Source organism: Poecilia mexicana, unplaced genomic scaffold (assembly GCF_051168715.1).
Source record: "Poecilia mexicana isolate PSO_F unplaced genomic scaffold, ASM5116871v1 scaffold_12, whole genome shotgun sequence".
NCBI classification, from domain to species: Eukaryota; Metazoa; Chordata; class Actinopteri; order Cyprinodontiformes; family Poeciliidae; genus Poecilia; species Poecilia mexicana.
This window is the reverse complement of record NW_028263381.1, coordinates 18951474-19094374: the sequence shown is the minus strand read 5'-3', so window position 1 is coordinate 19094374 and position 142901 is coordinate 18951474. Positions and strand designations below refer to the sequence as shown.

Sequence of the window (142901 nt, the reverse complement as noted above, 5' to 3'; positions counted from 1 at the left end):
TTTTTTTTTTTTACAAAAAAACACTTTAAATCCTTAAAAATGCCAAACCTTTCTGTACCAGTAGTTTTAGTGTGTAAATGTGACACAGAAATGGATTTTCAATCATGTCAATACATCAGATGTCAATGCCAATGAATATACACCCAAAGCAATTGTGTTGATATTTCAAAACCAATTAAAAAAAAACCCATTAGAAACATTCTAATTTGTGTGTGAGTGAAATTTGTGGTTTGATAAATGTGTTGAACAGAATTAAATGAACAAAAAACATTGTGTTTGATCTTGCCAGGGCTGTTCCTCTGTTATCTGCTTCTGTTTCCATGACATCTAGGAAGCTCAGACAGGGAACACTGAGGGTGGCTGATAGACAGACGCAATAATGCACGAACCTTGTGCCAGTTCACACATTTTCGACAGCCTTGGTCTTCAGCAGGTGTCTCTGCACCAGCCTGCTTTCCATTTAAACACCTTGCAGCTTCAGGAGGGATGTGCTACAAAAAGCTTCTGAAACAATTATTGGCTGGCATTTTAGACTTGATTCACAATATGTATCTAGCAAATAAATAACATAATGTGCTACTCTTGTGCAAACAGAATGTGGTTATCAAAGTGATAGCATAACATTCTGACTAGCATGGCAACATAGTGCCATTTTACTGCACAGTCAATTAACTTTTAACTTCAGTTGTTATAAAAATTATACATGCATATATATATATATATATAAATAATAAAACATAAGACACTTTTGATTGTAAATGAATGCCTCAAATTAGGTCTCTGTCTCTCTAAGAAACGCTTGCTTTTTCTGATGCTCCACCTTCAGGAAGTCATCACAACACCACTCCGCTATTAACCATTTAGCAACATTTTTTTCACCAGTGTTTCACTCAGAAGTAACTTGCACATTGAGATAGACAGATTTGAAATTCCATCAAGTGTTTGCTAATTGCTGGCGGCTAGTCTGAAGGAGCTGAGTGGGAGAGTCGCAGGAGAGGGGAGCTCTGTAATGCGGAAACTTGGAACAATGGAATCTGCATCTCCGAGGGGGAGCTTCATCCTCGAAGTCGGTGCTAGATAAGAAATGGGATTCACCTGCAGATCAGTCAGAGTTTTGTTGCCTACCACAAGCAAAATCATGTTGATTGTTTAGCTCGACTGTCTGTGTCCCATGAAGGCAGAAGAGAGAGACGAGGTTCTTACTTATAATTCTAGGTGTACCTTGAGATGAATAAATGTTTATTTATGACCAATTTGAGACTTGAAACCAAATCTGCATGGTACTGACAAGGACTAGACTGCTTGAGTGATTAACTACAATGTTTAGATAGAAACGGTCAGGGTCAGTTCTGTGTCCAGTGGCGCAAAGCGAAATGCATCGGAGACCTTACCGCAGTCGGCAAATATTTTTTTTGGAAAGAGTGACATGTTTTTACGTGGGCGTCCGCTATCTACTGTTTATTGTTCCACAGTTTTGGAGTGTTTGCCTCCAGCTGACTGATATATGCCTCTTTACTTCCTGTTGCTCCTGAACGGACCAATGAAAGCCAACATGGCCAAGCAGGAAATACCGCCGGTCGCTGACTGAAGGGGATGTCACATCACTGTCAGGTCAACATGGACACTTTCCATGATTCTTATTATGGTCTGCTGAAAAGCAAAATTGCTCCCCCTGCTCAAAGATTCACAAGTTGAAAGGACAGAATTCCATATTTTCTTGCAACCTGCGCCACTCAGAAAGTCAGCGGGTTTATAACAACTGAACTTCAAAGATCCACTCGCCCAAAGGAGAATATTATTACGGCGAAACAGGAAGGGATTCTTAACTCTAATAATGTGGAGATGCCAAACTCCAAGAGCTGCTTTATCCAGCTGTGAGAAAGGTTAGAGCTTCCATTTAAATAAACCTTTTTGCTTGGAGGAGGGATGACTGTGAATGAAGACCGTTTAACAGTCTTATGTGGCCGTCCTTGTGACACATTTTGACAAAAACATTTTGAAGACAGAGAAGTAATGAGGACACAAAATGATCTGCAGCTAGACCAAAAACACTTATTTATGAGAGAGAAGGCAAGGCAAGGAAAAAAACTTAAATAAGGTCCAGATGTTGAGGAGGTGAAAAGCGAGGCGACATAGGAGGAAGTGGGAGAGGGAGAGAATGAGCTGCAGTTTATGTCGAAAAGAAGAGGGATGACCGGTCCAAGGCCAAACTCCTTGCTGCCTTGTCCAAACAGTTTACACTGGGCATCCCCAATCTAGACACACACACACAAGCACGCAAACACACAGAGTGCGCTGAATCCATGAAGCTTTCACAGGCACACCCATGCAGTGACAAAACATGTTGGCAAAGATGTAAAATAAAAATAAAAAAAACAGAACGTTATGCAAGACATCTCATTTATTTGCGCTTCGTTATGCAAACAGAAATTTAATTTACAAAGACATTGAATTGCACAGACTTTAATTACTAAAGGCCGCCCTTACAATCCCTCTTGTGGAGAAAAATATTACTGCACCATGCGCATGTTAAAATGCTGGGCTTTTTTCAAGGAAGGCCTGTGGATTAATAAACAAGGACATCTGAAATAATGTCTTAATGACTAAAAGGGCTTTTTTTCCACAATGTTGTATTTTTGAGATGTACCTGCATGTATTCAGTTAAGCTCAAAAGTCTTCATACTGCTGGCTACTCCTATTTAGATCTTAAATTATTTTCTTTGATGAGCTGCAACTTCTCACATCACACCAATCATTAGAGTTGATGACTTGGGCCGGGGCTGTCCAAGATGGGACATGACAGCTTGTCGGTAAAATTATATTATAATTTTATACCTAAATCGATTTTCCAGGGGTATAAATAAGAAGTGAAGGCTAAATAAATGTCAGTATCAATATAATGTAGTAAATTATATATGGAATATTTGTTTATTCATAGGCCACACAGATATACACACATATACTGTATATTATTTCATAGAAATCAAAAAATATATAAAAATAACAGACTTAAAACAGTTTATGAATTGTAACAAATAAAAATGGCACAACACAAATAAAAAGAAATTAAGCGTGTTGGTTTTCCTGATGCATTTGGAACTGAGAATTTAGAATAATTGCTTTTAAATTATGAGAATCTCTAATTTATTCAATTCATCCACAATGTATGTAAGAAAAAAATATGACATACAAAGTCTTATCAGTTAGATATGAATTTATTAAAAAAAAAATTTCAAAAGAAAATATAACATCTAACCTGCATAAGAACAATTTCAGTTGCCCCCTACAGACAAATGTTGGCTGATTCTATGTCAACTCATTTTAAAGGAACCTTAACTAATGGATCTTGACAAGTGGTTTTGCAGAACAACCACTAAACAAGTATTGAGACATTTTATGAACAAAACTCACTGAATTTTGTTGTTCTTGCGAACTTGAAAGACCATCAAAAACCAACAATGAAAACAAGAAAACCTCACAAAAATGCCTCAAACTGGAATAAAAACTTATATACTTTAACGATCAGTGTCGATTAAAAGTGATTGTGTGCCACTGTGGAATAAACAGTTTCTTTCATGATTTTAAATTATGTTCTCGACCTACTGCCCTTTGTCTTTTAAATGACATCAGTCTGTTTTATGCTTCAAAATTAAGAACAAAGAGGAAAAAAACCTGTTAAAAACCAGATTGATAAAAAAAAAACAAGATTTAAACAAATCTTGTTGAAATTATTAAAAATGGCCATACTTTTGTGATTCAAGTCTTTATAATACATGACAAGGGACTACAACTAAGGACATGGTATTAGATAAGAATTATTTAAAAAACACAAACATACATTTCCCAAAAGCTGTTAAAAAAAACACTAACAAAAAAAGGTTAATTCAGCTGCATTCAAACCTTGACTTTTTTTTTATCCAATGCAGATAACCTCCTAGCTTTTTTAAAATAATTAATCGAAATTGACTAACTAAATTGAGGATAATCACATTAGTATAAATATAAATCTGAAAGTATTGGAGAGTTGTTTCTATTAATACTTTTTCAAATGATCTGTGGAGTACTTGATGAAACGAGACTAGACGCATGCTGCTGGTGTAACACATGGGGGTTACCATCCCCAGTCTGACTGGTCTGAGTCCCTCCTGACACTGCACAGTGCTCAGATATCCTCAGGTAGCTCTTGGTGTAGAAGAGAGCCGCTGAAACATCAGTCATTCAAGCTTATAATGATCAAAGCACCAAGTTATAGGATCCAGAGAAAAACCTTTCTTAAAAATTAGATTTTACACATGTAGAAATAAGTTGCAAGCTGAAAAATATAAGAGTCGCATCAGAAAGGAAGGCTTGGCTAATATGCTAACTTTAGCCTATGAGCATGGCTCCTTAAGAAAACCTTGTCAACAGGAGCAAATATCAGATTGTAGCAGTAGAATGTCTGGGCAAAGAAACAAATGATAAAGATAGACACAATCTGACGACGTTTAATCAGAGCATTAGAGGGAGTTTTCCAAATTATGAAACCACTGTGGAGTAGCTCAGTTTATCCTGTAAATTGTCACTGGGAGGAATGGCAGTTTTGTGTTTTGTCATCAGAAAAATGCATGCAGATGCTGCTGCATTGTCCTCCAATCAGACTGGTCTTTTTGTCTGTGATCTGCTCTGTAACATACAAATGTAGATGGGTGTGGACATCTGGTGCACATGTACTCTAATGTAACCCTGTATCTGTTCTCTATCTCAGAAATAACTCCAATCCTGGGAGGTTTAGATATCCCACTACTACAACACATTAACAAAAAAAAAAAAGTCATGAACCATCTCTTAAGCTTTACACCCAGTTGTGCAACTGGCTGCTAATATGCAATTAATTCAAATCAGGTGGTTCAAGCAGAGAGACATTTTCTTATTTTAATATTTATCCTATATAAGGCTGGTTCATCTATGATTTCAGGCTCAAAAATGAAAAAAAAAAAACATCAAACAAAATAGAATGAATAAAACATAGTTTGTCATTAAAACAGGACAGGGATTAAAGATATGATGCCCCCAGAACAAAAATAGGACTAGCAAAGTCAACATTATCAAGTGTTACGTTTATCCTTGTTCTCAGTGAGAAATTCTGACTACAATCCCAGTTTCCTTGATGCTTTCCCTTATGCAAGAATCACTTAAATAAAAAATTATGAGTCAGCTTCAGGCTCTGCATTTGCACTCAGGCTGTTTAGATGCATTCGCTCCAGTATCCGGTGTATGCTGCTAAAGCTCGGCCTGTCTGGTGGGTGTGTGCTCCAGCACAGACGCATCAGATTATACAGCTCCAGGGGACAGTCCTCAGGACAGGAAAGGATGTGACCATCCCTCACGTAGTAAATGACCTCCTCATGACCCATCCCGTAATACGGCTGCATCCCGTGGGAGAAGATCTCCCATAGCACCACACCGTAGGCCCACACATCTGATTCGGTTGTATAGCGATTGTAGAAAATCGACTCCGGGGGCATCCAGCGGATGGGGATTGCATCGTTCTCGTTGGCTTTGTAGTAATCGGCTGAATAGATGTTTCTGGAGAGGCCAAAGTCTGCAATCTTCACAATCATTTCTTCTCCAACCAGGCAGTTGCGTGTCGCCAGGTCCCGGTGGACAAACTTGCGCTCTGACAGATAGGCCATTCCCGCGGCGATCTGCTTCGAAACAGAGAGTTGCTCGGGACAGGTGAGGGACGCCGCCTCCCCGTCGGAGGAGAAGCTGCGAGCTGATAGGCTGGCCCGGCTGATGGTGCGCACAGACTGGGTCGGAGATCGGCGCCGTAGGAACTCATTGAGGTCCCCTTGGGCCATATATTCAAACAGCAGACACATGGGCTTACCCACAGCACAGACACCTGAGGAGAGAACAAACAACATCTTTATAATCACAAAATAAGCACAGCGGAACCAAATATCAACAAAATAAACTTTTAACCTAAAAAAAACACTTTGTTATATTTAGTATTTGGAACCTGGTATTTAAAAGGACAACATGCCAATTGATCTTTTATTTCCTGTTGTGCTGTTGAACCAGGTTTGTCCTAAAGAGGGTTGAAAATACCCAACAGGGCCTTGAACTGTAGCTCTATTTTCTCTGGTCTTAAGATATTCCATAAACTAATAAAGTTTTGTCGGTTGTTGCCTTAAGTGAACTGTGTCAAGAGTATCTATGATTGATTCTGTTTCTGTTTTTGCTTTTGAAATCAAAGGCTCAATGACCTGCTGGTCGCAAAGTTATTTGAAATGCTTTCAAATGTTGTTTTAACCCACAGAGGTTTACTTTCATTTCTTGTTGAGATTCCAAACTCCTTCAGAATAAAATAATATCTGTCAGGAATCCACCGAGGAATCGGGATTAGATGAGCAATACCATGCAATCTGAGTTTATGAAATTGTGAGTGTAAAAAGTATTTCTGCTTTTATTTTAGGCAATTGTTGCAAGTTTGATGTGAGTCATGGATAAAGATGGATGAAGTTCTCTGCATTATCTAGTTATCTAGTCAACAGAGCAACAGGAAAAGTGAAAGAATCACATTTTATTGATTGTTCAGAGACCTACTTTTAGTTCAGAGCCAATATTGTAAACAGGCTTGAAGAAAGCTTCGCATAAACCAAACTCTTTAAAACTATAAACTACAGGAAGCTTTGGAGTTGTTGTTTTTTTATTTATTAAAAGTAGAAAACCAAGAACCATACTCATGTAAATGTGATTTCTTTGTTTTCTATTTTTAATAAATTACAAATATTGTTTTTGACAATTAGGTCTTGCTCTAAGAAAAATATCCCAAAGGTAAGAACACTTTGGCAAAGCAAAGTTTTTACGCTAGGGAGGGTGATGTTAGTAGACAGTAGTAATCTTGGTTGAATGTCAGTAGCTTAAATGCTTCACTCCATAGCTAAATATATGAAACTTAAACTGCACTCCTTCATGCATCAAAGCAAAGAGATGCCATCATATGCCGTCTCTCTAAATTTGAGTCGTTCGTCTTATGGAGACGTATTTTTACACAACAGTTGCTGTGTATTATTAGCCTTGAGGGTAGCTAGAGGTTAAGGAAATAATCTAGTCATCCAGGATTCTAATTTCTTGCTTAATCTACAGGAGACCTATTGAACATCAATCAGTCAAAGCTGAAGCAAAAGAACACATCAGACACCGCAGGTCTCTGACATGGGGGGGGGCGAGTGAATGTTGTTTTAAAAATATTTCACAACCAGAGGAACCGTGGAACTAACCTCTGAGCAGTCAATGACCGATGGCTCTGTTTATCCTATGCAAGTACCAAAATGAGCATGCTGTGCCTCTAAATGTCTTCCTGAAAGTATGTTTGGATTTGAGCTGTTTGCCTTAGATAAGATAGACTGAATTAGTGGAGATAATGCTTAATGGAGGCCATTTGTTTTACACAGGTCAATAAAAGCACATCAGTTGTCGAGCTGCTTCATGGCAAACACGAAGCAGCTGTCTGAAGTGCATTTATGCCGAAGTGCTAACAATGTGGAAAAAGTGACTTAATTCAAACGAATCACTGTATCTGAGAGGACGCTGGAAACTAAACCACTTTCAAGTGTTTCTAATCTTTTAGACGGTATCAAATATAAAAAATAAAAAAAAATAAAAAATAGGGATATGGTTTATATTACTGCCTGGTTAGTATTCAAATTCAAATTTGAATTTGCATTGGTATCAAATATTTTTTCTTGTATATAATGGTTTCAAGTCTGTTCTTAAGCCAGTTAGAAAGTACAGGACTGTCTCGGTGTTTTGGCACTTTTGTGTGGTATAACTAGCCACATTTTTCAGTTCTAATTCAATTCATTTGAGAAAAGTACTAGTCCTCATAACATAAAAATCATTTTTCCTGAACACACAGTAGCCGTGTGTACAGAAATGTAAGTATTTTTGTTTAACTTGTCATGTTCCCTGACCTTGTACTTGTTCTTTTATTTGCTCCATTCTTTCTGTCTCTTCTCTGTCCAACTGTTTCTGCTTCTCCGTTTCGTTGTTTTTGTATTTTGTGCCGTGTTTTTACTCGAAGCATACCCGCTGCTTTAACAGATATCCAATGTAAATTCCAGCTGTGACCGCAGTCCGTCTGGAACACGCTCTTCCCATCTCACCATTTTCCACACAGACCTACTCACCCAAGAGTCGAACGATGTTTGGATGGTCGAATTCGGCCATGAGCGCCGCCTCCCTCTGGAAGTCGTTCTGCATGTCGGCTGAGGCTTCCTCTTTCAGCATCTTCACAGCCACCATGGTGAAAGGCTCTGTGGGCAGGAGGCCCGGCGCTCTGCAAGTATTATAATGCATTACAACATTCATTAATGATTCTCACAGATTGCTGCAGAATTTAGTGTTTTCTGTTTCTACAAAATAAATTACCTAACCTATACCCATTTTGCATGTTCTGTTTTAGCATTTTCATAGTTGCAAAATCTGCTCTAGGCACATACACTACTCTACAAATTAGCTTGAAAAAGCCTAATTCACTGCTTCATCAGTTCATCCGTCCGTACGACTCCCTCGTTTAATAACCACACATTTTCACCTTCTTTTAATGTGCTTAAAATAAATATTTGTGAGTGCTAAAATCATACATTTAATTGAATGTATTGCAATGATTCAAGATGCTCCCCTATTTGAATTAACTGTATTTCTCATACCTGATTTCACCAGTTGACCAGTTGATCAAATCATCAGACTGACCTGCTCATTGCTCGTTTCTAATAGACCTGATCACCAGGTTTGCTCTTCCATCTGATTTATGAATCCAGATCAGACAAGAAAAGAAGAAAAATTGTTCCAAAGAATAAAGGTAATTGCACCACTTGGCAAAATCTTCCTATGGGTAAATTACAGAATTGGAAACACATTTGCTGTGATTCATACAATCACCAACACTGAAAACATCCGTTTTAGGCTCTTGGCCCAGTGTACATGTTGTGCACACTCTGCCCACTCTATTTGATTTCCAGTGTGGGTGTTTAGGTGATTCTCCAATACTCTGTAAGTAAAAAAAATAAACTAATATAATGAAACATTAGAGTTATCAAGTTTCAGAGAAAGGATGTGGTTTTCGATTAAAGACGTTTTAGGCCTTTTCCATTTCCTGGCAGTGGTTTTGAATTGCTCTGACGTGTGCTTGGTTTTGTTTTGTTTCAACACAGCCGAATCATATGATCGAATTACCTCTTTAGCAAGTCTGGCATAGGCATTGAGTTTGTAAAAGGAGTTTGCAATAAGCCATTCATTTGATTCAGGTGTGTTGGAGCAGGATGCATCTAAAATCTGCAGGACATGTAGCTTTCAAGCACTGGATTTAGAAACTCCAGTGGGAGCTTCATAGGTAGGGTTTTTTTTTCTAGTTCTATTTTGTATATAATAGGGTTTTCCAGCCACTCCGCTTCACTAAGTTTTCAATAAAAAATAAGTTTCTGGAGTAATGAAGATGGCATCCACTGCCCTGCAAGAAGAGAAATGCAGCTAAATATATTTCAGGTTTTAAATACACCCAGGTACAGCTTGAACATTGTTGACAAATCAGTTGCTGACAGATTTATGATACTGCAGGAATAAAACTGCCCTGTGACTCAGGTTTGCTGTTTGTTTTGATGAAGGAGATCAAGTGTGAGACTATGGTGTCCTGCTCTGGGTTCAAGGTAAAGTGGAGGTGACTCCTATAACAGCTCCCCTTGTGACTTTGTGAATGACGCATTTGGTTCTCAAAATGACCAGAGCTAAGACAACCTCTCATCTGTCTTAATCCTTCGCTCTTTTCCTCTGTGTGAGAAATGTAAACATTATTACATAGACCCTTTTTCTGCTGTTGGAATATTGATTTATTACGTTGTTGTCATTGTAGAAAGCGCATGTTGCTGTCTTTATTGCTTCGATCATTCTGTCCTACCTGGCCTGAAAAACACGTCCAAACGCTCCCTCCCCGATGTCCCTGACATATTGGATATTGTTGCGGGGGTACTCGAGGGCCAGCAGCTTTGAGTTCAGCAGCAAAGGAACCCTCTGGTACATGGGATTAGGATGGAGTCGATCCAGCAGGAGCTCAGATGGAAGAGCGCTCAGTGTTGGCGTCCCAATCTCTCTTCTGACAGCGAGGGCAAAATAAAATAAAATCAGAAAACATAAAAGCACATTTCAAGTTCCTTGTCTCTTCCTTTAATTTTTTCTTACCTCTTTTTGTTCCTCCACTGCTTTCTCCTCCTGTGACAGCCAAGGATGATGATTGTGAGGAAGACAGCGGTTCCCATTGAGGTTAGGACAATAACGATGACAGACATGGAGTAGGCTGGCGATGATGACGTCGAGGTGGGAGGGGGACGAGGAATCTGATCGGGCGCTGTGAGCTCTGGCTTCTTCACTGGAGAAAACAGTAGAAGGAAAGTCAAAGTCATTCAAAACCCTTTGCAGGACGTCAAGTCGGAATTATGTGCAAAGGCTTGTGAAGATTACCTATTCAATCATGGCATGCTAAGATGAACAAAAAGGGGATGACAGACAAATCCAGATGTGTGAAACAATATCTGCACATAAATCCATGCAGATTTTTTTTTTTGTCCTTCATAATCAACATGGAAATTAGTCCAATTTTCAAATTGGACTAATTTGAAGGTATTTCAAATTCCTGGAAGGCAATTTGAAATTCCTTCCAGGAAGGTCACAGCCATTGTTGTAAAAGGTATTTTCTACATTTTCCCAGTGTTGACTCGTATAGACAACATTTCTTCATCATGAGTTAATGGTGAATGAAATTCGCTTTCCCATCAGGAACAGTTTCCCAGCATAAGTTTCATATGCCAGCCAGTATTTCCTGAAATGTGTTTGCGCCAGTCACTAAGACAGCATAGGAGTTCAAACATTTTAGGGTCAAAACATTATTGATGGAGCAGGAAAATCAGATATGATGCAATATTTCTGTGCCAGTGAAGCCCCTGGTGTGATTTAAAGGGAAGGGTAAGAGAAGGTTAGAATATCAATTAATTAAGTAAATCACAATTAAAAGCAAAAGAACCTGGTGCTGTGATTATTTCCCCACACCGAGGCACTGCGCAGTATTCCCAACGTATATTAGGATCTGAGGTGTAACACCAAGGCTTGTCACTGATTCCTCCAGGATTCCTACAGTGGTTATTAGAATTCATCAGCTCTGGAACGACATCCACCGATAGGCGGTGCTGGTGGGGAACCTACAGGAAAAATAAAAAAGAAAAACAACATTTTGTAAGTAGAAAAAGATATAACTAATGACATATTCCTAAACTTTTCAGTGTAATACAGATTATACAACCTTGTCTTTTCAGAAAATAGCAAATGCTGGGGTAAATGCTTAATGTGCAATATAGTTATAGCTCAGCAACCACTTGGCATAATGTTTTCTGTTGAGGATTTTGGGAGCTTCTTTACTGAGCCTGCAGTTTGTTCCCTCTGGCAATAACCATCAGACAGCAACAGTCACATCAAAGTCTGACTCTACAGGCCTAGGGGGCTTGCTCTACACTGTAGAGGCAAAGTACCAATATGGCAGTGACTCCTAGTAGAGAATAGGACTTGGTTTTCTGAATACATCCACGTCTAACCATCTTTACACTCCAGATGTCTTGTAGCAATTTCGGAAACTTAAAACTCTTTCTTAAGGTGAACTTTAATTGAAATGATTTCCACTGAGCACAGCAGGTGGCTTTTCATAGGAATAAAAAAGTGATGCTACAGTGATTTATCAGGTTTTTTCTGCTCAGGTTAGTTTAATCATGCGCCATGATGTCATGAACAACTTTAGCTAGTAGTGTAATCTCACCACATTTGCCAGCTTGTATTGCCTCATAATAGCTGTAACTTAATCTGCTGAATAACTCTAAACACTTAAACTGTTCATCTTGTGCAAGAGGAGAAATGTGCAGCTGAATGCGTCAGCCTCTTTGAAGATGCAATTAGTGACCGTACACTGCGTTTTATTGGCTTGTTGAGTGCAGCAATCGTCTGGGTGACTCATTAGATCTAACGGCAGAATGAGGAGAAATTTGTCAGATTTTCCACTTCTGCACAGTGACATAGATTCGACCCCATGCTGGTTTTTAACTTTATGATTCAGGCCAAAAAGATTGTATCCCACTGTACATGAAACACATGCCTCAACAGGAGCCAATTTTGACTTGATTTTACTTTGGAGGGTAAGAACTGTCCCTCGGTAACATTAGCACGCTGGATGGTGTTTATGTGTGGCTTGATGAAAGATAGATTCATGGAAAGACTTGCGCACAATGTAAAACTAAATGAAAACAAAGGGTGACATGATTATGACTTACAAGATTTCCATACAGCACACCGTAGCATTCACACAAACTGATGGACTGACAGTTTTCTTCACCTCTCAAGGAAATTTTGAATCACTGATATAAAATGGAGAGCAAGCATGAGGCAGGCATTTTCTGTTTCACATTAGCAAGAGTGGGAAATCGGAGCATAATCTGTTCATGCTGGTTTACAATTTACATACACCCAGCAAAAAAAAAAAAGCCAGTATTTTCTTTTCAGCATGAGAAAATTCTAATCTTTGCTCAGTTATAACAAATGAAATGAAACTATTCATTTCATTCAAATTCTATTATTTTTTTAATAAAGTTCAAAAGATTCATCCATTCATTCCTCCATCCATGGAGCCAGCTGCACTGTTGTTTTTATTATGCTTTTATTTCCCCACATCTCCCAGTTATATCCTCCAGGTGTTGTTTTGCAAACTTTGATTACTCCGGCAGGTTGACATGCAAGAAAATAAATAAGTGGTTAAGAGGTGAACAGTGATGAGATCTTTCTTTTGTTTGTCTTTTTTTGCTGTTTGCAATTACATGAAGCACTTTATATATGGTAAAATTAAAGAGCACAAAATAGCAATTAAGGAATGATCAGATCAATTAATGTCCTTTGGAAAACTATTCCAGTAAAAATCAGCCCTCTGATGAGATTACAAGGAGGAGATGAAAGCTTGGTGCTTGCCAAAAACATAGGGCTTGTAGTTAATATGCATCAGTCAAGTTTTAAAGCCTTTGTTTTCATTAACGCTACAATATCACATCATATAAATGAAATTAGTTTTTCCTAAGCTGGAGAGCCTTAAACGTTTAAAATCACAAAATGGGTCATTTCATCGAAAACGCCGTTAAAGCATGAGGTGTTCCCAGATCATTTTAAGCAGAAAACAGATCATTGTAGATCTGCTGTCGACTTCAGTTGTCTACAGCAGATTATTCATTTATTTTAAATTAAAAATAAATTACTGCCTATTTTAATCAAGTCACATTTATGTGCTCAAAATGAGTTTTACAGTTTAGTGACACATCAAAGCTATGTTTTGCTCTGGTTTTACGTCACACTTGGCATTTTGAAAACTTTCCCCCAAAAGTTACATTTTGGTCCTTTATGATCACTGTGTCCTGTAGGCTTGCCGTGTTTGACCTTTGGCAAACGGAGACTTTCAGCGCTACTCTTTCATAAAAGCCGGAGTTTTAGAGTGTATTACTAACAGAGACTCATTTTAATTCACTGCGTCCCTCTTGTGTTGAATCTACACATAAAAGAACGTTTTAGGTGTGTGTAAAGGAAGGAAAATTAGAGTAATATGTGAACAAAAGGTTACAGAGAATACACCAACATCTGGGTCATATTGGACAGCAATTGTTTCCTCATTTGGGCAAACGTATATAAGTATAATGTTGTGTGCGTGTGTATGCCTGCGTGTGTGTGTGTAGGAGAGAGAGGTTGTCCTGGAGTCTGTTTACCATATGCGTGTGAAAGCTAATTGCTTCCAGAGGCAGGATGTGACATGTGAAGCTCCTCCCTCTCTGCTGACCTGGCACTAACACACACTCCCTCACACACAACAGCGCACAGGAGAGTAGTAACGGCTCACCCAAAAAGACCCTATAAGTGAGGAAAGCCGTAAAAAACATAAAGAGGCTTTTGGGCAGCAGAGTGTGTGTTTGTGTTTTAACCCATGCACACCTATTCATGCGCACTCGTGCTTGCACTTGTCAGCGTTTTGTGTCCGTGTCAGTTTTTGGGTAGACGTCTTGCATAACTGATATAAAACTGATCAAAACATCTGGGAAAATCTTTTGGCTTTGTAATCTTGGAATCTCAGATATCATTATCCCAACAGTTTATCCACGCTCTTGTGAAAGCACCCAGCAGGTTTGGGGATTTTGAGAGGTTTAAGAGTTACCCAAATAAGAAGGGAAGGGGACAAGCTGAAAGTTGTTTTTTATTCTTGTGCTTTTCTGAAGTAAAATATAATTTAGCTACCTTAGATGTCGCTGACCAGCTTAATTCCTGTTAAGCTACAACTTTGTCATGTAATGTTTTATGTATTTTTCAACCACTGCATGTTTGCTCTATGGTCCAAAACGATTCAGTTTAAGAGATGCGGATGTCCTGAGGGGGTGATTGTCCAGTGACACATGTTTTGTGGATCTTGAGAAAGCTTACAACCTTTTCTCCCAAGGCATTTTGTAACTGTGAGAGCAAAGGATGCTGGGAATGCTCCTAAAGTGTTGGTTCAGATTTTGTGGAGTTAGATTCTGTGAAATTAACTATTTACTGAACACAGTGAAAACGTTTCACATCGGTGTGAGTTTGTTAAAAGTGAAAATAAACCATAAGTGTTGGAAGCTAAGAGCTTTTCAAAAATAGACAGAAACTGTACATATCAGTTTTATACAAGACTTTGTTGGCAAATACTATACGTCCAACATTTCACAAGGAATAATTATTACATAATGCTGCTGTTTTGTTTATCTGAACAGCCATGTCTCTGTATGGAGTCACCCTGGGTGTGTCCAAACTCTTTTGACCAATCCGACTGACCCAGTAGATGTAGGCCGCGGCCTTCACAGACATCAAAATGAGAAGCTAATGACTGAATGATCTAGCCTTTGAATTTATTACCACCCATACCCTACGTATGTCCTGTCACCTAACAATCATAAGGCTGCTAAAACTAAGCTGCCAAAAATCAAGCCTGAAGTCTGGCTGAGTGGTTTTATTACACGTTTAGTCCATTAAATTAATTGAACGATTAATTAAATGAACGTGTCCTTTAAAAGCATTCCTTGAATTTGGACACACCCCTTGATTAGACCCTTTCTGCCTTTCTGAAAACCTTAAACATGAGCACACATTGATAATAACACCAGAGCCGCCAATTGCAGTAATAGCAGATTTGCTAAGTTGTTCATGTTTGCTTACCTGTTTGTTCCACGGTTGACACTGTATTCCAGATCTTGTGATATTCACACGGCCTTGGTAGAAGCGACCTCTGCCATCGTAACATGTCGCTGTTGACAACAAAGAAAACACTGGGATTAGGACACTGGGTGTTTTATTGTCAAGTTTCTCTCTTCTGGTTTGTCTTTTCACACTTACTTGTTATCTGATCTTTTTGGAGATCTGAAATAAAATGGGGGGGAAAACAATAAAACGTCAAAGGGAAACAGCACTGGTAACTCATTTTGACAACATAAACAATTATATTAAATTGTGGTATGACACTAAGTGGTATACAACCAGAAATAGAATAGGATGTTGGAAATGATCTGCTTGAAATGTTTTGGGTTTTATTTTTTCAAAAACGCTATGAAAAAGACATCTATGCTTAAGCTGTGTTGTCTATTACTATTATATGCAGATGATACTAAAATGTATATTTAAAACTCACAGCCTATGCCATCCTGGCCTTTGAGAAATGTAAATCCACCCACAGTTACAACCACTACTAATATACTTACATATAGAAAAAACTATGAACTATACCTTGAGCTAAAGTGTCACGAAGGAACACTCATCACAGTTTTGAGATGTCATATCTTACCTACAAAGGGGATATATGTACAGCCATGTGGGTCAGTGTGCAGACTTGGTAAGGCCTGACAGTTGGGTAGCAGTGAAGTAAAAATTTGGGACCCAGTGACTGAGCTCAAGAGTCCAGCCTGAACTGAACCAGTCCCCTCCAGTGTCAACCACTCCTTATGGCAATAGAGCTCCTTCACTGCCAGGCAGTGCTCTCTGTTCCAAAAGTGAAGACATGAATTTAGATGATTAAATGGCTTAAATGTATTTCCTGCTCTCCGCTTCTAACGCAGAATCAGCCCAAAGGGAAATGTAGACCGCGCAGTACCTGCAGACTGGTTTAGGGGCTGAGCCACCTGATGGGTTGCAGTCAGGGAAGGCGGAGTGGCAGAGCAGCGAGAGGGCGGCTGGGTTGCACAGTCCGCTGAGGCCTTCCAGCTCAGCCAGCCAGCTCTGAACCAGGTATTCCTGCATCGCTTCGGGATCCGACAGGGAGGAGTTGAAGAAAACCAGAGAGTCGTCTCGAAGATTTGTTCGACACGCATCTCCACGATATGCACTGCAGTAGCCTGTGATGCCCTTATGACTGCCTGGTATCTGTTGTTGCTGATGATGTCTGTTGGAGAGAGAGAGTGTGTGAACAAATACTTGGCCTCTTGTGTCTCTTTCTCTGTTATTTGTTGTGTTTGGACAGTTTATGAGTTATAAGATAATCATCAAAATTTCATTGGTTTTAAGTTTGCACTTTAACAAATAGTGTTTGTTTTAACTTTGTAGAGGTAGACTTGTTGTATCAGATTGTTGTTCAAGTACTAATGTCCCAATTTATAGCGTAGCATTCTCCTTACGGCTTTCTATTGGCAACATGTAACAAGGAGAACATTTTTACATTCTCCGACTCACCTAATGATGAACAAAAAACTTAAATAAAAAATAAAAAACTGGGGCAGCCCCTCTTTTACTGCTTTGGTAGACAGTAAGTGAAAATATGAGATGTTTTTCACCTGAAATATCTCAACATGATCCAGATGTTGATGATGAGAGAAGCTGTGGAAGGTTTACATGGATTGCATGCCGTCTGCTGGACTTCCTCGCTGCCTCGTGAATGAACATCTGTCACATTTTATGTAAAAACCTGTCTGTGTGCCAGACTCCCTCTATTCCTGTTTTTCTCCTAGTTTGATGTTTGCTATTACTTCTCCGTTGCCTGTCAAGCCTTCAGGCATGGAAACACGTTCATCCCTGTTTGTCATTTTGACTCCTCTAAACGCCTACATGTAGAGCTAATGGCTTCTTTTCAGACCCAGGCTTTTTGTTGTCGTTCTGTTTTACGGCATTCACAAGTTCCAGATTGATGATTGTGCAAAGTTAAAATCAAAGTCCATTTATCCTCGTTTTTTTTTTTTTTTTCCTTTTTGATCTTCAATTTCTATGTCCAGATGTGGCGATACAGTTTACCCTGTCTATGGCCTGCAGTCATATCCATTTTTTGTCTTCAAGCAGTCACTTTCTAATGCATTTTTTTTCCTACCTACTAAGTCTGTGACTTTTTTATGCGTGTTAATGCAGCTACGATTGTCTCCATAGTAACGTATTTAAACTCCAAAAAGTTAAAAGTTTGGCATGGGGGTTCATAAAGTAAAGTAAAGACTGTTTGGCACAGTAAAAAAAAAAGCAGTGTGGTGGAAATCCCAATTTAAGAATGAACAAACTCTAAAAATAATCTAACAATAAAAATAATTTACTGTTCCCTCAACATTTACTGACCCCTTCTGGAAAAACGTATAAAAGGTCTTAAAATATGTGAGTGAAGAAACGGCTACCCACTGTTCAAAATGGGAAAGAAAAGAGAACACATGGTCCAAGTGAGGATGATCTCGCTTGCATGGCTTGTTGATCTTAATAAGTTAGAAAATAGCAACATGACCCAAATTACTTACTCAACCTTTCACATACTTAGTCAAAGGAATCATTAAAAGTTTGAAAACAACTGCAACAGTGACAGGCAAGTCTAGACGAAGACTTTAAATGAGTTTGGTGGAATTTGATCAAATTTACCTGAGCTATAACTAGAATGCCAACTGATCTTAAAATTGGCTGTAACATAAGACGAGGACTAAATATGAACTAAATATGTACAAAAGCACCTTACTCACACTCTTCAGTAGTTACTGGATCTGTGATGCATGGCATCACGAACTATTTAAAACACCAGATGGTCTTAAAAATCAGTTGTGCTGCACGAGTGAATTTAAAATGTGTTCTCATTGTTCCTCAGAACCAAAATCAACCTTTTTTTTCCGACTTACACCTCAACTCTCAGACTTAAATTAGGACACACACTGGCCACTTTACTAGGTGCATTTGTTCAATTGCATATTAAGAAAAGCAGCAGATCAGCAAATCACCCAGGTGCAGCTCGATGCATTTAGTCATCTAAACGTGGGGTAGAAATACTTAAGTTCAGCAAAAAGTGAAAAGTTACTAAGTTGTAATGTGTTGTCCACAAAATTAAAGGTTGTTTTTTTAATGTTCAGTCCAAAAATAACATATAAAGTCTTTTAAAAAGCTTATTAAACATCTCTACCTGGGCACATATACAAGGCTGTGCACAAAAAAACATTCAACACATTAAGAAAAGACCATAAACTGAAAGATAAAAAAAGAAAAAAGGCATCTTTCTTACCTCCAGTCTATAAAGAGGCAGTATCCAGAGGACACCAGTTGAATGAACCCAAGTTGAACAGCGAGAACAAAGACACAAGACAAATGGAGAAGACAAAGTTGATTCGTATGTTTCAGTCTGGGAGAGCCAAGAGCAGCCATGGTGCTTTTCTCTTCAAGTCGTGGTAATCTGTGAGGGGACTGAAGGACAACCAGGTGGAAGCGGAGTGTGTATGCAGGTGTGGTCACTGTCATTTGAGGACGACTGTGAGCAGGGTGTGTTTTAAAGCAAGAAACAGCTGAAGCAACATAAAGCACGACCATCTGGCAGCTAGAACAACACAAATAAGCAGCTGGTCACAACAACCACTCATCAATAAAACAGTTCAAACTTCGAACTAATAAAAACACTTCTTTAAGTCTTTTTTTTATGAGAGTTTGATGGCGATGAAAACTATTTTCTCTACATTACCTATAACAGTGACTCTGGCACTTTTTTTAACATTGTTCGCTCCACCGCTGTGTCTGTTGGAGGCCACACATGTGTATAATGCCGACTTAGTCACCGTTACTTTAAGGACGGAGAGGATTACATTTCCCACCAGAGTCTCCTCCACAGAGGCACCGGACACCTGGAAAGAAAATCACAGACGAGAGAAAGGTGTACTGGACACAGATCAGATAAGAAGTCTACATCAAGTCATAAATCTGGTTCTTTTCAGTTTTTAGTAATTCATGTGAACAGCATTTTGAAGTGATTTTTAAAAAAAATCAAAGCATGAGTATGTAAGTGGGTTCCCATCTTCATATAAAAGATGACGTATGCAATGATCTGCAATGCGGGAACGTGTGAACAAATGAGGCTAGGCTAGCTGCCGACATGTGGCTGTGTCTATGTTTGAAGTCGCTTTTCACACTGTCTGTTTTGGGACCCGCCTCGTTGACATTAACGGCCTTAACAAGCTGCCAAAAAATCACCTCCCAAAGTCATTTTAATCAGCACGCGCACACACAGACCTAGTATTTACAACTATTATGGGCTTATAATCATGTTGTAACACCCTGGACTATAAAAGACCCGGACGGTATGTGATGTAAGTCATTCCCTTAATGGTTTGCATGAGGAAAGTCTTGTGTCCTTGTTAAAAATATGACCTATTTAACATTCTGCATTAGTTATAGTCAAAAACTTAGAGAGATTTCTTAGGCTTTGATTCTAGAGTTTACTTTGAAACACTTTGAGCCAATCATGAAACAAAATTCTCACATTGCTCTCTCATTTAATAAGACCAACATTATTATCTAACCTGATAATTGCGGGTATTATTAGATAACTGCGATGCAATCTCTTTAAACTTTTGTCGCCATGATGAGAACTCGCCGCTGTTTATATCCCTGATCCCACGGCCCGCCTGAAAGCCCTCTAACTGCTGAATCTGTGTGAATGCAAGTGCAAAACGCAGATATCAAAAGCAACAAATGAAAGTGTAATTTCTGTTAGTTATTAAAGGGTAAGGGATTCAACATCTGCGTTTCTACAACCTCACAGCTGCTCGTTCTGTTTTAGTTCTGACACAAATAAGTGAGCCCCTTTTTTCTGCACCTTCAAAAGAAAAAATATAAATGCCAGAACATATTACAGGTTGCATGAATCTCAATTTGTATTTTAATGAATGCCTACTGCAGATTTACCCACTTCACGCCAATGATCGGCCCAATAAATACAATTAATATCCCTCATAAAATGTGCTACCTGTGTAACATGAAAAAGGATTAGAATGTATTTGCCACCAGAGTTCGTCTTCAAAGAGTAGATGTTTTGGGTACAAGTCATAGGCGACTCCTCCCGTCAGCCAGGAGTGAGCGTTATGGGCCATGTGAGAAACTGCCACTGCCTGTGTTAACAACTCTTTCCTCTGGCATGTTAAAGAAGCACTGCTACTGTACTTAGAGGATCCGATTGTTATGCTGTGGAAATACTTTGCTGAAGTAGTTTGGCCTTAGGGTCACTGAAATTTACTACCTTTTTTAAATGAACATCTATATATCATAAGATTTTTTATTTTTCTTGAGATCATAAGCCCTTCAGGAGAAATGTGGTTTCCTCATTGCGGAGAACCAGAAGCTTACTGTGACCTAAAACCAACACTAGAAGACAGGAAAACAAAAATAAAATGTGCTTTTGCAAAACCCTACTAAGGTTTTCGGTGATTGTGAGATTTTATAAAAGTTTTGCAACAGCAGCACCATGACAAGAGCATCAATCCCCTCCCAACAGCAAATAGTATGGAGGTCAACAAAGTTATTTACGCAGTCCATATTTTAACTACAATACCATTACTGAAAATATACGTCTTGTTAATAATATTTTTTAAAAATACAATTTAAATCATTCGTTTAACCACATATAGAAGCTCCACATAGAAGCTCTGAAGCATCTGTCTTATTTAATTAAATGTCATTGAGTGGCAAAAATCACCTTACATTCAAAATTATTTAAATACAAAATAACAGCAAATAGATTAAAAAAAAAATCTATATATTTTACTAGATGTGTAAATATGTTTCGGCATCATTACTTAAAGTAATAATAACACAGATGCTCCTCAATTTATTGTCTGCCGTTGTAAAAGGACAATTACATAATTATGCAGACAAAAGAAATGAATTTTACCAAAAAAATGAAAATCAGAAGAATTCATTTTAAATGTGTTCAAGTTTACATGCATATGCACAGTAAATTAAATCCAACCACTCACAGTATTCCCGTTTTCCAGCCAGGTGATGGTGGGAATAGGATTTCCAGTGGCATTGCACTCCAGGGTTATCTGGCTACCATAATCTGCTCTCTTCTCTTTTGGAAATCGCAGGAGTCGTGCTGGAGCTGAGCAGATACACAAACAGGGTGCTAGATCCATTTAAGCATAACAATAGAAACAAGTCTTAACTTGAAGCAAGTTTAACCATGCAAGCATAAAAAGCAAACATCGTACTTTGTACTTCAATGGTGACAGGTTTTGAAAAGGCCAAACCAAAGCTGTTCTTTGCCACACAGCGGTACATCCCAGCATCCTCCGTTTGGATCCTATGAATTTTTAGTGCCCCATAATCAAGAATGGTGACACGGTCGCTGATCTGGAAGAAATTTGTTCAAAGTCTGTTTGTAAAAAGTCTGTTTAAACTTTTCAGTATTCCAAGATCATATATGAGTCAGGAATAACATTATAAACCTTTCAAAAGTTAAGTGAAGGCAAAAGCTTATTTTATTATAAGCCCTGTGAGAGGGTGAGATGTATTAGAGAGCAAGGACTTTGCTGTCAAAGTTGATGTATTAGTATGAGAAAATAAATGTGAAGCAAAAAGTTTAACAAGCATATCGGCTGCATAGTAAAGCAGTCATGGTAAAAGCAGTCTTGCTTGTGGTCTTTTTTACGATTAAACTGCAAAACAGCGAGCACGACTGAGCATTTGAGAGTAACAACAAACTTGCGGTTTCTCTGACCCCAATTTATTTGAGCATCTTTGGGATCCACATCAACCAACAAGTCCGATCTGTCGACATCTCACACCTCACAGCATTTATAAGATCTGCTGCTAACATCTTGGTGCAAGACCCTGAAGATTTCTAGAGGAGGAGTCCATGTTTCTTCAGTTTTGGGCTGTTTTAGCAGTAGAAGCATCATCCTATCGATCAGGTGGTCATAATGTAATGTGTCACTGGCCAAGCAAAGTCAAGCAAAATATGACAAATTAATAGGTGAAAACTATGTTGCTAGCTCTTCACATAATTTCTCCCTTTGCAACAATTCTTCACTTCATTGCTGAAAGACACACTGGCCCATCATCCACAGATAAAGTCAAAGATGCTTACCTTGATAAGCTCATCATCCTTGAGCCAGGTGACATCTGGTTTGGGATTCCCCAGGGTAACACAGGGCAGCACTGCTTTAGATTCGACCAGTAAAGTTACGTTGGTAGGTTGACGCTTGATCTGGGGCTCTGGTTTAGGGAAGACACACTATTTTAGGGTTCACAAAGTTTTTATTTATAGTCTTTATTCCTAAACTATAAACTTTTAGAATAAAGCTCACTCATCTTCAGCTGGAGAGCTCCGCAGCTCTTTGCGGCTTCTCCGATGCCGTTGCTGGCAATGCAGCAGTACTCTCCGCTGTCTGACTCTTTCACATGAGGGATGGTCAACATCTGGCCCTGCTCCTTGGTAAGGTATCGGTTGTCAAAGTACCTGATAGAGCAAAAAGGAGTGTGGTGATGAAGTAACCAATTTAGATGTTGTTACAACTCGTGAATTTTCTACTTTTACATTTTACAGACCGTCACAAAAGAACAGGTTGCATCTGTGTGAGTCTTACTTTAACACATAGTCACATTAAAAACTTTAAACCTAGAATCCGAGATTACATTTTTATGATATAGCTAAGCATCTGTGGCCTTTCACTAATTCTTTAATTCTCCTAAATTAAAAGTAGTAGAGGCCTACGTTCATATTTCAGGTCTTAAATCTCTGGTGCAATGTTATGCTAAAATCCCATTTTTTCATACGATTGTTCACGCTATAATTTTAATGCGACCAACATCAGACTCCAATGTGAAAAGTCTGTGGCCCTTCGGTGACCTGCATCTGTGCAGGAGAACATGTGGAATCTCATGCAGCATTTTGTGTTTGTACAAGTTAATATGGATGTCAGCACGCTTGTCCAAATGCAAGCTGACACAATAATGACTAGCTCTGTTAATGCCGTCTGCTGTAATGTTCTTACATTCTGCCGTGGTACAATTTATTTTGGAGGAAACCAACTCTAGTAATAAGATGCAGCATCTCGATTTGATTAGCTTGAAGCACAACCGTTCTGCACAGACTGTAAATAATGAGATGCAGCTGAAACGTGCAAATCCAAAAGCAACAGCATGTAGTTATTAATGAAGTCAAAATATCCTGGCCTGGGTTTTATTGGAAAAAGTAAAAAATAAAAAATAGACTTGTGCTGTTCACGCTGTCATTAAAAAATATGGGTCACATCTGTGTAAAACAACTGGAATGTATTCACTTTTCACTCCAGCCTGCAGAACAACACCTGGGATATACAGTTGAGATTTTGGATTTTTATATTGTAACGTTTTATTGCTTTCCTGTAAATGATCAATACGAACTAGTAACTTCTTTCATTTTTTTTAACTAAGCATGTAATGTCACGGTCAAAATGTGGTTACTTTTAGAAGGGAATGTCTAGAATGATCAAGAAACAGTAAACTTACATGATTGGCTGATTATTTTTGGTCCATGTAATAGAAGCACTGGGACTTGACTCCACCTCACAGATGAAGGTGGCATTTTGATCAAGAAGAACATCCACTGTTTCTAGCACAGTGATGATATGAGGTGCTGGGCAATAAAAAAAAACATATAGAAAGCATTCTGTCACACAACAATCTAAATACATTAGAACAAAGGAGATTCACACATTTGTTGAAGCCGCTGAAATAAGTTGCTTCTTTACCATGGACTGACAATGTTTTATTTGGTATTTTTTGCTTAGTCTGTTTTAATGTGTCATTTTTAACCTAATCATCTATCACCTATCACAGATGATAATCCCACATGGCAGTAAAGTGCTCAAAATCACTGATATGTGTGGGATATGCATCAATCATGCATTAGTGGGATAATATGCCACCACGGTGGAATTTCAAGTAGACATCAGGTATATTTTAAATGCGTAATCAGAAGATGAAAAGCCATGCGTCGAGTCCATCCATTATGAGCAGTCTATACGCTACATTCTGTTGTCACACTGCCTTTTTCAAACTAAAATAATGTGAAATTTTTTCTTTTATTTAATGAAGAATAACCATTGTACCTTATGCATCTTTTTTTCTCACTAAACCAAAACCAGAAACGTTTGATCTTTTTGTAAATCTCTATTACATGAAGTATGAAGCAGCAGGAAGCCTCTTAGAAAATGATCGCTTGAAGACAATGGTCTTCAGGAGGTAATAGTAAGTGTTTACAGTTGGCCTCAGATCAGACACGTTCGGATTTCCTTTCAACTTAGAAAGATCTAATACACTAACAGTTCAGAAAACAAGAGAGGAAGTGCACTGGGAGCAGCAGCAACAAGAAAACGAGAGAAAAGGATAAGAGTATAAAGAACATTGTTTTCTCTCTTTTGAAATATAGATTTCTAAATGATTCAAGTGAACAAATTCATCTCTCACCTTGAGGGTTTGAGGTGCTGCTCGACTACTTGGTGCTAAAAAAAGTTAGCACCAAAGATTCTTTAATGAGCTGAAATGTTGGCTTTAAAGATTCCTACTAATCTCAGCTTCTCAAGCTGCATTTTATTTTGAATATTCTAAATATGTACTACCAAAAAAAAGAAAGAAATCCGCGAAAAGGCAGGTTTTCCGTGAATAATTTGGAGTTACACTCCACAGAAAAAGCCAGGAAGTAGGTCAATCTGCAAATAATAAGCGTTAAATAGGTAAATTTCCACTGTGTAGTTTTTTAGTTGTTTTTTTTAAATAATAACCTATGAAGGATATCATCATTTCAATCTTTTTGGACAATTTTACCAAAAGGTGCTGAAAAAATTATGGTGCAAGATATGATGCCATTTATTTAATGCCTTTTCTATGACTAATGTTGTTTGTATTCATGTGAATAGTAATTTAAAACAGGTTGTTTTTATTTCTAAGACAAATATGCAATCCATCTTTAGATGAACTCTCTTTTTAATTTTTTTTTTTTTTTTATGTAGTGTCCATGTTATCTGGCAATCCCAAAACCTCCATCATGTCACTTATTGTACAGAAGCTCCTGCGGCTCTCCGTGGACAGAAAGGCCACCTGTTGCTCTCTGCAGCTTGCGTAGGAGCTCCACACTTTCTAAGCATGTCTGCCTGCAGGCTCATGAACTGTTTGTGCTAGCATTTGATATGGTGCTCATATCACATGTCTGTAATCCGGCGCTTCGCTCACTGCTTCAGCAAGAAGATCTGAGCATGTTAGCTGTGATGCAGTCGCCTTGCGTACAGCTGGAGTGCTGCATATTAGAATGTGTGACACACCTGAGGCTTTACAATTTCCTCTGTCACAAATTACAGACAGGGTATCCCAAGTTGTAGGGAGGAAACGAAGTTAATCAAATTTTCACTAAGTTGGCCTGTGGACACCAGCTCGTTTTTCATGCTGCGTATGAAGGTTACCGCTGTAGTTCACTGTAATTATACAAATATTTTTGGACAGTTGCAGGGAACACCATCATCTTTAGGACAGTTGCAGGGAACACCATCATCTTTAGGAGAAGACAAAAACACACAGTCAAGCAACTGGGACCACTCAAGAGTTTCTGACTTACCTCTCTGTGTGCTGTAAGCCGAGGTGACCAGAATCATGTGAAAGGCAAATATTTGCTCCAAAGTCTTCATTGTGGCTCCAAAATGATTAAACTGAGTAAAACATGTGGTTCAGGAAGCAAAATATCAAACTGACAGCTAGAGTCCCATAGCAGGTAAGGATGATCTAGTTGCTTCACTCTGTGCCGGGGACGACCATGAGCTCTCTCTGGGACAGCTCTGTCACTCTGTGTGAGCACGCCTGTGTGTTTTAACTGGGTGATGGACAGTGGCAGCTGCTTAAGCACAGTCACTGGGACTTTGCAGCTATGCTCCGAGCTCGGATGGCTCCTAACACAGCATGAGCAGTGATCATCAACACGGACAGGACACTTTGTATTTATTCAGAACAAATCGCACTGGGATGTTTCTGTTCCCTGTCAGGAATCCAACAGAAGAGAAGCACAACACATTTATTGAAGGATATAAATTCAAGCATGTCACAATTGTGCCTAATCATTCCTGTCAAACAATTTGGCATCCATACCACTGATATTTTCCTACAAACATGTATTCACACATGCAGCTCACCGCTTAACAATCTGATAAGCACACATCCAGGATACACAGAATCCAGGAGACAGCCTTTGTGTCCACCTGTTGCCAGTCTGCCTGAACTTTGTGTTTTATTTTAAGAAAGGAATGGCATTTCACTTCATTCACTGCTCATCCAGCATCGAGGGCACTTAGCTATTGTACTCCAACAGGAAGTTTGTGTCTTTAAGTCATCATTAAAGTGTGTTTTTTGGGGGGGGAAAGATTAACTTATGATTTGTGGTTTCATGAACATGTCAGAATAGTGGCAAAAATAACTTGAATTGATGTTTCAGCATGCAATACTTCAAAAGCAGATGAGAATAGAATAGAATAGAATAGAATAGAATAGAATAGTGTCTTGACTAGTGGAAACCATACAAATGGTTTAAATAGAAGGGGTATGCATATAAATATTTTTCAGTTAAACAAGGATCTATTTATAATAAAAATATTTACACATTTGGGCAATATTTATTTGTTTAGTAAATAACTCGTGCTAACATCAGAGAAAAGTCATTAATTTTTTTTTTTATTTGGTGCAATACCTCCCGTTTGGTGAAAACTACTTACAGTAAACCTGTTTGTTCTTCTTTTTATTGTCCACTAGGTGACGCTGTCTGCTAAGTGATAGCTTAGCCTCTTTTCGGTTCTTCTACAAGAAGCCTACAAAGGGGGGGAAACTCTAAATAAGTTATTTAGCTGGAACTAAATAAGATCTATTCTAAAATAAACGGAATAGAAACACACAGTGACAAAGTAGCTTACTTCTCTAAACGCTCCGGCTTTAAAAATCATGAAAATATCTGGAGATCCTCTGGCTCCCTCTGCTGATAGAGCAGCAGTCACATACAAAACCAAGACTTTTTGTTTTTATGTATATTGCACAAAATTCTAACACAGTCTTTAGTGACTCAGAGATCAGTTTTTATGGTACATGCTGTGCTGTAAATAAAAGACTTTTCCAGGTCTTCTGAAGATCCTTTAAAGATTTTGTTTGGAACTTGGACTGTGATTGATTTCAGCACAATTGTTCTACTTACAAGGTGATAGAGAAATTGATTTTACTGCAGAGATATAAGGAACACCCAAGCTGAGGAATGTAACCTCAAGAAGCCCAGGGTCTTTGTACATACAACTTATCAAACAGTCCAAGCTTTGTCATGACCCGTGTCTGTCAGGTCTTCAGGTGTTTTGCAGCAACTAGATGATTACCAAAAAGCTACTTGCCAAAACTTGCCAAACACTTGCAGATGAATCAGTTGAAGGGAGACTCAGCATTCAGTTACAAGTCAGATCTATCCTGGACTTTCTTTTAAGATATAAAAAGACACTTATTTCCAATACTGTCCAAATAAAAAAGGAGATAATTATATACCCATAAATGTTCATCCAATTTCATAAAGACTCAGTGAGAAAGAAGGAAATAAGAGCGGAATGAAGGAAAGAAGAATGACCAGAAGAGTTGTAAAATAAATTAAAAAGCTAAGAAATACCAAGACGTAACAGCTTATCACATTCTCGAGCTTACTGGTTGCTTTCATAGAACTTACCAGGTACTTTCCTAAAACTTCAAGACTTCTTTCTAAAACTTGGCACAAGTTGACTGCACAGTTATGAAAATGTACCTGGTACATTCTGGAAAACTTGCCAATAAGTTTGCAAAGAGTACTTGATAAGTTCTAGCAGAGAGACTTTTAATGTTTTTTAAAGGTTCCAAGAAAGTGTCTTGCAAGTTCTGGAAAGTCCCTTCTAGAACTTAGAAGCAGCCTATAAGTCGTGGACAAATCCCTGGACCCACAAAGAAATCTTGAACTATAGGTAATGCCTGGTGTCTTCATTTTAAGAAAAATCTAAAGGATCCTTACCTTAGGAGGGCTCCTGCAGTGACACGTTGTCGGAGCAGACAGGAGAACTTTTAGCGAGCCTAGCAGTGTCTTAAGAAGGGGAGACGAGAGAGATACTCTGTAAAATGGAAAGAGCTCTGCCAGCAGTGGGTTCTGCTCCTTTGTCCTGTTTGGTTTTCACATCCTTTACTTCCCCGTTTTATGCTACTTGTTTTGTCAGATCAAGCAACATTTTTACAAGCAGGCAAACACAATAAAGTACTGACAGCTGAATTTAGTACCAAATAGATGGCTTAGTAAAATGGCGAGAAGTTGTGGAAAATCAAAGTAAGGACGAGGATTTAAATAATCTGTGATCAAACATGTTGATGATGTGTGGCAAATAATTAAATATTGCATAGTTTCATCATCGTGGCACACTTTTCTTAATCCTGACAATTTAAAATCAGTTAACTTCTATACATTGTGTCATGAATTGGTGATTGAGAGGTGGTGAGGATGAACACAGAGACCCAGGCTGTGATGAAGATGATGATGAATTTAATGGTAATGTGGCTCAAAACGGTCCAGATCAGGCAGCACGGCAGAGAGTTTAGCACACAGCTAATTACCGGTAGCAACTGATGGAATGAGGACTGAAAACAAAAGATAAATGCTAACCAGGACTATACAGTACAACTGGAGAGCAGAGAACGTAAGACGTACGACAGAACTGACTTTAGACGAGGACACGACAAGAGACAAAGGACACAGGTGGACTTAAATACACAGGGAGGGTAATGAGGAAAACTAGACACACATGGGAAGAGGAAGTTTCTGTTGTCTCCTTGCTCAAAGTTTCTTTCTTTGCTCTCTGAATAAATTATTCTTTGTCTTTGAGAATTCAGACTCTGGTAAGTTGTGGGAAAGTGAACTGTACATGCTGCAAAATTTGCAAAGATGTTTCAAAAGCATACCTGGGAAGTTTCAGAAAGTATCTTCATCATTGCTTTACATTCTAAACTTTGCTGTGTAGAAATACAAATTGCCAGTTTAAAACTGAGCACTTGCTAAATTCTCTGAAGACATAATTGTTATACCGTAATGTTTTACGGGAAGTGTCTGAAATATAAGAAATATAAAAGAAACCATGCCTCTAGTATGGCATAAGCAGTCGACCAGACCTTCAGAGTGGTGATGTATTGGTGAATAATTTGCTTTGCATGTTTTAACTTATGCTGGGTAAAGCAGTTCGAATTAAGCTGCTGAACTTAGCAGCAGTAAAGGCTTAGCTACTAGGAGTCTGTATCAGATTCAAAGATTTGAAAATCCTCGAGTCTCCTTTTGTTTGTACACGCAGTTTCTCTATCACTCTCCCTCTGTTTCCACCTCTCTCTCACTTTACCTTTCTTTCTCTCTCTCTCATACATGCTCACATTCTAAAGTCAAGTCAGATCTGGTGTCAGTCAGCCACTCCCTCTGAGGATTGTCTCAACGTGTTCTGCAATAATTAACCAGCTGCTCTGGGGTTGCTACACAGGCTCACCTCCTGCAGCACCAACTGTACTTCAGACCTTTGAACGCAAACAAATGCACAAACATTCGACTTCTAAACATGTAGTGGAAATCTACATCGTTGTTCAGAAGATCAGATGAAAGACTGGCCAGGTAGGGAGAAGTTGCTTTTGATCTTCCATGGAGAACGATTTTGATGTGGCTTTCCACAGAACCAAACACTGAAAAGATGTAGGATTGGTATCGTTTGTGTTATGTGAGTGAATTGGCGGTTTGGTTCCTTATTATCTTATTAAGGAATTTAATTATTGAGGGTTTCAAACAAAATTATTGTGACTAACAATCGTGTTAGCAAAAAAAGGCTTTGAATTACTACCTATTGGAAGTTGATTATAAGAGTGAATAGGCACATGCATGACACACAGGAAGGCAGTAAGATGAGTTACTGGGTGTGCACTGTGGCTTTTCACCCACCGGTCATGTCTTTTTCTGAGCAAAAGTGAATAATATAAAAGGCGTGCTTACATAGCCTGTGTTGCTTGTCTCCTGTAGATAATAATCAGTTTAAACGAAACTTGCATCAGGCTTGTCTGAATTGAGGGAAGTGGCCATGACACAATTAGAAAACTGAAAAAAAAACTATTTATGTGTTATTTAAGCTTCTTTCTGCTTTAGGCACTAAAATTATTTCTTTGTGATATAGAATTATCTTGTTAGTGAACATAATTGTGTAGATCCTTATTGATGTACACAATCTTTGATTTTGACATGTTTTCACCAGGAAATGATCTATAATCTCCTTTTTGTTATCCATAAAATGAAATAAGATTTTTTTTTACTAAATGTACATTTGATATGATTCTTTGACAAAGTGAAATTATACCGTAATTTTTTTTTTTTATTCTTTCAGTCATTTTTAAGCTTTAATCATTACTAAAAATAAATATTAAATAAATGTGCACCTCCAACAACAATGGAGACAATTTAAAAACTGACCCCATCTTCATTCAATTTAACATAAAGTTTTATACGGTTTCCAGAATTTGGCAAATTCTGGAAACCGTATAAAACTTTATTGGGTTGCGCCTGGTTCTGAGCTCTTCTTTAGTTCAACTGTCAACCAGAAATGAATAGCTCAGATATTTCCTTCACCACAACTAACAGGTTGGGGCAGATGACAATTCTAAGAACAAAGGGAAATGTCAATGAAATGAACGACTGCTGCTGTTACTTTTACGCTGTCAAAGAAAACCAGAGGAAATAAAAGAAGAGTAGGAGCAAAGACGCTCCAGCAGTCACTGGTTCCAGTGGGAGGCTTCAGCGTCTGTGGGCAAAATATAAACAAATGGTCGGCCCTACGCTGTCATCACTGGTTACTGGGTGGAGCACTGTTATTAAATCTCTTGGAAACATGCAGGAAAAAAAAAAGAAAGTGAAAGAGTAAAGGGACGGTTAGGGAAAACGGGATAAATATAACTTCTGACAGAGAAAGAAAGAGCTGGAAAAATCTTTTTAAAGCACAGAAGGAAGAAATCGACTGGGACAAAGACAAAATCGAGGTTATCTCAGATTTTCAATGTCAGACGTGGTAAGACTTTTATTTTCTAGTAGCATTTTGAAAGGATTGAGGCTACAATGGTTGTGCGAGTGCAGGAAGACCGGTTTTAGCATTGACGGTTCACAGGTTTTGTGTTGTATACTGCTTGATGCTTTAGGATTCAGCATGGCTGCTTTGTATTTGTGCTGACAAGTGATCACAGTTGATCCTGTTGTTTTTTCTCTCTCTCTACAGTAGCTGAACAGAGATGAACAAAGCTCCTCTGCCTGCAGTGATCCAAGCAGGCAGTGGGAGGACGCTGACTAGGTGATTCAGGGCTTTCTGTTTTATTTTTTTGTTTATTCTATATTTTTCTGGAAAATGTCTTAATTCGAAAGTTACGTATGTAACTACGGTTCTATGAATCCCGGATGACCGCCAGAGGGCGGTGCTGAAAGCACTGAATGTTCCTTTCGCGCATGCGCTGTTCGAGCAATAATGTCAACAGAGTCACACCTGTGACACATCGGATGATCAATCAGAGGCTATATAGCATGACGTCATCCGAGGCTCTGTTCCTACAGAATCTTCTCGCGAAACGCAAGGATTCTGAGTGACAGAGAATCTCTGGCGGTCATCCGGGATTCATAGAACCGTAGTTACATACGTAACTTTCGTTCTATTTCATCCCTACTGACCGCCAGAGGGCGGTGCTGAAAGCACTGAATGACTAATACCAGCAATGTCACAAGGAATCCTGAGCACATACCTCAATGAGGAGACCCAGAGGACCCCTGTAAAAGAACCTGGTCCAGAGAATGAGAGGAGGCCACATTCACATTGTAAAATCTAGTGAACGTGCTCGGAGAAGCCCATGACGCCGCAGCACATATAGCTTCCAGTGGAACCCCTCTCAAGGCTGCCCAGGAAGTGGAAACACTCCTGGTAGAGTGTGCCTTCACGCCAACTGGCCGGGGGCGATGCCCTACAGTGTAGGCGTGGCAGATGACGTCCACGATCCAATGGGAGAGGCGCTGTTTGGACAGAGGACAACCTAATCTCGGGCCCCCATAACACAAGAAAAGCTGGTCCGAGCGCCTTATAGCAGCAGTGGCTGCAATATAGGCTTCCAGTGCCCTCACTGGGCACAGTAACTCAGAACTATCGTCAGCTTCCCCTGACGTAGGCTGAAAACGCGCCAACCTCAATGGTTGGTTACAATGAGAACGAGAGAGCACTTTAGGAACAAACGCTGGGTTTGGCCACAAGGTAACCCCAGAACCATCTGAACTCCATCTGAGACACGACGGGCTGACAGAAAGAGCATGTAGCTCACTGACCCTCTTAGCGGAGACAATAGCCAACAAAAAAGCCGTTTTACATGACACCCATTTGAGGTCTGTATGAACCAAAGGCTCAAATGGAGGGCGGCACAGAGCACTGAGGACCAAGGACAGGTCCCAAACTGGTGCTCGCGGAATTGTTGGCAGGTGCAGCCTACGAGCACCACGCAAAAAAAGAGAAACCAGCATATGGCTCCCCACTGTACAGCCATCAACGTCAGCATGACAAGATGATATAGCCGCTACATATACCTTAAGCGTAGAAGGAGAACGTCCCTCATCAAGAAGCGACTGAAGAAATTCCAAAATAGTGGGAACCGGACAGGTTACTGGATCAGTATTGTGGGCAGAGCACCACCGGGAAAACAGACGCCATCTGTTTTCATATTGCTGACGAGTGGAGAATGCCCTGGCACTCAAAATAGTGTGCCTGACAGGACCTGAATACCCAGTCAGCTGCTGTTCAAGTCTCCCAGTGGCCACACCCACAGCCGGAGGCGTTGAGGGTCGGGATGCCATATCTGACCCCCCAACTGAGACAGTAAATCCCTCCTGGTCGGAAGACACCATGGGACACCGTGACACAGACTCCGTAGTAGGGGGAACCATGGCCGTGCCGGCCAATATGGAGCCACCAGCAACATCTTGTGGCCCTCCTCGAGAACTCTCTGAAGAGTCGGCCATATCAGGGAAAGGGGGGGGAAGGCATATAGGAGGACTCTTGGCCAAGGATGGGCCAAGGCGTCCTGGCCCAGCGCACCTGCCGCCCCTGTAAGGGAAAACCATAGAGGACAATGAGTCGACTCCTCCGTGGAGAATAGGTCGACCTCTGCCTGACCGAAAAGGTCCCAGATCAGGCGGACTATATCGCCGTGGAGGGACCACTCTCCCGGAGCCGGCGCCCGTCGGGAAAGGGAGTCTGCTACCTGGTTGTGCAGCCCTGGCAAGTACACCGCCTGCAGGGTGGATAGGTGAACAGACGCCCATTCCAGGAGATCCTGGGACTCCTTCAGAAGCTGTGCTGACCTGGTGCCACCTTGGTGGTTGATGTGGTAGACAACAGAGGTGTTGTCTGACCGAATCAGGACATGTCTCCCCTGCAGGTGGGGCAAAAAGTGCCTGAGAGCCAAATGCACAGCATGCAGCTCCAATACATTTATATGTTTGGAGCGATCCTGTGGACACCAGCGGCCCTGGACCGCCCTGTGTTGCCACACAGCACCCCATCCCATGGAGCTGGCATCTGTCGTGACCACCTCCCTGCGATACACAACCACCCCCATGGACACGCCCCTGGACAAGTAGGCCCTGTCTCTCCATGGACTCAGGGCACGAAGACATGGCCACGTTACCACAAGTTTGCGATGCCTGTGTAGTCTCGCATCCAGGCGCCAGCTGTTGATCCACCTCTGCAAAGGGCGCAAAGACAGCAGACCTAAGGGCACAACCCGAGTAACTGATGTTAGCTTGCCCAGCAGCCGCAGGAAGACGATGTAAGAAAGCCGCCTGCCCAGCCTGAATCGACTCACCAGTCGGAGAATGCCATCCACCCTCTGGACAGATGGGTAGGCTGTCATGGAGGGAGAATCCAAAATCACCCCAAGAAAAGTGGTTGTCTGTGAAGGAATCAGACAGCTCTTCTCCATGTTCACCCTGAGGCCCAACCGGGACATATGAGCGAGCAGGCGACTCGCATCGCGAGATGCCTGCTCTCGAGACGGGGCGCAGAGAAGCCAGTCGTCGAGGTATGGCAGAACCTTCATACCTTGGGCCTGCAGAGGAGAGAGGGCCGCCTTCACGCACCGAGTGAACACCCTCGGGGACAGTGAGAGGCCGAACGGGAGCACACGGAACTGCCAGTGGCGACCCCGATAGGCAAACCTGAGAAAGCGACGATGTTCTGCCGCAATAGGTACATGAAAGTACGCATCTGTAAGGTCGATTGATGTAAACCATTCTCCCTTTGTCACAGCCCGCAAAACCTCTGCCGTCGTGAGCATGTGAAAAGGCAGGACCTTTAAATACTGATTGAGTCCCCTGAGATCTAAAATGGGACGAAAGCCGCCCGTCTTTTTTGGCACGAGAAAATACATTGAATAGTAGCCTCTGGGTTGCCGCAGAGGATCCACTGCCTCGATTGCACCCTTGGACAGGAGGGCGGAAAGCTCCTGGTCCAGGGCTTGCGCTTTCACCGGGTCGGCAATGACGGTCACCCTGACCCGGTGTGAGATGTGAGGCCGCCGTCGGAATTGTAGCCGGTAACCATGGGTCAGAGTGGCAACCACCCATGGATCCACAGCGAGAGCAGCCCAGTAACTGAGCTGCTGATGAGAAAAATATCCGACGGCCGGCCTGGTGGCCTCACTTTCTCTCCCCCCGACCCCTAGGTGGTCTGGGGGGGCGGTGGCCAACGTCTGCGGCCCGGGTGTGTCTGGTTGGTTGGCGGACCAGCTCACGAAAGTCCCTGCTGGATCTCCGCTCTACATGACGAGGGTAAGACCCACTAGGCCGAGCGGAACCCCGAGGCAATGGCCGAATACTGGGGCCAGCCGCTGGGCGCCCTAGATTACGATGAGGAGGGGGCATACCTCTGCTGAGGCCCGAAAGCTGTTCTCTAGTCTGCCGCGCCTGAACGGTTCGGTCCAGCGCTTCTAAGGCAGCAGAACCGAACAACTCCCCTGGCACAACAGGAACACTGCGGAGGGTCCTACGGCATGTTTCAGTCAACGTGGACTGAGCCAGCCAGACCTGTCGGCGAGCCTGGACCAGAAAAGACATCACACGCCCAAGCTCCCTGGACATCAATGCAAAGGCCTGAAGCGCTGCATCGCTAAAGCCAACAGCTGCATCTGCCCCACTGGTATCCTGAAGGGATGCAGAAAGGGCAAACATGAGGTGTGCCAAGGAATTGCCAAGGCGGCCGGCACGTGCTCCAGCATTATACGCCTTACAGAGGAAGTCATCTGTAATACGACATTGAGCCCGCGGGCACCGAACATCATCACGCAGTGCTTCATCTGGAGACACGATGAGCGAGGCAACCGCAGGTTCAACCGCAGGCATGCGGTCCAAGCCCGCCTTGACCGACTCATGCATAGCTGCCAACACTCGACCATCTGGGGAGAGATTTGAAAAGGCTTTAGGGTCCCGCCAACAAGCATGCAACTCCCTGAGGTACTCCTCCGATGGAGGGACAGAAAAGGGAGTAGGGCCTCGGCCACGCCTGAAAAAAGCACTGCCAGGAGCGGAGTCCACCTCTTGCGGGACATCCAGCTGCAGTTGTCTGAAGGCCATACGCATGATGTCTCGTATTGAGCTGTCACCAGCCCCACTAGCTGCACTCTGAGATGAAGAGTGTGAGCCAGTCTCCGAAGCGCGAGACGACTGTGCCTCCTCTTCCTCATTCCCAAAGTGAGAGGCAGAGGCAGCCAAAGACAGCACATCGTCCTCCACAGTCAACTCTGGCATAGGTGGGGAAGGGAACCCAGTCAGGGGAGCCTCCACCTGACGTGCCTGAAAAAGGGATTTCATCTCCGCCAACTCTGCAGACAACCGTTCAACCCTTGTGGAAAGACCCTGGTCAGACTTAGTTCGCTTCTTCTTAGGAGGAGCCACAGAGGCTGTGGCCTCAGACCTGCGCTTAGAGCGCCTAGGTACAGTTACCTGCCCAGAAGGTGGAAGGTCATGTCCACACTCGGGGCGTAACTGGGCCAGTCGAGCCACCTTCACTGCATGGGGCATGTAGCTGCAGTTCATGCAGGGATTATCCGACAGGGCCTCAACCAGGTGATCATGCCCGAGGCAGGCAGGGCACAGGTCATGACCATCATCTGCCTGAAGCACAGCTCCACAATCCGAACAACAGTGGGAGCTGTCCATGTCCAGAATAAAGGGAAAAAACTAAACTGGGAGAGGGGAGCGAAAACGCTGCCGTCACCAATTAAGAGCTACGATCACAAAATTGGCTGAAATTGGGAGAGGGGGCGAGACGCTACCGTCACCAATTACAGAAAAGACCAGCAGACCAACTGCAGGCAGACGCGGTCAGCAACGTCAGACAAAAAAAAGAGGCTGACGCCGTCAGCCACGTCCGGACAGAACAAAATTCCACATAAAACTGGGAGAGGGGACAAAAAAGGTTCCCGTCACCAATCAAAGTACTAACAAACCGCTTACAAGGTAGCTAAAATTGGGAGAGGGGGCGAGACGCTACCGTCACCAATTAAAGCAAACCGTCAAACTTAGAAAGGCTAACACCGTTAGCTAAACTCCAACAGGTTTACAAACACAGTAGGGCTAACCTGTGAGTTGGGAGAGGAGGCGGAAACGCTGTCATCACCAACAAACAGTTCCTTAAATGAAGATCCGTCGCAGCCCTCGGAGGGCGATACTCCGCAACTCCGGCCAACAGGCAGTCGGGCGTCCAACGACGGCAAAAGATTCAGAAATCCAAAAGGCTGATGCCATACGAAACGAACCGCACGCGAGAAGAAAAGAGGAACAGAGCCTCGGATGACGTCATGCTATATAGCCTCTGATTGATCATCCGATGTGTCACAGGTGTGACTCTGTTGACATTATTGCTCGAACAGCGCATGCGCGAAAGGAACATTCAGTGCTTTCAGCACCGCCCTCTGGCGGTCAGTAGGGATGAAATAGAACCACACACACACACAGAAAAAAAACTCACTAAAAACATTTCCTGTTTACAATGTCTTGTAAAAGTATTCAGATCCGTGTTGGAAGGGGGAAAAAGTGTTTTTAAACAAACAAATCTGAGAAGTGTGGCGTGTATTTGATTGTACTTTCGCAAGGACGTTGCATTTCTCTGTTCTTTATTTCGCTGTGCAACATATTTCATTCATTTCTTCATTTCAGAGCAGAGTTTTTGTCACTTTTGAACACCTACAACTGCTACCTGAAGGACCAGACTCAGCTGCATCTCACCTATTCTCAGGTGCGAGACATGGCGCTTTAAGTTGCTTCTGGTTTGTGAGAATCGCTGAAGGATAACTAAATGAAGGCCGACAGAAGGATGTGAGCAACAACGCATGTGTCTGTGTGGCAGGGGCATGGAGGACAGGTGATAGTGGAGGGCTTTCTGAACATCTCCTGGGGAGTACGACGACCAATCAGACTGAAGATACAGGATGAGAAACAGATTCTTCCCCTTGAGTCTCCAACTTCAGTTGATCCCACCAGTCAAAACAGCAAAAGGTTTTTTTTTTTTTTTTTTTTACTTTAATCCTTTTTAAATGGAAAGGTAAAAACTTTTGTATGACTGTGGACTGATGTCATTTTCTGGGTGTGTTTCTGTGCAGTACGATGTCACAATGGGGAGAATACAGTGAGGTTCACCAGATAAAAGAGCCAGAGGCAGCACAAGAAGCAGTCTTCACAGATCCTTTACCAGGTTCATTTTTGATCTTTTAGACACCAGCACCATGTTTTCCCACTGCCTTCTTTCTTTCTAAATAAAAGCACCCTTACAGATTTCTTCTGTTTTAGATCCTGTCAGCCCTATCAGCCCTCTGGGGAGCAAAAGGTTCAGAGCTTTTAATCATTTTTTTTAACACAAATATTCATTTAAAACTGTAAAAGCCTGAGGTTTATAAGGCAAGTAATGTTTACGTGCAAAGGTAAAAACTTTTACAGGACTCTGTTAGAAGTGATGTCACTTCCTGGGTCTGTCTCTTTTTTCAGTACTATGTCACGATGGGGAGAATACAGTGAGCTTCACCAGATAGATGAGATGGCAGAGACAGAGGCAGCACAGGAAACGGTCGTCAAAGATCCTTTACCAGGTTGGGCTTTAAGTTTCTACGGTAACGCTTTATTTGAAGTGGCGTGTGCCATCATAAACATGACATATCAAATGAAGTCTCCAAGAACATTTATGATGGTTGCCACTGAGTGTCATTGGATAATGACACTTTTCTTGCAAAACGGACACTTTCAATGTAAATTTGCATTACGAGTGTCATTGTTTACCAAATTACAATAATGGAAGTATTTGGTGCACCAAGTACATTTTGGAGCCGACGTCACAAATGTGTGTTGTCACCTGACATATCACCAACGCTAAATCTATAGAGTCAAAAAATATAAAAGAACTGGCTGCTGCACACAGGTCGTTTTGATGTTTCTTATAAAACTGGCAAAATTATTATGCCTGGTTTGTAAAAGGCAACAAAATGGCCGAAACATTGCATGAGTAACAAATAAAACTAAAAGTAAAATAAGAGACGTTTGTTGTCAGCTGCCCAATTTGGGCATGGAGAATTTTGGTTAACCTCTTATTAAACTGAGTTACCTATCTGGTCATTTCAAAGGACTTTATTCCCAAACCCTTAAAATGTGCCTCTCTTTTTGCATTTAGGGTTACCTTTGTGGACACATAGCAGTTTTCCAAAGTCCAATATGACTATTTTGGTCATTGTGGGATCACAAATTTTCATACAATGCAGCCTGGGGACCTTTTAAAGGCAATGAATTATAAATTATGTCTTTGTAGAGATTTAGACGCTCATTATTATCTACTAGATAGCATAAAATATCCTCTCTAGTAATTTGTATTGCCTTAATGAACATGCTATTGAAATTAGTGGCAGTTCTCACTAAGTCCTGACATCTACTGCTTGCAGTATCACTTAAACTGGAGTTCCTTGGTTTATCATTTTAGGATCTTCTTTGCCCTTCTATTGACGGTTCGTATGCAACTGAAAACAACTTCCTCTGCACTTAAATGGTGCTGGAAGATAACCTTGTTTTGTAGGATTGAAAAATATGTTTTTACGTTTCGCAGGTCCTCCTGTTTATGAGACTGCCACCCTGCGTCCCATGAGGCACAGGAGCCACGAGCTGGAGCCAGAGTCCAACCTTGTTCGCTGTATGAGCGATGTCTCGTTGGTGAAGAGGAGGAAGGGCAGGGGCAAGTCGGCAGCACAAAGAGAGAAAGAAAAACAGCATCGCTTTTCTATCAATGGACATTTTTACAACTACAAAGTAAGTTCATGGGTAACGAGGCCTGAATGAGGCTGCCTTTTCACTTTTTTACTTTTAACACCTTGTCCACCAGTTTCCTCACTCCTCTTATTCGTTGATGGGATTTTTCAATGTGTTTTAGTGATGTTTTATTAATTTACCTGTTAATATCTTATGTTTAATGTAAAACTGTGTTGGTGTCGTTATTTTGTAGATTTAGTTAAACAGTGGACAGTTAAACATTACATACAGAGGCAGATGGTTATATATTGATGAAGGAAAATAGGTGAAGTTAAGGGAAGATAAATGAAGTGAGATAATTCCTTTACTATCACATGAAAATCCTTGGAAAAAATACTACAAAATCAAAATGTTACAGCAGGACAAACTCAAAAAGTAATACACAGACTGCTAACTGAGCTTCTAATTTTATCCCTCATAAAATCCTGAGCTACCTCTTTTTTTTTATTGACTTTTGCAGACCTCTATATTCACTCCGTCATTTGACACTTCAACTAAAGTTCGCATCTCTAGCAGGATGACCACAGACCAAGTCATCGAACAGCTGCTAAACAAGTTCAAGGCAAGTTTATAATGCTTGCTCTTACAGCACATTTCTGTTTTTGCTCAATCAGGAAAATAGTGAACAGACCCCATGTTGAATTATCTACTGTTTATCTCTTGATTTGTTTGTAACGCAGATAGAAAATGATCCCCAGGAGTTCGCGTTGTACTGCGTTCACCAGAGTGGAGGTAAGGCTGAGCTGTTCAACCTGAGACCAATGAATAAATGAAAAAGAGTAAAGATGATCCAATGTCCTTGTTGCTTTTCCTAGAAAAAAGAAAGCTGAGTCACAGGGATCATCCACTGTGGGAACGAATCCTGCAGGGTCCCTCTGATGACATCATGAAGATCTTCCTGATGGACATGCATGAAGAAGAAGTCAGCAATGATGTGAGTTGCAGCTACAGCCGATGAGGTTTTAATGTTGATCATTTGTTTCATGACTGACTGTGATCCACAGTTTGCTACCATCCATTTGCGTTATGAAAATTGACTACAGGTTGTCAATTAGTTCAAGATTCTAGTTCTAAAATTTAATAACCCTTTAAGACAGGATATCCTTGCATTTTCTTTTCTGGTCAATAGATTTCCGAGGTGTTCCAAAAAATCTGAAGGGGAATTCTGTAGACAAGATACATTTATTAGCGATAAAGAACAAACAAATTTGTTTTACCTTCCCTCTAGGACAAAGTAGTGGACATTTTCTAGACTACTGACAGTACAAAGCTTGCAAAACAGTTCCTCAAAGTACACCTTTGGGGCACAGATTCACAGATTTACTTCACTTTTTTTGCACTTAGTATATCAATTATTGTAGAATATTTTGTATTTTATTAAATATGAAAGCTGTGTTTGAGTGAAAGTCAGTCATATTATTCATAAAACACCAAGTTCCCTTTCTTGTGCTCAGGTTGCTCAGTATCTGAACTTGGAGCTACCCATCTTGGATCAGTTTCTGCTCAAACTCAGAGAGGAGGAAAACAGAGAGATTCAAAGGGTCATCAACAAGTAAGTGGGAGATTTTATTCTCAAAAAGGATTTTATGTTGCTACTGGGGTATTATCTTGAAAAATACTTAACTTTACAAGTGCTGTATCGACACTGCATTAATATTTTCAGTACGTTTATAACAGATGTTTAAAGATGCAGTAACACTTGTTGGCCTCTTGGTGGAGCCAGACATCATTTTAACTTGCATGTTTTTTGATTCTCTTGATTTTCACTGATAACTTTCGTGGATTTGTGTTTGTCAGGTACCAACACCAGCACAGACTGCTGTCCCATATGCTGAGCTTTAAGATGTCCCCTCACATAGAGACCAGTGTCTGACCACTTCTGAACTCAGTGAAAGGAAGAAAAAGTATCTCTGAGGAACTAAAAACATCTGAAAAACTTTGTTTTTTTCATAACATTTGGACTATGAAAAAGATTTTGGAAAATAAAATAAAAAAAAAAACATAAAGAAACACATGTGATACAGAGGGAATTAAATTTACAGCTATTTTCCATAAAACATTTTTTAAGAAAAACTGTGAAGTATTCAGTTGCAAATTTTGGTGCCAGTATGTTTATTTCACAGACTTACTGAATTAAAAAAGTGACAAATATAAACTCTGTGTGTTGTTAGTACAGATTGCATACCACAAATTTATATCTGAATTGCTTAGTATGTATCAGAACAAATGAAGATTATGTGCCATAAAAATCTCATGAAAGATCTGTGTGGAATTTCTCATCTCTGTGGGATAAAATAAAATATATGATTTATGTGATGTATTTATGTTTCACAAGCTTAGGGGCCTTTAAAAGTCAAACTGTAAAACAGGTAGAGTAAATGCTGAAATGAGGAAAACATTATCAATATAAGACTGTTAGGTACAAAATGTCACAAATCTGTGTGTTTGGTGATTTGGATGTGTCCAAAGTATTTTTACTTCCACAATGGCTTAATATTTTCATAGAGACTGAAGCACTTCCTTCTGTCCACATAGTTAATCTTACCCTTGTTAAACTATTAACATCTGTGGAACATTTACAGGTTTAATCACATTACAGTAACAAACTTCACTATGACGATGGAGGTTTAAGCAATTTATTCACAAAGTGGCAAAAGTGGAAAGATAAAGTGGAAAGACAGCAGATATGGTCTTCCAGAACTTTTAAAATAGAAATCTGAAAAGTATCCATTGAGCTGAGCTGTTTAGCAACAAAGAGAAACAATAAAACTTCCTGCCTGGACAGCCTCCTGTTATAACACAGTGAGGGTAATTTTCCCCTAACGTTGTAACCAAGACGACTTATGTTTAGTCACCATAAAACCAGATAGATATTTACGCATGGAATCTGGAGCTCACTCTTCTGTCAGAAATGGAAAATACAGTGTGGCTTTACGTTCTGGTAAAGATCCAGAGAAACTGATTTAGGTTACAAACATCTGAAAACAATCTCCATGACTAAAACTATAGGTTTCCTGTTTCTTTTGTTGTCCTTTAGTTTTTGAACTTAAAAACTATGGAAGAAGTTTAATATGCATGACTGTTGGTCTGCAATATTAATTTTTTTGTGCCAAATTGAAATTGGGGTAATAATTCTAGAAATTTTCAAAATGTAAAACCTGGGGCCCTTTACTGGTGGTTCAGTTTGTTTGAACGATGAACACTGCCTTGAACATTCTCCTTAACTTTTTCACATTGTAACATTTTCAAACCACATTCATTCCTGTGTGATTTTCATATCACATTTGTATCAGTTCTGAGATTCCATAACACACAGCAGATGTTGCTGTTTAATATGTCAAAAAACTTCAGATCTTGATGTTCTGCCAGTCTAGATCGCTTACTTCTATGTTTTTGTTATTGGTGTTATTTGGTTGGAGATTATTAATGCACCATCACTGGGATAGGGTAGTATTAAAAGAGACACTACAATTGTACAAAAAGTTACAAAAAACAGATAAAGCTTAGACCAACATTTATTTAATCCATTTTTGCCAACAATTATAAAAGATAAATGTATGACTTTTTGATTGTTCTCCATCGAATGAGGTGCAAATGTTTTGGGGTTAAAGAAGTCTATGAAACGTTTTCCACCTTTTTCTCTCCAGAATCAGGCATCATAGCTTTTTTACAACCATCAAAGAACTTTGAGATGACTCATTAATTAAATGTCCACAACATGTTTTAGATTTTTCTTTATGCTAAATATTTTATTAGTAAGACAATTTTGCAACAGTCAGTACAAGCTTAATGCAGTAGCAGAAATAATTAAATCAGACAAATCAATCATCCTATCTATCCTATCTTTCCCTAAAGCTGACACTGAGAACTAAATAGAGAACCTTTGAAATATGGACGGTGTGTGGAATTTCAAACTTCAGAACCAGCCTGACGAAGAACGTGTTGCAGCAGGAGGAGACTCGCAACGCTGATCGATCAGGGCAGGCGTCTCTGCAGGTCTGACGAGCTTTCGTCTCTGCATGGATGTGAGGTCACACTGGCCTTGGGTGCTGGCAGGAAGAGTACTGATGTAGAGCTGCAGGTCTTGGATCTTCGGGTGACTTTCTGTAGCGGTCCTCAGCTTCTTGTTTTGCAGATCTGAAGCCCCCTTCACCTTGTTTCAAGATCTTTTTCTGGTCCGCTGAGATGTAGGCGAGCTGACCACATGGAAAGAAGGCCCCAGCTCCTCCTCTTTACCTTTGGGGTCTGAATTTAGATAATATGAGAAGTGCAATTTGAGGCCACGTGTTGTGGGGCTGACAGGTTGGTCCAGTCTTTGACTATCTGTGGTTCAGGATCTTCTTCAGCTGCAGAGTTCTTTGTCCATCTCAGTTTTGGCTAAAATCTGCCTGGAGGATCCAACCAAAGGTTCCTCTTTTGCTTTCACCTTTTATAGGGTTTCTCCACCCTATAGATACACTTGCATTAGCTAGCACTGTTCATCTTTCCTCTAATCCTTCACCTACTATCTACCTCCAACACATCAGTGATCTCTGATTGCAGCTACATATTTTACATAATTTCAAGTTCAGTATCAAAATCAAATCTATAACCTCTTTAGCTTTAGATTTAGCAGTAATTTATAATATTATGATAATCAGGCCTTATTAGTTACTCTTATTATAATCATAATGTGAGTAATTACAGGTGTTCTTATGAAAAGAAAACAGGAATCATCCATTATTCTTATTGTTTGAAACCAAAGTCACAGTTGTTCATTCTTACAAGAGAAAACATTATCAATACAAGTATTTTGCTTTTAAAGACTTAATTCTTTAAAACTTTCTTGCATTGAAATAAGAAATAGTATCTCTGTCTCTCTCTCTCTCTTCTAATGATTAAATTAAAAAAATAAATAGAATTTAAAAGTAAAGCTTGCATGAGACAAAACAAACACACAACCTCACTGATTTTATTGAAATTTGATTTTACTTTTGGGTTTAGATGCTACTTTCTGTAATTCATTTTAAAGGTAACTTCATGTATTGTTACTGATAACCTAAAATCTCCAGCATGGAAATAATGGGATGATCTTTGGTTATCTTGACATTGTAAAAAAGAATTAACCCTTCTGTTTAAGTTTGCTGCATTTCTTGGATTTCAGAGTGTGTTTGCTGTTGCGGGGGTTCAAAATCACAATAAAGTGGCACAATATTTGCTGTGAAAGAGAAGACAACAATAACTGTTGAATGAATATTTAAACTTTTCCTTAATAGTTGCATAGAGAACAGAGGGTGAAAAAATTTACCGTTTTGTCCAAAATGCAGCTTTTAATGTCATAGTTTTTCCACTTAGGACATTTGCTTGTTTTGACGATTGCATCGATTTGATACTTGATCTTACTGCTTTCCTGCAGAAAGATCCAGATAAAACAGTGATTAGAAGTATGTTTTGGTAGGGTACATTAATTTGTTTAAGAAAGATCAGTTCTACCTGTTTTTCAGCACTGATAACTGAGACCAGCTTGAACAACATCTTGCCCTTTGCAATCTTGTTCAACCTTTCCACAGCATATTTAACGGCCTTCTTAACATCTTGTGACTCAGGAGATTTTTTAGACCAAGGCTCTAAAAGATGCACTTTTATCAGTAACAATGTAAACAAAGATCACAGAATAGAGACAAAAACTGTCGAGCTTGAATCAGTTTGTAGGGCTAAAGAAAGGTCAAGAAAGAGTCTCATCATTCTGCCCCAGCAGTGCAGTGGCTTTATCTCACATCACAGAACCTCTTTTACACAATGAAATAGGAAACTTAAAACGGTCACCTTACAGCAGGACAACAACCATAAACAAACAATCAGAGATACAGGAGAATTGTAAACTTCCTAGTGGAGCGTATGTTTGGATCCTGTGAGTATTTTTCCATTTACCACTTTATTCATGTTGTGAACTCTGTCATGCATGTAACTGATGTTGACATGATTCTTTCAAATTCACATAATTTGTGTGTCCATTGAGTCTAGTCAAAGATGGCAGGACTTGTTTGTACTGCCAGCTAGCAGCTGTTGCATGTTCCATTCCCATCCAGTCCAAAACAAATTCTCGTGTCTAATGGGAATGTGAAGAACTGGGTGTTGATCACACCCAACTTTGTACTTTTTATTGAGCTTGTTTCCTTAGTGGTCCCCAAACTACAGCCTGCAGGCCAGATCCGACCCGCCTCCACATTTGTCCAGCCCCCTGAACAATACCAGATAGCATTTAGATTTTTTATATATATATATACCATATTTTCCATACTATAAGCCGTTAATTTTTTCCTAAGCTTTGAACCTTCAGTTTATAGCCTGGTGCGGCTTATATGTGGATTTTTCTTCAACCACCAGGGGGCTCTTTAGCAGGAAGTGAATCACTGGAAGTCAAAATTGGAAATAAAAGAAGAAAGCGCCCATTAAGACAGAATTAGGTTTTAGTAGGGAATTGGAATTTGAGAATATTGCTGATCAGTTAAATAGCATTGAGGGGGAAAAGAAGATTTTTTGTTTTTTTTAAATAATACTGGGATCATTATGAGAATTTGAGGTATAGATATTAGAATCCAATAGATGGAATTAGTGCAACAATAATGGATGCAAGCTGCCATTGAAATCTGAAGAAGAAGAAAGTGCCCATTTTCATTTAGCACATGCTAGTAGCAGACACGAAGGATCAGCACTTTTACTGTTGCAGTTACTGTTCGGAAACTATCGTAATCAGTTCAACTAAATGTAAACTTGGCAAATTTTTCTTTTTCAACCGTAATAAATGTGACAGTCAATTGACCTGTTATGACTCTAATCTTGGGTGTCCGCCCCCTCTGCTGCTGCTTCATCGTTGTGGAAAATCTGGAGCGGCAGAGATATCTGCGGTTTATAGTCCGGTGCGGCTTATATGTGTATGTTTACGTTTTTTTTGTTTGTTTGTTCTTGTTTTTTTAAACTCTGGGCTTGTGGCTTGTAGTCCGGAAAATACGGTATTTATTTCGTAAATAGTGTTATTTATTTCCTGACTTTGGTTCTGTGAAGAACCCAGAGGGGGTTATTTGATTGTGCTTTCTGTGAAATAAATTTTTAGATTTAGGCACTCCTGCAATCGTCACACTTTTTCGGCTACAAACTGACTCCAGCCCCCCACCAGAGAAGGGAAAAGTTATGTGGCCCTCACAGGAAAACGTTTGGGGACCCCTGTCTTTGCTGATCAGAACTTTGGAACAAAGAAGCAAACACGGCTTTTCTTCAAGCTTTATTTTGGATTTGAATTTCATTAACTGCACACCTCATATATGATTCCATTAAGGTAAAATCCCAAAGGAAAGCCCTTTATAAATTCAATTTAACACAATAAAGTGGCGAGTCTTTTTTTTTTTTTTCCAAAACTAACATTCATCTGACTTGTAGCTGAAGCAAAACGTCTGACTTGTACTCAATGATATTGCAGTGAGGAGTCATCAGCTGTGGAATAAATCCACAACTTATTTGACCATGAAGTCTGCAAGCCACACAGTTATAGAACGTGTTCTTTTTGCAGAATCATATAATTGTTTTCAAATTTATAGACAATTTTGTTACCCATCTTACCATTTACTTAGATTCTCTGTTATCACTAAGGGGTTTCACAGGCTGATGGAAACAAACTAGCTTCTTTGTTATCTAATAGATTTTCTTTAAAAACAAACATGATTTAATATTTTAGCTCTTACATTTGACGATGTGTCAGAATGTTTACATGAAACCACAAAGTTACACTTTAATGTTGTTTGATTCGTTTCCTGACTGTTGGCCATGATTTTGTATTCATGGCTGAACAGCTGAAACTCATCAAACTCAAAGCTTAGTTTGGATAGGTTTACATTTCCACCACTTTATTGTGTCACATAATTAAACATGTCTATTCAGGACACATTGCATCCATATATTTACTTACTTTCTCCAAAGAATCTCTTCTCAGGCTGCCCTCCCAAACACAGGTTGAAGACTGACAGACATATCAGGAAGGACAATGGCAGAGACATATTTGCTTTCCAACAACTTGCCAGCTACAGACGTTTCCAAGAACTTTGCAAGATACTGAGAAGTCCAGGTCTATTTTATAGGAACCAAACATAAAAAAGAAACTATTAAATACAACAGAAGAAAAATAGTTAAATATTGATTACTAATTGTAAAAAGTCCACCACCAACCTTATAGATGTCACTTCAGCTGGGGGAAATGGAGCAGAGGAAGAGGAAACAAGCTTCTGGGTTCTCTGAGTGAATGTGTGTTTGTGTGTGTCAGCATTCAAGCTTTTATGGTCAACCAGTCAGTGAAGACCACACCCACCTACTGCCTGGGAGTGACGCCATGCATGCTTCTAAGCCATCAGCAGCCTTGGTGAACATTGGAGGCAAACTGCAGAGTGAGTGTCTGGTGATGTCTCCCTGCTGCAGTTATTCAGGAAACTTCATGTTGAATATGTGGGCATGTCATCTGTTAGTGCCATGTCTGTGGGGGTGTGCCTACAATTAGCTTTTTTATTGTAGTTGAGCAAACACCTGTTGCTGTACACAGTGAGTCAATGGAGGAAAAAATGATTTGCATAGTAATTAACAGAAGCTGGGGGAGCACCTGCCCCTTTTGCTCCTTGCCCCCAGGTGCCCTATTGGTCAATTTTTTTTTTTTTTTGTATTATTATTTTCTAAGCCCTCTTCTTACAAATAGTAACATGTACTAAAATTATTAGTTTTTTGGTTGGGTTTTTGTTGTACAACATAATAAGCCGGTCACCTTGTTACCTTTGACCTTTTACCCGTGACGCATGACGCAGTTGTCTCTCGCGCAGCGAGATAAGGCGGCTAACTGGAGCTTAACGTAGCGAATGTTCCCGATTACAGATCAGTTTTTGGTGAATTAAAAAAAACGTTTTTGGTGAATAAAGTGGAGTAGACTTGCTTCTTGTCAGATGACGGAAAACGTTGAAGTATCGTTTCTGCTTCAGCGGTTTAAGCAGAGAGGTAATGAATTACAACAGACACTGACAGGCCTCTGTCTGCTTTTCTCTGAAGAACTACTGAGGGGAGGAGACAGCCAGGTGAGGAGAAACTGTTCTTATCTATCGATTCAGTATTTTTATCATACAGACATTAGGCTGTTGTTGATGTGCTATTAGCTAGCTGCTAGCTAACGACTTTGCTAGCAAAGCTAGATGACAAAAAAGCTTCTTCCCTGTATTGTTAATGATATCAGTCATTCTTCAGTATCGCTTATGCAATAGGGGCACATCGCCCGTATAAAACCGATCATCTCCATAATGGATATATGTCTTCTAATTTCCTTTGCTGCATAATGTACATTGCCTTTATTCTGGCGTAAGGTAAATGTATTTTGAAGGAGAATAGCACTTAAATAAAAGTCCAACAAGGATATTCATTTAGAATTAAAAATAACTCACCCTGAACTACCATGATAGGTATAATGTATCTAATAAAAGTGTGTCATTAATGAAGGGGACAAAACTCAATCCAGGCTTTAAGTAAGTTTAGGGTCTGGTTCGCAGAGTATTAAGTTAAATTTTTTCCCAATTATTCAATGAAAAAAAAAAAAACTAATCTCAGTTAAGTAAAATAAAATTGTAATCAAAACTTTTGGAATTGTAATTATTTATTTTTTAAAACAAAAAGTTTTGTTTAAAACAACTTTTTAAAAAATTAAATAACTCATTTTTGTCTCATGAACTTAAAAAGTTATTTGTCAAACATAAACTTTTATTTGCACACATCATAAATCTTTTGTTGTGATTTTAGGTCCTGCCCATGATGTCGTGTGAGAATCACAAGCAAAACTTTGAGTCACAAACAAAAACTTAGAATAGCAAGAAAAGATTTCTGGCATGCGCAAATAAGTTTGCTTTGCAAAAAAAAATTAAAAAATTTCACTTCATGAGACAAAAATGTGTGATTTTAATTTAAAAAAAAAGTTTTTTAAGCAAAACTCAGTAGGCTTTTCTCATGGTGACATGCATTAATAATTCAATTTTTGCTTGTTTTTCTTTTCTTTTTTTTCTGCAGTTCCACGTTAGTTTGATGCAGCTCTGCTTTCCTGAAAGGACCATCTTCATCTCCACTGCAGTAGGAAACGGGCAGCTCTTTTTTATAGATCACAGTCCACTAAAAGGTTGCATTGTGCCCTTGTTTATATTGATAATAGTGTAATTCTGTAAAGACAAAATATGTCTGGGGGTCTAGCTCTGATTTACATATCTTGCTAAATTGTGGGTTTGAATATTGCAATACTTTCCTATAACAAAATAGACCTGCAGAAAGAAATTACTAATAAAATATCTTGCATAGTTGTATGCTCTATGTACAGATGTTCCTTAGCTTTGATTGTATGTCACAATTTTGTAATTTATCATTGTTTATTAAATTCTGAAAGCTGTGTGGCTTTGTTAATATTCTGTCCTACAATGCGGTTAGATGTGCCCCTTTTTTGTTGAGCACCTGCCCCTTTAGTGGTCTCTGCACGGCCCTGGAGAGCTCACTACAAAAATATGAAATTTCACCAAGTATTTTTGGTCTAGTTTCTAGTGCAAATATCTGAGCACACTTGAAGTAAAACAAAACCAATTTAAAAGTAACTTTTTAGCAAGATAAAGAGGCTTGTTTTTACTTCCTAATAATAATTCATTAATATTGATAACGTATTTGTTCCATTGGCAGATTATTTTACTTATAACAAGGTATTTTTCCCATGTTATAAACAATGAGTACTGTCCGAAAGCACAAGGCAATGGAGACAAGAGGTAAAAATGCGTTTCCGGTGAGTAGGAAACCCGTTTTTGCCATTGCCAAAAAATCTGAATGGGAATTCTTTAGACAAAAGATAAATTTATTAATGCTAAAGAACAAATAAATCTGACTTAGGTCCCCCTAGGACAAAGTGGAGGACATTTTCTACTCTACTGACAGTCCAAATCTTGCAAATCAGTTCATCAAAGTCCACCTTTGGGGCACAGATTTACCTTTTGCATTAGTAGTTGAGGTCACATTTGCAGGTTGTGGGTTATTTGGCTCAAAGACCAAGAATTGACATGTGGCATCTTGATAAAATGCTAGGAAACCATCTAAAATATTTTTTGGTTTTGTTTTCTGACCCTTTGTGACAAAATTAAGTAGAATAAAACATGATGGGAGATGTGTTCTGATAAGTTAACAAATAGCATCTAAAACTGCAAGACTGTAATGAATAAAAATCAAGGAGAATGTTACCAAAAACCGCATTTGACTTGCCTTTTGTAACTCTTGGTATCAGGTTTAATCAAATTACAGTAACAAACTTCACTGTGACGATGGGAGTTTAAGCAATTTATTCACTAAGTGGCAAAAGTGGAAAGACAGCAGATATGGTCTTCCAGAACGTTTAAAATAGAAATCTGAAAAGTATCCATTGAGCTGAGCTGTTGAGCAACAAAGAGAAACAATTTTAAAATTTCCAACCCGGACAGCCTCCTGTTATGAAACAGTGAGGGTAATTTTCCCCTAACGTTGTAACCAAGACGACTTATGTTTAGTCACCATAAAATCAGATAGATATTTAAACGTGGAATCTGGAGCTCACTCTTCTGTCAGAGATGGAAAATAAAAATACAGTGTGGCTTTACGTTTTGGTAAAGATCCAGAGAAGCTGATTTAGGTTACAAACATCTGAAAACAATCTCCATGACTAAAACTATAGGTTTCCTGTTTCTTTTGTTGTCCTTTAGTTTTTGAACTTAGAAACTGCAGAAGAAGTCCAGTATCCGTAAAGTTTTTTTCAACCTGTTGGTCTGCATTTTGTTGCGCGTAATTGAAGTTTTGAAATTGGGGTAATAATTCTAGAAATTTTCAAAATGTGAAATCCTGGGGCCCTTTACTGGTGGTTCAGATTGGTTTGAACAATGACACTGCCTTGAACATTCTCCTTAACTTTTTCACATTGTAACATTTTCAAACCACATTCATTCCTGTGATTTTCATATCACATTTGTATCAGTTCTGAGATCCCATAACACACAGCAGATGTTGCTGTTTAATATGTCAAAAAACTTCAGATCTTGATGTTCTCAGAAGCTGCCAGTCTAGATGGCTTACTTCTATGTTTTTGTTGAGATTATTAATGCACCATCACTGGGATAGGGTAGTATTAAAAGAGACACTACAATTACAAAAAAGTCACAAAAAACAAATGAAGCTTACGCCAATGTTTATTTATTCCTTCTTTACCAATCAATCAATCAATCAAATGTTATTTGTATAGCACATTTCAGCAGCAAGGCGTTTCAAAGTGCTTTACATAATTAAAATAAAAACAGCATGTGAGAAAGAGTTTTAAAAAAAACATCATTAAAACGCAAACAGTGAGAAAGAGAAATAAAAAGCTGTCTCCAACCCTTTTGACTTTAGTCAAAACGCCGTTTGACAAGGACTTTAACCTCTCGGACTTTAGTCAAAACGTCGTATAACAAGGACTCTTACCTCTCGGAAACAGTGAGAAAGAGAAATAAAAAGAAAGTAAGAAATAGATAAAAAGAAAAGATAAAAACATCGAAGACATCAAAACCCACACTCTAATCCTAATTTAGCCATAAGCAACTCTAAACAGGTGGGTTTTAAGTTGAGATTTAAAGGCACACAGTGTTTTGGCTGTTTTACAGTTTTCTGGAAGTTTATTCCAGATTTGTGGTGCATAGAAACTGAATGCTGCTTCTCCTCGTTTGGTTCTGGTTCTGGGGATGCAGAGCAGAACCAGAAGATCTGATGGGTCTAGACGGTTGGTACAGCAATAACAGATCTTTAAGGTATTGTGGTGCTAAACCATTCAGTGATTTATAAACTAACAACATTATTTGAAAGTCTATTCTTTGAGCTACAGGGAGCCAGTGTAGGGACTTTAAAACTGGTGTTATGTGCTCTATCTTCCTGGTTTTAGTGAGAACGCGAGCAGCAGCGTTCTGGATCAGCTGCAGCTGCTTGATTGATTTATTAGTCAGACCTGTGAAGACGCTGTTGCAGTAATCAATGCGGCTAAAGATAAACGCATGGATGAGTTTCTCTAGATCTCGCTGAGACATTAGTCCTCTAATCCTGGAAATGTTCTTCAGGTGATAGAAGGCCGACTTTGTGACTGTCTTAATGTGGCTCTGAAGGTTCAGGTCAGAGTCCATCACTACTCCCAGGTTTTGGCCTGATCGCTGGTTTTCAGTTGTAATAACTGAAGCTGTGCATTGATTCTAGTTCCCTCCTCTTTAGGCCCAAAGATAATAACTTCAGTTTTGTTTCTGTTCAGCTGGAGAAAGTTTTGGCACATCCACACATTTATCTGTTCTAAGCATCTGTGCAGTGATTGAATGGGTTCAGAGTCACCTGGTGACATCGTGATGTCACCATAACTATCATCCGTGTAGTTATGGTAGCTGATCTTATTTCCTGTTATAACCTGAGCAAGTGGGAGCATATAAATATTGAAAAGAAGTGGTTCTAGGATTGAACCTTGGGGTACCCCACATGTGACCTTTGACCTCTCTGATGAGAAGTTTCCGATTGAAACAAAGAAATCCCTGTTTTTTATGTAAGATTCAAACCAGTGGAACACTGGACCGGAGAGTCCGACCCAACTCTCTAGTCGATTCAGTAAGATGTCGTGGTCAACAGTGTCAAAAGCTGCACTGAGGTCCAACAGAACCAGCACTGTGGTTCTCCCACAGTCTGTATTTATATGGATGTCATTGAACACTTATAAAAGCTAAATGTGTGACTTTTTGATTGTTCTCCTAAAAAAGTTATCTACACCCAGTTTTACTATTCCCATTTAATTATGTGCAACATGTTAAGGTCTGTATTAAAGGTTTCTTAAAACCAATCACAATTGTGAATCTATACAAATATACTATACTATATATACTGTTTTTGTTGGTGCACCCCCTCCACCGCCTTCTCTCTCTACTTTTCCTTCTGAGAGGGTGAGACCTGCTCCCAGCTCTCCATCTAACGAGTAAATTGAGTTTCCTAAACCTGCTGGGTATCACCCTGTCCAGAACTGAGGTAAACTGCTGGCCTGTGGAGAAAGACTCACCTGGTTCCTGACGACCTTCATCCAGGTGTCCCACCCTTCTAGCCCCCGTGAGTTAGTCAGACTGAGCCGCCTGCAGCCAACTAGTTTCACAGACCACACATGTTAACGGTCGCTCTTTCTCTTTGTTACAACCTGCACTTGTTACTGAACCAGGTTGGTTTTAGTGACTCCAACGAGTCTCAATACAGTTTTGGGGTTAAAGAAGTCTATGAAAAGTTTTCCACCTTTTTCTTTCCAGAATCAGGCATCATAGCTATTTTACGACCATCAAAGAACTTTGAGGTGACTCATTAATTGAATGTCCATAACATGTTTTGGATTTTTCTTTATGCTAAATATTTTATTAGTAAGACAATTTTGCGAAGGACAGTCAGTTTAATGCAGTAGCAGAAATAATCATATCAGAAAAATAAATCTTCTTATCTATCCTATCTTTCCCTAATTCTGACACTAAGAACTAAAAAGGGAACCTTTGAGAGACAGACGGTGTATCGAATTTCGAACCCCAGAACCGGCCTGAAGATGAAGAACGTGTTCCAGCAGGAGGAGACTCACAGCGCTGATCGATGAGGGCAGGCATCTCTGCATGGATGTGAGGTCACCCAAGCCAGTCATTTATAATATTATGATAATCAGGCCTTATTAGTTACTCTTATAATAATCATAATGCGAGTAATTACAGGTGTTCTTATGAAAAGGAAACAGGAATCATCCATTATTCTTATTGTTTGAAACCAAAGTTAAAGTTGTTCTTTCTTACAAGAGAAAACATTATAAATACAAGTATTTTGCTTTGGGTCTTATTCAGTTACTCAGTTTGATAAGAATTTCTTATTTAAAACTTTCTTGTATTGAAATAAGGAATAGTCTCAACTATTTCTATAAATCCCCCAGGTGGAAACTTACTTCCTTTTATCATGAAGCCTGCTGTTCCTGTTTCATAGCTTTGCACCTCTCTCTCTCTCTCTGTCTGACTATGATTTCTAATGATTAAATACAAGAGGAAAGAATTTAAAAGTAATGCTTGCATGAGACAAAACAAACACACAACCTCACTGATTTTATTGAAGTTTTATTTTACTTTTGGGTCTAGATGCTACTTTGTGTAATTCACTTTAAAGGTAACTTCATGTATTGTTACTGATGACCTAAAATCTCCAGCATCAAAATAATGGGATGATCTTTGGTTATCTTGACATTGTAAAAAAGAATTAACCCTTCTGTTTAATTCTGTTGCATGTCTTTTTGTTCAGCTCATATTTGTCGTTCTGGGGGTAGAAAGTCACAAAAAACTGGCACTTTATTTGCTGCAAAAGAGAAGACGACAATAAGTGTTGAATGAAAATTGAAACTTTTCTTAATGGTTATATAAAGAACAGAAGGTGAAAAGATTTACCTGTTTGTCCAAATCGCAACTTTTAATGTCAATGTTTTGCGTCTTAAGACATTTGGTTTTTCCGAGGATTGTGTTGATTTTAAAGTTGATCATATTGGTTACCTGCAGAAAGAACCAGATAAAACAGTGAATAGAAGTATGTTTTGATTGGGTACATTAAATAGTTTTAAGAAAGATCAGTCCAACCTGGGATTGAGCACTGTGAACTGAGACCAGCTTGAACAACTTCTTTTTCCTTGGAATTTTGTTGTACATCTCCACAGCATATTGAGCCGCCTTCTGAACCTCTTCTGACTCCGGCTGTCTGTCAGACCAACCCCCTAAAACATGCGCTTTTTCTGAAAGACACATGCATATACATTGTAACATACAGCATATCAGTAAAAATGTAAACAAAGATCACAGAATAGAGACAAAAACTGTCGAGCTTGAATCAGTTTGTAGGACTAAAGAAAGGTCAAGAAAGAGTCTCATCATTCTGCCCCTTTTGATCAGCAGTGCAGTGGCTTTATCTCACATCTCAGAACCTCTTTTACACAATGAAATAGGAAACTTAAAACGGTCACCTTACAGCAGGACAACAACCATAAACAAACAATCAGAGCTACAGGAGAATTGTAAACTTCCTAGTGGAGCGTATGTTTGGATCCTGTGAGTATTTTTCCATTTACCACTTTATTCATGTTGTGAACTCTGTCATGCAGGTAACTAGTGTTGACATGATTCTTTCAAAGTCACACAATTCTTGTTACTTCCACCTTATAAAGATGGAAGGACTTGTTTGTACTGCCAGCTAGCAGCTGTTGCATGTTCCATCCCCACCCAGTCCAAAACGAATTCTCATGTCTAATGTCAATGTGAAGAACTGGGTGTTGATCACACCCAACTTTGTACTTTTTATTCAGCCTCTTAGCTGGTCAGAACTTTGGAACAAAGAGGCAAACAAGGCTTTTCTTCAAGCTTTATTTTGGATTTGAATTTCATTAACTGCACAAATTAATGTCACCACAGATATGGTTTCATTAAAGTAAAATCCCAAATCAGTTAAGACATGGTAAGGTATTAGACTACAAAAAAGGAACCCTTTTTACATCCAATTTAAAGTCCTGCTACTGAGCAGCACTGTTTTCTTTTTTTTCCAAAACTAACGTCTCCGCTGCCAAAATACACAGCACTCTGACAATGATGAATTCATCTGACTTCTGGCTGAAGCAAAACTTCTGACTCACAGTACCCAACCATACTTCACTGAGGAGTCATCAGCTGTGGAATAAATCCATAAACACACAACTTATTTGACCATGACGTCTGCAAACCACACAGTTATAGAACAACATGTCCTTTCTAATTTGCAGAATCAGATTATTATGTTTAAATTTATAGACAATTTTGTTACCTATCTTACCATTTACTTAGATTCTCTGTTATCACTAAGGGGTTTCACAGGCTGATGGAAACAAACTAGCTTCTTTTTCTTAAAAAAAAAAAAAAAACACGATTTAATATTTTAGCTCTTACATTTGACGATGTGTCAGAAAGTTTACATGAAACCGCAAAGTTGCATTTAATGTTGTTTGATTTGTTTCCTGACTGTTGGCCATGATTTTGTGTTCATGGCTGAACAGTTGAAACTCATCAAACTCTAAACTTAGTTTGGATATGTTTACATTTTCACCACTATATTGTGTTACAAAATTAAACATGTCTATTCAGGACACATTGCATCCATATCTCTACTTACTCGGTATAATGAGTTCCTCCACAGGCCCAGTTCCCAAACACAGGTTGAAGACTGACAGGCATATCAGGAAGGACAATGGCAGAGACATATTTGCTTCCCAACAACTTGCCAGCTACAGATGTTCCTAAGAACTTTGCAAGATACTGAAAAGTCCAGCTCTATTTTATAGAAACAAAACATAAAAAAGAAACTATTAAATACAACAGAACAGAAGAAAAATAGTTAAATATTGATTACTAACTGTAAAAAGTCCACCACCAACCTTATAGATGTCGCTTCAGCTGGGGGAAAATGGAGCAGAGGAAGAGGGAAACAGCTTCTGGGTTCTCTGAGTGAATGTGTGTTTGTGTGTGTCAGCATTCAGGCTTTTATGTTCAACCAGTCAGTGAAGACCACACCCACCTACTGCCTGGGAGTGACGCCATGCATGCTAAGCCACATGTGTCAAACTCAAGGCCCGCGGGCCACATGTGGCCCGCCATGCCATGCCATGCCATTTTATGAATTTTATGAAGATCTAACTGACTTCATCAGTCAGTTGGATCTGTGTGATCCAAACAGACCAACTGAACTCTGTGAGTGTTTTACCCTAAGCCAGGGGCCACCAACTCCAGTCCTCAAGGGCTACCATCCTGCAACTTTTAGATTCACTTCTGCTCCAAAATGTCAGAATTTTTTCGCCAGCATTCATTCCTCTCTGCAATAGGCTGGAAATGAGCAGTTTATTTGATCCAGGTGTGTTTGAGCAGAGACACATCTAAAAGTTGCAGGACGGTAGCCCTCGAGGACCAGAGTTGGTGACCCCTGCCCTAAGCTGTCTGGTGTGCACTTTTACCAGGATTTCTTTTTTTTTTTTTTTTTTTTTGCCTGGTTTCGCTTCTCCGAAACCGACAAGTGTTAAGTCTGCAGATCCTCCAGAACGCCGCTCTCCTGGGTAACGTGCACCAAGGCTCCATTTGTTAAATCCGCTGGATGAGTTACTTCCAGCGGTTTTTAATTCTTCGCAGCGGCGGAGCCGCATCCACAGTGGTTGAGCAGCGGACTGCGCAGGTTACAGTCTAATTAACTTTTGCATCGTCATTTATTTCCTCAAGATAAACTGCCGCCTCCTCAAATGGATTAACACAACGTTGCGGTCTGTAATGGAGACTTGAATTTAACGCCCCATTTCAACCAAAGGTTTTGTAATGTGCTTCCTAACCATTTTTTTTTGTATAATTATTGATTTTTTTTTTACCCATTTAGCCAAGACTCTGTAGAACCATTTGTCTCTGCTAATGACATCTTCAATACATTTTTTGATCCCAGGCTTAGTTTATGACAGAAACAGTTACCATAATATATTTTGAAGTGTTCATTTTATTTTTGAACCATTTTTAATTTTGAGGTGTTGATTTTATTTTTGAACCATTTTTAATTTTGAGGTGTTGATTTTATTTTTGAACCATTACATATTTGAAGTGTTGATTTTATTTTTGAACCATTATATATTTTGAAGTGTTGATATTATTTTTGAACCATTTTTACTTGTAAGTATTGATTTCATTTTTGAACCCTTATTTATTTGAAGTGTTGGTTAACTGAAAGACCTTTGACATGAATAGACCAGTATGGTAATCGAACCAATGACCTCAGCATTACCAGCACCATGCCCTAACCTGCTGAGCTAACCTACCTTCCAAACTGCTGAGTTTCCATGGATTTAAGAAGAACTTACATGATCTTACCACAATGAAGATTTGATAAAAGTGCTTATATTCTAATGTTTTTCAAAACAACACATATTTTATTTTCCAGAGATTTTGTATTTTGAAGTGTTGATTGTATTTTTGAACCATTATTTATTTTGAAGTGTTGATATTATTTTTTGAACCATTTTTAATTTTCAAGTGTTGATTGTATTTCAGAGATATTTTTATTTTAATGTGTTAATTTTATTTTTGAACCATTTTTATTTGTAAGTATTGATTTTATTTTTTTGCCATTTAACCAAGTCTCTGTAGAACCATTTGTCTCTGCTAATTACATCTTCAATGCAAATTTTCTGATCCCAGGCTTAGTTTATGGGCTGTAATCTGAAATTAGGCACAAATATAAGTTTGACAGTTGGTTCACCAAGTTACTGTGCTCTCTGAGAGGATCTGTGGTATAAGTATTTGACATTGTTCCATGCCCATTGTTGACATTAGTCTCTAACAAATTTTGGATCATCTACCAGGAACAGTGGAAAAAGCATGAGTTTCTGTAGTGTAGTGGTCATCATGTTTGCTTCACATGCAAAAGGTCTCTGGTTCAAAACCAGACAGAAACAGATTTTACATGTTCTATTCATCACAGGTGTTTACTAAAGGTCAACAAGGGTTCTGTGGTGTCATGGTCTGTACAAAATTTTCATGCGTTGAATCTCACATCATCAACTTTGGAACCACAAACTAGAGGAGTTCAGTTCCTGCAGTGTAGTGGCTATCACATTTGTTTAACACGCAAAAGGTCTCTGGTTTGGAACCAGACAAACTATTTTTGTAGGTTATGCATCTCTTGGGATGCAGTGAGACAACAAGAGCCTTCCCTTTTCGTGATGGTTCATTTGCCAATCTACTTCAATGTAGGCTTCTTTGAAATCGAGACTACTTTACTTCAATTGCCAATTGGCAGTTCTATGGCGTAATGCACATGTGTCAAACTCAAGGCCTGCGGGCCACATGATTGACTTAAAATAAGTTTTGAGCACGAATTGTCTACAAACTACATCTCCCATAATGCAATCCAATTGTTACAAGCCAACATTACGGCTTCTCGCCACTAGAGAGCAGCAGAGTCACCTCAAGCTGCTTATTCATTTTCCCAGTGAATAAAACTGAGACATCGACAAGCTAACATTAAAATGTCCAAGAAAAGAAAAATCGATTTACACCTTTTTCTCTCCAGAATCAGGAATCATACATATTTTACAACCATCAAAGAACTTTGAGGTGACTCATTAATTGAATGTCCACAGCATCTATTAGATTTTTCTTTATGCTGAATATTTATTAGTAAGACAGTTTTGCGAAGGAAGTACAGCTTAATGCAGTAGCAGAAAAAATCAAATCAGAAAAATCAGTCATCCTATCTTTCCCTAATGCTGACAATGAGAACTAAAAAGGGACCATTTGAGAGATGGATAGTGTATGGAATTTCGAACTCCAGAACCAATCCGACGATGAAGAACGTGTTCCAGCAGGAGGAGAGTCACAGCGCTGATCGATCAGGGCAGGCGTCACTGCAGGTCTGATGAGCTTTCATCTCTGCATGGATGTGAGGTCACACTGGCCTTGGGTGCTGGCAGGAAGAGTACTGATGTAGAGCTGCAGGTCGTGGATCTTAGGGTGACTTTCTGTAGCGGTTCTCAGCTTCTTGTCTTCAGATCTGAAGCTCCCTTCACCTTGTTTCAAGATCTTTCTGGTCTGCTGAGATGTAGGCGAGCTGACCGCATGGAAGGAAGGCCCCAGTTCCTCTTCTTTGTATTTGTTCTTTGTCTTTGCCTTTATCTTTGGGGTCTGAACTCACATGATGACAGAAGTGCAATTTAAGTGCAATTTAAGGCCACATGTTGCGGGGGTGATGGGTTGGTCCCCATGCACAGGACATTCTTCGACTATCTGTGGTTCTGGATCTACTTCAGCTGCAGAGTTCTTTGTCCATCTCAATTTTGGCTAAACTCTGCCTGGAGGATCCAACCAAAGGTTCCTCTTTTGCTTTCACCTTTTATAGGGTTTCTCCACCCTATAGATACACTTACATTGGCTGTCACTGTTGTCATGCTTGTTTTATTAGCTGCCTGCTTGGATACATGATCTCATATCCATCAATGTCTTAGAGACATTATGACCTGATCTCTGTGTTCATGTCCTGGTGTTGCTCAAATGTCTCCCTAAACTCTATACCTGCACAGTCTTTTTCTTCTAACAGTTTGAGTTGCAACAATCTGTTTCCAAATCATCAAACTCTGAGGTGTTGGTCATCTCTACTCTCCTTCTAGTTCCTCTTTCCTCTAATCCTTCACCTACTATCTACCTCCAACACAACATCAGTGATCTCTGATTGCAGTTACATATTTTACATCATTTCAAGTTCATTATCAAAATCACATCTATCACCTCTTTAGCTTTAGATTTAGCAGTCATTTATAATATTATGATAATCAGGCCTGATTAGTTACTCTTCTTATAATCATATTTTGAGTAATTATAGGTGTTCTTCTGAAAAGAAACCAGGAATCATCCGTTATTCTTATTGTTTGAAACCAAAGTTACAGTTGTTCATTCTTACAAGAGAAAACATTATCAATACAAGTATTTTGCTTTGGGTCTTATTCAATTACTCATTTTGATAAGAATTTCTTATTTAAAACTTTCTTGTATTGAAATAAGGAATAGTCTAAAATATTTCTATAAATCCGCCGGCTGGAAATTTACTTCCTTTTATCATGAAGCCTGCTGTTCCTGTTTCATGGCTTTGCACCTCTCTCTCTCTCTCTCTCTTTCTCTGCCTGACTATGATTTCTAATGATTAAATACAAAAGGAAATAGGTTAAAAGCAAAGCTTGCATGAGACAAAACAAACACACAACCTCACTGATTTTATTGAAGTTTGATTTTACTTTTGGGTTTAGATGCTACTTTGTGTAATTTCATTTTAAAGGTAACTTCATGTATTGTTACTGATAACCTAAAATCTCCAGCATGGAAATAATGGGATGATCTTTGGTTATCTTGACATTGTAAAAAAGTATTAACCCTTCTATGTAACTTTGTTGCATGTTTTGGTGTTCAGCTCATGTTTGTCGTTGTGGGGGTTCAAAGTCACAACAAACTGACACTTTACTTGCTGCGAAAGAGAAGACGACAATAAGTGTTGAATGAAAATTGAAACTTTTCTTAATGGTTATATAAAGAACAGAGGGTGAAAAGATTTACCTGTTTGTCCAAATCGCAGCTTTTAATGTCAATGTTTTGCGTCTTAAGACATTTGGTTCTTCCAAGGATTGCGTCAATTTTAAAGTTGATCATATTGGTTACCTGCAGAAAGAACCAGATAAAACAGTGAATAGAAGTATGTTTTGATAGGGTACATTAAATTTTTTAAGGAAGATCAGTCCAACCTGGGATTTAGCACTGTGAACTGAGACCAGCTTGAACAACTCCTTGTCCTGTGATTCTTTGTTGTACATCTCCACAGCATATTGAGCCGCCCTCTGAACATCTTTTGACTCAAGACTTCTTTCAGACCAACCCCCTAAAAGATGCACTTTTTCTGAAAGACACATGTATATACACTGTAACATACAGCATATCAGTAACAATGTAAACAAAGATCACAGAATAGAGACAAAAACTGTCGAGCTTGAATCAGTTTGTAGGGCTAAAGAAAGGTCAAGAAAGAGTCTCATCATTCTGCCCCTTTTGACCAGCAGTGCAGTGGCTTTATCTCACATCACAGAACCTCTTTTACACAATGAAATAGGAAACTTAAAACGGTCACCTTACAGCAGGACAACAACCATAATCAAACAATCAGAGCTACAGGAGAATTGTAAACTTCCTAGTGGAGCATATGATTGGATCCTGTGAGTATTTTTCCTTTTACCACTTTATTCATGTTGTGAACTCTGTCATGCATGTAACTGATGTTGACATGATTATTTCAAAGTCACACAATTCTTGTTACTTCCACCTTATAAAGATGAAAGTATTTCAACCTTTAAGAAAATGCAACAGCTGTTGCATGTTCCATCCCCATCCAGTCCAAAACGAATTCTCATGTCTAATGGGAATGTGAAGAACTGGGTGTTGATCACACCCAACTTTGTACTGTTTATTCAGCCTCTTTGCTGAACAGAACTTTGGAACAAAGAGGCAAACAAGGCTTTTCTTCAAGCTTTATTTTGGATTTGAATTTCATTAACTGCACAAATTAATGTCACCACAGATATGGTTTCATTAAAGTAAAACCTCAAAGGAATTACGACACAATAAAGTATTAGAATACAATAAATTATCATTTTTACATCCAATTTAAAGACCTGCTAAATAGTAGCACTATCTTCTTTTTTTTATCCAAATCTAACGTTTCCTCTGCCAAAATATAAAGCACTCTGACAATGATGAATTCATCTGACTTGTAGCTGAAGCAAAACGTCTGACTTGTACTCAATGATACTGCAGTGAGGAGTCATCAGCTGTGGAATAAATCCACAAACACACAATTTATTTGACCATGAAGTTTCGTTTTTTTAAATAATACTGGGATCATTATGAGAATTTGAGGCATAGATATTAGGATACAATAGATGGCAGTAGTGCAACAATAATGGATGCAAGATGTCATTGAAATCTAAAGAAGAAGAAGAAGAAAGCGTCCATTTTTATTTAGCACATGCTAGTAGCAGACACGAGGGATCAGCACTTTTACTGTTATAGTTACTGTTCAGAAACTACCGTAATCAGTTCAATTAAATCTAAACTTGGCAACATTTTCTTTTTCACTCATAATAAATGTGACATTCAATTGACCTGTTATGACTCAAATTTTGGGTGTCCGCCCCCTCTGCTGCTGCTGCATCGTTGTGGAAAATCTGGAGCGGTAAAGATATCTGCGGTTTATAGTCCGATGCGGCTTATGGTCCCGAAAATACGGTATTTATTTCACAAATAGTGTTATTTTCTGGATTTTTTTCTATGAAGAACCCAGAGGGGGTTATTTGATTGTGCTTTCTGGAAAACAATACATTTTTACATTTAGGCACTCCTGCAATTGTCACACTTTTTCTGTTACATACTGACTCCGGCCCCCCACCAGAGAAGGGAAAAGTTATGTGGCCCTCACAGGAAAAAGTTTGGGGAACTCTGACTAAGGGGTTTCACAGGCTGATGGAAACAAATTAGCTTCTTTGTTAACTAATAGATTTTCTTTTAAAAAAACATGATTTAATATTTTAGCTCTTACATTTGATGACGTGTCAGAAAGTTTACATGAAACCACAAAGTTACACTTTGATGTTGTTTGATTTGTTTCCTGATTGTTGGCCATGATTTTGTGTTCATGGCTGAACAGTTGAAACTCATCAAACTCTACGCTTAGTTTGGATATGTTTACATTTTCACCACTTTGTTGTGTTACAAAATTAAACATGTCTATTCAGGACACATTGCATCCATTTCTCTACTTACTGACTTTAATGACTTCCTCCACAGGCCCAGTTCCCAAACACAGGTTGAAGACTGACAGACATATCAGGAAGGACAATGGCAGAGACATATTTGCTTCCCAACAACTTGCCAGCTACAGACGTTTCCAAGCAAGATATTGAAAAGTCCAGGTCTATTTTATAGAAACAAAACATAAAAAAATAAACTATTAAATACAACAGAACAGAAGAAAAAGAGTTAGATATTGATTACTAACTGTAAAAAGTCCACCACCAACCTTATAGATGTCACTTCAGCTGGGTTGGAAAATGGAGCAGAGGAAGAGGGAAACAGCTTCTGTGTTCTCTGAGTGAATGTGTGTTTGTGTGTGTCAGCATTCAGGTATGTTCAACCAGTCAGTGAAGACCACACCCACTTACTGCCTGGGAGTGACCATGTCACTCCCAGGCAGTAAGTGTAAGTATGTGGCGTCTGCAGTGATGTGAAAGCTACCGGTCTGTTGTGGTGGAGAGAGAGCTGCTCACTGCAAAAACACAAAATCTTACCAAGCATTTTTGGTCTAGTTTCTAGTGCAAATATATTAGCACACTTGTTAGTTAGAAGTAACTTTTTAACAAGATAGGCTTGTGTTTACTTCCTAATAGTAATAAATCATTAATGGCAAAAAAGTACTTGTTCCATTGGCAGATTATTTTACTTATAACAAGAAATGTTTCCCATGATATAAGCAATGGATACTGTCCGAAAGCACAAGGAAAGCACATGGTCGTGGAGACAAGTGGCAAAAACGCGTTTTTTGTGTGTAGGAATCGCGTTTTTGCTGCTTATCTCCACGACCATGTGCTTACAGTTGTGGCCAATGACTTTTTAATATCAATCTTTCTTTTAAAATAACTTGCTTCATGACTGACAGTGATCCATTATTTTCTTCTTAGTTTTTTATGTTGATCACACTTTGCTATCATCGATTTCCTTTATGAAAATTGATTACATTTTGTCAATTAGTTCAAGAGGGATCTAAAATTTATTAACCCTCTAAGATAGGATATTCATGCATTTTCTTTTCCGGTCAATAGATTTCCTAGATGTACCCAACAAATCTGAACTGGAAATTTTAGACAAAAAATAAATTTATTAACTCGAAAGAGCAAACAAATGTGTCTTAACTTCTCTCTAGGACAAAGTAATGGACATTTTCTACTCTACTGACAGTCCAAATCTTGCAAAATAGTTAATCAAAGTCCCCCTTTGGGGCACAGATTTACCTTTTGCATTAGTAGTTGAGATAACATTTGCTTGTTGTGGGTTGTTTGGCTCAAAGACCAAGAATTGACATGTTGCAACATCTTGATGAAACGCTGGGAAACCATCTAAAATATTTTTTGGTTTTCTTTTGTCATCTATTGTGACCAAATTAAGTAGAATAAAACTTTTGATGGGAGCTATGTTCTGGTAAGTTAACATATAGCATCTAAGAATGCAAATGCATTATGTAATAAATAATATACATAATAAAATCAAGGATAAAATTACCAAAAATAGACCAAGTGGATGAAACAAAAGCCGCATTTGGCTTACCTTGTTTAATTCTTGGTGTATCAATTATTGTAGAATATTTTGTATTTTATTAAATATGAAAGCTGTGTTTGAGTGAAAGTCAGTCATATTATTCATAAAACACCAAGTTCCCTTTCTTGTGCTCAGGTTGCTCAGTATCTGAACTTGGAGCTACCCATCTTGGATCAGTTTCTGCTCAAACTCAGAGAGGAGGAAAACAGAGAGATTCAAAGGGTCATCAACAAGTAAGTGGGTGATTTTATTCACAAAAAGGATTTTATGTTGCCACTGGGGTATTATCTTGAAAAATACTTAACTTTACAAGTGCTGTATCGACACTGCATTAACATTTTCAGTATATTTGTCACAGATGTGCTTACAGATGCAGTAACACTTGTTGGCCTCTTGGTGGAGCCAGACATCATTTTAACTTACATGTTTTTTGATTCTCTTGATTTTCACTGATAACTTTCGTGGATTTGTGTTTGTCAGGTACCAACACCAGCACAGACTGCTGTCCCATATGCTGAGCTTTAAGATGTCCCCTCATATAGAGACCAGTGTCTGACCACTTCTGAAGTCAGTGAAAGGAAGAAAAAGTATCTCTGAGGAACTAAAAACATATGAAAACATTTTCTTTTTTGTAACATTTGGACTATGAAAAAGCATTTGGCAAAAAAGCAACATAAAGAAATACATATGATACAGCACATAATTCTATTTTGTCCTACTGATGGAACTATATTTATAGCTATTTTCCATAAACTTGAGTTTTTTTAAAAGAAAAACTGTGAAGTATTCACTCGTACATTTTGGTGCCAATCTGAATTTTAAAAATGACAAATAAAACCTTTTGTGTGTTGTTACTTCTGCAAGTTTAAGAATAAATTGCATTCCACTAATTTATATTTAAGTTGATTAGCATTTATCAGATAGAACAAATGAAGATTGCGTGCCATAAAAATCTCATGAAAGATCTGTGTGGAATTTAGAAAGTTTTTCATCTCTGTGGGATAAAATAAAATATATGATTTAGCTCATGTATTATGTATTTATGTTTCACAAGCTTAGGGGCCTTTAAAAGTCAAACTGTAAAACAGGTAGAGTAAGTAAATGCTGAAATGAGGAAAACATTGTCAATGTAAGACTGTTAGGCACAAAATGTCACAAATCTGTGTTTTTTTGTTGTTGTTTTGTTTTGTTTTTTGTTGTTTTTTATAATGAAACATTTGCTGATTTGGATTTGCCTAAAGCACAGGTGTCAAACTCCAGTCCTCGAGGGCCACTGTCCTGCAACTTTTAGATGTGCCTCTGCTGCACCACACCTGAATAGAATAATTAGGTCATTAGCAGGACTCTGGTGAACTTACCTACACAAGGAGGAGGTAATTAAGCCATTTCATTCCAGTGTTTTGTACCTGTGGTACATCTAAAAACTCCAGGACAGCGGCCCTTGAGGACTGGAGTTTGACACCCCTGGCCTAAAGTATTTTTACTTCCACAATGCCTTAACATTTTCATAGAGACTGAAGCACTTCCTTCTGTCCACATAGTTAATCGTACCCTTGCTAAACTATTAACATCTGTGGAACATTTACAGGTTTGATCACATTACAGTAACAAACTTCAGTGTGGCGATGGGAGTTTAAACAATTTATTCACAAAGTGGCAAAGGTGGAAAGACAGCAGATATGGTCTTCCAGAACTTTTAAAATAGAAATCTGAAAAGTATCCATTGAGCAGAGCTGTTTAGCAACAAAGAGAAACTATTTTAAAACTGCCTGCCTGGGCAACCTCCTGTTATAAAACAGTGAGGGAACCGATGTGAATTATATTTAGTCACCATGAAACCAGATAGATATTTAAATATAGAATCAGGATGGAGTTTATTCTTCTGTCAGAAATTTGGTTGGAGAGTGTTAATGCACCATCACTGGGCTACGGTAGTATTGAAACAAACACTACAAATGTCCAAAAGTGCAGTGATGGACATTATTTTATGGCACTGTTTTTTGTCTTTAAAAAGTGATCCGTAGAGCAATCATTCATGCATAGAGGTTGGTTAGAGTACCCCAAATTTGTACTCGAATCAGAGTAGTATACTTTAAATATGTTTAATTAAGCAATTGTAAAAAGTATTTGGTAAACTTAAGAAGTACTGAGTAACTGATCATAACACCAGATTTAATATTCAAAATGTGTCCTCAGACAGCCAAAAGTATAAACGTTATGTGAACATTCTGGTATTTTATAGAGTATTACCAAAATATTTATATAAATAAGGAGTTAGGTTTGGAGGCTGGTTCTAGACCAAATTTATCACAGGGGCCAGGATAGTCAGTGATTTTCCATGGCAATACTTGAAAAAGAATTAAAAAAAAGAACAGAGCAATATTTCATCGTCTGATATAATAAGTGAGCCACAGAGCCACTTGCGTCTCCAGAGATACAGGTTGCAGATCCCTGGCAGATGGAAAGCGTGATCCTGTACAGCAGCTAAAAGTGCAGCACTATAATTTTTAATTCATTGTTAAAGTAAAATTGTGAAGGTTAAAAAAAAAAGCCACCACTGAGTATTAACATTAGACATTTATTTAGTATGACTTCTTTGGTACGCCATTGGCCCCCGTCTAGAACCGCCCCTGGGCTGCAGGTCTGTATCTGGTGCATTGATGACCATTGAGCAATGAATTCATAAAATATATCAACATTTCAAAATAAAACGTACAGAAAGCCCTAACAAACCTTTTAAAATAGGAAGTATTTATGCATTTACTGTTGATCTTATGTATGATTTGTTATTTTAATGGTCATTTGTATTGTTTTGGCTGATATTATTATACATTAAATAAGCAAATAATCAAACCAATATAGTCTACTAAAAGCACAATAAGAAACTTAATCTTAGCTAAATGTTACCATATCAGGGTCTGCTGTGGTCCTCTCCTGATCTATTCTGTCTGGTATTGCCTCACTAACATTATTCAGCCTGGGATTTGCGTTTTCCTTCTCACATCTGCATCTTTACTAGAGGTTTTACTTCTAAGGACGGTGGGTAATCAGGTCGAGGATGATTTAAAAAGATCTGGGTTGACAGCGCCTCACCGCGGCTGCCTAGTGTCCGTCTCTAGGCAACCGTGACAACAGCGTGGGTCAGTAGCGTTCTGGGGTCCTTAAGCTCATAGACTTAAGCTCCCGCAACCGTAACGATAATTTAGCTGACCTTAATATTTCCTGTCTTTTATTTTGGTCATTATTGATGGGTATTTTTCCTTTCGAACCTTCATTAAAAGAACCACAGACAACGTATATGAATTTTATGACCAAGCTTTTGCAAAAGGAGAAGTCTCAGCAAACTGCTCCTCCGAGCCGTTCACTGAGCGTTCTGAAGACCTTTGGTTACAGCTTGCCTTTTATTATCAAGCAAAAAGAAGGAGACAAAATGCGACTGCACACAGTCAGTTCCTAAAATAGGGGAGTATTCCGGTTGATAAGGAGGCACCTGTGGAAACATAATTCAAGGTCTGGGAAACACACAGATAACTGTTTCACATGAAGACAAACAGGCAGATGGGGCCTCCAGGTCAGTTTATACACACATAAGGAAAAGAACACTTTTAACTGAAAATCACAATAATACTGAATGTTGATTAACTATTGATTAACATTAGACTGAATATGAACTAAAGTAATAACAAAATGATAATACCAAAAAATCTCTAACAATTATTGTCACACTTAATGTGACAATAATGTGTGTGTGATAGACGTGTCTATCGGACATTTATAGAAATATGGAACAAATCGCATCCCTATTATTATCCCAATTACATTTAACATACGGGACGATTCCGTATTTTACGGGGCGGGTGGCAACACTGGCTGCACAGTGGCATAGTTGGTAGAGCTGTTGCCTTGCAGCAAGAAGGTTTTGGGTTCGATTCCCGGCCCTGGTCTTTCTGCATGCGTGGGTTTTCTCCAGATACTGTGGTTTCCTCCCACAGTCCAAAAACATGACTATCAGGTTAATTGGCCTCTCCAAATTGCCCCTAGGTGTGTGTATGCTTGGTTGTTTGTCTCTGTGTTGCCCTGCGACAGACTGGCGACCTGTCCAGGTTGAACCTCGCCTCTCACCCGTAACGATAGCTGGAGATAGGCAGACAGAGCAGCCAACTAGTTTTTATCTTTTTTTAAAAATATATATTTTTTATTCTTTTTCTTTTTTTTCTCTTTCTCTTTCTTACTGTTTATTCAATGTCACATGCTGTTCTTATTTTTTTTTTTAATTATGTAAAGCACCTTGAAATGCCTTGCTGCTGATATGTGCTATACAAATAAAATTTGATTGATTGATTGATACCTATTTTACGAACAACAAAGAACTTTGAGATGACCCATTAATTGAATGTCCACAACATCTTTTAGATCTTTCTTTATGCTAAATATTTTATTAGTAAGACAATTTTGCAACAGTCAGTTGAATGCAGTAGCAGAAATAATCAAATCAGAAAAATCAATCATCTTATCTATCCTATCTTTCCCTAATGCTGACACTGAGAACTAAAAAGGGAACCTTTGAGAGACGGACGGTGTATCGAATTTCAAACCCCAGAACAGCCTGACGATGAAGAACGTGTTCCAGCAGGAGGAGAGTCAGCGCTGATCGATCAGGGCAGAAAGGAGGCCCCAGTTCCTTTTCTTTGTCTTTGTTCTTTGCCTTTATCGTTGGGGTCTGAATTTAGATAATGAGAGAAGTGCAATTTGAGGCTGATGGGTTGGTCCCCATGCACAGGACATTCTTTGACTATCTGTGGTTCAGGATCTTCTTCAGCTGCAGAGTTCTTTGTCCATCTCAATTTTGGCTAACATCTGCCTGGAGGATCTAACCAAAGGTTCTTCTTTTGCTTTCACCTTTATAGCGTTTCTCCACCCTATAGATACACTTGCATTAGCTGGCACTGTTGTCATGCTTGTATTATTGGCCGTCTGTTTGAATAGATGACCTCGTGTCCATCATTGTCTTAGAGACATTATGACCTGATCTCTGTGTTCATGTCCTGGTGTTGCTCAAATGTCTCCCTAAACTCTATACCTGCACAGTCTTTTTCTTCTAACAGTCTGAGTTGCAACAATCTGTTTCCAAATCATCAAACTCTGAGGTGTTGGTCATCTCTACTCTCCTTCTAGTTCCTCTTTCCTCTAATCCTTCACCTACTATTTACCTCCAACACAACATCAGTGATCTCTGATTGCAGTTACATATTTTACATCATTTCAAGTTCATTATCAAAATCACATCTATAACCTCTTTAGCTTTAGATTTAGCAGTAATTTATAATATTATGATAATCAGGCCTTATTAGTTACTCTTATGATCATATTGTGAGTAATTATAGGTGTTCTTATGAAAAGGAAACAGGAATCATCCATTATTCTTATTGTTTGAAACCAAAGTTACAGTTGTTCATTCTTACAAGAGAAAACATTATCAATACAAGTATTTTGCTTTGGGTCTTATTCAATTACTCAGTTTGTTTAGACTTCATTCTTTAAAACTTTATTGTATTGAAATAAGAAATAGTCTCAACTATTTCTATAATTCTTCAGGCTGGAAACTTACTTCCTTTTATCATGAAGCCTGCTGTTCCTGTTTCATGGCTTTGCACCTCTCTCTCTCTGTCTGACTATGATTTCTAATGATTAAATACAAAAGGAAATAGGTTAAAAGCAAAGCTTGCATGAGACAAAACAAACACACAACCTCACTGATTTTTTTGAAGTTTGATTTTACTTTTGGGTTTAGATGCTACTTTGTGTAATTCATTTTAAAGGTAACTTCATGTATTGTTACTGATAACCTAAAATCTCCAGCATGGTAATAATGGGATGATCTTTGGTTATCTTGACACTGTGAAAAAGAATTAACCCTTCTGTACAATTATGTGGCATGTCTTTTTGTTCAGCTCACGTTTGTTGTTGCGGGGGTTCAAAGTCACAACAAACTGACACTTTACTTGCTGCGAAAGAGAAGACGACAATAAGTGTTGAATGAAAACTGAAACTTTTTCTTGATGGTTACATAAAGAACAGAAGGTGAAAAGATTTACCTCTTTGTCCAAATCGCAGCTTTTAATACCAATGTTTTGCGTCTTAAGACATTTGGTTTTTCCGAGGATTGCAATGATTTTAAACTTGATCATACTGGTTACCTACAGAAAGAACCAGATAAAACAGTGAATAGAAGTATGTTTTGATAGGGTACATTAAATAGTTTTAAGAAAGATCAGTCCAACCTGGGATTTAGCACTGTGAACTGAGACCAGCTTGAACAACTCCTTGTCCTGTGATTCTTTGTTGTACATCTCCACACCATATTGGGCCGCCCTCTGAACATCTTTTGACTCAGGACTTCTTTCAGACCAACCCGCTATAAGATGCAACACAAAGGTATGTCCACTGTAACATACAGCATATAAGTAAAAATGTAAACATAGATTACAGAATAGAGACAAGAACTGTCAAGCTTGAATCAGTTCTTTAGGGTTAAAACAAAAGGGACAAGAAAGAGTCTCATCATTCTGCCCATTTTGACCACCAGTGCAGTGGCTTTATCTCACATCACAGAACCATTGAGTCCAGTTAAAGATGGAATGACTTGTTTGTACTGCCAGCTAGAAGCTGTTGCATGTTCCATCCCCATCCAGTCCAAAACGAATTCTCGTGTCTAATGTCAATGTGAAGAACTGGCTGTTGATCACACCCAACTTTGTACTTTTTATTCACCCTCTTTGCTAATTTGGAACAAAGAGGCAAACAAGGCTTTTCTTCAAGCTTTATTTTGGATTTGAATTTCATTGCACAAATTAACGTCACCACATATATGATTTCATTAAAGTAAAAACTCAAAAGAATTATGACACAATAAGGTATTAGACTACAAAAAATAACCCTTTTTACATCCAATTTAAAGACCTGCTGACTTGTGGCTGAAGCAAAATTTCTAACTTGCGGTACTCAAACCATATAAACACACAACTTATTTGACCATGAAGTCTGCAAGCCACACAGTTTTAGAACAACATGTCCTTTCTAATTTGCAGAATCACATTATTGTTAAAATTTATAGACAATTTTGTTACCTATCTTACCATTTACTTAGATTCTCTGTGATCACTAAGGGGTTTCACAGGCTGATGGAAACAAACTAGCTTCTTTCTTATCTAATACAGTTTGTTCTTTTAAAAAGGAAAAAAGAAACCACAAAGTTACACTTTGATGTTGTTTGATTTGTTTCCTGACTGTTGGCCATGATTTTGTGTTCATGGCTGAACAGCTGAAACTCATCAAACTCTAAACTTAGTTTGGATATGTTTACATTTTCACCATTATATTGTGTTACAAAATTAAACATGTCTATTCAGGACACATTACATCAATATCTCTACTTACTGGCTGTATTGTCTTTCCCCACAGGCCCAGTTGCCAAACACAGGTTGAAAACTGACAGACATATCAGGAAGGACAATGGCAGAGACATATTTGTTTTCCAACAACTTGTCAGCTACAGACGTTCCCGGGACGTTTGCAAGATTCTGATAAGTCCAGGTCCATTTTAAAAGAATGAAACATAAATAAAAGAAACTGTTAAAAATGTTCACTGGCTATACAACAGAACAGAAGAAAAAAGTTATTGATATTGATTACTAACTGTAAAAAGTCCACCACCAACCTTATAGATGTCACTTCAGCTGGGGGAAATGGAGCAGAGGAAGAGGGAAACAGCTTCTGTGTTCTCTGAATGAATGTGTGTTTGTGTGTGTCAGCATTCAGGCTTTTATGGTCAACCAGTCAGTGAAGACCACACCCACCTTCTGCCTGGGAGTGACGCCATGCATGCTTCTAAGCCATCAGCAGCCTTGGTGAGCATTGGAGGCAAACTGCAGAGTGGGTGTCTGGTGATGTCTCCCTGCTGCAGTTATTCAGGAAACTTCATGTTGAATGTGTGGGCATGTCATCTGTTAGTGCCACATCTGTGGGGGTGTGCCTACAATTAGCTTTTTATTGTTGAGCAAAAACCTGTTGCTGTACACAGTGAGTCAATGGAGGAAAATATGATTCGCATAGTAATTCAAAGAACTTAGTTTTTACCTCTCAAACGGTGGATTGGTGTGGCGTCTGCAGTGATGTGAAAACTACCGGTCTGTTGTGGTGGAGAGAGAGCTGCTCACTGCAAAAACACAAAATCTTACCAAGCATTTTTGGTCTAGTTTCTAGTGCAAATATATTAGCACACTTGAAGTAAAACAAAACTAACTTATAAATTACTTTTTAGCAAGACACAGAGGCTTGTTTTTTTCTTCCTAATAATGGTGAAGTCTTCTCAGAATATCGCTCCGCTCTCGGAGCAAAACCAGAAGAAAATCCAGGACATGCTGGAGGGACACAATGTGATTGTATCTTTTATGGAAGAGTACTGTGAAGAAAGGACTTGTTGAATTAGTCTTAAAAGTCCAACATAGAGTGTTCTTCCATCCAGGACAACAACATGTCGCTACATTAGAACAAACCAATAAAAAAGCAGACATAAATCTGGTAATCTGTAAAGATTAACATAACTGGTCATAAAGAACAATACACATTTTCATTCCACTGCACATTTATAATCTACTTGTTTGACATGTCAATATTTCAATAAAATTCATAATAGGTTCTATAAGAATTTTTTTTATTATAGATACATCTGGACCTTTAAGGTAAAAATATTGGCCCTCACTGGGATTCCAATACCATATTGTAATAGCAATGAAGGGCCACCATAGTGATAATGGTTACATTCCCTGCATTTATATATAAAAAAAACAGTATTAGATTTAACAACTTACCCAGATTGATTGTAAGCCTATTGTCCAAGTTTCACTGAATTGGAATTCAACACGTATTTAGGCCAAGCAGAGACAAATATAGAATGAGTCATTGTGGTTTGTTCAAAGCGGGCCTCTATGTTATTTATGATAAGAATGCCTGGACACCTAATCCACATGTTTATACCACAAATAGAAACGCCCATAAAAAAAACTCCCCACTGCTGGAAGGATTTCAGAAAAACCTGTTTTCTTACCAAAAGCTTCTTGCATGAAAATGGCATGACACAGAAAAGAACATACACTTCTTCATTTTACAAAATGTGGACAAAAAAATTAATCTCCAACCATAAAGTTGGAGCATATAGGGAGAGGAACCCATCAGATGAATAAATTCAAAAGATAGCTAACTGAAAACCAAATTGCCACAAGAGTCAAGATGTCAGCGTCCTTCCTTGTCAAGGTTTCTTTGTCGCTGTTCCAGTTTTGGCTAAGTCACTCATGGCTAAGTTTATGTGAGTTGCTGCTCCTTTTAAGCCATTTTGTCACCAACAAGGACCACACATCACACATTAGTCTTACGTGAATGCCAAATTCTACTGTCTTTTCCATTTTGAAAAGATAAAATTAACATTACAAAAAATACGCATTTATACCAATAGTACCAATTTTTGTGGTTGTAACACCTTCAGTAAAGTTTTTCTCCAACTGCAAACTCCAAATGCAATCACAGTAAAAAGGTTTGATTTTTTTTTCTAGGTTTAGATCATGCAAGTGCATGAATTTAATCTACTAAATTTTATGCCTCTTTGCCAGAGGTGCCAAGAAGTGTGGTACATGCTATGAAAATTGAATTGCATCCACAAACAAAAAAAATTACATCAATCCTGTCTGTAAACACTCAAAATGTCCAGCAGAGGGCAGACAAAGACAAACGTTCACAGTCAAAACTCAATTGAAACTTGTCCGTGTGAACAGAAACATTTTTCTTTTATGTAATTGCATATCCCACTGGGCCAAGGAATGTGGCAAAAGCAAGAAGAATCTTGAAATTGCATTTCTATGTATTATCTCTTGCATTCATATATTCTGTTATCATTTAAATGAGTTTTGATTAGCAACAAACATTGTCCCAATTTAAATTTTGTGCATAGTTATTACAAGTTAAATTGAGAGATTTTAACTTTGTGCTTAACAGATTCCTCAGCATTTATTAGCTAAAATAATACGTATGATTATGTAAATGTAATAAACCTTTGCTTCCTTCTTAGAGCTAAGTAATAAATTATGTACAATGTTGAAAAAGAATTTTTAAAATGTATTTGAGGCCAGGAATCCTGACATCTGTATTCCGCAGATGAATAATGTGAAGTAGGGAGACATCAATAAAGACAATTAAAAGGATCTTAGAAAAGAAAGATTTTGACTGGACAGCATAAATAAAGAAGAGGCACCAATGGCCGCAGAGTAAGGCAGATGGGAACTGACTGACCGTTGCGATGTCTCATCTGCAGATGTACAAACAGAAAGATCCAGTGCTCAAACTCAAATTGAAAGACAAAGGTCTTTTAGATGGCTGAGTGGAGAGAAAACAAAAAGCACCTGCAGTGAATGCTGTCCAACAACAACACAAACCGATGCAGTGTGCAGAACAAAGGCATTTTTATAATTAGTGCACAATCTGACACATGTAAAAATTAAATCTGCACTAAATAAGAGAGCAGCTTACTGTAAGCTAATGTGCCAAGATAAGTTATATAGACAGTAAGTCATTTCTCCTTTATGCATGGTTACTCATCACTGAACTCATGCTCTTAGTGAGATACTTTACTGAAATATTTCTGTGCCTCTGCATGACGGCAGGGTCGACCTCGGGGTCTTTGATGGATTGGCTGGACACTGGAAATCCCCTCTTCTGTGCAATAATTGGTGTCAGTCTAGTTTGCCCCGTGAACTGACTGAAATCCACTCACCATGTTGAGTCTTTTAATCATAAAACTGGGTCAGTTAGGGAACCAGCCCCTCATTATTGCTCCCAAAGAGATTTAGGTAAAAGGTTACTGGAAGAGGCGACAAACTCAAAGGACAGATTCTCTGCTGCAGCACGCGAAAGTAGTTGCATTTTGTCACATTAATGATTCATAATTCTTAATGAATTGTATTAATATTTAATGTGATAAGCCATCATTATGCGGGTGGGTTTTTTTAAAATCTTTTAAAAAAAATCTTTTTCTCACTGTTTACGTTTTAATTATGTTTTTTAAATTTCTTTCTCACATGCTGTTTTGATTTTAATTATGTAAAGCACTTTGAAATGCCTTGCTGCTGAAATATGCTATACAAATAAAATTTGATTGATTAATTGATTGATTATAGCTATAATAAAGCCAAAACCTCGTAGAAGTAACTTTTGCTGTAATTGCTGCAAATCTCTCAGACGTGTCTATCACATTTGTCCTTGCTGAGTGAGTTTTTTTTTTTTCCTCCCCCATTTTATTTTATTTTTTTTGGTGAAATAGTTCTAACTCTGTCAGATCTATGAACATTAATTAACACGGATTGATAATTGGATAATCTGAAAGCAAACCTCTGGTCCAGGCTCAAGAATTCTGCATCCACTAACAGATTTCCCTCCTGTAATCTCCTCGATTGGGCTCCATTACCTTTTGAGTCAATTCATGACAAAATGTGAAAAAGTATGAGGCCATAAAAACTTCCGCAAAGCATTGTTGTTGCAGGATTTTTATTTTTTATTTTTTTTACATATTGCTCTTGCCATCATGTTCAAATTAAGCGATGCTATTCCAAACAATCACATCATGTACATGAACCTGAAATTCTATTAATGCCTGAAAGGAAATAGGACCTTTTGATGGAATCCAATATGACATCTTCACAATTAACAATAAGTAACAGAAGATAGTGGGATTTTATTAGTTTACTTGCCGATGACAAATGTGTTTTTCCATCTCCACCCACATTTATCACGGAAGATAAAAGGTCACTGACTCAGATAATGAGATGCGACTGTCATTCTGTTTATTACCCACCAGAGCATAGAATGATGGAAGCGCTAATGGATTTTATTAGCGTGTGTACCCAGTGAGTAACAGGTGAGCCAGATAAATGAAGCGCAACAAGGTGCCATCTCGCAGAAGAGGGTCAACATTTTACCCGGATTCGAGGAAACCATGGAAAAGCTGTTTGTGTTTCCATTCATGAAGAGACGGAAACAGGGTGTTCTAGATCAGTGGTTTTCAATCCAGAGTACCACCTGAGCTTTCACCGGCACTCGCAGCTGGCTTACCTCTTCTTTTGTCTGCCCTGGTCTTGAGGAAAACATGTGCCACATTTCCTCACAGTTCAACAAGACGATCCTACAAAGTCTTCACTTGGGCTGCTCTTAGTTGATCGTTATTCACTTTAGTTTCCACAGATGACCTTAAAATAGTTTCCTCTGCACTTCTCCTTCCGGTACTCTCTGGCTGGAGCCAAGAAACGGAAAAGGCTCAAACCGCTCATATTTTTGGCAATGTCTGCTTTTTAGCTTTTCACCGCTATTCAGAATGCAACATTGAATAAGGTAATTTAAATTGTAAGTAGTCAACACAAGTTGCACCACTGGAGAGAGTGCAAGCCTGTTAAAGGGTAAGTAGTAGCACAGTTTAAGAACCTTACAGCTCTACTGAATTTGCGTTTGGGTCAGTTATGTCTTCATTGTTTCCCTGATTCATGGAAATGAATCTTAAACTGCTGGAAAGCCTTTTTATTTCCTCTGATGTCATACCATATTGTTAATGAAAAACCATCTGCAGGTTGAGCAGAAGTGCTGAGCACAAAGGTTCTACACTCAAAAAACCTTGGAAAATCCTCCCAAACAACGTTTTGGTCATTGGAGGCTAGCTCAATGCATGTAGCGATATCAAAACGAGTATCTGCACTCAGAGGGAATTGAGTACAACCCTCTTGAACAAGTTTGATCAGCTTCAGCGTGCTGTTCTTGCCGAACTGAATAGTTCAAACACTTTGGCAGACTTGCAACAAATATTGGTTGTAGAATGGTCCGCCCTGTGTGACCAAACACACGAGGCCTTACTACTGTACCTATGATTATCACACACTTCTTAGTCCCCTGTTTGTTGAATGGAGAAACTAGTAAATTGCTATCATGTCTTGTGTCTTCAAACTTCATCCATTCATTGCAGTAGCTGTCACAAAGCAAGTAGCATAAGCTTTTGGCACTGGCAATGTACATTTTTTGATGGCTGAAACCCACATACTCAACTTAACATATCAGCCCAAAAAAGTCATTTTTCTTGGAAATTTTTCCAGCTATAAAATAAAAGTGTTTTGTAGAAAACAGGAACACCGCTAACAGTCTATCTGCCCAGGAGTACTAATGTGCAATTATTAGCAATAAGTATTGTTATAATAAAAAAAAAAAATTATTATCATTTGTGCTAAAAGAAATTATTTCCAACTGGGTAGGATAACGGTGGGTGTCTTTATATAGTCAGATGGGATTTAACTGTGATGTATAGCTGCAAGAAGACAGTATTTGTGTACATTAGTGATTTAAGTACATTATTAGTCACTATTAGCTGAGTAGTGATCTTCTTATAAAATTATTGTGGTTTGGATCCCAGCTCTGTATCATGACAAGTAAGGTAAAGATGAGTCCTAAATGAAACTTTTTGGACTTCATGTGAAATTGAAATGCTGGGTGTGGTGGAAAACTAACACCCAGCAACTGTGAAACATGGCGGTGGCATCATAATGCTGTGAGAATGTTTTTTGTCAACCGGCATAATGAATATAGACAGAGTTGAATAGGAGTTGGACATTGTTTTCGGCAAAGACACTGTATGTCCACATAATACCCAAAATGCATGTTGCTATTTGGGTGGGAATAATATATACCCTGCCTACCTCGTTCCGCTATCAACATGCTTTTGGGATAATCCTGGCTGGATGTTTGACAGCTCTGTAGAACTGGTGGATTTTCGAAACACCCAATTGTTTACAAGTTTCAACTGCTATTCTATTGATTCTGAAGAAGTGAAGAATTTGAACATTGTACTCTTCCTTCAATCTGCCCCCACTTTATGTAATTCACCAAAACCTACAATCACCATGCCTGGCAGTATACTATTCTAATATTTGAAACCATAAGTTGTATTTATTGGTTTTGAAGTGATTCGACTAAACATTGAATCACTTGAGAAATGGTTAGAATTTTGGCACCTGAGGTGCAAGAAGAAAATTAGTTCAAAACTTGTCTTAGAATGGGTACAGCATTAACATTAAGCTTCTGGAATGACCCTAACCACAATCCTATTGAAAATGTATGGACCATGTACAAAACCCTGATCAGTTTCAAGAAATCTAGCAGGTTAAGCTCTACATTTCTGACAGGAAAGGTAGACGGCCGAACAAAAGTATACCAGATTTTGGTTTATGGTTATAACATGGGTATAGTGGGGTCACAACTCGGTCATTTAAACAAACGGGACATACGTGCATATTATTTAGTCTTTTGAATATTCGCACCCAAATTTTGCTTTCAGTTTTTAAATATTTTCTGAGGTTATATGTTGAACAAATTGTAGTTTAATAAACCATTAACTAATTAATTAATTAATTAATTAATTAATTAATTAATTAATTAATTACATTTATTGTATTTTTTATAAAAAATCATTGCCATTTAAAAAAAAAAATTATACAAAATGAAGTTGATATTGTGTCATCAAGTTTAATTTAAAAAAAAAGAAGCTAAAACTAAATAAAAATCTTTAAACGATTATGTTTTTTGTTTTTTCTCTCCCAGCAGCCAGCTTGTTTTCCCATTCCACTGAACTTTTTTCTGAATTAGGATCAGTCTCGATAATCCCTTTACAGTTAGGACTCGCCCACTCTTTCGGCTGATTTACAACGAGCTCCTCCAATGAGAAAGCAGGATCCGTCTGACCTCGTTTTTTGCCCTCCTCCTCCAACTCTTTCTCATCCCGTCTCATCTCGTTTGTCGCTCTCCAACCAACTCCAAGTCCGACTGTACTCTCTCGTCGGAGAACTGCCCGCCGAAGTCACAGCCATGGAAGAAGACAACATAATAATGCCCGTTTGACCCACGGAGCTTGTCCAAGGTGAGTTTGCCGGGGGTTGTGAATCAGGAGAGAACGGGCTTAGCGGCTGTGTGGAGGGGGGAGGCGAAAAGTTTTATCCGCCTCTCTCCGCCGGACAGGAGGGAAATGTACTCCAGTGTTGCTCTGTGGGGCGGGATGTCATGATGCTAGCTTGTGTTGGATCGCTTTTTCTTTAGTGTCCTAGACAATGAATATCTCCCTTTATATTAGAGATTTTAGCTTCTACATTTATTATAATGCGCACGACAAGCTAACTTCTACAAATATATTTTATGTGTTTTATTCAAGTGTTTATTTAGAGCATAAACTGTTTATTTCCTTTTGGATTTTACTTTAAACGTAAAAACCCTTTTAGTTATTAATAAAATATTTATTTGAAATAAACAACTTCTGCTTAAAAAAAAAGTAGCTCTTTAATGTTTGTTCTTAGTATAATTTAGAAATAAAAATTTATCCTTGGATGTAAATAAAATAATTCAATCAGACCCAGGTAATGTTTAGGTAAAAACAACAGATACATGATAATAAAATATATATTCTTTGTAAAAGGTGGGTGATTAGTATCCTTGAATGCAATTTGAAAACTGAAAAGTTGTAAAACAAAAACCATTAAAAAATAATATATTTCAAATGTAATTTTGCTTTGAGCAGTTGGTCTTTGATTAAAGTTTTATCTTTTTACATGTCAGATTAACTTACAGCTTTCTTTTTATTCACCCATGCATTGATTGTTACAGTACAGTTGTATATTTTCAACAATAAAAAACAGATCATTTTTTAAAGTAGATATTATTATTAAATGTTTCTAAACCTTCCAAATTTATAATTTTTAAACTGAATTCAGACCTTGTAGGGATTAATTAAGTATCTACTTATCTATCAAACTAGGTATTATTATTTATCTAAATACTTGGAAAAAAATATTAACAAACTATTGGGCCATTTTAAAACTCTACTTGACTTTAGGTAAATAAAACATAGTTTTATTGGACCAAAACATAAACAACGAGCCGTGGCTACGTCTGCAGCAAGAATGAAACAAAATGATAATGAATAACATGATACAATGAATGGACGTTCTTGAAACTCTTAGCGTTAGACTTGCCGATAATTAAAAACATTACTTTTACTTAAGGTTGTCTTACTGTGTTAATATCACGCTGACCTGTGCGCAACCACTGCTTTTTCTCATTTACTTTCTTGGTTTCCAGCTCTCAAGTGCAGATGCTCTCTTGACAGAGTATAAATGAGGCTCTTAAATCAACCAAATGCACTTGTTGATGCAACAAACAAGATTACTCTCCATTCAGCTCTTTTCTGGTTGTATATTTATTCTTTTGTGCGGCCAGAGCTCCTGCGGGAGCACGGGAGTCGCAAACTCTATATGCAACTAGAAAGAAATACTGTGAGAATGATAGACACAATGGCATAGGGGTCTCGCTGCAGATGTGCATTCCTTGTGCCAGTGCAGGGTTACAGTCTTTAAATAGATTACGGCAGGAATGCAAACACGCCAAGCAGAAAGATGAACCCTGGGGGCGACCCAGGAGTAAGAGCAGGACGGTAAGTCGTAAAGCGAATAGGACAAACTCTGCTGCAAGATATTGTCTTTTGATTTGGAATGATTTATTGCTCTTTCTTCAATGTTTCCTAACAAATGTGAGCATGTAGGTCAAAGTTCATGGTGTAGAATTACTCCTATGAAGGGTAATGATGTTAGGAAAGTTATAGCTGCAATAAAGGCGTAAGATTTCAATGTGGAACTGGACCCATCAGTGGTAAAATTTGATTTTGACCAACAGATCTTGCTATGTGACGTCAGAACGCTTGTGTTTATACACCAGGCGCGTCTGCGTTGCCTCAAAGAAATGATGCAGCTTGAAATGGAGTCAGAGGGTTCTTTATTTGCTAAGTGTGTACACACAAATACGGTAACCGGGTCTGGCTTCTGGTACTGTTCAATGTATGGTCCGGAACAGTGTGCTGGAATATACAGTGATGTGTTCTCAGTAAGTTAGCTTCAGATTTGAATTCCAAGTTCTTGAATTATGTCTTTCATTTCCTTCTGTTGTGCACATACGATAAATTCAAGATTGGGGAATTTGAGTTTTCCCAGGGTTACCCAGATATTTTTTTATAATCCATATAAATAACTTTTTACTTTTCTCAGACTGCGAGCTTATCTTTTGAAAGATGAAAGAAAAGAGCCAACACCCTGGAAGTAATTTGTAGCTGACATTCGATCGCTTGCAACTCATTTTGGTGATGGACTTCTTTGTCGCAGTAAAACACAAAAAGGCACAGTCAATAAAAAGCTTTAGAGCTTAACAATGCTAATTAAATTACAAACTATTTGTCAAAAAAAAAAAAAAAAAAATCAAAACTTTTGGCCAGACCCTGAAACCTGTAGTTTGAGTTTTCTGTCAGCTGTAGAAAAGTTAATCATCCCATTTACACCTGTTGTCTTGAAGCTGCTTGTACCGTTGAGATGGGGTTGTGGAGGTACCCTAAACCCAGTGACACCATCCAGATATTTCTTGTGGACCCAAGGTGCTTACTGGCTAGAAGAGATACTCACCCCAGGAAGTTTGGGTTTTGGGTCTCCTCCCAACAAAACATGCCAGGAAATTATCCAAAGAGAGGTGCTCTGCAATAATCCTGATCAAATTCCCTTACCACATCCACTGACTGAAAAGCAGCAGCTCCACTTCGGCGTGCCTCACCATTGGAGAAAGCTTATTTCATCCAAATCTGCCTGCTTTTTTGGCTAAGTTATTTCTTCTGCATGAGAGGCTGGAGGAATCCCTTCATTCTGCAGATGAGGCTGTGTGTCGTTGAATAAGACTCAGAAACTTGAATTCCTTTACAAGGGGGACAGACTGATCTGGATGGAGGAATCTTTGGCCAGAGGAGATGAATACATAGAGCATATCTAGGGAACTTTATCACATCCAAGAAAACTTTGGTCAGTCAATTGATATGTTTGTGTGTGTGCTGGCTATTGCTGGAAAAACAGCTATTCCATTGTTCCCTTCCTTGAGTCCTTCTTTATCCCCTTTACTCCGTTACATTTTAGAGTTTGGACGATGGAGTTTAGATGATTGCTATGTGGGACGTCCTTCAAGAGAGTCTAATCTTAAACATGCTGGACTGTAAAAATAAATGTTTGCCTTTGGCTAAGAGGTTGGTTCTAAAATAAGAAACATTTAGGGTATTTTTACTTGCAAACACTCAGGCTAAAAAGGAAAAACAAAACTTTGGAAGTAGTTAAAATTAGTTACAAGTACAGGCTTTATAAGAGTCCTCAAAAAAGAAAAAAATCTACAGTGTTTTTTAAAGCAGGACTTAATCCAGATTCAGAGGTTGCATCCTTTGGAGGGAGATTATGTCACAGCAGTGTGACGGGTCTGGTGTATCCTGAACAGCACACCTTATTCTGAGAATCATTGGTAGATTTTTGTTCCTTCGACAACGGCGTTACAAAACATGGCGGTAGAAAAATGAAGAGCTTCAGGCAGTTTTATTATCTTTTGTTTTGTCATTTATGCAAACATGTATTTTAACATCAATTTTTAATATTGTACACATGCAAATTTGTTTAATTCATTAAAAATATAATTTGTTTTATTTCAATTTCTGAGGTACAGGTAGGAATACATCTGAAGGCTTGACCATCCATTTTCAAACACCAACCATTTTTAAAGATGACAGTTTAATTAGTTAAACCAAAAGAAAACAAACCTCCACCCTCCAACCTCCACCCCCCCCCCCCATAACCAAACAAAGAAAAAAAATATCAAGAAATCTTGAGACTAAAACTAAAGTTTGATTTTGCAAAATCCAGTTTTGTATCAGGGAGGGATTCTGAACTTGTTCAACTCAAATTAGTGAGTCACCTTCTGAATTTACAGTAATTCATTGGAAGACTTTTATCAAAACAATTCTCTCTGGTTACTTGTTACGGTACTTTTTAAGATAAGCTCTCAAAATGGGAAAATAAATGAAACGAATCGCTAAGAACACAGGAGGCACAGAAAAGGATTAAACGTAATACGCACTTCTCTGTAAAAACCCAGAGTTCCCTCTCTTTCTCTGACATTGGTCTTAAACAAATAGTGTGATTTTGGACAGCACAAGGACACTGTCTGACTTATTTACTTTAGTTAAAGTTTGGAACAACTTGCTTCATTGAAACTTACCTCCAGATAATTTATTCTGGATTTAGCAACGTAATTATTCAGCTTTGCCTTTCGCTTTCCCTGCAGACTGCTCTGAGTCTTTGCACTAGCTCTGGCCAAAAACCACATGTGCACAGGAAAAAAAAATACTCTGGCTCCACATAGACCTTGATAGAAGCTCCACACAAGCACGTACAGTATACATGTAAAGACACAAACTCAGACTGGCCAGTGGCTTTGTGCCTGCACACTCGTATAATCAAATGCACACAACCCTAAACGACGTCCAAGCCTCCATACTCGCTCCACACTCATATTTCACTAGTCACTCACAGAGGGCCCACAGCAATCAACTCCAAATTAGAGAGAAATCTGCTCCAAGAACTTGAGAGCAGCGTGCCAGGTCTGAGGCCATACTGCACTTGGTGTGTATGTGAGAGATGGAGAAACAAAAGAGCCAGCCCTTGATATTAAACCAACTTTAAGGGGCCTCGAATGGGGTCTGTATCCCTCTGTGCTGCTGCTCATGCACTTTCTACTTTAGTCAAACCTTAAAGAATCTCTTAACTCATGAAACGATCTTAACAAAGAGTTCCTCGTTATTTTTGTCTCTCTGGGTTTGTTGACCTTCTTATTTTGGACTTTTACAGTTGCCAGAGCTTTTACAGAGTCAAGTTGCTTCTGGGTTTTCTGACCGGGTTTATCACAACTCTTGTTGAGTTCACCACACTACTTGTAGTAGTGTATTACTCTTTCTATGATTGATACTTTAATAAATTGGACTTTTCAGTTATTTTATGCCAATATTTTGGCTTCAGTTGGCCTTTCCATTACTTTTATACTGACACTTCTGTAAGGTAATCATTAAGTTGTTTTCATAGCAGATTTGAACAGAATATCAAGACCCAATTTTGTCTGATTAGTAAAGGCTTCATCATAAGTGCTACCGATGTCCAAGTTGTTATTGAGTAAAGTACAGCATTTGCAGTCTTCATAATTGTCCAGAAAGTCAGAGAAAGTACTGAGAGGCTGTTTAAAAGGATATTATCTTCAATTCAGTGAGAAATGTCTGTAGTTTATGCAGGCTGCTAGAGAGCAAGGCCCAGCAGATAACAGGAAGGATACATAGGGAAGCAGAGTTGTTCTACCATATTCCTTTGGGCGTTAACGCTCTCTGGATTTTGACATTTTGACTGTCTTCTGAAAATCTAAGTGAATGTAGCAATTTCCATGATCAAGGAAATGCATCTCTACTAATGTCTGATAATTTTGTAACATTTGCGTCTAGAATGGATTGTCACAAGTCTCACTTTACATGCATATATGTATTCAGGACTTGTTTCTCATAGCTTGGTTTTTTTTTTTGCATTTTGATGGACATTAATTACCTTAAAATATAAGATTTTAAAAGTATTAAAATAATAATAAAAAAAGAACACTGGCGGAATGGAGGAGGGCTGTAAAAAAAAAAAAGCCAGCCTCTCTTTACAGTGTGGATAAATGACATGAAAGAAAGTATAATTTTTTTTTCTTAAAACCTTGGGATACATTGGTATTGCTAACAAGACCAAGGCTATTCTTGAATAGTCGGTTCAGCTTTTTTTTCCCCAATTCTAAAAACTCTACACTGGCTTGAATAATGTGCCATTTATGTCGTTAGTGATCTGATTCTCAAAACCCAAAGTAATGTCAACATCAAGATCCCAAATCTAGACGAGTTGAACAAGGACTGTCTGGGGCAGAGGACTGATTCAAAGTGGAGAGCCAAGAGGAAGAATTGTAAATAATTTATCCCTAAAAATAGTCTTTGGTAATGTGTTGAAGATCTTCTAGTCAGTTAAAGTTAACAAAAGATACACTTTCAAGTAAAAATTAAGTTTTGGACAAATGCAAGAAATTTTAATAAAACATCTAATAGCAATAACGTTCAAGGACTAGAAGAGACGAGTTCTCTTTTCAGTGAGGTTTCTGGAATTCAAAGCTATTCTGAAGACATCAAAGCACTTTATACTAAGACATTTTTCCATTCTTCAATCACACACCTATTTTCACACCTGTAGTTTTAGTTCTCAAAGTTCAATTGCTGCCAGTGTATGAACAACACACATTTCCAACAGATTCACAGCATTGTTCGAACTCTTACTTTTTATTGGCTTGCTTTATGTATTTATGTTTGAATTAATATGTGACCTAAGCTTATAAATAACCATTATAGGCATCTTGTGTAAAATCCTTTGCAATTCTGTAACATAAAAGCAAAAACTGTTGCTTCACATGACTTAGCCACAAACACCAGGACACATTAGATACACAGAGGTTCATCTAACTAACTTAAGTTGATAAGTTAGCTACATAATAATAAGATATTGCATAAGGAAGTAATTAGGTTGACTTGCATTTCATAATTCATGTAGGTCTTACAAAGCACACTGGTCTGAAAAAAGGTCTTAAATTGAACTAACTGAAATTTGCATTAACAGTGTTTATATTATGTCTGTGTGGCTTCATGTTTTAAGTGAATGAAGGAAGGTTTTCTCTGTAAATAAATAATGCATTTATTTCATGCTGATGGAAATATGTTACTTAACAGCCTCCACTCAGGAAGATTTTTTTTGTATATATATATATTTATATATAGTCGAATAACCCTGAAATCCAGACAGTCCCTGATTTATTTTATCACCTTTTAAAGGGTTTTTGTGAGGTTTCCGTGTCTGTTGCCTTAAACCGGAATTATAAAAAAAAAAAAGCACTTTCCAAAGTTAGACAGTTTCCTGGAGAGCTTTTACATACAAGTATTTTAGAACTAATCTTAACTATTTTAATCAATGCTGTGGTGACTTTGAAAATAGATCCTACTTGATAGATTATTCAAGCTAGGAACAGTAAACAGTCTTTAATGGAAAAACTCTGTTGAGGGTGTTGGTTTCAAATTTTGTTCACTGTTATTTACCAGACCAGCATAAAGTAAACACAGGACTGTTTTTCAAAACAGTCAGGCAAAAATGCACCAGAGTTTTTCAGTTTGTTGGTATTGGCTTTCATCCTGCAGGTGGTCTCGTTTACTATTACTGTCATTTCTGAAATTTTCTATTTTAAAAACTTTTGTTCGGACTTGTCATTGAAGACTTCTTAGACTTGTAAATCAGTGAAGTGCATTTTCAGAGGGCGGCTGTGGATCTTTGAGCTAATAGGAAAAGTCAAGAGTAGAGCTTTGTTTTATGTATCTTTGTGTTGTGGTTTCATGTCTCTCATTATCATTTCCTGTAGTGACATTTGTACTTGTCCCACGCTTAAATTTTAATTTTATTGTTTTGGTGGTTATGTAACATAATAGCAACTGTAAACCCTATTCTCATGTGAGGAAAGTTCATTTTTATTTAGAAAGTATGAGTATTTAGTATTTTGATACACTTACAAAATAAGGCTATACTTTCAATTGCTATTTTGGTTCAAAGATGCATTTTCATCTCATGGGAATTGTAGGCATGTTTCTGCAACATTTGTCCCAACTGTGTAGAAGAGGAAGTGTGATTTGCATATTGAAGTCTATAAAGACCAAAACATATCTTTGTATTTTTATTGCTTTTTCCGTGGGATTCCAGTTTTTTTGTTTTTGTTTTTTTCTGAAAACAATTTTTAAGTTTTGAGCAACAATAAAACTACATTTCATTGAAACTAAGACTCCAAAAATTGTAAAAACATTTGATAGTCGTATTTTTGCCAAGTAAGGCAATGCTGAAATCGGTTGTCATGAATGCAAATTTTCTTTTCCTATCTCTTAAATTTTGTATCAGTATGTTCCCATCTCCTCTGTGAGCTTTATTTTGACCATTGCCCTCAATGGTCAAAATAAAGACAGAAAAGTGACAATTATTTACACTAATGCAAATAAAAATCTGCCAAACTAATTATTATGGTAATATGTTTATTTAGAATTTTTGCTATTTTGATACAAAGACTGCACCAATTCTCTCTAAATATCATAGAAATTTCAAGTTCTTTTGCTGAGCCACATAACTTCTTTTTTTTCCCCATTCCTTAATGAATAACACATGAAACTGTATAATGGTATTAGCAGCATGATGAGTTGGGCTATCTGCTAAGGTAGCAGATGGCCTTCTCTATCTGCTATAGTCGGTTGCCTAAGACTTAAGAGTGACACTTCTTTAGTTTTGACTGTCTTTTTTAATAAGGATATTTTTAAGTTGTTGGAAAGTTATTGGTGATGTTGTACTACTATGCAAACTTAATTTGATTTATTGTAAAAATATGCTAGCTTTTCTTTTCATTGATATAGTGCCAGACCCACAACATTTTGGGCCTTTTTCCTCTCAGTCTTTCTCCACCACACTTCATTTATTGAAACATTGTGTGAGCACAGTTGCTCCGAAAAGAAACAAGTGACTGCATGAAAAACCATAACTTCTGAATAGTATACATATTTATGAAAGACACCAAGCTTGTTATCTTGAGCACTTTTAGAGAAATTGTTTCAATCCGACTTTAAATTGTGTAAACCACACGGTGAGAAAGTATTATGGTTTTAAAACTATATCTCAATGCTGACAAAAACGTATGCCTTCGTTCATGCACTGATTCAGATGTAACTTTAAAAACTATTATGCTGACATCAAGTGTTTGTAAAAACTAAATCTTCCTCTTTCTTGCCTATCATTTATTGTCTCTATAAAGATTTTACTACATGTTACTGGAGTGACTAAAAAGAAAAGGAATCAGGTCCACAATAAAAGCAAAGCTGTAGTATGTGAATTGAAAACAGGCAAACTTCACACAATTTCTGAAAGAAAGGAAAAACCCCATATAGATTCTCTGCTAATAAACTTGATTATATGTGCACCCTTCTTTTGTAGAGAGTGTTATTTTAGTGCCTTATGGTGAATAGATGACAAATATAGTTCCCTAAGAAGTAACCATGTTTCCTTCATGTGTTCTTCTTGTGAGGAAGTGACTATTTTCACTCTGGAGGTGATGTATATTTGATGGACTTGTCTGTTTAAGTTATGTGACAGTCAGTTGGGTTTTGCTGGCATGGCAGGTATGTGTGTGCTGTGATACTCCAGATGATGCTTCAGTGGTACTACGCCTTTTCCTAGTTATATGTTATTGTCTTTTTGTCTTATCCTGTGTCTTTACATTATCTCTCTCTCTTCTCTGTCATTTTAACCCTCTTTCCCTGTTAGCATTGAGCATCTGTCTACTCCCTCTCTTTTAGCTCTGTCTGTGTTTGTTGTCTTTATGGAGCATTGGCACACTTAAAGGATAAATGGATGCTATCGAGCATGATGATCATATCTGATTTGGCAGACAGGTGACAAAAACAAATGAGTAGAAAGTCATGGCTGCACTGGTGTTACTTTGTTGCTTAATTACAGCTGTATTTGTTCAAATAGGTTTTGCAAACGAATCAGTTTGTGTTTTTACAGGTTGGGGGATGATGAATGTTTGTAAAATGTGTATGTTTTTTAGGTTTTCCCAACTATTTTAGTTGGTAAAAACGAGACAATGGTTTTATCCGGACGGATTTCATGCAATTAAAATGCAGCTAGACCTCATTTAAACATAACCCTGGTGTGATATTTTGGTGTTCAGATTAATTGGTGTTTGTTAACTTGCTGCACTCTGTTGCTTTTCAGATGACTCATGTCGGGTGTGATTATGTACGTTGGGAGGTGTGGGTGCACTCTTTATTCTCTGACCTTCCAAGTTTAAGAAGATTCAAAGCAAACTCTGCCAATAGTCATTTTTCTGCAGTATCACTGTAGGGGATTCTCTGTCCTCTCTGAATTACGACATGCAACACTTTTATTGGATTATATAACCAATGACGTACATTATGTAAATTGACATGTCTACTGCATCCTCTCTCTTGCTGAACAGATAATTATTAGAAAGCTTTTGATCTGAACTTGGTTTGATCTACTTGATGGTAGATTTTTGATCTTTAGCTTTTGTAAAGCTTTGATTTGACATGTTAATGGAGTACAATATGTTATATTAGCTGTTATCACACTTAGCGTTGCAACAACAGATGTTTAACAGAAAACAGATAAAATGAAATTTCCAAAACCAGCATTATCCAAGGCAACAATCGAAAGCTCGAAAGAACAAAACAGAGCAACTTTGTTGTGCTCTGTTCAGCTTTTCTGTCATCTTGGTTTCCTCTGACGTCTCTGGGCCTCCTCTCGCTTCATGTTGGGACGCCTCACCAACACTAAAAATAGCAAACTGTCAGTAATCTCATCATCACTCAAACACAGGTTGCAAAATGAAGAGTTTTGTTGATACTGTAGCATGGTAGGATTACTAATTGGAAACAGATCATCTTCTTTGCTTTTTGATCTGCCAGTCACGAGTCGACCAATCTGAATTTTATTCACCATCCAGTTTTTCTCTACAATAAACAACTAAGTTCATAAATTTTTTCCTGATTAAGAATTGATGCGTTCAACTTTTTATTTTTATTTTTTATTTTTTATGCTTTATGGTGGGTTTTAATATTCTCTTGAGTCTCACTTTTGTTTGATTTTTTTTCCAAACTTGCAGTAAATCAGGAATGGCTGACTGAGTACTATTTTACTCTAAACAGATGTCAAAAACCAGCGACAGCTTTGTTGGCTTGATGTATGGTGGCCTCTGCATTTGCAGCCGACAACATTTTGTTAGATGTATTTTTTTCAGACAAAGAGAAGGTCCTGCTGATGACAGCCATGCAGCAGATGTTGAGGTTGTTTGTCAAACAGACATCAGAACATTTCAGCAACAGTGTTTGGAAAAAAGTGCATTTGGCAAGACAGCTTCAGTAAAGGATCTTTACTGTAGCCAGTAAAGTAATCAGATTAACATTTGTTTTAGATTGTGGTGAGTAATCATCTAGCCTGAAAAAAAAAAAGCGTTCTTTTCATACCACGTCTGCACTCAGATGTTTTCAATGCATGCTAAGCATAATTTGAAAAGCCGTCCCCTAGAGTTTCTAAATGGCTACATAAGACTATACTTTAAGGGAACATGTTTAAAATGTTGAAAAATTAATTGTAAATCACTTTAAATATCCACAAACTATCACAGAAGAGAAGCGTTCCTCTCTGTAGGATGATAAACTTATTTGACCTCCTTTTAGTAACTTGTTAAATAGTCTATTTCTTGTGTCAACATTTGCCTTAAGATTTAGATCAAGTTAAAGTGGGCGATGGTACTGAGCTCACCTGTGCTCAGTGAGCGTTAAAAAAAAGGGAGAGAATCAAGTCCAGCTTCTATCAATATACATTCATGTAATTCTTCATTTTTTTTAAAACTGTCATAGTTCTAAAATATTTAAAAATATATATAAATTAGAACTTATTTCTGCAGGTGCAAACACGTTGCAGTGTATTCTTACTGAGGTAAAAATTGTGTAGTTTAGCCCGGAAGAAGTCGAAGTCAGATTATTACCTCAAACTAGTGTGGTCATGTAGAGGGTTCTCTGGTTAAACTCCACCCTCCATCTGCTTCTGCCTTTGATCACGAACAGCCCTTTTAATCTTTCTCTTGGATCCCATCAACACACAAGCACACACACACACACACACTCACATATGCTCGTATGCACGTACACAAACAAACACCAAGCATCTTAAAGTCAACAAACTTCAACCAAATCATGGTGGTGCTCTGTAAATCAGCCTTCCTATCTCTTGTGCCATCTCGAGCTTGGATAATCTGCTCCCTGTGAAGCCAGCGCTGTTCATGGAGCCTTGCAGTCTGATGAGGGGGGTCTTCTCGTAATTGGACATTTGTTCATGCTGAAAGAGACATCATTGCAAATTGTGTTGCGTCTGCTTTTCACGTGCAATCCAAGAACTCTGTGAGGTTGTTGATTTTGTTTCTGCAAAATGAATATATAAAGCAAGAATTGAACGTTTCTTTGTATTCGTTCAAATGTGACATGCTTGCTCTGCTGACTTGGTTTTGCTGAAAAGACAGAAAGTCTCTTGAGATTTCACTTCAGCTTGACATTTTTAGGATCCATTAGCCCCAAAGCCTGCCTTAAGTGGACAGTCTCATTTTAGATTCTACAGGGGCTCAACTATGTGATTTCGTCTGTAAGTGTGTTATTTAGATTTAATCGGATGTTGAGTCTGTGAAGGTTGTTTACTGTGTGATTCTTTAGCCTGATCTTTGCTTCAGAAAGCTTTCTGCCACTCAGACCTACACTTTTTTCAGATTTATTTTGAATATCACTTGAAACCATCAAAAGAAAGAAAAATAAATATTTCTGGACACTGTTTTTCATACAAACGTTGAGGCATAGTACTTGTCTCCATTATCCTCCATAAACAAACAGGATACAACATCGACACCTTGGCTGTGTTTAAATAATTCAAAAAGACTTGCCAGTGCTCATTCGCCAGACATAAAATACACCACCTTGTGTTTGCAGCCATGGGGAGAAAACAAAGATAGTGAGCAGGTGTTGAGACCGTTCACAGCTGACTGGAGCAGAATGGGAAGGGTCAACCCACATAAAGCCTGAGGGCCAAGTGACATTTTGAAAGATTCTACTGCTGCTGACTTGGAGGTAGATTTTACAGAGAAATCTTAGTTGTCTGTAGCACAACAAAGGAGACAAAAAAGGCAAAAAAAAAACCCTACTTTTTCTAGATGGAGGGAAAGCTTAAAGAGTGTCTGTAAAGAATACTCCTAAACAATATACAAAAACACATATGCATATATTTAGATGTCATAACAAGAAATAAAACATGCACAGTTTTGAGCTGATGTTATATGAAGCTGTCCATGAAAACCACAGTCGCCTATTTTAGTGGATTCCAGTGGATCCTCTAATGAGATCTTCCAACATTCCTCACACTACATCATGTTACTGGATGCCCTGCACAGTATTTTATCACTCCAGGAGAAAATGGACATTGGTGCCAAGATTTTGTTCCCAGTGGCTTAAAGTGAAACCTTGTCTGTTCAGACAGGATTTTGGATGTCTTTTTCAAGAGACCAAATGACTGCGTGTTTCAGAAAACTAAGCAGAGGAGTCCCACAGGGATATGTACTCAGCCTCTTTGTCTTTACTTTGCTGATGCATGATTATTTTCCAGATTCAGGAAAAGCAGGTCATTGAGTGCTTTATCATAGTTCAACCAGAATGATACGATTCATCAACGAGGATGAACTACAGAGAAGAAGTGCAAAAGTTTTTGAGTTGGTCTGTGGACAACACTCAGTCCCACATTGTCGAAACACCACTGAACTTATTTTGGGTCTGTACATCAGTGTGCATCCCTGTGGGGAGGGTCAGCAAAACCAAATTTGTGGGAATCTCTCCAGATATCCCCTCGTGTCTTGATACAGCACATACGGCCAAGAAATTTCATCTGAAAATACATTTCCCCAGGAAGGTAAAGTGAAATGCATTATCGAGGCTTCTTTGAGGTCATACTGAATGCTGCGTGAGAACTTGAGGTGCGATACGGTTAGCTGAGAAAGCCATTGGTGTCTCATTATCCTGTTTGAAGACCATCTATTAGGAAAGATGCGAGCAGAACTCCTTGGTTTTGCATGATTTCTTTCACCTCTTGGACGTTTAACCTCCCACCATTTAATACATTTTACATAAAATCAGTAAATATCTACTTAAAGAATTGCTTAAATCTAGTGTATGTTATGCAGAAGAACTGCTATTATTTAAACTAAATGTAGATTTCATTACGACCATTCTCTACCACCATCTGTGTAATTTTCCTCTTCCAACTGTATTTATGAGAGAGCAGTCATCTACCAGTGAAGAAAGTGAAACTCTCTCATGTTTATTTTCCCATGGGATTTACATTTTTGTACCACTTACTAGGCTAACATTCCTTTGCAAAGCACATTGAGCTAATCTAAAGAGGGAAGAAAAAAAAACAACCTCTAGAAAACAGTAGTATGATACAAAGAGAAGAGGCTGCATAGTCTTGCCGGAGGATGGCGCTATAGCTAATGCTGCTCGTGCTTGCAATCCAAGAGAGGAAGTGGTCAACTTCAGTTGAAGTTGACCACTTATGTCTTTATAAGTTTAAATAAAAGTAAAACTTCAATTCCCCGAAGGCTTCGTCAAGCTTTAAATGCAACAACGGAAACCAAGATGTTTTTACCCCAGTTCACATCCGACTTCCTGGGATAAAATACAGTAAAACTCTTCCTTGTCTCTTCTCTTCTTGTCTTTCTAAATACTTTATTTACTTCTTTTTGTCTTTTATTCCTCTTTTTGCCTATTTCCATCATTGTCTTTCTGTTAGCGGCTAAAACTCTACCTGTCTTCCTCAACATGTCAGGACAGTCAGTCATCCAGCCTGTAGTAATGGGGAAAGCATGGAGTTCCCAGCAGAGTGACTCACGGTTCTAGCAAGCAGGGGTCGTGCAAGTGTGTGTGTGTGTATATGTGTGTGTGGGACAGCTGAAATATGTGTGGGTGGTGGGGGGAGGGATAACTAAATCACGTGTGGGTCTCTGTGTGTGTGGGGGGGTGTGCCCAAACATGTTTATGTAATTTGGGTGTATGTTTGCCATGTTTTCCTTCCTGCTCGGCTCACGGTGAGAGATTTGTCGGTAGTGTAAAGGTCATTTGGTAGTCAAGAGTAAAGCACACATAAATCCTAGGGCTCAAATTAAAATGAGCCCTAGGAGGAAAAATAAACTTCTGTTTTATTTTTTCATACATATGCATATTTTTATCTCCCAATAAACATGTCAATCTTTGCATCTTGGACATATTTATCTATGACTTTCCTTTTTTGATTATTTCCTGTTTTGTGGACACTGGATTGTGAATTGATCTGGCAAACCCAGACAAAGTCTTTCTCTATCTTTAGGTATGTAAATATGTTCTTTATTCGAACATTGTGATGTTGCTAAAGCTGGTATGTAATAATTCTTATCAGTTATGTGAAAAGAATTTGTGATTGTGAAAGGATGAGCGGGAATGAATGGATGATCCCTTTCATATCTATTTGTAGACAAACTGTTTCTCATCGCTTTACTTCAGCATCATAAGTGCACAATCCAGAGAACTTCAAACTTATCAGTCTATATGATCAACTTTTTGGGTTTGTTTTAGTTTCCGTGTTTGTCGGTAGTGTAAAGGTTCTGTTTTTTGTAGCTGTAAAGACAGGAGTGGAAAGTGCCTGCAAAATTACAAATGTCCCAATGATGTGACTGTTATAAAACTTCTACTTTAAATTTAGAGATTGTAAAAATCCTAACCATTTGTTGCTGCATTTTAGTAGTCATTGGTTGACTTTAAGGAAATTAAAAGCAACCTGAAGGAGTTTTGAATAACAGTAATTATAATATGTGTATATGGTATCACACTGACCAACAGGGTTTATTGAAAAAAATGTTACATTTCTCTTACCTTCCTTTTACGTCTAGCATGACCGTACAAGTAATTTTCCACCAGTTTCATGTGTGATTTAAGTGCCTCAAAGGCAAATATTTTAAATTAGAAATTGGATACTGGTAAGAAAAAGGAAAATATGCCCAGCATCCAGTTTATTTCTTGGCTTTATTTTAGAAATGTTCACTTTTATAAATAAAATTCCCATGGAATATAATCAAAGAAAAAATTTTCAAATAACAAATGTCAGGATTTTTTTTTTCAAGCATCAGAGGAGCACCTCTGCTTAGTTGTAAAATTTGAATTAGTTACTCTTTACTGAGTACTGTACTCTTTACTGTGCATATAGCCATGTATAATGTACATAGTATATTGCATAAGTTTATGCTGTAGATTTTAATTTTTCTAATTAAAATTATCTGCAGACATGTTGGCATGTGACAACTTTTAATGGATTCTGTAATACAGTGCATTTAATATAAAATCGAGGTTCAGGAGTTGGGTGTGTTCAGAGATTTCCATACCAATTACTTGATTCACTCTGAAAACTGCGGTAGGACTGGGACATTCCTAATTGTTGAGTGTTATCTTTTGAATGTGTTCACATGTGTGTACATGTACCCAAGGGTGACATTAGGTTTTTCCACTCACTCGAGGCACACTTTAACCCAGAAATGTTTGGATTTGAAATGCACTATTTAAGGGACTCGCATCAGCAGCTAGTTTGACCTTCCAGATGTTATGACGTCAGCTCTGACACCTATCCAACTTTGTAATTAAAATACAGTGTAAGCAAAACACTCTTATGTGAAACAGTGCGTGACTTTCATTAGCTAACCAATGTAGCGTGTCGAATATTTTATATAAGCCTTACTTTTGGTTAGAGATTATTCTTTTCCAATTGACTCTTCAGTGGCAGAAGCAGACAACGGAGGCAACCAAACTAAGGTTGCCTTGATGTAAATATGAAAAATGGCTCCTCTTACCCCATTCTCACCTATACGAGTTGCTTAGCATCACATTAAATCCCCAAAAGGGTGAGTTAAAATTATGCACAAAGCTATCATTGTTACTGTTGGACAAAGGTCGTAGTCCAGCATTAGGTACATTTTCATTTCTAAGGTAACGGTTGACATAATATGGAAACCAGAGAGCACTCGGTGTTGCAGCTTAGGCATTCTGACAAAAAGTTGGCATCTGACATGTCGGGGCTTAGACAGCTCAACATTTTTGTTTTGTTGGGTAAAACCTCAGAACGCTTCTGTCATCACAGTTTTTACACTAATAATATAGTGTCAATGGATGTAATACCTAATTTTTTTTTTTGAAGTGGAAACTGCAGTTTGTGATATTGTGTGTATATGTTTATGCACATGAGAGCGTCTCAGTGTTGGATAAAACAGCAATCTTCAACTATCTGCTTCATGTCTTTATAATTACTTCCAGCAGCAGAGAGGCGCCAGTCTACGGTGTTAGTATGCGCACCCGGGCACAGGCACACACACAGATTCAGACACTCGCGGCTTGCCGAGCAGATCATCGGAGGAGCGTGGCAGAGCAGAACCAGTCCAAGCTAACTAACTTTATTGCTTTTGAGTTTAACATCAGGCAATATTAACAAGCAATATGTGTGAGCTTTTCTGAGTGTGTCTGTTCATGCATTTCATACATTTTCAGATGTAGGCAAACGGATATTTTGTTTGCTTATGATTAAATACAAAGAACATGTTTTTTTTTTTTTATTGAAATACTTTTAGATTTCATTGTCAAACCTGTAGCTGACGTTGGTGATCATAAATCATATTGTGCTGTATATGTGCCTCTGTGCAGCTTTTTTGGAGGAATAACGGAGAGCAGATGTGGAGGAGTAATGTTTAAAGACCCTGTCATTGGCTCACACAGAGCAGATGTGTGTTGGACTATCATCTTCCTTTTGGCCAGTAGCTGCACTGAGTCAAACGGTTCGGCTGCGTTTCACACGCTGAACAAGCAGCATAAACAAACCTCACAATATAAGGAGACAGAAAGCCGATTTATGCTAATAGATGCTGTTGGAAGGGTTGGGATTTGTCAGAGCAGAGAGAGGTTGACTTTGGGGTCAATGTGCGTATGGCTGGAAGTCTCTTGACAACCAGTACACCATTGCCATGGTATTTTCCTAAACACTGTAATAAAATGTGGTTTACGGTAAAAATCTAATACTCCCAGCTGATTTCCGTTGAATGATCTCCAGACAATTAACCACCGTTAAAACGGGTAAAGTTAAGAAGAACAATAAAATCACATCTTCTGGTGATTTATGGTTTCAATTTCTTTTGTGGAAACTCCTCCTTTCTCGCTTTTTTTTTCTGTTGTATTTATTTGCTGATGTGTGACAGTTCCTTTTCAATAGAGCATGAAGACATGTTCATTTAAAGTTTACTATGGTCTAACAATATTGAGTGAAGTAAAGAAAAACATTTCTTATTTAGCACAGCGTTTTAGTTATGTGAAAAAGAAAGACACCAAGTTTGGTGTTTAAAAATTAACTTTGGCATTTAGTCTGAACAGTAGTAAACGGAATGAGGTAATATAATACTGAATGAGTGTAATAAAATATGAACAACAACAGTAAAAATAATATGAATGAACACAAATGATTCTACTACTACGGTTTCTTAAGTTTATGGATGTTGTTGTTCACCATCCACTTCTATTTATATCCTGGTAAAAACATGTAATGAGCTTTAAAATAGAAGTTGTAGTTGCTTAAACTTCCAATAACAAAATTTAGAAAAACCTTGAATTGGAGAGGTAGTCAGTAAGTGAAGTGTGGAGGTAATATATTGATTCATGCGTATTAGAAAAGTCTTACTCCGATTCGTAATCCATGCCTTTCTGTTTTCTTGTGGCATACTTAAGATGGGGTAGAACTTCAGCTAAGTACGCCCAGAAATTCTTGTTGCATACCGAATGTATAAAAAAATATGTATAATTTGTTTTATTGTGACTGTAAATGTTACTAAAGTCAGAGTACATGCTGAAACAGTTGAAGAGATTCTCACTTTATGTGCTTTGTGAAATGATCCTAACATGATGGATTTATGTTTAGGAAAACGAATTGGTTATTTGTTTTTTATAAATACTGTAATTATCTTCTGGTAGATTTTATGTGTGATGGTTTACGGTTAGTTCCTGAGTCTATGTGCCAATGGGCCTTTGAGATTCAATGCCCAGGGACACCTGAGGGTGTTAATCCGTCTTTGTTCCTCAAATTGGGAAAGATGAGATAATTAAACATTGAAGTGAAGCAGATGTGTGTTGATCTTAAGTCAGTATAACGGCCTCAGAAAATAAACAATTACTCACCTAAGTTTGCTCAAAAGCTTAAAACAACTGGAACTGTGACAAACAAGGCTGGGCAAAGACTCAACTTTATCTTTCCAAGACCAACAGTGAGGAGAACGGGAAACAGTTTTTATTGTAAAGCATTTCTTTACTAGATGTGCGTCTACATGTGGATGGTGTTGTGCACATACAGACTGCATTTACCATGACGATGGAGCAGGCAGTATAGTGCCGGATTATAGATGCGCCACAAAAACTGTGGGTTGTAAGGAACAATAGATGCACTGTTAAAACCCAAGAAGAGGGCTTTCTTCTTGTTGGCAGTCATGAAGCTTCCATTGGACAACATCTGCTTGGCAACTCAGTTTGTGGTCATTTGGTTTTCTTGCATAAAGGCTTCAGCCTTGCTAAACTGGAGCAACGTGTGCTACCTTCCCTGAGCGAAAAATGAAAACTAAAGCTAAAGAGCCATTTACAGGAGTGGTTAGTCTAACTTTAACTTTTTGTGTATTATCATTAATCCATAGACCTTGCTAAGTTTCTGTACTTCCGTGTTTTTCTTTTTTTTTTTTTACTAATACGTGGTCAGCCAGGCAGTGCTGCTTTTCTGAACTTAAGAGGCCTTCATAGATTGGTAATAAGTACCACAGAAGTTAGAGATGAGCTGATAATTTTTGGTTTCCTTCAAAATCTGACTTGCTTATTCTTATTTCGACAGATATTTTTTGACCAGTCAGAGTGCATCAAGGGACAACTGGCTATTTTGAATCTTGTTTAGCTGACTATAAATTAGACTAATTTGTACTGTAGAACAACTTAAACATGTTTAAGGAAATAAATGTTATTTCTTAGAGTCCCTACATTTTATTTCAGTTCTAAACTGCAGTATTATAAATACTACTCTATTCACATCTCAGTGAAATGTATGGCTTCACTGAGTTTCTTCCTTAATATCTAACTGAAATATGTCAACAATTAATGGCATAGAGGCTTTTTTTCCCCCTTTGAGGATGAGCCAGTTGGTTTTATCCTTTTTAAAGCCTCCTTGCTTTGGTTACTTATCCGAATGAAATCCTGGATTTAACACCATTCAGTTCAAACAAAAGACCCAATCAACACGTAAAAAGAAAAGTAGGACATATGTTTTGGGAGTTCCAGGTTAAACTTTTAGTTTGGATGTTTTGGGTTCATCAGTACAGTGGATTCATTGTAAAATCTTGCAGTTGATATTTATGCAGCTAACTCATTGCATGGCAGGAAATTGTAACAGAAGGTTTATTCGCTGACGGTGTGAATATGTACGTTTTTAATTTGTTGTAGCTGAGTAGTTGTCTTGAGTCGTGTGTTTCTAATTCTTTAGCCATGTACTTCTTTGATGAGAAACACCAACGCACAGTCTAAAGAGAAGCGTTTGTATGCAGATGTACTTCTGCTAAGTCCAAACTCCCAACCCCCACTCCAAATGATGCAGTTCAGTACGTGTTTATTTATATGTTACATTGGCTTCAGTATTACAAACTTGAGTGCTCACAGGATTGCGGTCTTTGTGTGTGTGTGTGTGTGTGTGTGCAAATAGCTGGCATATGGTAGCCATCTTGCCCTGGCGACAGAGCTGGAGGAAATTCCAGCGTTATAGTGCTGAAGCCAAGATCCTTACTGCCACAGACACTCACTCGCTCTCTCTCTCTCACACACACACACACACGCACCAATTGTGCCAAACCCACACACACAAAGTAATATTTTTTACGTCTAAAAGTATTGAAAAGTTAACGGAAAATTCTCAGATAGGAGCCAAAAGCTGTTTTGTATTTAAAGTTTCCACTCTTCCTGCCTAATGTCCTCCCCTCTCCCTTTTTGTTTCACATATACATGTGTCTGCACGCTTAATGCCTAATCTGCAGATTGTCTTGGTGTTATCTCAGTACACAGATGGAGCGTTTACTTCTTATGTTCTAAGGCTTGGGAAAAAGTAAGAAACAAGTTGAGAAACCTGTTAGCCGAATATTTCTGGCAAGGTATATTTCATTTAAAGCTCTCCTTTTTTTTCATTAACAGCATATTCCTAGATAAAGTTGTTTGTGCTGTTTATATTCTATGCTGATTGTCTTTCTGGTTTTATCATTTTATATTATCATCATCAAAGTCTTAAGCTTTTGTAAGCATGAGGTGCATTTAAAGAGTTAAAGCATAATACTTAATTTTCACTTTATCATCTAACCCTAAGGTAAATATGAACTTTACAAAAAATATACACAGATAAGACTTTTAGTATTTTGAAATAGCACTGAAGACTTTAAAATTTTGATCTGTGTTTTGTATCTTAAATTAGTAATTAGCAGTTAGTGTATGTAGCATTATAAAATTAGCACTTAGTTTTAATTAGAGGTTCTCAAAAGCTTGTCCATTTACAAATCCAGCATGTTTTATGGCATGAAACCAATATATTTAGCCTTTCTGGGCCTGTCCCAATCACCAGTAAACCAGTTTATTGCATGATAAATTAAAACGAGTTCAATAATTTCCATTTGCATGATTTATCAATTTTCTTTTTGAAAGACAATTTAGTTTACAGACATTTCATAATTTATTTAACTTGATGTTTCTGTTGTTTTATTTATTTATTTAATATTTAAAATGTCTTACAATTCCAGTATTAAATGTTCATAAGAATGTAAAGTTTATTGATTTTAGAGAATATGTTCTTGCTTTTTTTTTTTAACCATTATAACCATTATTTGAAACTGGTCTTCTCAAAACTACAATTTTATCATTTATCGCAATAACATCCAGAAAAATTTGCTCATGACAGGCCTAAGCCTTTCTGTTATCTACTAAAGGCCCCGCACTCTCCGAATCTACCACTGGCTGACTGGGCCACAGAAATGTAATACAAGACATTTTCCTTTTGACTAGTTTATATTTTTGCGCTTCTTCTAAAATCTCCCTGAAAATTTAACTTGAACTTTACTTCCCCTCAGCAGCAGGGCCCACTAAGAAGAGCTAAAAAATCCTTTGCTTTGGTTCTGGTCACCTAATTTCTTGTTGCATCCCTAAAACTGAGCCATAACTCTGATGTCTTAATTGATGGACAAAAACCAGAAAGTTCATTTTCTTTTATTCTAAAGTTTTGCAAAATAACATGATTAAGAACCATCAGAATTCTTTGGTTCCCTAAGCTAGAAATTGCAAGCAAAAAGATCATTACCATCGGCACCAGAGAAGGATTATGAGGCTATTTGGAAACATTTTTGTCTTTATGGTTTTTCTGTGAGGATCATTCACTAATGGAAATCATTACAGACATCCTCTATGTTCCCGAGAGCAGATTTGCTTGGAAGCTCATCCTAGAACGAGATTGTGCAATGGTCAGTGAAGCTGCGAAAACCAAAGAGTTGTGTCTTGAACAACACACATTTCAGTCAGTGTGTACAACATTCCCTCTGTTAACATCCACAATGAAGTTTGAACAAAGTTCAAACAATAACCTTTAGCTTGGAAGTTTGCCACAAATCAAAATATCTTCAAAACAAAAAAAATGTGGAGGATGCAACTTGAACCACCAAACATCCTAAGCGACGTCCTTTAGACGGACATAGCTGAGGTTGAGATGTTTAGTGAAAACCAACCGCGGCGTATCAATACAAACATCTCATGCCAACTGGCAGCTGAAGCTTAGCAGAAACCGGGCCAAAGCACAAGACAATGATCTCAGGCGCAGTAAAAGCTTGAACAAAATACCTTTAAAGGAAAAAAAAATAATCAAGGCATTGTATTTGCCAAGTGAAATTCTAGACCACCACCTGACTTGCTTGAAGTGCTGTGGCGGGACCTTAACCAAGCTAAGCATGCACAAATGTGACAGATATTAATGAACATAAATCCTGTTGCAAAGACGAGCGGGCCAAAATTCCTTCACAATGACGTGGAACTGATTAAGTCACACGGAAGACAATTACTTCAAATTGGACAGTGCCAATTTAATAATGAAACAGTTCACTTTGACCTACTTCACATTCCCGTCTGTCAGCCCCCTTTTTTGGTAACATATTTACAACGCTGCTTTCCCACTCCTGTTCCTGCCATGACCTCTCATTCCTCCCTACCACCTTGTTGTTTATCTCTCTTGGTGCTCCAGAGCTGTCAGCAGGTAATGTCGGCTTTGATGCCAAGCAGAAACGTATTCATTTTCTTTTTTTTGTCCCTCTTATTTTAATTAGATTAAAGCCGTGTAAAAAAATTCATTTGGGTAAATGTCAATTATATGTGTCCTGTCTAGAGCAGAGATGAGGGAAGCCGTGGATGTTGGTATTTGTGTTGCTGCTAAGACGGTTTCCACTGTGTGTGTTAATGCACATTTATATATTTGGTGTGCAAATTATTAAAATGTGAGAGCCCCCTCTATTTTTAGTGGGGCTTCAAAGTATTTGCGGATTTTAGCCTTTCACAGGTGGTTGAGGTCACAAACCTCCTTAAATATTGGTGATCTACTGAATGCTTATATTTAGGATTTTTGTTTACCTTTTGCAAGAGATAAAAAGTGAAAATAAGACTTTAAATTGATCTATGTACATACACAACACATATTCCATTCATATTTTGGACAGCGCCTGGCCTGCAGTGAATACTTTTGTTTTTGCTTCAAACTTATCTTATCCCTTCTCTTGTTCCATTAGCTCATTCACACCTAGACCCCAACCAGCAAAGCAAGAAATTCACTGGCACTCATTTAAAGAGGCTGTAGTGTGTGTGTCAAAAAAGAAAGCCCTGCGCTTTGTCCGCTGATGCGCTTTGAGCTGCTCCACATATGGAAATACAGACCGACACACACGGATGTCAGTCAGCGCTGCTCTTATCGCCTGGAAAGGTCAGGAAGACAGGGTGTGCAGGGATTGCCATGGTGACCTGGGTAAACACCAGCTCCATTGTAGTCCTCCCCCACCGTCTTGGCTCGGCATCGTTGCGTTGTTGGCTTAGTGCACTTGCACGCGCACACAGAGTATATTTTTTCACTCCGTCTCATTCACACTCGCACACAATGCACAGTTACACTACAGTTTTGTCAGCATTTTACTCTTGGAAATAGATGTGAGACACAAACAAGTAAACACACTTTGACTATTGTTGCGGAGGCTGTAGGGTTATTGAAACATCGGTCTTTGTTAGTTTCTAATTTATGACATGTACTCTAATGACCTGTCCTTCTGAACAGGACATCCTGCAATGATTTGTTATGTCACTGGCCAGCAAAGCAGAGCGTCCCTGACTCAACAATCATTTTTCTTTTTCAAAATGCAAATATTCCAGCACTGTATTGTTGGTGTGCTTTAGGGTTTTTCCCTACAACACCCAAGATCTGCGATACGTCAATCAGCTAACTTTAAACAAGATTCGCCAAATTCACTCCACCTCCTATCGACCCCCCAGGCCTGGCTTTTTTCCCCCTCTCCCTTACTTCTATTCTCTGTCTGTCTGTCCTTTCAGTGTCTTGTTTCGTCTCTTGTAAAGCTGCCTGAATGTGCAGTGGCATGCCAAAAACAGAGTGACTCACTACGTGGGATTGTGCTGCCATGGAGAACACTGGTTAATAAAAAGCCTTTTTAAATGTGATCTTTCTCTGTCTCCGTCTCATTTTATCATCAAGACTTGAGAACCGATAAAGACATCTTCAACAAACCCCTCCTCACATAGGTATTGTTCGATTTTTGTCTTGATACATTGACTTTCACTTTTTACTATGTTTGAATTGGGCGGAACATTTTTCACCGAGAAAGTTTGTACGTCCCGGTTTAGCAATTACTTTTTATCGCTTTGTAGTTAAGAGCTCGGAGAACACTTTCAGCTTTATGACTGGCTAACTTGTGCTTTGTGGTGGATTTACAACTTTTGTTGTTTTTCTGCTTTTACGAATTGTGAGTACTTTAAAGATGCATCCTAGCGACAATGACCACATTCCCGTGTCTGTAGAGAGGTTTGGTTTAGTATTCACAGTAGAAGGGTGACTGGAGGGTGTGACTCAGGCTATTGGCTTGTGATTACACACTCTGACAAAGACACACACATGCAACCTGAAAAGAAAGCACAGCCAACACAGTCAATCTCTCTCTGTGACGCTTGATGTTGCCCATATGCTTTTCGTATTTTTCACGTAGAATATCAGGCTTGTTTTGTTGTCTAGCATAGAGTTAGAAAATTTAAAAAAGAACTCTTGATGGATTGCATTCACATAAAAACTAAGTGGAGACTTGGGGACTAGTACTAAACATCAGTACTGATTAGAAGCCTGGAAAGCAGTATTAATCACCAGACAGTCTCATCTTTAATCAGACCTGCAATTAAACAACATATTACAAATACAATATTATAACTTTTTCCAATTCTGCTCTTAATAGAGCTACTTTATTGAGTAATAGGTGTTTCTTTAGTTTCCACACACTGACTGCTCATGTTTTTCACATTTGAAAATATTTTTACACAGTCAAATTGATCCTACTGTGTAACCAGGGTAAAAGTATTCTTTTTTCTGTCTAGTTTCTTTTTACTCAGTGGACCTCTGCTCATAATCTGACACGATTTTTTTTAGACCACAAAATGTTTGTGAATTAAAATAAGTGAAGTTCCAAAGACACTTGCTTTTCACCTTTTCTTTGCTTTAAAAATGTATGCAGTCCTGCTGACCATTAGTATCGGCTGAAACAATGGACGCCAGCATTTAAGGAGAATCAAATGGTTTAAGAAAATGTATTTACTGGACTTTGTTCTGGCAGGGATTAGATTGCGGGAAAACTCGATCAGACTGGGAGACAGAACAGGGGCTTTACAACTCATCAGGGTCAGATACAGATAAGAACCAGCTGACTGGAACTGATAGAACAGAAGAATTATTTTTCCCTATGGTTGTATACCAAAAAATATAAAAATAAATGTGACTTGCATATTTAATTTTTTTAAGATGATCAAACAGGGAAGCTATACTAATGGAGCAATAGAAATCCGGGTACTTAACTTTGAACATTTTGACATGTGAGTGATGAAAAGCCATCAAGCAGACGAGGTGGCGAATGTGTCAAAGTCTAAAAAAAGAAAGCAACAGGCTGAAAGTGGAGGATAGCAGAAACCGTGTCTGTGAGGTTTAACATCAGACTAAATGTTGCTGACAAGGTCCTTCATTAATATTCCATTTGCACATTTTAACCCATCAGCAGAAATGTTTCCTTTTAACTATCAGAATTCCTTTTTATAACAAAACGGAAAAAAAAAACATTACGATAACACTTCCATTACACTGGAAACGTTTAGTCATGTGAAAAAAAAGTTATTTTTATGCTACTAAAAAAAAAAATCAAAAATGATGAATGTAGGTCTTATGCTTCTGGGCACAATGAACAAAGTGAACAGTCAAAACTTTTCCTTAAAGAATAGTTGGTTTTGCTTGTCAAACTTTTTAAATGAATGAAAAAAAAAATCATATTTAAAAAACATAGCCAGAGTGAATCATCCTAGTCAACTTGAGCATCTTGTGAATAAGTAATTGTGCTTTGCTTAGCTATGCTTATGTCACTGTGGAGGTGTTTTGACCTGCTCTTTGCAGACTTTTTTCTAGGCCACATTGGAAGGATTTTCCTTGCACAAACCGTTTAAAATTGTGACACACCGTCTCAATTAGATTTATATCAGGATTTTACTAGACCACTAAGGGGAAAAAAAAACATTTTTAACCATAAAGAGGAGGACCTTCTGGTGTGATTTGCATCTCTGTTTTGCAGCATAACCCATGTGTAATTGAGGTTAAGGTCACACACTAAAGGCCAGACATTCAATTACTTTTTCTCATCACTGTATAGCTTATGAATACCATCCTGTGTTCCCACTGAGTTTTTGTTCATGGACTGTTTCTCAGCAGCTTAACAGTAAAATGGGGCAATGTAAGCAAGCGAGTGAGAAAGCTGAGATTTAAATTTGCCCCATACTCTGAGGTGGCGGTGGTGAATGTAACACGGCTGTGCTACCTCGTAGCACGGTAGACACAAGGGGGCCCGGCAAAGACGTCAAGAATATTTTTGAACCAGTTTATGTAGGAGCCACTCAATTTTCCCAGTTTGGTTAATTGCTTGAATTATTTGGAGAAGGAGGTAGTCTGCTATTGTAAACTTTTATAGCACAATGAACCTGTAATTCAGTTGTTGATTATAAGATGTATGTCTGGAAAACTTGGCTGCAGAAATTTCCAACCACTTATTGTGACTGAACCCAGGATGCGCGAGGCTTGTCGCGGGTCGGTGTTTATTTAATGGGGTCAAACTTCATAAATGTGAGGTGTAATATAGTCAAGCTGTGCCAGTGTGTTTTGTTTATTTAACATTTACAGCTGCTGGTCATATTAAAATATGTTGTGATGCAAATTGTATGGAGAAAACAATGAAACACCAACAGTTTTATTTCTGTTGGTCCATATGTTGCTGTCACGTCATCTTAAGAGTCCTCTTTGTAATATATTGTAAATAACGCTTTATAAAACACTATTAATCAGTCACTAAGATGTAACACATTGCTTAGACGCTGGCAGCCTCAAACATAACACCTCATTCTCCTGTTTACTTTAAGGTTTATATAACAGATGATCTGTTTGGCTGAGATGCTGTGAACCACATGTTGGAGTGTTATTCTCACTAAACCACAGTGATCGCAGTTCAAGCGCCCGTAAATAAACCTTCAAAATTCAGATCGTCTTTGCAGATGGCATGAGAGAACAATCTGGTTTTTGCAATGGTCAGGGATATTCACACAGTAGACGTTGGGTTACTACCTGTTGGTTAGAACTGTTACAAAATCCTCATGTGATAACGGGAAAGGATATCCGGTTGACGGCGTCAGATCAAAGATTTCAAACATAAATGTTACTGTTGCAAAAAATAATCCAGACTACTACAGTTACAGCAATCTTGTTTTCTACAATGTTTTGAAGATTTATATTTAGACTTGGGCAAAAATAAATGCCTGTCGTGACTGAATGCTGGCTTTACCAATCCAATATTTACATTTTTAAGAGTTCCTTGTGCAGAAAAATAAATCTCTCCCTCTCTGTGTTTTTTTTCTTTTTATGCAATAACACGTTTAATTTAATTGTTAGTAGCTAGTTAATTAGATGGCTGTCTGCACAGATAACCAGCCTGCAGGCTGCTGCCTAGCATACATGTGTTTTGTTGTTTTCCAACTGTTGTATTACCTTGATAAGAGTTATAAGTGGTGCCTCTGTAGTTTCCACTCTATCCTTGAATTTCGGGTTTGGAAATATTGGCGAACGAATGAGAGAAAAGTTCGGCTGCCATTTTTCTGCCTCCTGACCAGCAGTGTGAAGCAGCAGATCGGAGAGAGGAGGAGTCGTCTCACTCTGATGACTCTCAGTGGTTGTGCAGGGACAGAGCCTCCGGCAATTTCTGCGTCTTCTCATTAAAAAGGAGCTTAAACCTTAGGAACGGTGTGATGGAATACGTTTGAGTTTTTAATAACCACAGCCTTTTGTTGACAGCCTTGCTATACCTTGATTCCGATAACTGACTCATTCCTACCTGGCTGAAATCTTGGCAGAAGATGTTTAGCTTTGCAAAGTTTCTGTTGCATTTTTAAAGTCTTTCGAAGTATTCATATTTATTTTATATTTTTAGACAGTTTTAAGTGCATCCAGATTTCCCCTATTACATCTTAAATAGTTTGTTTTATAATATAAATTTTCTGTGTTAATTGATTAACACTCGTTTGGATTGTTTTCATACATCATTCACTTGTTCATGTGCGACAAAAACTGCAGAGACATTTTTAAAGTATAATGATATATGGATGGGGTTAGGGTTAGGCTAACACTAGGGTGATACTAACCTGATTGTAGATGCACGTCTGTTTTAGGGTGTGGGGCTTTGATGCCACATTCTTAATAAACAGCAGATTAATTTGTCTGTTTTAATCAGCCTGTGGGACGATTTAGCAGCGCTTATAAAAACTTAAAGACGGCTTGCTTAATTCGACTTTATTAACAAAATATAACTCTGGTTAGACGGTACAGATGGTGATGAATAAAAAGTAATAGGATGAGCTGTGACGCATTACGAAGGCTCAGACTGTGGTACTGCAGGTTAAGAAATGTTCCTGATCCAAACATGTCTAGCACGATTAAACAGAGTGAAAAATATTGGTAGCGAATATGTATGTTTTGATACTTTGATTATTCAATTCAAGGTGTAAATATGTTCTCTGAACTAAATGTCTGTCGCCCATTATTTGCTCATACTTCGTCTCCTCTTTTGCTCCTGATGAATTATAGAACTGTTTGACATTGAAAGAAATAGTGTTTGTGTTCAAATATAAAAAAAAAAGAGTGGGTTCTTTATGCTTCGTGCTTCGTGCCAGTCAACCCACGGAAGATGTCTCATTGAGTTTTGGCATTGAGCAGCTTCATGAAAAACAACACTGCTGAATTGATTATACATATATATATGGTCTTTTCTGTGCAGGATCTAAATAGGCTGCTATTCAGTTTCATAATGAGGAAAGCATATGTTTTAAATATATTTACATGCTAACCTCTTTCCAGACTTCAGGATTTTTCTCTCCTTTAATACAATGCAGTTTTCTGTACTTATCTTATAGTCATTGTGTATATAAATTGTTATGAAAAGTCTGTTATTTGACGTTGAAAAGCTCTTTCACTTGAGCTTCTGCTGCTCAATTACCACCGTTTCCTGTTTGAGGCCTTAAACCCCGTGAAGGAGAACTACGATGCGATCGGTTGCAGTATTTATCTTTGTTTTCCAGAAGCATAACCAGGAAATGGTTACTTTTGATTAAAATTTAAATAACCTCCTCCTCCATCTGTGTCTCTGTCTTTCTAGATGCCAGGCCTTCTGTCCAGTCCTGTTTGTCTCACAGTCATCTGGTTTTTGTCTTGGTCACTGCCTCCCAGCCGTGCTCAGATTTGGAGTGATGAAGGTAACGCATGCTCACGCACGCACACCCACGCCTCAACACACTTTCTTCTCAAACCAAACCGACAGTTACATTTTTATGAAAATATATGTGGCTGCACATTTGTCTGGACACATACCGTCGCATCAACCCAGCAACAACACACACAGACGCACATCCTGTCGAGGTTCTGACATGGACTCCTCTGGATCCTTTACACTTGGTGGCACATATAGAGCTTAGTGTAAGCCTGAAAGAAAGAGTAAAATGTCATTCTTTATTGACAACTCCAGTGCTTGTCTTTCACTTTTTGTGGAAGCAATTTCATAAGGTCAGAGTTCGTAATGTATGCTGTAATGGCTACAAACTCCCACACTAGGTAACTAATTCAGCTGCAAAGAAATCTGAGAGATGTATCATGGTACCCTATAGGAAAGATTAATTAAATGAATAACAGTACTTCTCACCTTTCCTGCCCTGATTTTCCACAGATGATTACCTGAAGCTCCGTTTTTTTGTTTAAACTTGACTAAGGTTATTAAAGCACAACACCTTCAGTAATAACTTTAGGTCATGAGACAAACACCTGTAAAAACAGTCTTTAATTAAACCAGAGAGGCTGTTATGGTTTGAAGACGACACAATTGTGTTGGCTATGGATAACAGAGCCAAAGTTTCAGCAGGTGTTGGAGTGAAACGTGTAATTATTTAAATGTGTTTTCAGTTTAAGCAGAACGTCCTAGCTATCAAACAGGTGATTTTTCAGGTATGTAGAAATGACACATGTGCACATGTGTGTTTGATGGTTGCCTCTTAGCCATCGACCACACATGTGCACATAGCAACCTGACCAGCAGAGCAAATGGAGCAACAGTTTGTTTTTCAAAGCGGGGTAGCAAACTTAAACATTTTTTTTTATTATTTTTGCCTCACTTCATTATGATCAGTCCCTACAGTCTGAAGCATAGACTGTAGGGACTCATGAAACAACACAGATGTTGTTTCATGAGCTGTTGTGACTAAGCGATTTAGGCAAATTGTGTTTTTGTGCGCTCACCTATTTTATAACACAATCAGGTGCCTAAACGCATATCTGCACATTCATGTATGCAAATGTCAGCAAAGCAGTGCAGACATTTTATTTTCGTAACAACTCGATGTGTCATTCCTTTTTCAGGAATTACAAGTCAGATTATTCTTAGAAAATTTCTTTTACTGTGACAATAAACTGTCTGAATGAAAGTCAGCCTTTTTCTTTTTTCTTAGCTCTGGGTGAAACTTTTTTTTTTCTAATAGCCATCAGCAGGAAAATAAGACAATTTCCTGATTCATATGTTATTTATCAAAGCATACCACAAATCACACCAGTAACCTGCGATTATTGTTCTCTTTCATTCATTTGATTACAATGGCTATGTGAAATCTAACCGCACTGATCCACTCATCCATTCATCCATTTGTCCTTCTGACAGTGTTAGTTTTATTTGTAGTTTTGTAATTAAAGCATAGCCTTGATAGACAGAGCTACAATAAATTATTATGGACTTCTAAACTTTATAAACTAAGAAGGACTTTAAACTTTGCTAATTTGTGTCTGAAGAAGTTTTATTTGCCTCTGAAAATCAAATCTTTCTTCCTTTCTTGTGTGCTTACTTTCCTTTTTTCTTTTTTTCTTTCTTTCTTTTTCCCTTCTTACTTTCTCCTTTCCATTTTTTTCTTTTTCTTTTTTTCTTTCATATTAATTAGTGAACAAACTGACCTTCACATGAGGCTGTCCGTTCTACCCTGAGGCTCCTCGGTCCTTTCTATTGTTTTGAAAGTACCAAGTTTCATCCAGCTTGCAGTTTCTGTGTCTGCTTTGCCATCTGATTTTAACGTCAAGACGAACCTGAAGCCTTTCTGTGCACATCGTTATGTGGACGTGTGTGTGAGAGAGAGTGTGTGCATAAACGCATTTTTGTGTATGAATGGATGTGCTGTTTTATGTCTGTGTGTATGCGTGCGTCTGTGTGCGTTTGTTTGTAATACCTTGTGGGGACGATTTTCCTGACATATGCTACGTTGTGGGGACCAGTCGCTCCTCGTGGGGACCTGAGCCTGGTCCCCACGAGGGGATACCCTGTTTTTGGGTCAGGGGTCAGAGTTAGGGCTAAGGTATGAATTGAGTTTTGGTTAGGGTTAGGGTTAGGTATGTGATGGTTAGGGTTAGGAAAAGGGTAAAGGTAAGGTTTAGGCTGTAGAAATGAGTAGAAATGAATGGAAGTCAATGGAAAGTCCCCACAAAGATAGCAAAACAAACGTGTGTGTGTGTGCGCACATGTCGGGGTGCTCCTGCCAGAGGCAGAATCAGATATGAGTGGAACGCTGCGGGTTTGGGGAATAATGTACTTCACTGCCAATAAAACATGAATACACACATTCAGACCAGCCATTTCTTTGTGCTGCACCAGGGCCCCAGGTACACACACACACACACGCGCGTGCGCACACACACACACAAGTATATGCAGGGAAAAAAAGAGATGGAGTGTAGTGAAAGGAAAAAAGAAAATGTAGTTAAAATTGTTGAGAGAGGCTCTGTATAAAACCACTGAGTAAATGGAAAGACTGATGAGGAAAGTGAGACAATAAGAACGAACAATGGTCTATTATAGGACAAACAAAACCATTTGTAAACTTTAGTAATCGAGATGTTATAGACAGTGTAAGTCAAGATTTGTTCTGAACTCTTTCTTACCATGTGAGATAACCTTGTTGCATAGTGTTCAAACCCAGAGACTATTACATTGTTGTATCGCCACAAGTTTCAGTTTCAGCCTCCAGTCTTCTTTAGTTGGAGTATCACGGGTCTTTTGTCCCCGGCCTCCTGGTGCGTCTTGTGAAACCACGTGCGCTCTCATGGAAAATTTTCTTTAGGGCTTTGAATATTTTTCAGACTGCACAAGTCATGAACAATGAAGTTTAATTGTGAATTTGGCTAATATAATTGCGGTGTTAGTCCTACTTAGCGTTTTGGCCTCTTCTGGTTCAGGTTGTTTATGGCAAAACTGAACAGTTTTACATTTTCACAAAAAAAATATAACTTGCAGTAGAGGCTGAATAATTTTAGGTGCCGACTGTATGCTTGCCATATTGACTAGAAACAACACTGAATGCAATATTCCCTTTTCCCTTTTCCAGATTACTTTTTTAGTTTCATGCAAGCGAAATATGTGTAAAATACTTTGCTTCCAGTTTGTGTTATTATCTGTACATTCATGTGCATGATCCTTCTTTATCTTTCTTAATGTATTAATGTTTTCTTATCTGAACTGTAAAACCTACTGACTGAAACTTGGCTAATGTTACTCATTTCAGGAATTTTTCATTCACTTAGAAATACAGAAATCCAACAATTGCTCAAGCTCAATTAGTCAATTTTCAGCTTGACTAGTTTGACCCGTGGGTGGCAGTTGCAGCACCCACAGATCTACTCACAATATTAATAACTGGTTTTTTTTTCTGTGTAAAAATTCTTGTGTTGTTTCTTTGTTAAGGTAACTTTTGAGTTTTCAGGCCAACCAGACATTAGTTTTATCGAAGTAATTTACCTCCCACAACATCCGTCTTGAAATTAAAATCTATTGACCATGCCCTTTGTTATATGTGATTAGTTATGTCCTACATTCCACAGCATTATTACAATATATTTCCGTGTTCTCCTCCCCTTTCACCATTCATCTCTCACTCTTAGAAATCAAAATGGAACCACAAAGTCCCTGTGAAACTCATTTCCAGCTGTTTCAGTTCATGCAGCTGCCATCAGCAGAAAGAATTACAAAGAAAAAAAAAAAAAAACGCTAAATATAAGCTGCCAGTGAAAACCAAGTTTGCTAAAGATCTGCAGCAAACATTCATGAAATATTGGTTTATTTCAGACACACCGCAGATTCATGAACCGTTTTAGGTAGTACTAGTAATTAAATAACTTTTCTACAGTTCAGCAGTTTTTCGTTAAAATAGATTAGATAAAAACATAAAACTAAGGGTAGATTGTTTGCTGCTATGGTAGGAGAGGCCAGCAGGGAGTGTGCATGCCTCAGTGGCTGAGGTTGTGAATTAATGAAGCTGTTTGCGTGGCAGCCCAAACTATGCTGTTTTTTTGTTTTTTTCCTTTTTTCACCCCAGATCTCTCGTAAATGCCAGCTTTCACATTACGAAGCCAAGCTAAACATGTGCTCGACTACTCTCACACACACTAGATAGAATATCTTCTTTGCAAATTACTACAGCCACCACAAATATTTGCTCGAGTAAACACTACACTTGCTATACTTTAAATCAACACCACCCTTCAGTTTTGTTTGAGTTGGCAAGTATTGACATTGAAGATTTCTCCACACGTCAGTGATAGAAATCATCAAACTTTTGCAGTTAAGCTACATCTGGCATTTTCTGTTTATTCAGCTTCGGTACCGTTAGCAGTTCGATATTAATCCTGAAGTGATATAAAGATGTTGGATTACTGATTCTTATTAAAGTATAATTATTATCTGGTCCACTCTAATCCAGAAGTTGCATTTAATCTATTTAGCACTGACCATAACTAGTAGCACTACCAGTAAAGATATCTGAAGCTCATCACTGCTTAGCCACGTTTATGTTGCATTGTGGGACACATGGCGTAAACAAACTAATGGTTGTTTGTCTTATGATCAGGCTTTGTCCATGTTCCAAAAAGTGATATTTTTTGGCATACCTTTCATGTAAGTTTGAACTAAACAGTATTGAGAAACAAACTAATGAAATGATTAAAATCTCATTGTTTTCTACGAGCTCAGAGCACATCTGCTTCTTGTCCTGATCCAATAATGATATCGGATATCGGTCCGCACATGCTCTTTGTTTTCCTGCAAAGCTACATAAATATCTGCATCTAAATTACGCTTTTTTTATTTTTTTAACATGCATAACAACAAGTCTATGCAGTATATTGTAGTTGGGGTACTGCTTCTGATTTTTTATTTACTTATTTATTTTATTGCCTTTAAATAATAAGTTAATCAGGACACAAGACAGAGTAAAATGTAGTTTACTGCTTTTGACCATTTGAGTTCTAAAGTGTAACTTATTTTATTGGTCCCAGCGGGGCTCTACTTTTAAAACGGTTTCAAAGTGGATTTATTTGAAAGACAGTAATATTTCAAAAATGACTACAACCAGCTTTCAAAGATAAAACACAAACACTCCGCAGCAGCTTTCCAATGCGTGCCAAAGACTCCTCAGTCTGCCGGATCCCGAACCGTGTATGGTCATGTTATTGTAACCCTGCTGACTGGACTGCTAGTGATGGCGCTTGAATCACATTAACGTAGACAGTACAGACACATTATATGTCAGACTGCTCGGCGTGCACATTCTGGAAGCGAGCATGAAACGCTCTTTAGCGTTTTATGCGATGTCTGTGTTTGCAGTGTCGGACGTGCAGTTTGGGCGTTTGGAGTCCAACGTGACACTGGCATGCGGGAAGTCACAAATCAGGTAGGAAGACCAGCATATTGCAAGCACTAAGAGGAAGTTTCATCTTCACGAGTATTGTGGCAAAAATGACAAAGAGCGCAGTTAGTATGAAAGATTCCCCAACATCACTTGCTATCATAAAAATTAATAAAGTACCTTCCTCTGTCCAGTGTCCCTGTGGTGTGGCGTCACAACCACAGCTCCGTGTCGTCGTGGCACCAAGTGACATTCAACGGAAGCTTAGTCCTGTTTCTCGTCGACCAATCGGCGCAGGGCAACTACAGCTGCTATGACGACAGCGGGCTCCTCCTCCACTCGGTCATACTCCGACTGGGCTGTAAGTGATGCTTTGACTTCTTCAGATATACGTAGGTTTTAAAGGTAGTAGTACACATATAAAATGTCTTCTTGCAAAAGTATTCATATCACTTAAACTTCAGTGTGTTTCATGGTATTATATGTGATAGACTAACTGAAAGTAATGCATGGCTGTGAAGCGGATGAATGCTGATTCATATCTTTTTTATTATTTTTTTTTTATAAACAAAAATATCAAAATTGTACATTTTTCTTGGTGTGTATTCTCTGTAGAATTGTAGCCATTCCACAGAGATTGCACGCAAACAGGGAGGTTTGTTTGAGAACATTGGTGCACAAATCATGAAGATCCCAAATGCAACACACCAGACAGGTCAGCGATAACGTTTACCATAAAACTGCAGTATGAAACTTTTACAAAAATATTATTTTATATAAAAAAAAGATATTTTATTCATAACATAGCTGACATTGTCATGACAGCATTGTATGAGACAATATTGGTGGTAGTTTAACAAATATGTAAAAACAAGCATATTTTTATAAAAGTTACATATTGCAGCTCATGCAAAGGACAGAGCAAAATCATGGAGGGTGTTCTGCTTAGATGGAAGGGAAACTGAAAACATCCAACATAGCAGTCAAGGTGAAACATGGTGGCACTGTGACCAAGCTTCAGGCATGTTTTCATTCAGAAGGGACAAGAAAAGATAATCACAGTGGATGGGGAAGTGGCTGGAGATGCATACATGACAAAGTGTTAAGGCAGTACATGGACCTGCTCGAACATGACAGAACGGTATAGCTTAAAGCACATTCATAATTCATGTTAGAATGGCTCAGTTAGTGCAGACCAGTAGATAGAAATCCGTTTGAGCATTTTTTTAATTAAATAAACAAAATGAGCAATGAGCAAAAATGTCTTCTGGGTGTGCAAAGCTGAAAGAGGCATAAACTGTAAGACTTGCGAGTGTAATTCCAGTGAAAGGTCGTTGTAGAATTATGAATGTTTTTCTGTTTATAGTAAGATTACTTATGAAGTCAGTGATAAATGGAGCAGAGCTATTAGTCCTCAGAGGAAACTGGTCTTATCAGCCATCACAAAGCCATCCACATCCTGCCACTGTCTCAAACAGGAAGGGGCTTCCAACTGATTTTCCTTCCAAGGAACTGGGAGTTTTGCCTTCTGCTGGTCAAAGCCCTCCTGATTGTTTCGGTTCATAATGGGGACACTCTTGTTTGTTAGATCCCCCTGGGCTGCTGAGCATTTCCTGCCGTGTACCCAATCACACATTTGTTCGCTGCACCTGGAAGGACTCTGTGAAAACCTTCCTGCCAGCCAAGTACAACACCTCCTTCAGGTACAACACAGTTACTGCATCGGAACGGTCAAATTCAGAACATTGTGTTTTGTTTTTTCTTGTTTTGTTTTTTTAAATTGTAATAATAATTAAACACTTTTGATCTTGTTTTCAAGAGGGAAGGAAGAAAAGGAGCCGACCAAATTGTGCATCGTGGACTCTACCAACAGGCGCTGTGTTGTAGAAGATCCCGCTTTCTGGCAGACCATCCACACATTTGGAGTCACAGAGACAAACGCTCTTGGGTCCCAGACATCTTACCGCAGAATCAGACTAAATGAACTTTGTAAGGCTGCATAAGAAATCTGTGATTTTTATCAATTTTATTTTTGATTTTAAAGGGGAGTGTCTCATAAAACTAAATTATGTGAAAGAGAGTTGTCTTAATTTAACACTAGGAAACACTGCTTGGTTTACACTTTTTTTGTCCATTAGAGCTGAAACACTGTTATATTTTTTTAAAGAAAATATGTTTCTTTCTTCTGCAAAAATGAAAAAAAAACCTATTTGTTCAGTTATTCACTTTCTAACTTTCTACTTGTTTGTGTTTTTACAGTGAAACCAGACCCTCCACGGTCTGTGTTCATAGAGGAAGTGGAAGGTAATCCATCAAAGTTATGGGTTACATGGAAGAATCCGTCGTCTTGGCCAGAGGACCGTTTCTTTCCCCTGAGATTTCATATTCGATACAGACCACAGGGATCCATGCACTGGTCAGAGGTAAGTCAATCAAACCCTCGCCCACATTGTTGGCTTTTAATGCCGAACTGGTTCGCCACCCCTGCTCTATTCGGCGTTATGATTGTCCCATCAGTAGCATCTTTTTGTCTGTCCAAAAACAGATGATGACAGAAGAGAATTCAATTGAAATACCCGACGCCACACCGTACCACAGCAACCAGGTTCAAGTTCGGGCCCGCGACGACGTCAGCCCAGAGAGCCAGTGGAGCGAATGGAGCGCCCCGAGTTTCCGTACGCCCTGGCGAGGTGGGACACATTAATGGATATTTCATGGATATTTTTGGTGACAAATGAAAATATATGGGCTGACTGAAATGATTGGACTAGACATAAATAGGTCAAAAATAATGAGTGAAACCTTCTATATTGTAACTTTTTGAGAAACTATGAAAGAAACGTTGTTTAGATCAAATCTACTAAGAGAGTTGGACTCAAGACAACAATGTCGGGATAGAAAACTGGGACGCAATAAAACTGGATGAATGGTGAAGTGCTGGAAATGAGCCGGTTCTAATTACTTGTGTTTGATGCGCAGCCAGAAACACGTACAGATTTCATTAAGTATAATTAACTTTGACTGTAGGTTTCTTTTGTGGTTTGAGTCACGGGATTTGGTACATTGACGGCAAAGTTTGCATCTGTTTGTTTGCGTTGCAGCCGACACCACCACTCACCCTTCAGATGACCCAGACGACGATATCTATCTCTTCAGCACGCTGCCTGAAACTTTCACCTCCAAAACCCACGGTAAGACCCGCTTGTCTCTTTAAAATATCAGACCCCTGGCAGTCTTGTTCCTCGGCAACAAACCGGGTGTTTGTTGTATGAACGTGATGCCAGTTGTCATCACATTTATACAATTTCCTCATTACCATTATCCTTAAAAAGTATTTTAAATGTAGAGCTAGAGCACTGCCTCTACTCGTTCTGTGTTTTCCACATGCTTTTTTAATTAGGTGAATCACATTTCCTGCTGTTTAAACTCTTTCTAAAATTATGTAGGCAGCGCCAGAAATTCCTACAAAAAAAGCCTCTAAGGATAATGGCGTCTTGGGAAAGTATTTATATCATTGTAAAGAGGATGGAAAATTGCACGTAATTTTGTCAACTATTTTTAAAAATAGAAGCCTGAAAACTTGGCTGATTATTTGTATTTAGTGCCTATATGTATCTAGTTGTGTCTATGAATAAATGCAGCTATTCTGTAAAGGCCTTGGAGATTTGCTAAGGAATGTTAGTGAGCAAATAGCGTCGTGATTTGGCCCAGGATCACGTTGCATGCTTCTGGACTAACTTTTTGCACTGGCTGCGCTGGTGTGCCTAGCTTTTTCTCAACAGCACAAAATTGAGTTGCACCCAAATGTTCAACTGCATCACATTATACATTGCAGTTTTACAAGTTAGCTTTTTTTCCTGAATCACTGTTCAATACGCCAATATTTACTGATGAAAGACTAACAATTTAGCAAACATAAAGGGACTGAAAAAGGGTTTGAAGTGGTTCAATGAGCTAAAATCTTAGCAAGATAAAATGAATGAATGAAGCGATGTAAGTTCAAATATTTTAAAGGCTGAACATCTTATGGATATTTACAATAAATGCAGTGGGAAGGATTGGGAGGGTGACTGATCACACAGATACATGCGCTCAGAAAAGTCTTGTGCTCTTAGGCTGGAGAGAAAAATATAACACTATTATTATCATCAGTGTAATGCAGAAACCAGACTGACAAAACCAAAACATCAAGATTTAAAACGCCCACATCCTCCACAGCTCTGACACACATATCCTGAGATTATGATGATGATTTTTAGATGACAGAGGCCTTAACTTTCCTACAGCCTCTCTGTTTATCTGACTAGCCCAGCCTGCTCACCTCTGGTCCACTGCAGTACACAACATTGACACGGTCTACCACAGCCAATCAGAGGGTGGGAGCCCGCCTTGTGCTATCTCTGATTGGTTTAGACAATGATGTGGGCCCAATGCATGTCTGCTGTTGAAACACAGGGAGACTCTCAGTGTCAGGGACTTTCTTTTAACATCTCATAGGCAGAGCTGTTCACAGATTGAATATAAGTGTGTGCTTTTCACATTATTTTGTGGAACATTTTCTAAACTAGATTCACTTTTCTTTCCACTTCACATTGTGCCATATCATTTTTCAGACTCCCTGGATAATCACCAGAAAATATGCTACAGTATTTAACTGTAGAAATGTTCCAGGGTGGAAGGGTTCAAGGGTTGTGAATTACTTCAAAACTTACTTTTCTACTTTGTAGCTTTGTTTTCTCTCCAAACTTTTTTTTATGTCACTACTTTTGCTTTTTTGCTGAACTGTTCATTATGTGTGACTGTATTTCATGATCTGGGTAGAGGATGTGCACAGCTTGTGTCATTTCTCCTCATTCTTGTTTTGGGTCTTGCGTTCTTAACTATTTATTGGCCTGATATCAAGGAAAACTGCAGGAAAATCTGCTTCATAGCTCTTGTGTTTGTTTTGGCAGCGTATAAATGTCTAATCAGTCATTAATGCAGCTGAAAGCTCAGAGGGCATTATTTACAGTCATTACAGTCTAGATAAGACCAAACATGTACCTCTTGTTTGGTCCTATCCTCCATTACATATAATTGTAGTACATTGCTCCTACAGCGTGTCGTGTTCTTCGATGTGATTTTTGGTTCCTAGATAGTAGCACCCATATATCTGGGTGAAACAGAGTTGAAAGCGACCTGCAGTTGCAATTATCCCTTCTAAACTGTACACATGCAGGGAACCTGCAAGTGTACACAAACACCCACATGTAAGAGAGCAGGGAGCATGAAAGTGAGTGGAACTAAAAGACAAGCTGAAAACTGATTTTTTGCAGGGTTTTTTTTTTCAGTCTGCATATAAAATGTTGATAATGCATTTCAAACTGATTGTTTTCAGATCATTTGCGTCCATAAAAGAGTTTTGTTCCCCCATGAAAGTGTAATCAGTGAATGTTTCTTTGTCAAATCTGGAACAGCAATCCTCCGATTGGCTTTTAACCCGGGAGTAATTACATCCAGCAACGCATCATCAGTGTTTTGGCAGTCTGTTTAGTTCGTAAACAACAAACTAGAAATTTGCGAAATCTCTTCTGTTTTTATTAAAACTCAGCTACACCCACTGGCTTTTCTTATCCTTTTGTTGTCCCAATTTTCCTCAGTCACACGCTGCTCCGTTTTCATCAGCTTCCTGCTGCTTTGCGTCTTCCACCCTGGTAGGCCCCCAATATGTGGTTTTGCTTAAATCTTTTGCTTTTTTCCCTCCCCCCCCACTTTTTTCCCACATTAGGTGTTGTACAAGAGGATGATGGTAATTTGGGTCTGGTGATCCTCTTGGTTTTGTTCTCCATCTTCATACTTACCACCGTCCTTTCCCTTATTTTTGTCATATGGTAAGACACAAAGACAAGCACACATCCCAGAACGGATCACAGCTGTATGTTTGAACGAGACTTTACGTATTATTTTATTTTTTTATTTTATTATTATTTCTAGGATGAGACAGAAACGGCGGGAACATGCAACCAAACAAGAACTCGCCTCTATGGTCAAGATGAAATCTTTGCCAATCTAATGAGACATTTACCTCGCAGCATTTAATGTGTCAAGGTAAGTTTTCTTTTCTTTTCTTTTTTTCCTTTAAGGAAATATTTAACTTTTTACACCTGCGTAGGCAAACAAAGATCAGGCCGAAATCCAGTCAAATTCGATTTTTATGGAGGCATAAAAATCACGGTGTGTCAAAAAAGTGAAATAGTTCAAGGCGTGTGAAAACCTTTGCGAACCGTTTTATATTGGAAAGACAGTGGAGGTCACAGCCATTTGTTTTTATTTATTTTGTTTACCAGATTCATCTGCGAGTTTTGAAAAGAAGCGGCCTACATGTTTGAATCCAATTAAAATCCTATTTTGGATGCTTTTTTACTGTGACTTAAATAGCTCCACTGATGATCATCAAAAGCATGCTTAGCCAATGAGACGACTTTCGTGGTTTTTCTGCTTTACTACGATGCAATATGGTTCAAAGAGTTGCTATAAACATCTCTGAGACAACCCTTCAGATTGCCTGCCAACTTTTGATTATAAGGCTGGCACACACACACACACACACACACACAAACACAGATTATAACTACGTACGCCTGCATATCTTCTATTTATCTCTGGCTTTTAAATACATGCTTTCAAACAAATTATGCTATGATATATGTTTTCTGCAGCTGCATTTCTCTCCCTTCTTCACCCTGTTTTTTTTTTTTTTTCTTCTTTTCTTATGTGTGTTTTTCTTCTTAGGTTTGTTTGAAGTGTCCACAACCTGTCAGCTTCAGCAGTGAGTAAACATCTACGCCACACCGCTGTGACATGCTGAAATTTCAGCTGAAATTATGAACACAGCATTACTCCATCCAACTTCCAGGACAACGGGGGACAAGAGTGGAACGGAGAATTTTTCTGTATTTACCACGTGACTGCAGGGGAAAGTTTTGTGAGCCTCGCTGGACTTATTCAGTGGCATCCAATTAACTGCATTACCCACAATGCATTACAGAGTCGCCAGGAGAAACCTGCGACCAAACTCTGCTTACTTAAGCCGCGATAACTCCTCAGCGGAACGAAAAATAACACGGCACCACGACAGTTTTACTTTCACAACCAATGCTGCTTCAGGTGGACTGACTCTTTGTGCCTTTTGAACTTTTTTTTTCTTCTTTTTTTTTTTTTAACCAACAAAATAGGACAAGAAATTCAGCTGCCAAACACAAAGAGATAGGATTTTATTGTGGAACTGCTTGGCTCTTTCTCCCCAACCAGAACATTTCCATTTAATTCATTTATTTTATGAGTCTCTCTGTGTGAATAAACACAATCATTCTTACATTGACTGACTCAATGCTGTGAAGGAAGCAGAATCTCTGCCAGTCTGTGTGAGTGTGTCTGATGCCAAAGCAGCAACAATGGGCATTACAGCCTCTGCTGGAGGGGGGTGGGGGGGTTGAACGGGAGACTAGAAAACAATCTGCAACCTGCTTTGGACCTGAGGGAGAATTTTGGGTTTTGGAGTATGAGGGCCAAGGAGGAAATTTATCTGGCTTATAATGAACGATTTTATGTTGCATGATACCATGATATGTTGCATGAATGGTTTTACGTTGCATGACCCCATTATGTTGTCTGTCACTTACAGTACATGTATTTTCTTGTTCATTTATGTCTTTTATCCATCCATGGACAATTTTGTTTTCATGTGACTGAAAGACTGAGAAGGAAAAGAGGAGAGACTGGCCTTTCACAAATCACCAGCGTTAAGACGTCACTTACTTAGTCATATATAAAAGATCTTGGAGAGTTTTTGATACACAATTAAATTCCATCACCTTCCATCACAAGTTGAACCCATTGAAACTGAATTGAAAAATCAATGGAAATCTAAATCTAATCAAAAATATTCACTTTTTGCAGACAATTTGCAAATAAAGCAAGAAATGCATAGTGTAATAAATATCAAGTCTGTACTAAAACCAGAACATGACGTTAAAATGGTCTTTGCATTTTAACGTCATGACTCCTTCAGTGTTGCATGAAGGAGTCCTGCATTGGTAACCTATGTTCATGATATGTGGGCATTGTGCACCACAGTTGGTTTGGTCATCAGAATTTGAGACACTGGCCTACAACCTAATTCTACTCAAACTCAAGAACTCAAGTAATTTATTACTTTGCAGAGCAGCTGCTATTCACAGGAGGCTGCAACCAATAGGATCTCACCGAGCAGCTTAAACAAACACTCCATGCTAATAAATACACTTCCACCTTGAACATAGATATAGTTTTGTACTGGGCGTCAAACAAGGCTCCACAGCTGTGGAGAAGTGCACACAACTCCAAATTGTGCATATACACCTTGTGCAAAAAGTTTGGTTTTTCTTGCTGCAGTTCAGAATTAAAATATAAATAAATAAATACGCCCCAGGCTACCAGAAACCACTTCATAGTTGCACAAAAGCAATTGCAAGCATGAACCCTCCAGTACCAATTACTTAAATTTTGCTTTCAGAGCATTATCCAAAGGGGCGTCGATTACAACACCCAGCATTTTTCTCATTAATATGAATCTAAGAGGAAATTCCTGCTGATCTTTGTGTCACATTTCTTATTCAGGCTGCACAAAAAAAAGTTAGCAATTGTAATACAGGCAAAGTTGCTGCTCACTATCCTCAGTGTTATGAACTGCACCATATTCTGCTGATCAGCGTATTTTTCAGATTGTATGAAGACTGAAATAAGATTATGTGATGGATCAGGAGGTGAATCGATTTACCACCTTTGAGAAAGCACATTGACCACAGAAGAAAAGTTTGATTCGAAAGAGGCTGGCGATGACTAGGGGGAACGAGGAAGATTAAGCAGAAGCCAATAAGGTTAATACAAAATTGTTACATTTTGCAAGCACCACATAAACGATTGTGGTGCCACCTTCTCTGAAACAAGGCTGAAACTGAAGGTTGAGGTACAAAAATCTCACATATAGAGTGGTGAGAGAGACAGAGATTAAACAAATTGTGAGCAGAGTAATAAAATAGTTGGCCTCACAATGAAATGTGAAATCTGGGTAGGCTTTGGCACGACCCAGTCTGAGTGATCATGAGGGTTTTAGAGACCATCAGATGGTTTTAACCCAGTCTAAAGGGGCCCTAGTAAGAAAATGATCATCTAAAGAAAGAGAAGAAAGTTTAACATCCTACGTGAAGTTACATTTTTTGCTTATGTATGTTAAGATAGTTGATTACAAAATGAAATTATTAGACATATAATGCCCAAGAGAAGGATAAAGAAATCAAAGCATTTCGTTTTACAGTAAAACTGAGATGATCTTCCTTAGAAGTCTACTAAAGAGCTATGTCAACGTCTGACACATATAGTCATAGTTTCTACTGTTTAACCCCTTCTGTCAACGCCAGAGGATGCAGACAGTTTGCATACAGCAGATCATATTAGTGGGATCCAAATATTTGCATTGCAACTTATTTCTATTTTCAACATGGGGCTCCTTTTACTTCAAGGAGGTGGCTTGTGGACAGTTACGACGGATGTTAGCATGTGGTTTTGAGCACCACCGTAAACGAACGGGTTTTGGTATGCTGAAGACATTGAGCACTTTTTGAGGAACACGGTAAAGGCTGGGATCGGGTGAGGAGATTCACTTCAACTGCATTAATGGAACCTATGGTTGTTTTTTTTTTGTTGTTTTTTTTGGTGAGGATTGCACAGCTTTGTCACATTGATAAACTCTGATATTGTGTTAATTAACCGTCAACTTGTCAGTGAAAGTTTATATAACTGAATGTGCACAAGATAAACTGACAAGGGTTGCTTTCACTCGACACACCAACTCACAAAAATGTTAAAGTTCTGAAATACCTCTTTTACAGCTTTCTCCTTTACTTCCTCCTTCAATGTTTTTGTTTCTTTCTTTTATCCTTTAGTTTTATTCTGCAAATGTAAAGTTTTTTTTGTTTGTTTGTTTTAATTCTAGTTTTAGAAACACAAGGGTGCATCTAAGTCAAATTGTTCCAGTTTGACGACTGTATGTTTTCTAAAGCTAACTTCATATATATATATATTTTTTGCATGGATTCCAGCAAAGCTTACCTGTATATTATCACTGTATATCACAGATAATGGATGTTAAAAGTGTATGTGGTGTTTATAAACCTGTTCATGGGGGTAGGTTTGCAGACATGGTTTGCTCAGTCGCAAATTAACAAATATTTTTCGAGAATTAGTGAAAAGATTTTGATTATGACGTTTGAACTCTCAAAAGGGAATGCTGTTGGTACAGTGCCTTGCAAGAGAATCATTCGAACACATGGATATGCTTTCAGTTCCACTTCAATTAAATGTCGCCGCAACTCAAGGAAGCTAAATTTTGATCTCGTCTGACCAGATAAACTTTTTGACATAAAATGTATTAGTGTTTCATTAGTGAATACTTCTGCAAGGCACTCTAAATCAATCCAAACAACACAGTTTAGGTTTAGAACTAGCACTACTGACTGAGTATAATTCATGTCTGCAGAACCTTTCCTGCAATATGTATTTGTGTCTTTGACCCCAGTTACATGAAGCTGTGTTGCTGTACACTTACTGTATGGATAGTGAATCAGTTTTATTCTGACATGCTTAATTCTAGGACTCGTTTTATTTCTGTCCTGTCAAGTGAACCATAGATTTTCTCTCTGACCTCTTCCCTTAAATTTTGTGTCAATATTCGGAACTTTTATTTAATTTAATTTAATTTTTAATTTTTTTTTTTTTAAATAATATGGATCAAACTGGATTTGGAAGATGGCAAAACTTGCTCAATGAAAAGCAGAGAGACTATACCCCTAATTTTGACATCTTGCTGAAATTAATGAATTCGTGTTTGTGGTTCTGAAAACAAATGTCATATTTGCAGATTGGATCTGAAACATTCTCAGCATGGATTCTGTGTGCTCATCATTGTCGTTTATTTCCCCTGGTTTGAGGTTGACGGCTACCTGCTTTGTTTCTACATCGTGAGCACCTATGGATGTATTTCTGTTTCACGTTGGTGGTGTTTTGTCTGGTTCTGCGGACAGAATTCTTTCATTATCCCTCTGCAGTGTGATACTGTATGGAGCCTGTTGGTTTTTAATCTTACAAGCTCAATACACTCAGGCATCCTCGCTCAGATGTAAATAGTTTATTTTTTTCTTTTTATTTTTTTTTTCTAGCAATATGTGTACAACACATATCATCATAAGCTGTTTTTCTTCCTGTACTGGTATGTTTCTGTGAAATAAATACTATTTTACCACATTTTCAATAGAAGGAAATCATTTTGTGTTGTGTTTACGCCTCCCATAGTTCAAACAGGCAGAGCTTGGTCTCCCCAGGGCCTAAGTAACATTTAGTTACATAAACATGTTTTCTGTTGTTCTCTTGACCGTCATCATCAATGAGAGGTTACTCTAGGTGAAAGAAGGAAGGAAAAACAAAAGTTTTCTTTTGTAAATTCTCTGCTCTGGCATGCAGCATCACTTTTGCTGGAAAAATGTGACAAATTAAGCAACATCTGCTATTTCCTGTAGTGTAGTGGTAGATATGGCTGTTCTTCCTCTTCCTTCCTGCTCTATTCAGGATATTCCTATTTAGCACTAACAGCTCAGCACAATGACTTGGATACAGACCCAGTGCAAGTACTTGAGCCGAAGTGCGCACTACAAAATGTGCTTTTATCTTCAAAAGTGAGTACTTGAATATTGGGAAGACATTTTATTAGCTTTTATAATGTTCAAATATGAATTAGTCAGTCTAAGGAATTGGGCATATCTTTGGATTCCCCCCCCCCTTTTTTTTTTCTTTTAAATGTCAATCTAATAGTTTAAAGGTACCATTGTTTAAGTGAAAACATCTGTTTCTCATCCTGGTATATTAATACTGAGACACTAAGCAGTCTGAAGGGACTTCAACAGAATTTCCCTCAATCGTTTTTGCATTGCTATTATGGAAGAATAATCTTATCTTCACTTTATATATTTCTTACTTATTTCAGAAAACAGATTTGCACAAAATGGCATTGATCCAAAAATAGTTACAACATTTAAAATTATTTAGGTTCATTCCTGAAACTGCTCAGTTCCAGTCCTGAAATTAACTGAAACATCACTGCTTCACATTAATTCGTAGTGGAAACTTTAAAAAATAAAATAAAATGTTCTCTAAGGTCTTGAATGCAGTGTCTTTTTTCCCCTCAAGCAATATTTGAATATTTACAGGAAATATATATTTTACTTTGAACATAATGTGAGATTTTAGTCAAGAAATGCATTACATAGCTCTTTGTGAATAACGTTTTAGGTACCTTTTTTTTAAGAATAAGAATTTAATCTATGTTAATTTAATCTATGTTGGGAAAGCAAACATAAGTTGCTCTCCCAGAACAGTAATATAATCACTCAAATGTAAAATAACTAGTCTTAACCTGCCAATAATTATACAGGTGCCTTAAAGTGTCTAGTTAAGATACCCTAAGGCCACAAAAAGATGGGCCTTAAACTCACCAGGGAGCTAACAAAAAAAATATAAAGATAATATTTATGCTGGATATATTTTCTAGAAATAAAAGAATGCCACTAGAAATAGGTACTCTGCTACATATGTTCTTAATACTAAAGACTCCTACCTTATTTACATTCATACCACAAACACAACCTTTTCAAATGCACCGGTGCAGAAGTGTGTGTGACAAAAACACTTGCAGTGCTCACATCTCATCTTTCCTTACCTTTTAGATAACATTTGGTGTTTAGCAACCGTTGTTCTCCAGATGTTCAGAGTATCTCAACAAACATGAAGGATGTGTTATTCAAATGTCAATGAAGCCACCAACAAAACGAGCCAGATACGAAGCAAATTCTCTCATGGAATAAAACAATTATTTATTTTTTTTATATATATATATATATATATATAAAATAAGTTGAGCAAATTTAATCTAACTTTCCCTCAATCGTTTTTGCATTTTTTTTTTTTAAACTTAACACTTGAAAAGAAACTTTTAGCAGTATTATAAACTCCAGGAGCCCTCTAGTGGAAACGGGACATCAATACATCTACTTCTTCAATCCAAAAACAGAAAAGGGAAAAGACTGGGCTTGCTTAAAAAGTTTCCAGGTTACAATAGACACAGCAGGAGAAAAATGCATTGTCCCCAGGATACCTTACAATTGCACAGCACACCCCTACAGCCCATCACTATGTTGCATGTTATGGGAAATTTTAGTGTTAATAATACTGCTTAATTCACTTTGTTCACGTCACATCTATTTAACTAGACTACCTGTAAATGCTTTATTTTTATGCTCAATCTTCAGAAAATATAGTTGCTCTCTTAAAACTGTAATGAAATCAGTCAAACATGACAATAATTGCATGGATGCCTTAAAGTGTCCATTCAAAATACACTCGGGCCACAAGAAAATTGGCCTTACAGTTAGCAGGAAACTAAAAAAAATATGCAAAGTAATATTAATATAGGATATATTTTATTGAGATAAAAGAACACTAGAATTAACTCGGTACTCTGCATATGTTCTTAATACTAAAGACCCCCACCTTACAAAATCACTCAAAAATTAAGTATATTTCACATTTTAAAAACTTAAAGTGCAAATACTCAACACATCAAAATCAGTCAAAGATAAAAAGAAAGTAAGCAGCAGTAAAATATTTTTACTGGTGGGGTGGGGGAAGAAAGCATTTTAAATAGCATGGCATATACATTCACACCACAAACACAAACTTTTCACATACACCGGTGCAGAGGTGTGTGACAAATACACTTGCAGTGCTCACATCTTTCTTTAGCTTTAAGGTAAAGTTCCAGTGTTAAGCAACCGTTAATCTCCACTAATGTTCAGAGAACCTCAACAAACATGAAGGATGTCCGTCATTCAAATATTAATGATGCCACCAACAAAACGAGACACATACAAATCAGATACTCTCATGCAATAAAAAGAGTTTTTTTTAATATAAATATATAAAATAACCTGTGCAAATTCAATCTAACTTTCCCTCAAATGTTTTAGTATTATTTTAGAAACTTAATGCTTGAAAAGAAACTTTTAGCAGTAATACGCAAACTCCAGGAGCCCTCTAGTGGACAAGGGGCTTTAATACATCCGCTTCCTCAATGAAAAGAAAAGGCAAAAAATAAAAATCTCACCTTGCTTAAAAAGTTTACATTTACAATACACACAGCAGGAGAGAAATACATCGTACCCATGATACCTTACAATCAAACAATACACCCATCAAGCCCACCACTATGTTATGCAAAATTCTAGTGTTAATAATACTGCTTAGGAATGAGTGTTTTCACTGTACACCTATTTCATTAGACTACCTGTAAATTTTTTTTTTTTTTTCATTTTTAACTGTTTTTGTCGATACTAATGTGAATGTTTCTTCATACCCATAAAACATGTGCCAATGTTATGAATACACTACTCAAAAAGCAAAATAAAAATCCAGCATATTTCAGATTTGCGATTGGCAAAAATCACCAAATGCTTAAATGTTACAAGCAAACAATCAGAAGAGTGAAACAGTCCGCATCTTAAGAAGGCGGCAAAACAACAAAAGGCTCAGTCAGTAGCAATTTACTGCTGGTTAGACAGAATGGCTTCTCCAAGCATCACAATGAAGTGTCAGGTGAAGGGACAGCTATAACAGTTACATATTAATATAGGCAATTGCGTGTTGTGGTGATTAGAAATGGATGTCATTGGTTGAAGTCAGACAGAAAATCGTCAAAATGTGTACATGTGCTTAAACTATCTCCATCGAAAAAATGGCGTGCGAGTTTCAAACAGCCTGTGGTCGACCTTTGGTTGGTTTTTCCTTGAGTTGTTGAGGCTGAATTATAACATTTTTCACCGATTGGTGCAGATCAGACATGGGTTGGTTACCAGTTTCAACACAAACTAAGGTTTTTACAAAGTCCCACCTATACAACCACAAAAATTACTGATCACACCATTCATACGGCTAAACGGCCTGATCAGATGAAAGGGAATGTGCTGCAGTGACAAGTCTCTCCTGTAGAGGTCAGTAAAGAGAGACAAAGAACAGCTTCTAGTCACCAGACTGAAAAAAATATTATTTTCCAACTTCCATTGAAAACAAAAACTTATTTTATACTTTTTCTCTGCCATATTGTGAGAATCTCAAAGCCCATGTGTTGTGAAAATATATTCTGGAAATTTTTAACACGTGTCGAAGCTGGTATAAAACAGTCACTGGAAAGAGTCACTTCAGAGAAACTTACTTTGCAGATAAAGATTTAAATACATGATACAAGTATCCACAAAGAGTCATTTCATAATAATCCAAGATTGGCACCCATTTTGGAATGTTCCTTTACTCAAAAGACAACACAGTTCTGGTCAGAGATGTACTTCAATTCATAAGCATAAATATTCAAAATGTTGTATTTGAATTGTTCATTTCACAAGGTGAAATTACCGTACAACACAACAGTAGTAACTTAAAGGATTTTGTATTTCCTTGAATCCACAGGACTACTTACAAGCTCAAATGTATACATACTCTCCCCAAAATATTTGTCACATGTCTGTTAATATCAAAATCTAGAACGTTTTTGCTGGAATTTGTACCTTTTTAAACTGGTTGCCTTAACAGGATTATGGTCTGCGCCATTCCAGAAGCCAAATGTTGGTTTTCCAAAAGTAGTTTTGATGTGTGTTTTGGGACACCTGACCTGTTGGAAAAACCAACCGAGTCAAAGTTTCAACCATATGACCCAAATTGTCATCTTGAGATAAAATATTAGAATGTTTAGGAACAATATTCAATGTTTGGGACCTTTTACCAACTGAAAATTGGTGGACCAGTGTCACTGTCCACAGTGAAGCAATTTTTACATCATCATAGATGATAGCCTCCTTCAAATTCCTTGCCTGATAAAGACCAGCCCTGGTCTGGACCCTCGGTTACTGAAAAACAATTGCTTTCTGGACTCTGTTGAGATTTTAAATTTTACCCAATCGTTAACGTTTGGCCATGACATAGTGCCGAGCTGAGGAGGCGTTGGCAACACGGACTGAATGGCTTTGTTCACTGCCTCCGCTGCCAATTCTAAAACTGCAGACATATTGTAATTTGTAAATTGACCTCATTGTTCACAGCTTTTCCTTCTGTTTGCTGATTGGCACAGTTGAATTCTACCAGAGAAATCCAGGTGAATGGGAGAAAACCCGGGCAGAGCACTGAAGTGAGATTAGAATCAAGGAGGAAGGCAATTTCTAAGTTAACAAACTCCAGCCAGAAAACTTGGACAAATGTGGGGTGTTTATGAGGACAATGATATCCAGTAGAAATCCAAACTGGTTTTGGCCCTGATCTAAACAATATTACAAAATTTTAAAAGGTATATGTTGATAATGTCAAGCAAAAATCTTTCAATTATCTACCGCTCTTGAAAAGAAGAGAAGTCAAAATCCAGCCAGAACCTGGTTGATACCACGAGGAGGTGAATATATGTAGAGACTGTATGTATAGATTAAAGAAAATAAGAATAATCTAAAACAAATTTAAACTTCTGCATCCAGTTCTGTTCTTTTTTATTATTATTAAAGGAGCAGACTGAATCATCAGGCTACCCCAACGCTCGTGTGTCTATGTACAGGCTGTTTGCTTTTGTAAAACTGTTCTCAAATAAATAAAAAACAAAACAAAAACAAAAAAAACTCATCTTAATCTTTCAAGTGTTAGAAATTTTTCTTCAGTCACTTCAAGTATTTGAATATTTCAAACTGTCAATGATTTCCTCCAGGGGTAGCTGACGCATCTACACGTCGATCGCAACGCCGTGTTTGGTCGAGATCACGTCCCTGGTTCCCGTTAGGTACATTAGCACGGAGCACAGGTGCGGAAGTGTCGCCGTGGTGCTGACGTACAGCCAGTAGGGGACGGGCGCCGTGTTGCCGAACGGACACACCCACAGGCCATGGCGCACGGCGTCCCGCACGTGGTGAGATGTCATGGAAATGAAGAGCATCCATGGCAACGAGCACCAAGAGTCTTTGAGGCGGCCAAGCCACATCAGGAAGCGGAGGGTGAGGCAGATGACGGGGATAAGGGAGGAGCAGTGGAGAGGAGGCCGTTGGGGCAGCGACACGGCAGCCTGGAGGAGGAAATTGCATACTTTTAGATTATTGATATAGTCTCACTTGGCCTAAAAGAACGTGAGAAGTAGCACAGCTCTGACCTTGAGAGACAGCGATCCAGCCATGTAGAAATGGTCCAAGTCTATAATGGATGCCAGAAGGCCCGCCAGCAGCACTTCATATAAATCACTCTTTTTCCTCAGTCCGATCACAACAGCCCACGACCACAGCCCCACCAATCCGTGCGTGGCGTTGTCCAAGGCAGCACGCAGCCACAGGTGCTGCTGGATGGCGGACAGCTGGAGCGCATGATCCGCCACCACGCAGAACACCCCGAGTCCGGCTGAAGCCAACAGAGAGGCGGAGCTGAACGTCTGCAGGAGCGCCTGGGCTTTCTCCGCCTCCACGGCCAAGCTGAGAGGCACCCGAGCCCCATCCGCCCTGAGGCCCACCCCCAGCAGGGGAGACGAGGAGGGGGAAGAGTTGAGCTTGGAGTAAAAGCCTTGCATGTCAAAAGGTGGCTAAGGGGAGCCTATCGTCAGAGAAGATCAGCAAGGTTAAGGTAGACTGCAGAAGAGGGAGAGAGAAAGGAAGGATTCAACCTTTGGAATGAAACAGAAACTACAGAAAAACATCATAGCAGGGTTTCTGCAGGGTTCACCAACTCAACTTTGAGACAATTGTGAATGTCATTTAAGACCCATCTCCGCAGAAATGTACTCTCCTAATTAGTATTAATGCTGCTTAGGCCTGTCGCGATAAACGATAAATCAATTAATGATAAATGAAACCTATCGACCTCATTTTAATTATCAGCTTTATCGTCTCTTCCTGCCTTTATTGTTTCCTTTCTCTCGATGACACTGAATGAAAAAAGGCTCAGCTCCGGTGTTCTCCACTGACCCTCCCTTCCTATTTCCTTAGTGTAATGTCCAGCACACACGACACGAGTTGTCGGCCCATTTTCAAAACCTGATGGGCCACAAATTAGCCGACAGAAATCCTAGATATAACGGTTCATCGGGTTCGATCGTGCTGTGTGGTGTCCAGCCACAGCCATTATTTTGGACTTGTACTGTAGCCCAAAATAATGGCAACAAGTCCAGTTAACTAATATTAATATCAGGCATTAATCAATGCTTTATTAGAATCTACCTGTGATGCATGTGGCTAGAGTCAGCGTAAAGTCCCGACTCAATGAAACTCATGAAGAACAGCTGAAAACTTACCGGGTTTATCAACTGCGGTAGCGATTTGGCTCCAACTCCTCCCCTTGTCATTTCTATATTCTTTGCACGAAATGTTAAATAAATATTAATGTTGTTTCCACATATCATCTCCGATATCCGCTGGACTTCGAGTTGCGCCGTGTCAGCTGTTTGGGATCCTCCTCATTATTCCCCCTCAGAAAGCGCGGAGGAGAATCCGCGCTTTCTGATTGGCTACCTGTCAATCAGCGCTAACGCTCCCGGTCAGGGAAAACCGCTGATTTAGATCGAAGCGGCCACGACGATCTAAATCATACTGCAGAATGATCGGTTACGAAATCACCAGCGACAATCTTAGATCGGCCAACGATCTAAGATTATCTTAAGGGGAAAATAGGAGCAAAAAATCGTGTAGTGTGAACTACTGCGTTAGGTAGTCGGATGTGCCCATCTTCTGTATTTAAATCTAGTGATTACTGAAGGGCAATATAGTATACAGACTTCACAATCTGCACTCTTTTGGTTGAATGCAGTATTTATTTCCACTTTGGCTTTATGTTGTTTAGTTTTTATTCAAGTACGTTTTTTGTTAATGGAGACGGAGAATCAATTTTATTTTGTTTTTGGTTGTTTTGTTTATTTAGTTTATCAGTTCCAGTGTTATGTGTTCTTTTGAAAATAAAGTGTATCCATCTATGGCAGGAAATCACATGCATTTATTAGATATTTCCATTAAATCAGTGTAAAAAGGTATTGAAACAATATTATTGTTTATTGCAATAATTTTTTAGACAATTAATCGCTCAGCAAAATTTGTTACCGTGACAGGCCTAATGCTGCTGTCTTTAGGTATTGACATCATCTACGGTTTATAAAAAATGTTTGCTTTTTGTGATCATCTTGGGCGCCACTAAAATGAAAGAAAGTACTTGGAAAAACTATTTCCAAGTACTTTAACCTGGAAACACCATTCAAACTTCATATCATTCAACTACTTTTTCATACCTTTTACAGATTTAATGTAGTCACTCTTCAAATTTTTGCTATCAGAAATAAAAAAGCGCTCGCCCACCAACTCAGAGTTCAAGTCTAATTTCAACTCTAATTCCAGCACCAAAGAGGTGATTCTCAAAAAACATGGCATTCAGCACATGATTAACTGAAAGATGAGGCATCTCTTCTACATTCCTTTAAGACAGTGGTGCCCAAAGTCGATACTCGAGGGCCGTCATCCTGCACGTTTTAGTTCTCTCCCTGGTTTAACGTACCTGGATGAAATTAGAAGGCCTAAGAAAAATACTGACTTGCTGAAAAGGTTGTTACCACCAGCAGGTGCCGGCCCTTGAAGACTGACTTTGGGCACCTCTGCTTTAAGTTATGTAGTACAGGAAGCTGCCATTAGATCTAAGATATCAACCAATTTCCTCATTTTTAAAAGAACACACTTTGCTAAAGTACTGACACCCAATGACATATTTTTCTTATTTGGTAATGTGGTAACATATATTTTATTGATATGTCAGTGTTTCCCCAATTCTTGTCCTTAAGGCACACTGCCTGTTTCCTTTTTTTAAAAAACACACCTGATTCAGATGACTACCTTTTGTCAGTTATCACATTAATTCACAATAAAATACAATGAAGTTCGTGGTTACGTATTATATAACTCAATCCATGGGTAAGGCACTGTAAGCAAACCATTACTGCTCAAACAACAGCTTCAGTCATGTCAGAGTAAACCCTGAGGGAATATAAGAAAATGTCTCCGAGTCTGATGTAACTGACTGAAATGTGGGACAGCCTCATTCATTCCCACATTTAAGCACAGCCTGACAGTAAGATCCAGCGCGTAAAAAAATAATTAGCTGTTATTTATATCCCAGCCTCGTCGTCGATCCTGCAACCACATATCAATTTTAGAGAGAGAGCTGGACACAAATATTTCTCCATAAAGCGCATTTCATCGAGCTACAGTGACGTTAGTGACGCTGACTGAGAGATAGCGGTGAGGAACAAGATGTTGCTTTGTGTAGGCGGCGGACAGCGGCTGTCAGCGGCGGATGCAGTCAACAGTCTCCTTCACGAATGACGCGCTTCGTCTCACACCGCATCACAATATTTAACATTTGCTTATCTTATCACTTGGTTGCGATTAAGAGCAACTAGTTGAAACATATCAAGTTACTCACCCCATAGCACAGCATCAAATACCCTGCTGCTAGGGCTTCCGGGTCTTCTTCTGCTGTGTTTTGCAAGTCTTCCACGCTTCACGTTGCTGCCACCTACTGGTCATTGATGGAATAATAAGCACAGCGTGAGGAACATAGCGGATTTGGAAGGATTGTGAATATTGGTGTAGAACCATCAAAATATAGCAACATTTCTCAATTTACGATCAAAGCAAACTATAGTGTATAGTTTGATCCAGTGTGATATTATCTTTAGTTGTTTTGGACAAGCAAACAAAGAAATAATAAAGTTTAAGTAAAATAGATGTATGCCAACATAAAACATATTTAGATGGGGGAAAAACATTACCAATACCACATTCTAAAAGTAAAACATTCTTTGAAAATTTATAGGAATTTATGAGAGCAATTGCAGCTGAACTTGGTATTTCTAATACTGACAATTTAGAGGGTCTTTAATGATTTTGGGACCATAATTTATTATATTTGTATGGTACTGTCATACAACCTTACCTTTTGAATGAGTTGGATCAGGTAATAATATTTTAGCCTTCATTCAGCCTTCAGCAACATAATTGTTCATTAATTCATCAGAAAGTTTTACCTGCAAAACAAGAAGGTAAAATCTATTATTTTTATCAATATTTTTTTTGCCTTTGATGAACCAAGCAGTTTTTATGCACAGGATGTTTTCAAGGTTTTTCCTCCTATGATGGTTTTTCTCATTCTGTCTCTTTCAGCTTCTTTTGTCTGGGATTGTCTTAGCTCTTCCTTCCTCGGGGCCATCTTCCTGATATATTCTTAGAGCATGGATGTTTCATCTCGGATAGTGGCTCTGATGCTTGCTATTCATCTGCCTCCTTCTTTGCACTTAGTGTACAATGTGTAGCCTGTGGATACTGGGTTTAGGGGGGAATTCACCAAGCATTGTGAGCAGCTTTCATCTGTGGTCTGAATTTCCTCCTTTGGCTGACTTATTACCCCAACAGAGTAACTGATTACTGGCAAGGCATAGCTGTGGACCGCCAGGACCTTGCGCTTGCCATTAAGCTTTTAGTAAAACTAAATAAATAAGAATGTATCTTCAGGCAACTCATGAAATTAGTCAGGATTTAGAGCAAAGCAAAGTTTCTAATTCACATTGGTTAAATATAAATGACCTTCATAGTTTCTGTGGTAACATCTTTCTTTCACTTGGGTCATTGAGTGCTAATTCTACTAAAGACCATAACATCTTTCAACAATAACATATGTTGTTGAGATTCAAGAGCACTGCTTTGGGCTGGTTTGAGTCATATTTATTTTATTTATTTTAATTTGTACATGTATAGTTGAGTCAAAAAAGTGTTTTCCCCCAATACAGATTTCTTCTGTTTTTGCTTTTATTCCCCCTGTTTGTTTGTTACGTTTAGATGTTTCAGAATATCAAAGATTCTTTTTCCACAATAAATAAAAGTAAAAACTAAATGTAGTTTTTAAATGATGATTTTGTTCACTAAGGAGTCTGGGGGCTTATCTAAACTGACTGGACAGTATGAGAAAAAGCGCTTAACCCCTAATGTTAATTAATTGTGATTGAACTAATTTTCTTTTTTTAACTGGGCTGAATTTCACAAGTCAAAGTCCATTCCTGATTATTATCTGACCTGAAAAGTTAACAATTGATTTAAACATAAACCCTCTTGAAAGATTTCCAAAAGCAGAGCATCATTAAAAAAAAAAGAAAATCTTCAAATTAAGTAGAAAAACAAAAACAATGAGTAGCAAAGCTATTTCAAAGCTAACCAAAGTCAGTGTATTTATTTACTACAGAAGAAAACATGCAGCACTGGTAAACCCGTCCAGGAGAGGCTGGTCAAAAAAACAAAAAAAAAGTCCAAGAGTATACATCGAAGATTGAACCAGGAAGTCCCAAACCAACACTAAATAAAATAGGAAACTCTGCAGGTCGCACTGGCCTCAGGTAAAGTCAGTGATCAAATTTAACAATTAGAAAAAGACTGGACAGAAATAGCCTCCTTGGGAGAGGGCTCTCCACATCGCTCATGGATAAAATAAATTATTTCTGTAAAGGAGAAATGACCAGAACACACTGCCAGTTATCATAAACATTTGATGTCAGTCATTGCTCAACTAGATCCGAGGTTTAGGGTTTCTTCTTCTGCTGCTTTTTTTTTTTCTTTCTTTTTTTTTACACAGGGCCATATCAGTTTGGATAGCTATGCTGCTTAATGAACATTTACTCAGTGTATCTTTATTGAATATAAAATTTTAGGTAACACTTTATTTGAAGGGGGTTGAATAAGACTGACATGACACTGTCATAAACATGACATAACACCTGTCATGAACATGAATAAGCCTTCATGAATATTTATGACTGTTGTCATAAAGCGTCATTCGGTAAATTATGACACTTTTAATACAAAGTTGACATTATTCAAAATGTCTTTGTTATGACAACTTGACATTAACCAAGAAATCATTACTGATATAAATTTGTTATAAAAGTATTACTGATTGCACTTTAACAATTAGGTAACTTTATGTTATTAAAGGTAAAGTTTAAACAGTAATGATTTCCTGGTTAATGTCAAGTTGTCATAACAAAGACATTTTGAATAATGTCAACTTTGTATTGAAAGTGTCATAATTTACCGAATGACACTTTATGACAACAGTCATAAATATTCGTGAAGACTTATTGATGTTCATGACAGGTGTTATGTCATGTTTATGAAAGTGTCATGTCAGTCTTATTCAACCCCCTTCAAATAAAGTGTTACCAAATTTTATTTGATGATCTGAAGCATTTTAGTGTCACGACAAAGAAAAAGCAAAAATAAATCTGTAAGGAGGCCATGGGTAGCAGGTGAAAAATAAGAATGATTTTTTTTGCAACAGTAGTTAGATATCTCTTGATAACAAAGTTTAATTTATGTAAAAGAGATGCAAATTCAAAATTGCACATAAAATGTAAAATATTTACCACAAGAGGGGGCAGGAGACCACATAATAATGACGTGGCACTGATTAACACTAAAAATGATCAATTAAAGAGGGTAAGGTAAGGTAATTTTATTTATATAGCACATTTTCAGCAACAAAGCAATTCAAAGTGCTTGCCTTGTAAACTGATGTTAATGAGAATCTAATCTAATCATTAATCAAAAGAGGGAATTTTCCTTCAATCCAAATCCAAAGCGATGCCTGTGGGAAATATTACACCATTAGTTCAGATAAAACTGGAATTTCCAGAGTCAAGCTTTCAGGCAGAGTGAGTCCAGCACTAAATTGTGACTGGCAGATGATATTATCTCCTGCGGTTAATTTTAGGCAAACCTGCTGAGTGGAAGATTTTTAAAATAGATGCATCTGCTCAAATGTTGAAACTTGGCAGGCGATAAATTTAAATATCACTTCTCATATGAAAAATCCAATTTTAATGATGTCTCTATTAAATATCTGGGATTGTGTAAGGCAAGTTTAATCCCTTTTAATGAAATGTCTTTATTACAATCGTTTGCTTAATCGTATCTCTGTGGGCCGTCATTAAGGATTCCATATTTTACTCAGGAGCTTGTTTTTTCTTTTGTTTCCAATTATGTTCTGTCTAATCTCTGATATTCGTTCTGCTTATTGCTTCCCCCCCACATCTGCATACGGAGCGGAGCCGCAGCGCACATCTGCTTTGTCATTTGAAGGACCCGTCTCTGCCTTTGATGTGCTGGATTGTTGTTGTTCTGCTTCACAATGAGCCGTCTTAATTTTGAGGACGTACAAAGAGGGAGATGAGATGACTCAGTAGTCATGTGACTTATCAAAGCCTGCATATTCTATATTGCGATTTTAGCATCAAAGAAAATCACGAACTACTTTATTACACTGACCTTTTTCAGAATTATTTAGGATTATCATGGGTTTGGCATGGGGGGGAAAAAAACTCCCAAACAAAATTCATACACTGCTGCAAAGTTATCGCAATGATCGTTTACATTGGTTTGGTTTTTAAGTCCCACTAATGAAGCTAGTTGTGAATGGGTTGCCTGTTTTCATCCATTTAAGATATGTGCTTGGACAGGAAATTTTTTCACCAGTTTTGATCTTGTCCTTATTCCGCCCTCTTGCAAATGTGTAATAAATACTAAAGACCCTGTGTCCTAGCAACAGTGCTGAGTTTTGCTGCTAACGTGTACACAAGAGACCCTCGATATGATCCTTAGTTTATAATATTCAAAAGCTTTGTATGATTCAGAACCTTGGAGAGAACCACAGAGATTTAAGAGCCTTTCAGCACCAGAGACAGAGCATGGAATCGTTTAGTGTCTCTGCTTCCCTCTAGTGGACAAACAACAAATTACTTTAATTCCAGTCCATTAATTCCCATCAACCTGTGGTGTTTCCTCATTAATGGAAAAAAACACAGAAGCAATTTTTCACTTCGTTGATTCATTCACAGTAGGGTTCACTATCACTTATAGTGATATTTACAGTTTGTTTAGATGCTTTTGGTCTGCTTTTCTGTTTGTATCTACTGAATGCTATTTTATCATCAAATACATTAAAGGTGTTTAAGAAAAAAAAAAGTTTTTGATTGAGTTGGGTACTTTTTAGTTCATGGTGATTTAACTTAAGTATAATAACAAACACAAAGCTCAATGTTTTATTGAGTCAATATAAAAGCACATCACAACCAGTAATTATTTTTAAGCAATATTCAACGTTCACAATTTTAGCAAACTTTGTTTGACCACAGATGACAAACGTAAACAACATACTGCAGCTAAATGAGCAAGTGAGCGAAATAAAACAAGAGTGGTTTAAAAAACTAAATAGAAATCCAGCTTCCATAGAAAAATGATATAGAGGAATTGAAAAAACATCCATTGAGATTTTTATATGAAAGAATTTTAAGAACATCAACTAAGGAGCTTTAGCAGAGGAAAAGGAGGCAGTAAGATGTAAGTATTTAAAAAGGTGAGAGCCCAGAAGCGGGTGCAGAGGTGAGAGGGAAGCAGATATCACGCCATTCATCCCGTTTTCTGTGAAAGGTCAAACCAGTCATTAGACCCGGCCAGTGCGGCTGGAACTGACAGGCTCTGGATAGTGCACGCACGCACACACACACACACACACACACACACACACACACACACACACACACACACACGCACACACACACACACAGATACACTCCTTCCCATTTACTTGAGGTTAATGTGGATCACTCCCTGGCTGCAGACACTGAAGGTAAGCCTGGACATTTCAGTTGTAATTTAATTAAAGTTTTACAGGTTTAAATTCAAGTTTCGCAAATCCTGTTTTTCGACTACAGGAGCAAAACCGCGGTGGATTCTCTGCACTGACAATGACAAGGATAATAAAACCGGTGTCCTCTGCACCCTCCTTATTGAATTCATTGTCATTGTAAATATTAATTGAGTTCTCATTGACACCCTCATTAAATTAAAGAAAAAGGCCAGCCACTATATACGAGCGGGGACGGAAGAGAGGAAAGAGTAATGAATGCGGTACCACGCCAGCGGATCGCCGCTCTGCACACTCCCCCCCACACAGAGGACCCCAGCTGACAGCTGTTAGATGGTGTATTGATTTGTCCTCGGCCTCCAAATCGGCCTGCCAGAGCTTGTCAGCATAATGACAGAAAGAGAGCTTGAGAGAAAGATGAGGCAGACAGTTGGACAGACTGAGGAGAGACAGACAGGGACAGTGAGAGCAAAAGGTCAGAAAGGAAATTTTGACCCCAAGGCATCTCCATCACGCTTTCCTGCAATTTTTTTTTTCGTCTTAAAGGTACATGTGTGAAAGTTGATCCTAAATGGTCTTGTATCAGTTTTACCTTTAATGTGGCGCTACCTTTTTTTTTTTTTCCCTTTTAAAGTTTAAATGAATAAACCCCTCTTAAAGAGACAACACACTTCCTTGCAATTGTGATAAAAAGTGTGTAAAAGAAAAACAAACTTAAAATAAATTCTGACTTTATTGTAGATGCAACCTCACAGTAAATAAATAAAATAAACATATCATTAAATCCTGCTTTTATCTCAATCATACAAATTGATGTCACCGCTACAAGACACTTCAGAAATCCTTCAAATTTCAGATAAATTTAATTAAAATGGTTGTCTTTGGTAAATATGTGTAAAAAGCATCACAATGAGTCAATCAACCACCACAGTAGCACAATCTCAAAATTGCATTTTAGGATGTTTGTAGTACCGTTTACTACAGTGCAAGAAACAGTAAA

At 38.3% G+C, this 142901-nt stretch overlaps 8 protein-coding genes, 2 long non-coding RNA genes and 1 other non-coding gene across 14 annotated transcripts; 4 read left to right on the top strand and 7 right to left on the bottom strand.

The window, feature by feature from the left end:
- Positions 1 to 2383: 2383 nt before the first annotated feature.
- musk (muscle, skeletal, receptor tyrosine kinase) lies at positions 2384 to 26288 on the bottom strand. The gene is made up of 17 exons (XM_014993414.2): positions 25925 to 26288; positions 23824 to 23950; positions 22641 to 22792; positions 22421 to 22548; positions 21543 to 21684; positions 21309 to 21433; positions 19022 to 19181; positions 18572 to 18578; positions 16214 to 16501; positions 15908 to 16101; positions 15463 to 15486; positions 15286 to 15374; positions 11060 to 11234; positions 10222 to 10408; positions 9941 to 10135; positions 8175 to 8323; positions 2384 to 5884 (listed from the first exon to the last, which is right to left on the bottom strand). Exons 1-17 carry the CDS (start codon positions 25992 to 25994, stop codon positions 5184 to 5186), a joined length of 2913 nt encoding a protein of 970 aa, XP_014848900.2. The 5' UTR covers positions 25995 to 26288; the 3' UTR covers positions 2384 to 5183.
- Positions 26289 to 29145: 2857 nt separating this feature from the next.
- On the top strand, positions 29146 to 41980 carry rassf6 (Ras association domain family member 6). 3 transcript variants are annotated; one of them, XM_014993415.2, is made up of 14 exons: positions 29146 to 29235; positions 29767 to 29989; positions 31629 to 31700; positions 37595 to 37673; positions 37785 to 37933; positions 38038 to 38129; positions 38225 to 38261; positions 38420 to 38520; positions 39522 to 39721; positions 40182 to 40283; positions 40402 to 40453; positions 40537 to 40655; positions 41176 to 41273; positions 41519 to 41980. In XM_014993415.2, exons 3-14 carry the CDS (start codon positions 31642 to 31644, stop codon positions 41592 to 41594), a joined length of 1164 nt encoding a protein of 387 aa, XP_014848901.2. In that variant the 5' UTR covers positions 29146 to 29235; positions 29767 to 29989; positions 31629 to 31641; the 3' UTR covers positions 41595 to 41980. The 3 variants fall into 3 exon arrangements, with proteins under 3 accessions (XP_014848901.2, XP_014848903.2, XP_014848904.2); XM_014993417.2 differs by lacking the exon at positions 29767 to 29989 and having other exon boundaries at positions 29149 to 29235; XM_014993418.2 differs by lacking the exons at positions 29146 to 29235; positions 29767 to 29989 and adding an exon at positions 30927 to 31424.
- Positions 41981 to 44595: 2615 nt separating this feature from the next.
- LOC148156017 (cystatin-8-like) lies at positions 44596 to 48935 on the bottom strand. The gene is made up of 5 exons (XM_088010676.1): positions 47921 to 48935; positions 47664 to 47821; positions 45194 to 45327; positions 45009 to 45110; positions 44596 to 44918 (listed from the first exon to the last, which is right to left on the bottom strand). Exons 2-5 carry the CDS (start codon positions 47749 to 47751, stop codon positions 44823 to 44825), a joined length of 420 nt encoding a protein of 139 aa, XP_087866802.1. The 5' UTR covers positions 47752 to 47821; positions 47921 to 48935; the 3' UTR covers positions 44596 to 44822.
- Positions 48936 to 51978: 3043 nt separating this feature from the next.
- On the bottom strand, positions 51979 to 53121 carry LOC148156016 (uncharacterized). The gene is made up of 2 exons (XR_015764782.1): positions 52229 to 53121; positions 51979 to 52185 (listed from the first exon to the last, which is right to left on the bottom strand). It is a non-coding gene; the product is annotated as an uncharacterized LOC148156016 (long non-coding RNA).
- A 1760-nt stretch (positions 53122 to 54881) lies between these two features.
- On the bottom strand, positions 54882 to 57338 carry LOC106913752 (cystatin-like). The gene is made up of 5 exons (XM_088011042.1): positions 57225 to 57338; positions 56963 to 57120; positions 55408 to 55559; positions 55222 to 55323; positions 54882 to 55132 (listed from the first exon to the last, which is right to left on the bottom strand). The coding sequence occupies exons 2-5, from the start codon at positions 57048 to 57050 to the stop codon at positions 55037 to 55039; spliced, it is 438 nt and encodes a 145-aa protein (XP_087867168.1). The 5' UTR covers positions 57051 to 57120; positions 57225 to 57338; the 3' UTR covers positions 54882 to 55036.
- A 1862-nt stretch (positions 57339 to 59200) lies between these two features.
- Positions 59201 to 59273, top strand: trnav-cac (transfer RNA valine (anticodon CAC)). The gene has a single exon. It is a non-coding gene; the product is annotated as a tRNA-Val (tRNA).
- Positions 59274 to 59966: 693 nt separating this feature from the next.
- LOC106912852 (cystatin-C-like) lies at positions 59967 to 73505 on the bottom strand. 2 transcript variants are annotated; one of them, XM_088011041.1, is made up of 5 exons: positions 73439 to 73505; positions 64174 to 64324; positions 62106 to 62257; positions 61921 to 62022; positions 59967 to 61831 (listed from the first exon to the last, which is right to left on the bottom strand). In XM_088011041.1, the coding sequence occupies exons 2-5, from the start codon at positions 64259 to 64261 to the stop codon at positions 61745 to 61747; spliced, it is 429 nt and encodes a 142-aa protein (XP_087867167.1). In that variant the 5' UTR covers positions 64262 to 64324; positions 73439 to 73505; the 3' UTR covers positions 59967 to 61744. The 2 variants fall into 2 exon arrangements, with proteins under 2 accessions (XP_087867167.1, XP_087867166.1); XM_088011040.1 differs by lacking the exon at positions 73439 to 73505 and adding an exon at positions 64430 to 64539.
- Positions 65758 to 66744, top strand: LOC106908983 (uncharacterized). Its single transcript, XR_001415950.2, has 2 exons — positions 65758 to 65954; positions 66202 to 66744. It is a non-coding gene; the product is annotated as an uncharacterized LOC106908983 (long non-coding RNA).
- LOC106908982 (cystatin-like) lies at positions 70136 to 73518 on the bottom strand. Its single transcript, XM_014975272.2, has 5 exons — positions 73439 to 73518; positions 73159 to 73301; positions 72003 to 72136; positions 71817 to 71918; positions 70136 to 71726 (listed from the first exon to the last, which is right to left on the bottom strand). The coding sequence occupies exons 2-5, from the start codon at positions 73244 to 73246 to the stop codon at positions 71631 to 71633; spliced, it is 420 nt and encodes a 139-aa protein (XP_014830758.2). The 5' UTR covers positions 73247 to 73301; positions 73439 to 73518; the 3' UTR covers positions 70136 to 71630.
- Positions 73519 to 80565: 7047 nt separating this feature from the next.
- Positions 80566 to 127360, top strand: il11ra (interleukin 11 receptor subunit alpha). Its single transcript, XM_088011039.1, has 12 exons — positions 80566 to 80716; positions 110494 to 110590; positions 116020 to 116086; positions 116236 to 116402; positions 117630 to 117744; positions 117861 to 118030; positions 118301 to 118464; positions 118587 to 118731; positions 119143 to 119232; positions 121809 to 121911; positions 122015 to 122128; positions 122813 to 127360. The coding sequence occupies exons 2-11, from the start codon at positions 110494 to 110496 to the stop codon at positions 122091 to 122093; spliced, it is 1197 nt and encodes a 398-aa protein (XP_087867165.1). The 5' UTR covers positions 80566 to 80716; the 3' UTR covers positions 122094 to 122128; positions 122813 to 127360.
- A 2211-nt stretch (positions 127361 to 129571) lies between these two features.
- Positions 129572 to 136736, bottom strand: tmem267 (transmembrane protein 267). The gene is made up of 3 exons (XM_014971962.2): positions 136634 to 136736; positions 133338 to 133803; positions 129572 to 133253 (listed from the first exon to the last, which is right to left on the bottom strand). The coding sequence occupies exons 2-3, from the start codon at positions 133743 to 133745 to the stop codon at positions 132918 to 132920; spliced, it is 744 nt and encodes a 247-aa protein (XP_014827448.1). The 5' UTR covers positions 133746 to 133803; positions 136634 to 136736; the 3' UTR covers positions 129572 to 132917.
- Between the last annotated feature and the right edge of the window lie 6165 nt (positions 136737 to 142901).

Bases quoted from the DNA above. Each gene is read 5' to 3' on its own strand.
- LOC106912852 (XM_088011041.1), bottom strand. From the start codon at position 64,261: ATGTCTCTGCCATTGTCCTTCCTGATATGTCTGTCAGTCTTCAACCTG. The intron at 62,023-62,105 runs GTTGGACTGATC...TTCTTTCTGCAG, and splicing joins TTCACAGTGCTAAATCCCAG to GTAACCAATATGATCAACTT. The intron at 61,832-61,920 runs GTAAATCTTTTC...TCTCTTTCGCAG, and splicing joins GCTGCGATTTGGACAAACAG to CAAGTAAAGTGTCAGTTTGT.
- LOC148156017 (XM_088010676.1), bottom strand. From the start codon at position 47,751: ATGTCTCTGCCATTGTCCTTCCTGATATGTCTGTCAGTCTTCAACCTG. The intron at 45,111-45,193 runs GTAGAACTGATC...ATCTTTCTGCAG, and splicing joins TTATCAGTGCTGAAAAACAG to GAAAGCAGTAAGATCAAGTA. The intron at 44,919-45,008 runs GTAAATTTTTTC...TCTCTTTCACAG, and splicing joins GCTGCATTTTGGACAAAACG to CAAATATTGTGCCACTTTAT.
- rassf6 (XM_014993415.2), top strand. From the start codon at position 31,642: ATGAACAAAGCTCCTCTGCCTGCAGTGATCCAAGCAGGCAGTGGGAGG. The intron at 31,701-37,594 runs GTGATTCAGGGC...TCTTCATTTCAG, and splicing joins AGTGGGAGGACGCTGACTAG to AGCAGAGTTTTTGTCACTTT. The intron at 37,934-38,037 runs GTTTTTTTTTTT...GTTTCTGTGCAG, and splicing joins ACCAGTCAAAACAGCAAAAG to TACGATGTCACAATGGGGAG.
- LOC106913752 (XM_088011042.1), bottom strand. From the start codon at position 57,050: ATGTCTCTGCCATTGTCCTTCCTGATATGCCTGTCAGTCTTCAACCTG. The intron at 55,560-56,962 runs GTAAGTAGAGAT...TGTGTCTTTCAG, and splicing joins GGAGGAACTCATTATACCGA to AAAAAGCGCATGTTTTAGGG. The intron at 55,133-55,221 runs GTAAATCTTTTC...TCTCTTTTGCAG, and splicing joins GTTGCGATTTGGACAAACAG to CAAATAAAGTGCCAGTTTTT.
- musk (XM_014993414.2), bottom strand. From the start codon at position 25,994: ATGAAGACTTTGGAGCAAATATTTGCCTTTCACATGATTCTGGTCACC. The intron at 11,235-15,285 runs GTAAGCAAACAT...TTTTTCCTGTAG, and splicing joins GTCAACCGTGGAACAAACAG to GTTCCCCACCAGCACCGCCT. The intron at 10,136-10,221 runs GTAAGAAAAAAT...CCTCGCTGTCAG, and splicing joins CAGTGGAGGAACAAAAAGAG to AAGAGAGATTGGGACGCCAA.
- il11ra (XM_088011039.1), top strand. From the start codon at position 110,494: ATGCCAGGCCTTCTGTCCAGTCCTGTTTGTCTCACAGTCATCTGGTTT. The intron at 116,087-116,235 runs GTAGGAAGACCA...TCCTCTGTCCAG, and splicing joins TGCGGGAAGTCACAAATCAG to TGTCCCTGTGGTGTGGCGTC. The intron at 117,745-117,860 runs GTACAACACAGT...CTTGTTTTCAAG, and splicing joins AAGTACAACACCTCCTTCAG to AGGGAAGGAAGAAAAGGAGC.
- tmem267 (XM_014971962.2), bottom strand. From the start codon at position 133,745: ATGCAAGGCTTTTACTCCAAGCTCAACTCTTCCCCCTCCTCGTCTCCC. The intron at 133,254-133,337 runs GTCAGAGCTGTG...TTCCTCCTCCAG, and splicing joins CTGGATCGCTGTCTCTCAAG to GCTGCCGTGTCGCTGCCCCA.
- LOC106908982 (XM_014975272.2), bottom strand. From the start codon at position 73,246: ATGTCTCTGCCATTGTCCTTCCTGATATGTCTGTCAGTTTTCAACCTG. The intron at 72,137-73,158 runs GTAAGTAGAGAT...TGCATCTTATAG, and splicing joins GGGGAAAGACAATACAGCCA to CGGGTTGGTCTGAAAGAAGT. The intron at 71,919-72,002 runs GTTGGACTGATC...TTCTTTCTGTAG, and splicing joins TTCACAGTGCTAAATCCCAG to GTAACCAGTATGATCAAGTT.